This window comes from Phalacrocorax carbo, chromosome 15, assembly GCF_963921805.1.
Source record: "Phalacrocorax carbo chromosome 15, bPhaCar2.1, whole genome shotgun sequence".
Classification (NCBI taxonomy): Eukaryota; Metazoa; Chordata; class Aves; order Suliformes; family Phalacrocoracidae; genus Phalacrocorax; species Phalacrocorax carbo.
In genome coordinates this window covers 2,614,171-2,754,073 of record NC_087527.1, presented here as the reverse complement: position 1 = coordinate 2,754,073, position 139,903 = coordinate 2,614,171, and the positions used below count along the sequence as shown (strand labels likewise).

The window sequence follows — 139,903 nt, the reverse complement described above, 5'->3', positions numbered from 1 at the left end:
AAATTTGGAAGCAGAGTGGGAGTAGGTGGAAGAAAATACATTCCCCTTCATGTAATCATCAGAGGAGGACAGTTCTGAACAATGACCAGATCGTCCTCACACCGATGATGACAGCAATTTCGGACTTATCGCACCCCAGCACTATATTAAGGCACTGAGATTACATTGTTATTCATTAGCACAACATCTGCTGAAAATCAGCATAGAGAAGGCTGGTGCGGGTGCTAAAAATCTTTATGATGGGAGCAGAGAAAATACTCCCTAACAGGGAGACACTTCTTTGCCCTCCTGGGTGCTGCTGCTCCCCAGGAGCCATAAACACCCGATGCAGCCACTTGCCTCGGGTCAGCGAGGACGTCAGTCGCTGTGATCAGCAGATCCCAGGTCTGCCCAACCATGTGGTCTTGGGTGAGTCTTCCCATTTTTACCTTGCCTGTTCCACGTGGTCTCTTGCTGTTGTGGCACAGCCCCTTGCATGGCATGTTAAGTTTAATGCAGGTCACTACTGCACTTGCCATGATATAGGACAAAGATTTAATTTCCTATACTTTGAAGTTCTAAAATATTTCCAGGCTGGCCACTGTCAACACGTTCGTACCAAAATACTTTGATTCATAACAAACCCAGTCTGGTGTGGGAACTTTCTGCCATTTATCCTGCCCTGCACCAAGACCTCCTCTGCCCTGGCTGCTAAAAAGAGCCTCAATTTTCTCAGTTTCCTCTGATAGATGAACAAACCTGTGGATAACTTTAGGAGTCACCTGCTAAATTGGTTCCCTTGTCCGTCCTTGTTTATAGCCTGGAGGAATACCTCATTGCAATATATTTGCCGATTCTCATGTTTAGCAGCTGCAGCAGCATTAAGCGATTATTTAGGCCCACTGCTTTGATTTTTACAAGCAATTTATCCAGAGTACAAGGAATCAGGAACAGTAGGGCTGCGAGGGTATTTCATGGTCTTGCTGCTGAAAATGCAGAAAAGGCTCTGAACTGTAAAGATCTGGAACTGCGATGGCGGTAGATTTTCTTCTATCTGAAGTACGCAGTTCCTGAAGCTGTGCTGCACTTCTGAAGGTGATACCCGAGTCTCTCCAGTCATCACAATCTGTGACAGCCCATGATCTGATTTCTTATGGCATATGGATGATTAGGAGGATGAGGAGCATTACTGTCAAGCACTGTGTTGATATGTGGCTCTGTACAATAGTTCAGAAATCCAGTTCAGACTTCTTCAAGCTGCCCTGCTTCTACTCAGGAGTCACTGATGCTGATCTGCAGAACTTCAGCTCAAGGAGCTTTCAAGGGACCATTTTAGCAGCTAGTGTGAACCATCCATCAGTGCCCTTGTCTTCACTCTAACTTGCTCCATTTTGGGTTGCCTTAGTAACTGATTATGATGAAATTTAGAGGAACTGCTCCTGACAAATAAGTCTTTCTTTAGTGGGTTGCTTCTTTAACCCGTTAACACATGCTTAAATATTGTCAGAGCTTAAAATGAGAACATTTAAGTTTTCAAAGATCTTTCATTATCAAAGGCAGCTGCTGGCATGCAGTGGATCACCACTACCCAGCAGTGTGCCAGTGTAGGAGTATCCTTGCACTGATCATCAGCCCCAAGCATGTTAAGAGAGTTACAGGACAGATGGCTACTGCCCTTGAAAAGTAGCTTAAGGTTATAGTAACGAGGGTGGATAACTGTTTACAGGCAGAAGAAGAAAGTGATGGAGATGCAGCGTGGACAATGCTGACTTAGGACTTCAGGTTTCATATGGATCTCAAGGAGGTTTGGTTTACAAGGAAAGGTCTCACAATGAGAACAAAGGTTTTATGCACCTCCTTTTCCAGACCAGATATCTGACAGCCACTGCAACTAAGCCTGTCCTCCAAAGAAAGACCCTCCAAAGAGATTTCCTTTCCGCTCCCCCCAACATCTCCAGCACCAGTTTCCACTGGTGCTGCTGTGACAAGTCTCTCTGGAGGGCACCAAGAACTCTGATGGCAAATACTCATTAATTGATTCACTGGGACCAAGGAAGCATCCAATCCAATTAGAGATAAATAATGCATGTCATCGAATGCTGAGATTGCGACCCTATCGATCAAGGGCAAGAAAGGGCGTAACAGCTGTTCCTGTTGTCAGCGTTATGGAACCTGAACTGAGATGATGATCTTTCAGCAGCGCTGGGAGTGGCAGGGGACAACCAGTCTGAGATGAACCATCTGAGGTCTCCGTGCACCACAGAGGCAACCATTTTTATTCTTTAATCCTTTAGCTTCTGGCCACACCAGGGGTCTTGAAACTCACAGAGCTCCTGAAGGTTTTAAAGGATACCTCCCTCAGGTACAGCATAGGTTTCAGGAGGTAACAATAGGGGGCAACTTTTTTCCATGGGACCTCACAGACCAACCACCTTAGTTTTCAAACACCCACTGGTCATCCTACTAAGCCCATACCTTGTTAAGAAGTGAAACGTCTACTCCAGAAGCACCAGGGAGGAATTCAGTAGTAGGAGGACAAGATAAGAAATAGTTCTGCTGCAACTTTGTGGCTTGGTGTCTCCAGACAACATGAGAAGCAGCAAGAGGGAAAGTCCTAATGAAAATGCAGGTATATGCCACATGTCAGCAGACAGCACTTCACCTGCTTGGAAGCTGCCGGCCAGACCGCTGCACAGTGTGCGCATCCAATGCAAACAGTTACAAAGTGCCTTTGGAAGACAGAAAAACCTGGTGCTTCCTAATTTTGCTTTAATTCTCAACCTTTGTTCTGTATGAAGCAGCTGAGGAGGAGAGAGGTTTGGTGCACAAAAATCCTAATTTTGCTTTAACCCTAAAGCAAATATATCTTTATATCCTTTAATCCTGAAAAAAGGATCCTTTTATGAAGAGGATCCTTATACCCTTTTAACCCTAAAGCAAATATATCCCTTTAATACTAAAGCAAACAGATCCTTTTGATCCTAAAGCAAATATAACCTTATATCCTTTGGTATATAAAAATCCTAGTTTTGCTTTAATTCTCAACCTTCGCTCTGTACGAAGGGCTGAGGGAGGAGGGGAGTGGTTTGGTTTTGATACATGAAAAGAAAGGAAGAAAGCACAGATCCCCCATTGACTTTTTCAGGCCCATCAGGAGAAGATGGCCTCATCGGATCATCGGCTCATAGAATGGCTTGGGTTGGAAAGGACCTTTAAAGACCACCCCGTCCAACCCCGCGCCGTGGGCAGGGACAGCTCTCGCTAGATTGGGTTGCTCAAGGCCCAGCCGACCTGGCCTTCAACACTTCCAGGGACCCACAGCCTCTCTGGGCACCTGGTCCAGGGTCTCAGTGCCCTCACGAGCAGAGGCAGCTCCCCCGGCCTGCCCCGTGTGCCCCGGCCCCTCACCACACTGACGGCCTGGGGCGGGCCCGCACCCCACGTACCAGTATCCTTCCTGGGCTGGGGCGACCAGGAGGGGACTGGGGAGTCCAGACGCAGTTGCCCAACTACCAAATAAGAAGGTGAAGAAAAGCATTTTTACTGTTACCTTCTTGGTCTATTGGGTGTTTGTTTTTAACTTTTTATTGCCCAATCTTGTCAAGAACTGGCGAAGCAGCTACAAGGGTCCTCAATGCTGAAGGCCAGCACGTCTTCCTAGCACACCTGTGGTCTTGTGCGTCTCCAGAGGAACGGCTGCCTCGCTGACATCTGCTGTTCTTCGTGTGCGGCCGTGGAGGGTCTGGCTTCATCTCCAACCTCCTGTCGGGCAGCCTTCTCATCCTCAGGCCGGAGAACCCCCACCTCCAGGCCCCAGGGACCTCGGTGGCCCCCTGAGCGACTTCTCCCAGCACAGAAGCCCAGTGGAGGCCATGGTGTCTCATCCCCTTTTCTTGGGGCTCAGAGCAGAAGAGAGGGGCGGGGGATGGGAAGGAAGGACTCACAAGACCCACGGCCATCAAGAAAATAACTGTTGATGCCGGGGAGATGGAATGTGGGAGCCTGCAGGCCGGCCAGGCACAGGGGGCAGGCCTCCCAGCTAGCACCAGGTGCGGAGGCCGGGCAGACAGTAGGGTGCTGGCCGGGCGCTCCTACGGCACCACGTCGAAGGTGTGGTGGAGGGGAGCCCTGGCACGAGGTAGTGGTGCCAAGGGGGTCATCCTGGAGGTGGATCCACCTCCATCGGCTCCTCCTCATCTTCAGGTGGATCCACCTCCATCGGCTCCTCCTCATCTTCAGGTGGATCCACCTCCATCGGCTCCTCCTCATCTTCAGGTGGATCCACCTCCATCGGCTCCTCCTCATCTTCAGGTGGATCCACCTCCGTCGGCTCCTCCTCATCTTCAGGTGGATCCACCTCCGTCGGCTCCTCCTCATCTTCAGGTGGATCCACCTCCGTCGGCTCCTCCTCATCTTCAGGTGGATCCACCTCCGTCGGCTCCTCCTCATCTTCAAGTGGATCCACCTCCGTCGGCTCCTCCTCATCTTCAGGTGGATCCACCTCCGTCGGCTCCTCCTCATCTTCAGGTGGATCCACCTCCATCGGCTCCTCCTCATCTTCAGGTGGATCCACCTCCATCGGCTCCTCCTCATCTTCAGGTGGATCCACCTCCATCGGCTCCTCCTCATCTTCAGGTGGATCCACCTCCGTCGGCTCCTCCTCATCTTCAGGTGGATCCACCTCCGTCGGCTCCTCCTCATCTTCAGGTGGATCCACCTCCGTCGGCTCCTCCTCATCTTCAGGTGGATCCACCTCCGTCGGCTCCTCCTCATCTTCAGGTGGATCCACCTCCGTCGGCTCCTCCTCATCTTCAGGTGGATCCACCTCCGTCGGCTCCTCCTCATCTTCAGGTGGATCCACCTCCGTCGGCTCCTCCTCATCTTCAGGTGGATCCACCTCCATCGGCTCCTCCTCATCTTCAGGTGGATCCACCTCCATCGGCTCCTCCTCATCTTCAGGTGGATCCACCTCCATCGGCTCCTCCTCATCTTCAGGTGGATCCACCTCCATGGGCTCCACACCACCAGTGACATGAGTGATGGCCATGTCGCTGACGGAGCCTCCCCTCTGACGCCGCCTCTTCCTCGGCGCCTCCTGCAATTGCTTTGCTCGTTGCCCACGCAGAGGTGGGCACCCGCTCGCTTCGCAGCTCTGGGTCCTCTTTCTGCCAGCCATCCTGGAGGTCAAGGTCCTGGATGCTCAGCGCATGTGGGCCAACTGCTGGGGGCCCAGTATTTATAGCGTCCAGAACAGAACGCGATGAGACAGCTGCGACAGCACAATGGGGCTCGTGGCAGCAGGAGGCCACTGTGATTGTGATGCAAATGACCATATATGGCCATGCTGGCAGTTGGGGGGCCTGTGGCCTTAAATGTACCCTACTGTGGGAGGAAGAGGAAGGCTGGTGGCGCTGAGGGCCCCCTTCCTGGGGATCACTCCCCTGCGTCCATGCCTAATGGAGGGATGGTTCAGGGATTGGGTCTGAAACCTGGATAAAGGTTTTTCTGAGGAGGGCCAGAATTGTTTTGCCTCTACCCACCCATCTTTTTTGGCATTTTATTAAAAAGCTCCACGAGCCAGATGGAGACTTTCCAGAGACTTTGGTGGAATTTGGATCGGGCCCAATGCAAGTGGGTCCTTACAGAGCTCAGGTAGAAGAGGGGGAAACTTTGCAAGGTCTAACTGGTCCAGAGAAGTGAGGATTACTCAGCTGACATCCCCCTGGAATGAGCACATGGTTATTTCAGGCAAAGGCAATCTGTTATTTCCACTCCTGAACGTTTATTTGGGTCAGGGTGGGAAAATCCGGTTTACTTGCCAAAGTCCCACTGGTGTGGTAAAAATATAAATACCACATATTATTATGTGTGTATTCTGAAAAGTGGTTAGTGATTGTGTTTATTACATTTGGCCACTTGCAGGGCGTTATTCTCCCTCTGCCCCCTCCCCTAAATTCACGTGCTTGCGCTGAATATGAGTCCTGCTGGGACCTGTAAAACTGCTGCTGGAGGATGGAGACAGAGCAATCCTGTACCCAGGTCCTTGCAAGGCTTCCTGAAGCACAGCCTGCAGAGAGGAAACATCTTTCCATGCTCTTGGCCCTACCTGGCCGAGCCACTGCACGGATGTGGTGCATTCCCAGCCCTCAAGCTACGTCATGTGTTCAGCAATCTGTTTCACACCTCATCTACCAAGGATGCGAGTTGTTCACAGCATCATCCTTGGACCCTTATCTCGAACAGGTGCAGGCCATGTATTTCATCCAGGCAGTGCTGAGTTTGACCGGTGATGGTTCAAGTAAGGCAGAGGGCAAAGAGGATGAGGACTATGAAGAAGCTGCTACCATTGCACTTCATCAGTTTCTCAGGGTGGATGGCAACAGAACCCTGGATGTGAGTCACATTTGGCTACTGGGAAAATGAAGGGGAGTTTTACCAGCTGTATGGGTGAAGCCACACAACAGCTTAAATCACAGCAACTACCGATCCATCCCAAAACCCAAGTGCTTTGTGCAGAGCACTGCTTACAGGCTCAGTTCTCAGCCTCTCCCAGTCCCGGCCAGACAGGGAACAGCAAGAACCTATCGCAATTTTGGCAGTCCTAGGAAAGGATCCGATCCACGGTGCTCCATCCCTAGAATGCATCATCTCCATCCAAGAGCTACAACTGCCCCAATGCCGTTCCTGGACGCATCTTTCCACTAGAGGAAACTTCAGCTGGAGAAGATGGTCTTCCTAACCCTTGTATCCAAAATGATGTGATTATGCCTTGGTTTCTGGGTGTTAGACAGCACAAACGCAACACGTCACGAGGAAGGGCCACTGTGGCTTTCAAAGTAAGATTTAAATTTGTCTTGTGACTTCCATACCTTGATGTTGTAGAGAGGGCTGGAATGTGTTTGCAGAGTATGTGGCCTCTGAACTGGACTGATAGTCCAAAATATCCCTTCTTTGTCCACTCAGAACTGCCAGTGGATTGGTGCCTCTTGGCCAAATGGTGCTTTCCAGCCCTACATTCCCCACTTTGGGCCAGAGCCCTTCACAGTTGGCTTCTCAAAGCCCCAGAGCTGCCTTATAAGCTACACTGGATCTTATTAATTTGAATCCATGCCATCCCCTTCTCTCATTTACCACTTTTTGCAGGGGGCTTTAGTTGCATGTGTGTCAGCATCAGGACACTGGGAGTTCAAGGCACTTGCCTTATGTTGGCTGAACTCTGCTGCCTCTGCAGATTGGGACCGGCCTGGCATTTTTCATGCAGGAAAAAGGTAGTTCTGATACTCTGGCACTATCAAAAAGCATCGGCATTTGCATTATAGCAACACCTAAGAGTCCTGCTGGGTTAAAACCATGAGCATGAGCAACTGCAAAGAACACGCAAGCTCCTGCTCCCAAGGAAGGGGATGTCTTTCTAGCTAGCAAAGTCCTTTGTGTTTACTCCCCAAAGCAGCCTGAGGCAACAATCAGTTCCTCATGTCTTCTGCAAGCACAGCAGCCCCACCTCCAGCAATGCACGGCAATCCAAGGTGAAAGAGGTGCCAAGATACAGATAAAGTACGACCCTTGCATCTGTGCTCACAGCATCCCTCGCAGACTGGTGGCTATGTGCAAGGTGTTGATGCCGATATAAGACACAAAGGCACTCCCTCACCCACCTGTACTGACAATGCCGCATTTAGCTCACATTCAGCGTGCTCCGTGAAGCAGTGAAAGGCATGAAAGCAAAGGAAAGTCATCTCCCAGCCTGACCTTGGGCTCGCAGGACCCCATGGACTTGCTCCCTTTTCTTCTGCAGCAAAAGCCATCATGCACACTTCCAGATAACAGCTTTTACCAAGAAAATCCAGCATCTTTAGGAGGAGCTGAGAGGTATAAAAAGCAGGTGCTGTGCGAAGACGACAGCAGAGCCTGCAAATGGAGAGTTCCCTTGCAGGCAGATGGGAAATGCATCTTGCTAGAAGGAAAGAGGGCTGGGGGAGGTTTGCTCACACCAAGGTGGTGTCGGTTACAGAGCTTGTTGATTTGCATATTTTGTGACTTAGTGCACATCTCCATAATGTTAGCTCACCCACTTCCTTCCCCAGCCTCCAAGGAATTGCTTGTTATTTGTATTCGTGGCTAATTAAAACCTCTCCAAGCTCAACCTCCCGATTACGGAGAGAGGGCTGAGACCACAAGCAGACCACAGTGGAGGATGCCACAGCCCACAAGCTGACCCACGCCACTCTGCAGACCCCACGTTTGCAGTTAGGACATTATTTACTCTGATACTAGCAACGCTCTCTTAAAATATATTGAAGGAGAGATTGGGAAAATGAAGTGTATAAGATTTATCCTGCACTAGAGGATTTCAGCATCCAAGAAAGCCAGAGCGTCCAGTCCCTCAGACTTAATAGAAACCTCCTGCTTTATTAATGTTGCCTTTTTTTTTTTTTTTTTTTATTCCTTGTCCACAGGTCCTGGGCAGAAAGTCAAAGCTGTATTTGAGGAGCTTTCCTGGAGGTTTTCATTAATAACAGGGCCAAGGAATCCACTGCAAATATAAAAATAATAGATTTGAGAGCCCTAAAAGGATGGAGATTTACTCACTGTGGAAATATTAGGGAGAAAGTGGGAGTGGGAGGTTCCCATGGCTCGGCATCGCCTGTCTGTGAGCTTCGAAAGCCGTCTGAAGGCCAAGGAGATGCTGGGGAATGGGAGCAGGAAGGAAGGTTGCCTCCGAGTGGCACGGAAAGGCAGCCGTGACTGCTCCGCTGAGTGCTGATCTTCCACTGCTGGTGGATAGGCCTGAACCTAGGAGCATTTCTGGGTGCTTCTCAGGCTAAACAGAAAAGGAATGGGTGGACAGAAAGCTCTTGTCAGTCAGAAGATCTGCTCCTTGTTCACCCCTTGAAGATGAAGGTGCAAGGTGATGCTGGTCCTCAGCAAGTCAGGAGGGACACGCAGGGATGTGGTCAGGAGAGAGGGATGCTGATTGATGCTGAACAAGGTGAACAGGGCCCAGTTCTTGTGGGGATGCTGAGGCCACGTCCCCTCCTTCCAAGTGACTCCTGCCAGCAGAGCCAGTGCTGCTCTTGTACCCCACAGTTATCACCTGGCCATGTTGTCACCTCCTCATGTTGGTTTGCTGCAGAAGAAAAGGCAATACAACATCTGGATCAGACCCTGGTCCCTGGAAAGGCGCATCAGGATGGGAGGAAGAACAAGAGACTGTTTCCCACCTCTCTTCCCCAGCACAGATGTGTCAGCCCCGGTGCTTGAGGATTTATAACCTGTGACTCAGACTGCAGCGCGGGGGCCCCGCAGAGGCCACAGGTACCGCTGGCTCTGCAGGGGTACAGCCCCCTCTCCTTCCAGTGCCGCCTTGCAAGCACTCATTTCTCCTGGCTTTTGTGGTACTGACCCCACGGATAGATTTTTCATTTGGCTTTTTGTCCTGCCCGCTCCATCTGGAGCTGTAGCTTTGCCCCGCTCTGTCTGCCTGGGAAGGGGGACATGAGGCTGTGCCCCCTTGCCCACTGCTGTTAGGGGAGGCTGCGCTCTTCCTCCAGGTGCCACTGCTCTGCCAGGACTGCTCACCTCCGGTGCTGCATGCCATCCTGTACGCCCCCAGTGCTGCTGTAGCCCTGTCCTTTCCTGCAAGGACTGGAGCTGCTCTGCTCCAGTATCACTTCAGAGTAAGACCGTCATTCCCAGTGCTGTCCTTTCGGCGAGCTGGATTCAACCCCTGACAAGGAGAAAGAAAAATCAGAGGTGACATTCAAAATTTTTCTGTTTGAATGGGAAAAGACACCCAGGGCGTGCTCCCTTCGATCCATGGACCAGTCTCAGTGCACCAGGCGTTTGGGAGAGGGCAGCGCTGTTCTGGTGCCAGGCAATGCTCTTCGTTCTGACACCCACCAAGGCTTTATTTTGAGACATTTATGAACTTTGTCAGGTTTCTGTGAACCCTGCAACCACCTGGCTTTGAAATCTGCAAGTTGCATGGTATCAGGGTGCAAGCTGGAGGGGTTTTTCAGCGTGGGCACTCCTGTGCCCATTCCAGCAGTGGCACTGCCGATGGTGTGCCCCAGCTGAGGATGTCTCTGCTGATAAGCCTCATTTTGCAGAGCCAACAATAGGAACCCTGACAACCCTCAGCATTTCCAAACCTGAACTTAGATAAATTTAGCGCCAGGTGAGATGTGGGTGAGAGGATCTCAGCTCGAGCTAAGCCCATGCACTTGAGCTGCTGCAAGGAAAGAGCCCCCTTTCCTCCATGACAAGTTGCTTGAAGGGCTTGCACTCCCCACTCCACATCAAATTGTAGTAAGCAGGGTGCAATCTGCTAAACCTCATTGGGATTGGTTGTTTTTACTGGTGGAAACGGGGTTTAAAATGGGTACAGATCATTGTGAAAGGAGGACCAGAGCCTTCCACTCTGTGCCAGTCCTCCAGGTACATATAAAGAGCTCTTGCAAAAAAGGTAACACACACAAGCAGCGTGCTTCCAGCCAGCCGAGACCTCTGCCCACCAGCGGCCTGGGAGATAGAGAGAGGGGGAAGTGAGTTTTCTTACCAGCTGGGAAGAAAAGGCAGTGAAGCCTATGGATACAAATGGAGACTGACTGCAGGGTCGGACACAAAAGCAGCCTTCCTAGGGCTGCTGGTCAGCCCCCTGACAAGCCCTGGTACCCTGGGAGGCAGCAGCCAGCCCTGCAGCCTGCCAGTGAAGCACTTCAGCTCCTACACAGCTCCTCCTTCTGTACTTTTCAACAGCTCTGCAGCCCCCCAGCTCCAGCCTGCTGCGCTGGTGGGCCGGGGGGCTGGAGGCATTTTCCCAGCGCTCTAATCTAACAGCACCAGTGGGAATGTTTACAGCACGCTGCCACTTGAGGGCTTATCGGCCTCCCTCCCTATCTTCCACTGCCCCGGCCTGATAAACGGAGGGGCTGGTGGCACCCGGGGGAAGCGCCCAGAGCAGGGGATGGGGCTGGGGACTGGCCAGGCGCAAAGGCGGCAGGGCTGGGGTGCTTCTCCTGCAAGCTCCTCTGTGTTGATGAGGATGTGGTGGAGGGGAAGCAGCAGAACAGACCTCTCCCCAAAGGGTCGTACTTGGGAGCAACCAGCTTGAAGGCCTGGTGCAAAGGGCACATCCGACGGAGGGGTGACGGGGTACATGGTGGGAGCAGGAAATGCATCCCCATGAGAGTGAGAGGCGCACCAGAAAGAGTGGCTCCAATATTTCATAGAATCACAGAATGCCCTGAGCTGGGAGGGACCCACAAGGACCATCGAGCCCAGCTCCTGCCCCTGCACGGGACACCCCAAATTCACACCGTGTCTCTGAGGGCCTTGTCCAAGTGCTTCTGGAATATCGCCAGGCTGGTGCCGTGATGCCTCTCTGGGGAGCCTGTGCCAGGGCCCCACCACCCTCGGGGGGAAGGACCTTTCCCTAATGCCCAGCCTAACCCTCCCCTGGCACATCTCCCTGCCGCTCCCTCGGGTCCTATTTCCAGCAAGGTGGAAACCAACAGCTGACACCTGCCTATCTTGGGCAGGAGCAGGTTTTGCCTAAATCAGCCTAATCAGCAGAGGATGAAAGGCAGCTCACCTGGGTGGCATTACCTTTTGCTTTGTGTTGGAGTGATGATTCTGAGCTGTAATAGCTTGTGAGTGTTTACAATGTCCTGGAAGGTAAAGGTGTCGCCCTCCTTACCCACCTGCAGCGCTTAAACCGAGCAGAAAAGTTCAAAAAGAGTTGGGTTTTTTTTATATATATATTATTTTTGTTTATCTTCAGGAGAGCAAGGCTCCCTTATGTGTCCCTGGGGAGACCCGGGCAGCCCCTGCGCGCCCGCCGCTGCCCCCGGCCGAGCTCCGCCGCGGGACATACCGCTATTGCCCCCTAGTGGCTGCCGGCCCGGGTGGGGCCGGGGCCCGCCGCCGCCCCCGCCGCCCCCCGGGCCCGCTCCCGCCCCTCCGCTCCCCGGGCCCGCCGCCGCCCCCCGGGCCCGCTCCCGCCCCTCCGCCCCCCGGGCCCGCCGCCGCCCCCCGGGCCCGCCGCCGCCCCCCGGGCCCGCTCCCGCCCCTCCGCCCCCCGGGCCCGCCGCCGCCCCCCGGGCCCGCTCCCGCCCCTCCGCTCCCCGCGCCCGCCGCCGCCCCCCGGGCCCGCCGCCCCCGCCGCCCCCCGGGCCCGCTCCCGCCCCTCCGCCCCCCGGGCCCGCCGCCGCCCCCCGGGCCCGCTCCCGCCCCTCCGCTCCCCGCGCCCGCCGCCGCCCCCCGGGCCCGCCGCCCCCGCCGCCCCCCGGGCCCGCCGCCCCCGCCGCCCCCCGGGCCCACCGCCCCCCGGGCCCGCTCCCGCCCCTCCGCTCCCCGGGCCCGCTCCCGCCCCTCCGCCCCCCGGGCCCGCTCCCGCCCCTCCGCCCCCCGGGCCCGCTCCCGCCCCTCCGCTCCCCGGGCCCGCCGCCGCCCCCCGGGCCCGCTCCCGCCCCTCCGCTCCCCGGGCCCGCTCCCGCCCCTCCGCTCCCCGGGCCCGCCGCCGCCCCCCGGGCCCGCTCCCGCCCCTCCGCTCCCCGGGCCCGCCGCCCCCCGGGCCCGCTCCCGCCCCTCCGCTCCCCGGGCCCGCCGCCGCCCCCGGGGCCCGCCGCCCCCGCCGCCCCCCGGGCCCGCCGCCCCCCGGGCCCGCTCCCGCCCCTCCGCTCCCCGGGCCCGCTCCCGCCCCTCCGCTCCCCGGGCCCGCCGCCCCCCGGGCCCGCTCCCGCCCCTCCGCCCCCCGGGCCCGCCGCCGCCCCCCGGGCCCGCCGCCCCCCGGGCCCGCTCCCGCCCCTCCGCTCCCCGCGCCCGGCGGCGGCTCGTCCCTCTCGCGCGGCATCTCGCGTGGGCTGGACCGTACCAGGAACAGCTGGTTCTGAGGGGGTTTTCCCACGGTTTGGTGGGAAGGACGCCTGGCTTGTAGCCCCCAGGCACGGCTGATGTGCGCTTACACCTCTCGGCGGGTTGTTTCCCAGTCTGGGAGAAGGTTTTCCCCAAGTAGGGAATCTCAGATTTGAGATTTTGGAGAATAATTGAAACGGGGAGGGTTTTTTCACAACACTCCCTAGCTTTGTTTTAAATGCGTTTTAACCCATTTGAGATAAGAAGTGCTATAGTTTGGTTGTGTACCTCCAGCCTGGTGCCGCTCGTGACAGTGCGGCCAAGAGGGAGGTGGTGAGGCTGCGGGAGCCAAGGCCCAGCTCTGCAGCATCCCTGCATGACTATCGCCACGATAAATGGAGGCAACTGAGAGGCAAGCTCAGGGAACAGAGGGAGATTTATAAAAGGAATGGGCTTTGCGTAACTGCTGGGATGGATGGAAGGTCCTCCCTCCATGGAGAGCCTTGTGAAATGCAAGGGAAAGAGGGGCTGGAGAATCACCGTGTATTTTCAAGGGTGCTGGAAGAAATGTGCACAGCATGCTTTGCCCACCTTCCCCTTCACTCTCCTACTTTATCTGAATTCATAAAGACCTTTTGGAGACCAAAAATACCCTGCTCTTCCCAGAGTATGTTCCCAAAGTGTCTCTCTGAAGCTAATCCATCCGCTAGCAGAGTCCCAGGCTGGTCCCTGCAGTAATAGGAACCGTTTTGTGTGACTTGTCAGGATCTGCTTCATCCCAGACATGAGAGCACAGTCTCGTTTTTCATTTATAAATTAAATTTCTGCCAGGGCTGGAAAATGATGGAAGTAGAAGTGAAGGCTTCCTGAGTCTGCTGGCAGCCTGAAACGCTACTTCCTCGGTGACAACTGCCCGTTGTAGTGGTCCCAAAGGGCTGGGCAGGGGGAGAAGATGCTGCAGAAGAGGATGAAATGTGTTGTCATCCCATCCTCTCCAGACCTCTCTGGGGATCTTGGGCTCTTCCTCCAGCTCTGGTCTACTTAGGACAGGAATGGGCAGCGGTGTCGCACTGCCATGTGCTGGGACTGTGGTCCCTGTGTGTCCCTTTGCAGCGGTCAGTGCCTGACACGGGAGAGAGACAAGGCATTAGATAAGACTAAAGTGGGGGGATTTTTTAATATGAAGGCAGCACTAAGGAAAACTAATTTTTTTCTCCCCCAAAAAAATAAAAAAAGGAGAGAAGAAATGGGAGCACACCAACAACGCATGCAAACCGCAGCGTAGACCATGACACTGTGCACAAGCATGAGACATGGATGCCAGGTAAGATGGAAGTAAAATGTGGGCCATGTTTTGCACAGGAAAAACACAAGTGCAGAAAAAGGAGAGAAAAAAAAGGAAAGAAAAGGAGAGACTGGGAAAAGAAAGTCATATAGAAATATCAGAAGACCAAAAGAAAAAAACAAAGAACCAGTGCAATAATGCAGGGCTAGGGGAAAGCTGAGAGAAAGCAAGAGGAAGAGAATCCATTGCAAAGGATTTATTGTTTTCCCCTGTTTCCTCCCCCCCCCTTCTCCATTACCTGAACCTGTCCCCAGGTGACTACAGGGTTTCACTAACTTGCTGTGTGACACCCAGAGTGTTTTATGGCCCAGGACAGACCCCGATGGCTGTCACCATCCACAGCCACTGGCTCAGCACCCAACAGACGTGCCCAAGCCCCGCCAGCACAGAGGATCCTGTGTCCACCATGCTGAGCCCTGCCTGAGCCCTTCAGGCTGCAAAGCAAGAGCAGTCGGGGCTTCAGATGTTGTGGGGTGCCTGATACCACAGGGTCCTGGGTGGTGTTTCCGTTCCTTCTCTGGAAGGTGCTGCCCCTTAAGAGCACAGTAGGGCACAGGAGCATCCCTTAAAGCTGATTTTTAACTGCTGTCAGCATTGCCCTGGAGGCTCTGGCTGATTTTGCGTTCACATGTCCCCTTCCACAGGCAAAGCGGAGGGAATCAGGAGGTTTTGGTGATGTGGTGAGGAGCCGGGACAGGAACATATTCGGCTGGGTCCTGTCCACACCCTGTGCCTGTGTTTGGATTTTCATATCCTGGAGAGAACAGGGGCGAGGAAGTCCCATTTCTAAATTTGTAGGGTCTGATTTTCATCCCTCAGACAGTGAACTCAGTGAGACTCAGGTTTGTATTTTGTGCTTTTCAAACAGAAATACAGAGAACCCAGCTTTCCCCTCCAAGGCCGCTCTCTTATGCCCTGGCTCCCACCTGCAAGAAGCATCTCCCCAGGAGCCCCCAGCACCCCAATCCCAGGCACCCATGGGCTGCCCTACAGATCCCCTCCTTCATGGTACTGGGGCCTGGTGAGGTGCCCTTGCCGTCAGAGACCCAGCGGCAGCTCCTTCTCAAAGCCCGCTTTGATGGTGTGCCAGCCCTCCGAGCACGGCTGAGGGCACCCCTCCTGCCTGCCGGCCCAGGTGGGGCCTGTTAGCTGAGCCCTGGAGCACAAAAGGGGCTGTGTGGCTGCTGTTTGCCCTCTGGGAGCTGGGAGGAAACTTGGCAAGGGGAAAAAAACCTTTAGAAGCTACAGGGAAGACTGAGATTTATGTTTAGCCGCTCTCAAGTGGAGAATAAAGGGAAACTTGAGCGTAAGCAGGTATAGGAGAAGTGATGCAGGCGCTTTACTTGTGGAGCGTCTACCTGAGGATAGCAGCAAAGGGGATTTGTCTCCGTATATCCAAGAGGAGCATTTGACTGTGCGTAATTGTAGTTTATGTCTTAATAAATTCCCGTTGTCACCTGGGGCAGGCTGATCCTGCTCAACTGAGAAAGTACCTTTGATTTCTGAGGGGGGAGGAGGTGGTCTGCAAAAAACCACCTCAGACATGTATTTTTAACCTGAATGTCTTTAACTTTAGATTATGGAGAACAGCAAGAAAGATTTAAAAAAAGGAAAAATCTCTCTGCGAAAGAGGACATGGTGCACATATCTGCAAGTTGCAGCAGCCTGGAGAACAAAAAGGCTGCTGTTTGGAAATGGACGCAGAAGTATAGCAAGTTTAAAGGCACAGCACGTGGAAAACCCGCTGCGAGCCCCATCGCCAACCCTCCCGGAGGAAGGAAGACTCTATCCCTGTGACATTGTTCCAGGACTCAGGTAAGACCAACTTCCCTGGAGATAAAAAGATTTGTTGGGAATTTATTTCATGCTTGCGTTGCTAAAGGGCTAGGTCATGGATTCTTCTAGGCTTCGCGGTTAAGTGCAGGCTCCCTCCAGCCAAACAAAAAAAAGAAACCTCCATCCTAGCCTAACGGAGCGGGGACTGAGCCTCCCCGTGGTCCTGGAAGACCAGCCTGCCGCTGTGTGTGCCACCCAGGCTCGCACAGAACGGACATTCAGAGCCCAGTGCAAGACTCGCACTGCACTGGAGCCTGCCAGCCAAACCAGGAATCGCAATCTACCTTGGTAATGCTCTTCCTCCTGGTAGTCCAGCTCTCAGAGCTTTATCGTGAGTGTTCCCAACCAGAGAAAGGCACTTGTAGGTGTATGGCAAAGGCTTAAGGGTGTCCTTTACAGCATCTCATCACTGCCTTTTACAGTCACATACATATGAGGGATTTCTCAAGCTTGCTTATGCTGTCCCTTAGATCCACCAGCATCTCAAGAACCATAGAATGATTTAGGTTGGAAGGGACCCTTAAGATCATCAAGTCCAACCAAGAAAGGATTTGGGCCCCTTGTAATGAAGGGTTATCTGCCCCACAGCCTTCCAGAGGTCCCCTCTAGCCTGCTGTCTCTGCATAGTTAGTCGTCAGCTTGATCCTGGTTCTTTTGCAAAGTCAGGAACCTCTGATCTGAAGAGCATTTGTGTGTTGGAATTGTACAAAAGTACTCTGCAACCTCTTGAGCTTCATTCTGTGCTTTGCTAAGTGCCGATGCTCTCCTGAGTCGCCAGACTGCAGGCAGCCGTAACCTCAGCCTTGTGCGCTGCTGAGAAAAGGCATCGGAGCCTGTCCATTGACTCAGTCCTCGGGGGTGACATAACTTCCCGGTACTCTGAGGGCAGCAGAGTGCTGGGAACCAAAGCCAGTACAGCTGCTGGGAATGACTGGGTCCCCATGAATGGCCCCCTGTTTGAGTCCCTGCAAGCACCAGAGAGGAGCTCATAACCACCAGCCTTTCTTGGCCATGGTGCAACAGTTCTGCTTAAAGCATCCTGGAATGCTGAGGGCTTCTTGTGACGCCGCTCCGAATGTGGGTCCTGACCGTCTCACCCAACCTTCTTGGCCAAGGAGAACATTAACTGCAGAGCACACCTGTGGGTCACCTACTGACTACCCCTCTCCGGTCCCTTGGCAGCTGACCAAAAGCCATGGTGTCTACCTTTGACCCCTGTTTTCAGACATTTGGCTTCCTGTGCCATGCCCAGACTGACTGCAACTATAAAATAAATCCAGAGTGACACCATTCCTTGAAAGAAAGCAGTTCATGCCTCAAGTTCTGTGTTCTCTCCTCTTTCCTCATCCACATCACGGGTCTCCAGGAAGCCTTGTGAATGGTTATTTATAGGCACTGGGTAGTAAAAGGTAGAAGGAGCCTGACTTGAGACTTGCTTTTTGCAAGTCCTCAGGGGATTCTTGTGAGTCACTCCAGGGCTGAGCTTGCCTGGAGGGTGTTTCTTGGCGCTGTCTGCAGGCAGGGTGAACCTCGCCAAGCTAAAGGGGGAGCAGAGGAGCATGAGACCACAGAATTAGTTCACGCACCTTCTGCAATATCTCTGTGGGCAGAATAAGAGCGAAAACAACTTGTATGAGCTCTGAAGTTGAGGATGGGTCCAAACAGAGCTAGTCCAGGTGCAAGCCATTCTTGAGGACTGCTTGCACAAACTAACTTTTGCCACCAAATATCCATATAATTTTATGGTCCTGGTCTATCCATCCTGCCTAATGCATGGATATATAACCCACATTTAAGTAATAAGATATGACAGGTTGTACATTTCTTGGCGATTATGGCATGTGTCATAAAGCAAAAAGCTGAAGGCAATAATCCCCTGGAAACACATTGCCCTGGGGTGTCTTGTTACTACTACGAAATAAAATTCCAAATGAAAAAATAATGAAAACATTCAAGAACTTGTGCACTCAAGCTATAGGTATGGTAGAAATGTCAGGCAATCAAACCTCCAGCCCAAACCGTGAGGATCATCTACAGCCAGTGTGGACACCCGCTCACCCACCCCACGTGTTACTGACAGCCTGGCCCTGGATGCTGCTACCGCTGCAGCCAGGACCCTCAGAGAAGGTGCCTTTCCTTGGTAGCTTGAGGGGTTCACCTGCACTCTGCTCACCAATAGCTCCTCACCTGAGGCTACTGTCCTCATTTCAAACTATTCAGGCTAGTAATCTATTTTAACTGGTCTTAAGGCAGCAGCTTTCTGTGGAGCCTGAGAGACATGGTGTCTCGGGACAGAGTTACTTTGAAGCTGCCACCTGAGTTTTCTTTGGTTCTGGACTCCGGTTGAGCACTTTAATGAAGCTCCTCCTCCTCCTAGCCACAACTTGCTGCACCTGGGGCTTCAGGTCGTAGCAAGATTTTTTTCCAGAGAAGGTTTGGAGCAACAACTGAGGGGAGTTTCCTGAAAGCATAGGGATATGGCTATCCTGCCTTTTTTAACTTATATATATATACACACATACTATTTTTTTTTTAACAATAGTGTTAGGATGTCACAGTTTCTAGAGGTTCTCAGTGCTGTATGAATACACAGCAATAGGTTTGTCCTGGAGAGCAAGAGAGGTGTGATGAGAAACAGAAGCAGAGTGGTGAAGCCAACGTTTGTCAGCTGCTTGGTGGGAGAGGGCTGGACTTTCCCCAGCTGAGGCTGGAGTCCTCAAATGGCATCGTGAGCCTGGTTGTGGAAAAGGGAAGCAAGGTTGTGACTCCGGCTGAGGGACTGAGGGAGGGAGAGTGGGAATTGCTCTCTCACAGCGTGGGTCCTCCCAGCACAGCCCTGACTGCTGCTGCTATGAAGTCACCGGAACATTTTTCTGAAACAGCTACTCTGGTGGTGCCATAAACCCAACAGTCAATAACGGAATGAGAAGTTTACTTGCATGCTGTGACTCCATCAGGGAATGCCTCGTAGCTCTGCTAGTGGGTGAGTAATGCAGGCGGACCAGATTCATGCCAATAAAAACTTCACTATGTGCTCTGGATGAGAGAGACGTCATGTGAACTGACTTAATAGCGATGTTGGCAGAAGATGAGGGGTGACCACAGCATCGCATTATATCCTTTGTTTTACTTGGTGGCTGAATCATCAGCTGGGAAAAACCGAAGCTCCCTAGACTGGGTGAAAGTACAGTGCTGTTGTCAGATCAGTTCTCCATCCTAAGAAAGAGATGTAGAGCGTGCTGTCATGTAGTACTTGGTGGTCCTGGGATCTGACAATCCTAACCAGACCAAAGAGCACACTGAAGAAAAAAATAGTCGTGAAGGAAAACCATCCACTAATATGACCACGTGGGGGAAGGGAGAGGGCTCTCTGTAGCTTTTTGCAGGGCAGAATGTCCAGGGAAGTCACGGGATCTCCGTCCTTGGAGATGTTCAAGGACCGACTAGACAAAGTGCTGAGCAATCCAGTTGGGATTCAGTGTGGACCTTGTTTTCAGCAGGAGGTTGGGCTAGAGACCTCCCAAGGTTCCTTCTGAACTGACGTATTCTGTGATTCTATGGAAATGCTGTGCATTTTGGGGGTGTTTAGGGGCAAAGTTTGGCTTTCACTTCTGTGAAATCTCATCCATGAAGAGGCCACTCGTGCTAGTACAAGAGAATAGTTGTTACACTTTTTTATCTCTTTTCTCAGCTCCATTTGCGTTAGATAAGGTATTGAAAACAGCACCGTCATCTTGCAGCCAGAGGTTTGTGGGAGGGCTTTCACCACTCCACATGTGATATTAATATACATTTTCCCCCATGTGCAAGCTATAACCCCACACTTGCCAAGCCACCAGTGGGTTGTCTGCAGCTGTGCAGACAGAGCATAACAATCTGTTACGAACTGAGGACTGTCACCTGCCTTCTGCCCATTAGCTCCCACAGAAACAGCCTTTAATGGGAGAAGATGCTCAGAAACTATACTACAAGGGTATTTCTCTTTTCTTCTTTCTCCTCTTCTTTTCCTGAGCGTAAGAAAAACGTGCGCAAAGAGGATTTATTCTTTTTCCTTCCCACAGGTAACAACAGGAGCTGCCAAGTAAAGGCGCTGCTGATTAAGGACCAAGAGGTACTGTCTACCCCTCCCAAAAGGTAAAATGCCTTTGGTGTGCCATAGGATCCGGGGAGCATTTGCAAATTTTTCGCTTTTTAAGAAAAATATTTGTCACCAGTTCCAGTTTCTGGGCTTGCAAGAAGCTGAGTCTTTCCTGTCAACTACCCCAAGCTTTTGCTTAACTGGTAACTCAAAAATGTCAATGGAAATGAGCGTCTTTTCGTCCTCCCTCCCTTCTGAGGGGAAGAAAGTCGGAGAAGTTCCAGTATCCTGAGAGCTGATTGACAATTGCAATTTTTAGTTTGAAAACAACGAAATGAAATTTTCACATTCTGAAGAGCAATTAGAAGGCAGCATTTTTCACGCAGTTAAATTGGACAAACGCAAACAAAGTTGTTGGAAGTCTCCAATGCTTTCTGACTGTTTTTTTTTAATCAATTTGTTAAATTGAAATCTGACATTTTAATATGAGGTAATATTTTGTTTGGACTTTTGTGTACATATTTTAAATTTAACATCATAAGAGACAGTATGACATTTAAGATATAATAATATGTCATTAAATATTTTAATATATTTTAAACAAAATGCTTCAACAAAATAATGTCCAAAATGAAATTAAACAATCCAGAACTCCCTCTGGAAAGTTAAGGCAAATGCTTTGACCCTCTTCAAAAACTGTGTAGGAATCGACAAGTTCTTGCAAAATGTTCTGATTTTGATCCAAGCGTGGTTTTGGAAGGCAGGCCTCCATCAATAACTTTCTGACCAACTGCTGTTGATCCATGGCTTTCTAGTTTCACTTGGTACTCAAAAATGCCTTTTTTCCATCATTTTCTTAAAATGAGTTCTCTCCGCCCCTCGGAAGGAAAGGCAAAATCATTCATTATCTCATTTTACCGACAAAGAAGCCAGGTTGTAGGGAGAAGGCTTGGCCTGCGCTTGTGGGGAGGGAGAGCTGAAGGAGAAGCCAAAACCTAGGGACCAACGCAGCGCTTCTGCCCGTGTGGGTCATACCCAGCACCTCCCGGAGCAAAGGGGGCGCGTGGTCTGTGCTGGCCAGGTTGGAGGGTGGGAGGGGCTGCGGGACGCCAACCTCCCCATGAAACCCGCTCAGGTGTACAGTACTGTGTACTCTGTGCCGTTCCCCGAATAAGCTGGGGTGTTTCTGCGCTGCAGCTGGTACGTGCTTCCTCCTTGGCTTGTTACTTCAGTCTGTTGCAATTGCCCGGTCTAATTACCCTGGCCAGCTGCTGCCCCGCCAAGGCTGTGCTCGGTGCTCGCCAACGCTCAGCTTTCTGCTGGGCTTTTTCTCTTTTTTTGGTTGGTTTTGGTTTTTTTTTTTTTAGTTTTTTTCCTTTCTTTCTGTAAAACTGGAAGTGGGGACGGGTGAGGGGAGGGTGCTCGCTTAGAGAAAGAAAACTCAGGGTTGAACAAAGGTTGTATCCTGTTTCCTGAGGCTCTGCTTGATCTTGATGTTAGAAGAAGCTTTCCGAAAATGACAATTGTAGTCTGACCCATCGCAGTCAAGGTTTGTCCCATCAAGTTACCCTCAATAGATCTGCAGCGGGTTGGTGGTTAACCAGATTTCTGAGAGTTAAAGCATGTGGGGTTTTTTTTATTTATTTTTAAAGTGCTGGGTTTCACCTGGGGGGGGAATCTCTGTAGTACTTAGAATAAAGAGTGAATGAATAACCTCTCTTTCTGTACATAGAACCATTAAAAACTGGTTCAAGCTGGAATGGAACATGATTGATTTATATTTTTTTTCCCTCCAAATTCCTATTGAAAACAAATAAATGGCCTTACAGAACGCACTGCTGTATTCCTTTACTCAGAAAACAAGCTTTTAATAACAAAAATATTGGTGTGTTAGTTCTATGGTGTGCCTTTAATGAGCCAGCTCTAGCTGGAAATTGTTAACGAATATAGTCTTCACCAAAGTGTCTGACTGCGGCCACCTCTCCAGCCTCCGCTATTTACAGTCAATCACAGCAGCATTGACCTTGGTGCACAAGGTATTTTGACCTAAAACCTTGGTTAGTTTTGTGACACAAGCTCTCTGAGGGCATAGGTTTAGGTACCCTGGAGCAGGATAAGGCACCTCACCTTCTGGAAGTGCCTGTTTCTCTCTTCGGAGGAGCTAACATGTGGAGGTCTCCATAAGGTCAGGTGAACTCATATTTCTGCTTTTTTTTTTTTTTATCCTTTTCCAATGCACTAATCATCAGTCCCACTGCTAGTTTGACAGTTTTGAGCTGTGTAGTCATTGCAGCAATGGGCGGGAACTTGTCTGCTCCCAGAACTTCATTAGCCCAATGCCGTGCTTGGAAGCATCTGACTCAACTGCTCCTAGAAATGTGCGTAACCAGGGTAGTTTTGTGGCTTCATGTAGCAGTAATGATAACACAGTAATGAAAAAGTGACCCTCCAAAGAAATCCCTTATCTTTTCTGACAGCCACCCACAGGAAGAGCATTAATTTCCAACCTGTTTCTAAACATACTGACAGTGGGTGATTCAGGGAACAAGGAAAGCAATATACTGGGTACTTGGCCATAAATGAGGAATTAATTGAACACTTTCTTTTAATCCCCCCACCCCTTACCCAAGGCTGAACCAAAATTGCATCTCTTTGGCTGACAAAATGCTTCCCGGTTGGGGAAAGGTGTGCGGTGATTATTTTTGGTTGGTGTTTCCATTACGTTCGACTTGATTTGGACAGTTCTTTGCCAGTTCTCTGCTCCTTTCACACCAACTCTTGCTTCTTGGTGCTCCTTTTCCAAGTATGGTAGGGCTAGGAGGAAGGTTTGGGTTGCTGCATTTAGTGGTGTCTGTGTAAAAGATGTTTCATTCACGGTATCAGGCCCAGGTAGTGGCAATGTTTAGTCAATGTTATGCCTTGTTATCAGCTCTCTGCGTCCTGCGCAACACCAGGAGACCATGGGCTGTAGCAGCCCCTATTAGGAGGGTTGCCTCTCCCGTGTCTCCCATCATATCCCTTCCTTCAGCCGTGGATGCTCCTGGTCTGGACCTTCATGTGACTTTGGAGAGATTATGTGATCCTTGGACTTGGTAGCAGGTAACTTGCAAGTCAGGCTCCTTTCCCCAGGGGATGTGGCCAGCTACAGGAAAATATCTGCTGTCCTGGAAAAATACTCTTTGTTTTGTTTTGGTTTTATTCACCTCTTGGTATCGCCAAGACTGGGAATCCCCCAGCAGAGCTGTGTTCCTGGCTGGCTCTGCAACATCTTTGTTGTCTGCATACTAGGGAGAAACTCATAGGCAAACATTAAGAAAAAAAACCCCAAACCAATCTGGGGAAAAGTGCTCCTGAAAATTATAGGAAACGTTAATATGAGTCCAAGAAGAAACACGAATATAGCACGGTCAGCTTAGGCACTTCCCTTTTTCCGCCGTCCTTTTTTTCCCCAGTTATTGGTAAAAAGGACCCATGGACACCCCTGGGTCTCTCCCAGCTCACATCATTTTAGCTGAACGAATCTCTTTACCCTCAGTACTGGGCTTTCCTGGTGTGACCTCAAACACCTCTCCCAGAGCAGTGGGTACCATCCCGCAGCCTGAGCCCTAGGCAGGGTTTGAGCCCGCCTTCACCACTAAGGAGATCCACGGCCTGATGCTCACCACGTTGCCCCTGGTTTTCAGGAGCAGCTGTGGCCAGCTGTCCAGCAGCATACTTTGCAGCAGAATATGGATCTACAGAAGAGATCTGTCTTTGTGCAGTGTTGGGAGATCTGAAGATTCCCTTTCTCCTTTTGTCTCTCCCTCTCTTGCCCTGACCGTTGCCCAGCCCCAGTCACAGCCTGGCCGCTCTCAGAGGAGAAGAGGAGCACTTCAAACGTGACAAAGCCCCGTTGCATGCCTGCCATCTCGCCAGCCCTACAAAGGTGACACCTCCTGGACTTCTGCTCTAATGAGAGCAAATTTTTTGTCCAAACATTTGAAGCACGGAGGTGCTTTCTCTTGCCACCCCCTGCTGGGATTAATATTATTATCCAGTTTGCTCTGGTTAGAAATTAAAACGAGGGCATTCGCTTCTTTTAATGAGAGGTGACAGTGGCTCCAGCACTTCAGAAGGGAATTAAGAAAGCAGGGATGGCTGCAGAGCCTGTCTCCGCAGAGTCTTATCCGCTGGCCCGTCTGCCCCGGGTGGTGTGCGGGATCAAAGGCCACCTACCTGCTGCTGAGCACAAAATCCCCCAGGACACCCCCTCCGGTGGTCCTGCCCCACGCTGGAAATAATGGCTTTAAAGGGCAGCGTAACGCAGGGCTTCGCTTCCCTGGGGAGGCTGGGGCAAGAGGCAAAGGGGACCACATTGAGCTTCTGGGCATCATAGCCAGATCTGCTGAAGTGGGGGTTGCGGAGTGCTGAACTTGTCCGGGTTTTGGCTTAGGACTTTGGTGGAGGGGAGAAATGTTAGTGTGGCCAGAGTTGAGGCAAAACTGGTCAAAATGCAACAACTGAAATGTTGTGGAGAGAATTTTATATATATATATTTTTTTTTTTTTAAAATGAAAAGCTTTGAACTTTGAGTTTTCAATGGAACCTTTTGACTTTAGATAAGTGTTTCAGCTGAGTTTTGGGTTTTTTTAGGAATTTTAAAAAATGCTTATTAGAAATACCCACCAAAGGCTTCGCATGACTGACGGTTTTATCACTGAAAAATAGCGAGCTAAACCCGTTATTATATCTGTCTCAGGGTAGGTTTGATTAGAAACGTCAAAAAAATACGGGACAAAAATGTGAATTTTTAATCCCATTTTAAAGGACCTTTACCCATGTGTGAACTTTTCTTTTGAAGTGCTGCAGTCAGCTCTTCCCCAGTCTGCTGGGAGAAATGCCTCCTTGGAGGGGAGACGGCCTGCGAGCCCAAACGAAGGCTTCTTGCTGAACCCCTAACGCGGAGGGCGTTGATCATTACTCGTGGCAGGATGCCAGAGCACTGGCTCCTTCCGCTGAGCCGGGCTGGGCACTGGGGCATGACCAGTAAATCCAGTTATTGGGGTGCCAGGGAAACCGTTGGTGCTCTGGAGGTGGAGAGGGATGGTGGCGAGCAGACACCGAACCCCTTAACGCAGACACCAGGGTGGAAAAACAGATTGAACAGGCTGATAGCAGTGACTGCAATGAATTTTCTTAGTTGTGGGTTTTGGTGTTTCGTTTGGCTTTTTTTGCGTCTTTTGGTTGTGTGGGGTTTTTTTGTTGTTGTTGGGTTTTTTTGGTTGTGTTTTGTTTGTTTGTTTGTTTGCTGGAACAGCCCAGGGAAAGGCAGTATTAACGGTGTGAACCCACTTGTCCATCCCCATCAGGGCTGGGGGCTGCCAACAGTGCAAGCAGAAGCGGATGGGGCCATTGTCCTTGCTGAGGGCTGGGCGGGGGGGGAGCCAGGGAGCAACCCCCAGGGAGCAGAACTGCTGCAGCTCTCCAGCACAGGTACGCTCAATAAATAGCAAGTGATAAAACAGCCCTCTCCATCAGGAAACCAATTAGCTCTGGGGCCTTTGGGCTGGGTTTCCCCCCACCTTCTTTTTTTTCTCCCTCCCTTCCCCTCCTCTTTTTCCATTTTTCAGGCAGATGTCGAAGGTGAGGGTTGTAGAAGCAATTGCTTTTTGAGGCAGTTGCTTTTCTGTTCCCTCCATTCACAGCTAAAGTGCAGCGAAGCCCATCGCTCTGGGGCTTTGTGCTTCTCTGCCATCCCCCCCATCCACTGGGAAGTTGGGTGGAGAGAGGCTGGAGCTGGGGAGGTTGCTGGGGTCGTGCGTTTGAGATGCTCGCAGCCTGGAGGAGATGCATCAGCCTTGGAGCCAGGCCCAGCCTGCAAGACCCGGAGCAAGGCATTAGTGAGGGACAGGAGGGTCTGGAAGTGCTGGCTGCAATGTATTTGCTCTGTGTTTGGCTTGTGAGCTTGCTTGGAGGTGAGGAGGGGCTGAGAAGGAGGTTAAACCCAGCTCTGGTCAGGGCAAAAGAGCAGTGTTAGCTGCTGGTCCTGGGGATGTGCTGGAAGTCAATGGGCAACACAAGGTGTTTGGCAATAAGAAACCGAGAGGTTCGAGTGAGGTGTGCCAGCGACTGGGGGGATGCAGGTTCCCCCCCAACATATCAAAGCTTCCTTGCCCTGAGGCCCCACGCAGCTCCCCCAGGGTTTTGTCTCAGCTCCCGCCTGCTGCCGTTTGCAGCGATGGCTCTGCCAGGGACACCAGGACCTCAGCTCCCATACCCTCCCTGGCCAAGGTGATGCATCTGTATTTGAGCAGTGATGCTATAAATCCCGCCGTGCTCCTTGCCCAGCCCTTCTGCCTCCTCACCCCATGTTTACAAGTGTTCCTGCCCTCCCAGCTGATGCTGCGGTCTCCCTTGTGCGTTTACAGCATCCACCCAAATCGATTGTGGTGCCCTGTCTGGTGCAGCGAGATCCGCCCGACCCATGGCGTGTGCCGGGGCGGAACCGGACCTCTCCCGCGTCCCTAAAATATCCAAACAGATTTTGCTCATAAGTATACGAACAAAGGTTTTATAATTAGTGTGATGTATCTCAAATAGCTCACCTTTTCTTTTTTTTTTAGGAAGTACAGATGTTACAGAAACCCAGAGCCCTGAGTTCATCACACCTTGGGAGCATTTGCTTGTGCCCTGCGTGAATTCTTAACTGCAGTAAACGGGTATTTGAACGTCTGCTTCGCTCCTTACACTTTCCTGATTTTACCAGAGTTGCAAAGTCCGTGAGAAATTTTAACTTGTTGAAATAGCGGTGGGTTAATTTATTTAATTTGAATTAAGAAGGAATTGGAGATGGAGTTCCAGAGACAGGCCTTTAAAGATAGAGATAAAATCCAGTCTATGGAGATGGAATAAATATTTCCATCTCTCTTTTTTTTTTTTTCTTTCCTTCTCTCCTTGTCAGAATAGGAAAAGCAAGGTATTTGATGGGTCAGGCTTGACAGATTCAGCAGGGCTGTGTGTATCTGGGGGCTGACCTGCCTTGGTTTTTGAAACTAGAAGTTCAAGTTGAAGGGTGACCCAGCTTTGAGGCACCAGCTTTGAGACTAAGTCTTTGATTTTCGGTGCTGTTGATGTCCTCTTTGTCACTTGCCCTTCTCGGTGTTTTATGGCCTTTGTCTCCTGTTTGTGTTGCTCTTCACTTAACCCTGAGAAGCTCAAAACTGCCCAACCCTTCCTGCTGCTGGTTGCACAGAGACCTGAGCATGTGAGGAAGGGTTGGTGTTGGCTTACCTAAGGAGAGCCAAGCTACTTTTTTTCTGAGATCTGTGTTCTTTGAAAAAATGGAGATGAATTTAAGAGATCAAACATTACCATGGAATTGAATTGCAAAAACCTTCCTGCTCTGAGAGCATCAGAATATTTGGTGGGCTGGGTTTTAATGTCACATTTTCATAAGTCAAAATATAAGCTCCCCCATAGCTACTCTGCTAACGTAATTGTTAGTGAAAAGGGTAATTCAGCCTAAGAAGTCATAATGAAGGGAAATGAAACAGCAGGGGCAAAGAGAAAGGCTGCTTGTCTGCCTGAATTAAAGTATTTTGCTGTTATTTGAAGGAAACAAGTAAAATTATCCCCGTGAAATTTTCCCCAGCATTTCTGCAAAATGTTGTGACTTCTGCAAATCTGCTTTTTCTGCGGGTAATCCGTGTCACGAAGAGAGCAGCAGCCGCCTCCCGCTCCAGTGGAGAGTGAAGGGGGTTTTTCCCGGAGAGCGGGAAGCAGAGGATGCTCTCCTGCTGGCGCTGCTGCTTGCCAGGGACCGAGTAGAGGACAGATTGCCTTGAGCCCAGGTCCTACACACAGTACCTAGATGTAGGGAGAGGGAGAGACCCTGATATATCATCTGTCCCTTTGAACAGTCACAGGTCGAATGGGCAGGTTCATTCATCTTCTTTTCCACAGAAGGAAATTCTCTCCGGTCTGGATTCCAGATGTTGGGGCGGGGTGGGGCGTTTGTTGTGGCAGTACCTGGGGTGCAGAGATGGTGTGTTTTATCAAAGTCCTTGGATCTGGAGCACACTGGGCGCTCCTACTAACAGGAGCCAGCAGCAGCACGTCAGTGTGCGGGCAGATGGTGTGCGCAGACAGACCTGCTCCACCCTCTGGAGCATCGTGGGCTGCAGCGTGGAGGGGATCAATCCTGTCTCCTGGAGGGGTTGCCACCCATCAGCTGAGCGGACATAACCGGCTGCACACATGTTCCTTACCTGTTGCAAATGTAAAGTATTATTTAAATGATTCTCTGACTGAATGGCTTAAGCTGATGGAGTTAACTTCACAGCCTCGTCGTTACGGCGCAGCTACCAAGAGATGCCTCAGCTGCTTTCAATTGTATGGACATCCCCCGAGCTCCCAGATGCCAGACTTAGGCTTATTACCCTGCAGGAACTTGTTAGGCTGTCAGCCCTAAATGTTCAAATATCCCAGGTGAACCACCTCCCATATTAATTTAATTATATATCTGTACTCATACATATATACGGTCTTGTAGCTTGTACGTTAAAATAGATGACTTTGAAAGGAATGGATGTAAGAGCATGTTTACTTTGCCTTTTGTTCTTTAACCGTCAAACATAGATTTTAAACCACATGCAGAGGAAAAGTTTTAGGATTCAGTAACAGGGGCTCATACATTTGCTGCTTTCATGTCTGATCCACGTGGGAGATGTGCTGCTGGTTAAAACGTGCGTGTGGGTTTATTGTTTTTTTCCCTCTGTTAACAAGTTTGATGTTGGGAAAGGAAATGTCATTCTGGTTCATAATTTCAGTGAAGGCTTCAGGAAGAGGGTAAGAGGGAGACGGGGGCACTGAACTGTCCTTTTCTGGAATTTATTGGGATTCTGCAATTAATACAAGGGAACTCGGCAGTTTTGTTCAAACCAAAAGAAAATAGAAATTTTATCATTAGAAAGCTTCAGAATGGCTTGGGCTGGGTTTTTTTTTTTTTTGTTTGCACGTACATGAGGTAATCTTTTAAAACTTGTTTGTGTAAAGCACCAAATCTGCAGTCAGCCCACTGCAGTCAGAGCTGTGTTGTAGCTCGCACTCACCTCGGTGGGTCCCCAGACTGGTCCCCTTGAAGGACAGACAAGGCCATGAGTTACGTTTCTACTTCTCAACTGTGTTTCCTGTTCACCCCAAATTAGCTGAAAACACCCGGGAAGGCTTCTCCTAGGGTTTTTCTCCAGTTGCCTGTGAGCAGGGACTCTGCCCAGGCTTGAACACTGGGAGCATCGTTGCTCATCACCGCAAAGGCCAAGAGGTGCCCCCAGCTCTTACGGGAGACCGAGGGCCGGCTGGAGCAAGGGGAGCTTGGAAACCAAACACATTTCCTTTAACACTGGCTGCTCCGTCTTGGGTCGCTCCCTCCCAGCCCATCCTGTTTCAATCGCGCCAGCCCGGCAATGTTATTTCAGCAATCAGCTGCAAGACAAAACAGCTGGCCCTGTCAGCCGGCGTGCAGAGGTGTGGAAAGTCCACTGGGGGATTAAGCTGGTCTTACCATCAGTCCTCACTTGTGAAAATACAACCTACTAAGTTTTCCTAGATGATGCAGTTTTCAATTGCTTTTGTTTGCTTTTCAGACAGGTCTTAAATCAGGCTGTCAGTCAGCCTCCCTTCCTCCCACCGCCTCGCCTCCAAGGCAGCTTCCAGGCACTTTCTGGGAGGACCTGTAATATCTTTCCTATCGCCATTTATTTATGGGGCTTCCCCTTCCTCCTGGTAGGAAGAGAGGTACTGTGTCTCGCAGCGTGAAAAATGTGCTCTGCAGCTCATTGTTTGGAGCCCCCAAATCGCCATCAGCCCCGGGGTACCCGGCAGCAACGCTGTATGGGCCGGGGGAAGGACTAGGGTGGCCCCTGCCCTGGTGCTCTGTGTCTTTGCATCGTAACTCCGACACTGTCCAACCTTCTGCTTTTGCATTTGCGATGCGGCAGGCTCGGGAGGGTGGGGAGATTGTTATCGGTGTCCGACAAACCCCTCAACCCTCTTTTCACACCTCCGATGGGGGATTTCCCATGGAGAGCTGGGGGAGAGGGTTTATCTGCGTTTCCTCTCCTTCCTCTCCTCCCTTGGCTGTTACATCCATCTTCCTGGCTGCAAAAGATATTTACGCAGTGTCCCACGGGTAGAGCAGAGCTGAAGGCTTGTTAGAGCTCGCTGCTAGTTTCCTATCCTGGCCAGAAAGGGTGCCATGGTTTTTGGAGGATGAAGTACTGGTTGAGATGTAGAGGAAGCAGGTATGCAAGGTGCAAGCCTGCAAGTTCAGGGGGAGTCGCTCAGCTCGGCCCCATGTTCCATCTCACCAGGCGATTTTTATATATCTTTAGGTGCTTGAGTACAGTCCTGTCAACACGTGGGAAAGGAGGTGGTCCTGCCTGTGTGTGTGCAGCAAATCCAACACATCGCGGGCAGAGATTGACTCTGCTTGACATATGGAGCAGGTTGGTGCCTCCGGGATGTGGCAGCCCCGTGGCAAATGTAACGCAGAGCTGCTCCACGTGTGTTCAGGGGAGGTTGGTCCAGGGTTTCTGACTGTCCAGAGACAGCCCTGACACAGGTCTCTGGGCATCAGGTGACTGCTCCAAGCCATGGTGCACAGGTCCCACTGGCAGAGGTGGCCGATCTCCAAGGACCTCTACAAATCTGGCTCAAATCTTGTAAGGAGCTGTGGCAACATCTCTTCCCCCACCCCGGCCTCAATGTTCCAGGTGTTTTCTTCCGCCTTTGTCTCATAACACAATACACAAAGGACAGACCTCTTCCAGATATGGGAATCTGTGCGCCAAGTCCACTCCCAGCAGCCCACTAAATCCTACCCCTCCATGTAATTTAAATCGCAGCGGTTGTGCCTAGAGGAAGGTGGGGGAGGTTGCTGGATTTGAATGTCACCTGGTTAATGAACGTGCTGTGATACCTTTTCCCACTGTATCTGCAGCAAAGGTCTGGGGATGGAGGGGTTTTGATCAGTGCTGCTAGCTGAAGAAGCTGATTCCTCTGGCAAAGCTGCTGTGGCTGGTATAACGCAGACCTGGTGTGCTGGTGGAGCCAGATGACGTTAGCAGACAGGGCTTGCAGCTCTCCCCAAGCTCCTGGGGGAGCGCGGTGCTGAGCTGCTGGCAACTCTCATCTCCGATAAGGAAGAAGGCAGAGAAAACCCAGGGCACGTCCCAGTCCTGGAGGGGCTGAGAGCAAATGACTGGGTTTCTGCATAGTGCAAGCGATGCAGGAGGAACGAGAAGAGTGACGGGCCCTCCCACCTAAGCTATAGAAAAATGCAGATGCTGGTCTAATATGTCCCGTCGCTGCCACAGGCACCCAAGGAACCATCACCAAACATTTTTGTTAGTGAAGAGAATGGATATCTGAGCAGATGAGCAAGATCAGGTAGCCTAAAGCTCCTGGAGGACAGGGAAAGAGCTGGGTGTGATCTGGCGGTGCATGGCATGCAAGTGAACGCTGGTCCTCTGGCTGGAGGAAAGCATCAGTGCTTGGCACTGCAGGATGAAGGAAGGGCGTCAGAGGCTTCCCTCATGCTCTTTTTGGCTGATGTGCAAAAGACTTGGGCAGCTGGAGAGCCCTTGAGAGCCATTGTGCGGGCATGTGGTCCCTGCAAGAAGGGGGCAGGGTGGCCACCTCTGACTTACACAGCTAAACCCACAGGAATTCCTCGCTCCAAGCCTTAAACTGGTTTTACATGTGATTTTAGCCAAGCCAGAACAACACTGGCTCTAGGTAAGGTTTTGATTTTCTTCTCCTCTGCATCTTCTGCCAGGCATCCTGGAGACACTTGGAGAAAGCGGCATCCAGTACTCTGGTAAAGCAGAAATGCCAGAAGCCGTACAAGGCGCTTCCCCAGGGATTTCCAACCTGTGCTTGCAGACCTGCAAGAGCTGCACGCCCAGAAGAAGGACTCAAATTCCTCCTCTTAAAATTTTGTAGCTAACCATAAATCAGACTGGTCTTGCTCTAGGCAGCAGGATAAGAAAGAGCTGGACTGAAATGTGAAAGTGCCTGTGCCTCGCAACCCTGATGCGAAATCCAGGCTGCCTTCCCTGCACGCATCTGCAGCGCTGTTTCTTCTGATGCCTTTGGGAGAAAACACGGCAGGAAGGAGCCATGCCAGATGGTTCCCAGCGGAGCGTGGTGCAAAGGTCTCAAGTGCTTTGCAGGTGAGGAAGGCAGGCTGTGGCGCACAGCGTGGCTTGAAAGCCTTTGAGGGATGCTCTGAATGAGAGTCACCTTGTTGTCCTGCTAGCAGCATTGCTTGAATACCTTCATCACTGGCAGCTAGAGTAGGGGCTTACTGAGCTCCCAAGCTCCTCAGGGGGCCATGGCTTGCTCAGCTGTCTTAGCTTGAGGAAGGAAAAGCATCTGGCTGGTGTCAGTGCTCTTTGTGGCCAATAGAGCAATGAGAAATCACTGTACTGTGCTTTGAACCATGCTCTGCTGGATCTGGGACCTTCTGGACTTGTGGACACTCTGTCCGTTCTTGGACTGTGCACCCAAAACATCCCCCAGCCGCTGCTGTTGGGCAAGAAGAGGGGATCAAAGGAAGTCCTTCATGCTCCAGTTGTGGGAGTGATGGAAAGCCGTGGCCCACCCTCGTCCTGGCCTGGCTCCTTCCCCTTTGCATCTTGCCTCAGAGGGTTTTGAAGATGCCTAACTGACAACCCTTCAGCACACCCCTGCAGAGGCAGGAGTGAGCTACAAAGCAAGGCAGCGGACCAAGAGCTCCCTGCTACCCAAGGTCATGAGTGTGCACCTGCCTAATGATGAGGAACAGCACTCCCTGCTCTCCCAGGGCTCCCAGAGGAAGGATACAGGTTGGGTCCACCTTGATATTGAGATGTTTCTGTGTCCATCTCTGGAGACTCCACTCCTGGCATTGGAGAACATGGCCCAGAGCCTGAGTGGAAGAATTGACACCACCCGGAGCCACTTCAGTGTCTCTGCACAGTGCACATTGCTGCTAACTTGGAAGCTCTCCCTGGTGAGGAAAATGGCTGCTCTCTTTTGCTCTGCTCTGCCTAGGGAGAAAATTATGGTTGTAACTGGAAGTGGGTGCTTTGGCTTGTTTCCTCCTTGCCTCTTGCAGCCTGGGAAGTGGAATAGCTGGTTGGTGCCCTTGCAAAGCTGCTGGATTCATTAATGATGGATGATATATCACTTGGAAAATGCTGCCCAGGGGTCTTTCCATGTGAGCTTGGTTGCGGTAAAAATAGAATTCCCCAAGGAACTCCAGAATACCTGTTGTGGAATGTCAGAGGGTGAATGTTTTAGCTGAACTCCTCCTCTTCCCGTGCATCAGCTTCCCTGGGAAGCAGTTTTTTAACCTGATATAGAAAAACTTTAAAAAAAAATGGCATACATCTTGTATTTGAGAGGGATTGATCTAGCTAGGAGCATCCAAAGCCAGCACCATCTCTCAGAGTGGGGAGAGCTGGAGGCAAACCAGGCTGTGGTATGCTACAGATGGCATTGCCATCCTACTCGCTGGAGCAGGCCTTGCAAGGGGATTTTGGAGCAATTTGAAGCAGCCCTGGCTGGGAATATTTTCAAGAAAAGATGCTGGAGTTTCTTGGTCAGACAAAACTTCTCATAGCTACATGTGACGCTTGTCAAAGCTGAAGTTGGAAATGGTTTCCTCCATCAGTAGAGGAGAAAAAGGTGGATCCGGGAGAAGCACTGGCTTTGCGTAGGTGCATCCAGGCTCCCTGCAATGGTCCGAAGCACAAGGCACGGCTGCCACAGACACGAGGGCTGTTGGACCTCCTTGCCCACCCACACTTGCAACACCCCCGACGCTGTGCCAGGGCCCACCACGTACTGCTTGATGGAGTGTTCTTCTGAGCAGTGTGATATGTGCCAGAGCCCCTCGCCCTCTGCGTGGTGTCTTGGGTGAGCTGGCAGTGGGCAATGCTCCTTCAAGTCCCCACCTAGAAACAAGCTCTTGAGCCTGAGCCAGGGCTCAGTCTGAACCCCCTAAGCTTTTCCTTCACCTTTCTCTTTTCAGTGCTAACAGAAAAGTTTTGGAAAACGGCATCTTCTCTGTGGTGGGAGATAGGAAATTCTTGGAAATGTCCCTTTTTGCCGTGTGAGTGGCGTTTCTGCTGCTCTGGGCACAGCAATGCCGGCCGGGAGAGGCTGTGCTGACGGCGGGCTCCTTACAGCTGCTCTGCTGGTATAAATCTGACCTGCGAGCTTACCCAATTCATTAGACACTGCCTGTTGAAAAGGCAGTAAATCAGCTAAAACCTCAGTCAGAACTGGCTTTGGCATGTTTTATGGTGGAATTAGAATAATGAATGAGGAGACGGCTGTTTATGTTAGTTTTGGCTTGCAAGCTGAAGAAAAATTCTGGTGTTGAACTTAATGATAAACTCTCCACACCAGTGGGCTCTGAGATTGGAAACAACTTTTAAAAGCCTTGAGGGCCCAAGAGGGTGAGAGACTGGCACATCACGAGCTGAATGAACACTAGAGTTTAGATAAGAGGCGTGGGCATGTTTTGGGACATGGGGCAGGATGAGACCTTGCTGTTGGAAGGGCTCTCCAAAGCTTGGACACCTGCAGTCTTCTGCTGCTTGGGATTGGTCTTTACGCCACGTGCTTGAGGACTAAAGTAAATTAGCCAAACCTTCAAGTGTCCAGCTACTTCCGCGCTCTGACTAGCTTATTTATACCTTGCTTGGATGCTTTGGGATTCCTCCACACCTTGTCACCCATCATCTGTCCTTGGCGGGTTTCTTTCCAGCTTTGCTCTCATATCCTTAGTTGAGCTCATCTGTATAAAATGGGGTTTGTGCTCCAAACCTGCCAGAGCTGCAGGAACTGGAGTGAACTCTACTGTGGTTTTCTCCAAGCTTTAACATGGGTCTGGATGGCTCATGGTGGAGCTGGTCCAGTTTTCCTCTGACTGAGGAAAAGATACTCCGGAAAACTGGATGAGCAGTTAATGGGACACAGTCCAGCCTGATGGATGGGGAGCATGTGTGTATTAGTATTAGTAATCCAGTAACGCAGTTATAATGCATTATTCATAATCCAGGCAAGCTGCACCAAATGCCCATTTTCTTGAACGCTCTTTGTCCAGGCAGCCCCTCTGGAGCACTGGGTGGAGTGAGCGCCTTGATGTGCTGAGCTCCCTCCATCCCACAGCTCAGCAGGGCTCTCCAAATAGCTGGCATAAGGTCCCCTTGCTGAATCCAGGTTTTCCTTTCCTGGTGGTCCTTTTTTCCTTCTGACTCTTGCTGCTTGGCTCAGAGCGGGACACTCCTTCCACCAAGGTTTAGGACCCTTCTGTCACCACCTGTTTATCCCAGTTAGCAAAGACTAAGCAGGTGGACCCAAATCTCTATGTTTCCACAGTTTTACCAGTGGTCAAAACTTGGCAGTGCTCGTGGTCTTACTTTTGCTTCAACAATTGCTTGCCTTCTTTCCAAGGTCCATAATGCACATCACCTTTCCAGCAGAGGAACCCAGCCCACCTGGCCTTGTCATTGTTCATCTTGTTGTTTTTCCTGGATTTTTCCACTTTGCTTTCCCAAACTGTCTAAAAAGAAAGTGCCTGGTTTTGCCATGGGGCATTAAAGTTGCACAGAAGTCTCTTCACCAGGTGGATTACGAAATGCAACTTGTAGAAGCCTCCCCATTTGTACCCGCTGTTTGGACAGGCAGGCTGAAGGCTTTGTGGAGGGCTGCTTAGAGCATCGATTTTGAAGCATCAGCTGCCTGAATTCAAGCTACAAAATTTATAAAGGGAGGAAACCTGTGTATATTTTCCCACTGCGCTCACCTTCTGTAAGTAATCCTGTGCAAAGAGTCCGGGCTTGGACTTGCACAGCAGCAAGCACAAGGTCTAAGGATGAGGTAGTTCCCTCCTGACCTCTGACATGACTATAGTCTTTGCAAGCCCATTTTGTGCTCAGGAGCGTGTCATGTACCATCTCGGTTCACCTCTCTCATCCATCCCTTGACTGCCGTTCCCAGACAACAAAATGTCCCAAGGGCTTATCCTGAACTCAGCCGGAGACCATTGACCTCAGAGGGCTGTGGATGAGGTCTGTTCCTGCAGGCCCCACCACAGCCACAGCTGGTTGTTGGCAGTCATGACTTTGTGTCTTCTTCTAAGCTGTTTTGAGCTCAAACCGTGTATCTGCTTGCCTGGCAGGAGGAGGGAGGGCTCCAAGCCTGGTAGGGCTTGGAGGGAGAACCCTTCATCTCCCCTGGTGCCACACTAAAGACTGGGGCTCTCCCAACAGCCCCGCAAGCCATCACCCACCACCATGTCCTTCTGCCCCCTTTTTCGTCCTCTCCTGTTTTCAGCTGAACCCAACCACACTCAGTTCAAGTTTATCCTGGGCTTATTTTGTGGCTGGATTAACCTCCCCAAGTGCCGTGGCTGCCTCCTGGTGGAGTGGCTCACTCGAGGGCAGCTGCCCTCCTTTATCTCTTTGAAGATTAGGGGGCTTTAACATGTCTTTAAAGTGAATTTCTCTACCCCCTCCTCTGTTTTATTATTATAATTGATGACCAGCAAACTTTTCTTTTCCTTTATCTCTTAAATATGTTTCTTTACCCTTAAAAATGCAATATTTCTTTTAACTCAGAATATGGATGGGTCTGTGCATAGCAGGGCCGCCTTTGAATCATCTGTCAATTTGACCGTGTAAAGCCTCTGTTTTCAGCTGGCATCCAGTGCAGATTTCAAAGCCGTGACTCACCAGTTCTTGAAGAGTCAGGACTGAAAGAAAAGGTAAAATAAAATTAAAAAAAACCACAGCCCAAACAAACAACAAAATAAAGTCTTTTTTTCAAGCAGTTAATTACAAAGTTTTGTGCGGTCTCTGTATTGAGACTATCAGGGCTTTTGTGTGTGTGCACGGGAAGGATTAAAAGTGTTGCAGGATTTCATTAGTGAGGACTACAAAATTAATAGTTGCTCCTCGGAAAAAGTAGGTTGGAAGAAATAATTTACAATCACTTTAAGTTAGGAAGCCAAAATGAAATTTATTTTTTTTTACAAAGCATAAGGCAGGAAAGGGGAAAGGCACTTGAATAATTTTATATTTAGTCAAAATATTGCACTTACATATAATGTATATATACTTATGCAGCAAATGCTTGAAAGTGAAAGTGCTTTTTCTCTCTGTGCGCATCTGTATAAATAGCTAAAACAAATCTGCTTTCAGAATGAAAAGATCTGCTGAACTGAAAAACAGAAACTCTCTTTCCTCTGAAAATGTGAATATGCCTTTTTTTTTTTTTAAGCAAAATTCCCCCCCCCCCCAATATAATTTCACCGAAAAATGGCAATCTTTTATCAGTGTGATTGCAACCCGACATAGCTACAGCTGGGAACTGCTCCGCATTTCCTGGGCCTGGTCCCCCGGGCCAGGGTGGGCCCGGGCTCCGAAGCACCCTGCCCCCCGGGAGGTGACGGGGCGCTGTGCTCCTGCCGCCGGTGGCTTCTGTTACAGGATCCCAGGCTTTAACCGAGACAACTCTACAAATAGTGTCAAAAGAATATGCATGTAGCAGCTCAGTGTTTCCTCTGTTGTCAGATATTTTTATGACACCTTATCGTATGCATCTTAAACCCACATGTAGAGAAAGCAGGCATTAAAAATGAACATCTGTAACTGACTGATGAGTGCTGGTGCTGTCTCTGGGTCAGCAACAGGATGCTACCAGCAGACGGGACACTTCCTACGGGCAGTCCCTGCTCAGAGGCAGGGCAGGGCTCGCCACGCTGTGTGTTACACTGCCAGCTTCCAGCCCCATTTATTTGAAAACCTCACACTCCAGGATGGGGCGAGCCCAGCTCTCTGCAGGCTTTGTCCCGCCAGCTTTGGAGATGGTGGATGGGGTGATGTTGCTGGTGAGTGTGTGGTGTGGGTCCCACGGATGTCTATGCTCAGGGTGCTGGTCCCATTGGGACCAGCCTTGCGTTGGGAGTGTGTGGGACCCATCAAGGCAGAGTGATCTCATTGTTAAGTGCCACCTTATAACACCACTGGGGACCCCAGAGAGGCTGCGTGTGGGAGCAAGGCCATGGTGGAGCTGTCTTGCCAGGAGGTGGGTGGATCACGGTGGCTTTTGGAGCACAGGTTAGTACCTTTGCGTCTTTACAATGCTTTTGCGTATGCCGTAGCAGAGCCTGGGGAGGTTCGTGTTACTGCCCAACGTGCTGGTCAAGTACGTTGTCTATCACTCAACTGCTTGTTCCTTCATTCCTCATTCCCAGTGCTAATCTGAGCACTTATTTGGCTATCCCAAGCAAGCTGGGTTTGAGATGATGGCTGCTATGACATCTTCTGGAACTCAACACAGTTTTAAACACAATTTGCAAGCAGCTGCTCGTGTCAAGTACTGAAGAAAATATGGGCTTTGATGGTTGTTCATCCTTTGTAGTCAAGAGTAACAGAGGAGGGTAGGAGGGGTGTGAGATGCACGGAGCTAGGTGCATGAAGCACAGAGTCCACATGTGTCCAATCTCATCTACTGAATTTACTTTTCCTTGCGCTGGCCAGTTTCTGTAATTATTCCTTTCCTCAAGTGCTAATGTTCTCCGAAGTGTTTTGCATATTGGCACCTCCAGCCTCTCTTCTGGACCTGTGTGGGACGTGCTACCTGACCAGCCTTGCTGGGTCTTCAGCCCGCCATTACTACATGAAATGGGCCACATTCATCTTTGCTTTGGCAAGTGACTGATACCGTCTCATTGTCAAAGACCCTTTGGTCAAAACTTGTTCAGCACCAAGTTCTGCTTGAAAGTGGCCTCAATGTTTTCTTAGCCTCTGAAGATCAATAGCTGGCCAGCACGAAACATGTGCCAGGGCACTTATGCCATCCAAATTTGGCCTTACAGGTCAGCCTAGAGCAGCTGAGAGCTTGAAATTAGCACTTTTCAAAACCTCATCATTCATCACGTGGTTGTCTCGGGCAACCCAAAACAAAGTAGGAAGCATGAGATGGGGAAGGGAACGTTGGAAGGAGACGGTGGGGCAGACAGAGAGGAAGAAGGCCACTGGTGCTTGGTGACTATTGACCATCTTCATTTCCAGAAACACAGGATTCATCCTAGAACACCCCAGAGTTAGGCTTGTTCTGGTCTCAGGCTCTGAGGACAGGAGCTTTGTGGTGACTCCAAGTTGCTCCCAACAGGTGATAGCGAACCAGCTGTGCTGGTCCTCCATGACTTGGTCCTCCTGCAGACACCCGTTTGCTCCTGGCATAGGTGATGAAGATGGAAGGAGACGGTTTTAAAAGCAGAGTGTGAGTCAGCCAGAGCTGGGGAAAAGCTCTAAGTGGAGTCCCCGTTGCCTAGCCAGGCACCCACGGCTCTCGGGGGGCTTTCGGAGGCACCACCAGCAGTAGCAACTGGCTCAGGCTGGATCTGAGCCTGTGAACGGAGAGATGAAAAGCTGCGTTACAGGTCCAGGGAGCCCACCCAGGGCCCTACAGCCGGCCAAGCGCCAGGCGTGAGGATGGATATGTGGGCCATTGAAAGACCTCATCCAGCGTATATTTGGTTTGTCTTGTGTGACACATAGAACCTGAGTTATTATTTGATCCTGCTCTGAGTAATAACCAGATAAATGGGCCTGCGGATTTCCAAATAAACATTTTAATAAATGATGGGTGAATTAAAGGAGAGCTGCTCCCCCTCTCCCCTGCTCCCAATATTAATGTTCAAATGAAGGCAGGCAGTGTCTAACAGAGCCCCGTGTACTGTAAATACATTTCTTGCACTGTCACACATAAACACTGGAGAGACGGAGATCAAAAGGTCTCTCTGTGCAGAGCAGAGCAGTGTGATGAAGTGAACATGTTGCTTTGTGGCTGGGGTGGGGTGATGGGACGCCTGAGAATAACAGACTGGCTGGAGACGTAGGAGCCCAGAAGGCCTGGGGGGCCTCAAAGGGGGAGGAAAAAAAAAAGTCCCCACTAGCAGCAGGAAAAATAAATAATTCCGTTATCTCTGATGAATTTCTGCCTTTGATCTAGTTTTTCCTCTCCCTCACGCTGCCTTTTCGTTCCCTCTTCTCCCCCCCTGCTCGCAGCCCCCCCACCTCCCCCTCGGACACTTTTTTCCCCCCTTCCCCTCTTGCGGTTTGATTTATCCCACGGCCAGCTCGGGGAGCCTGACGGGCCCTGATGAATGGGCAGAACTCGTCTGCCCGTAGCCCTGCCCCGGCGTCTGCCAGGACATCCCCGGCTTCTTTTCATTCTTCGAAACCCGGCGTCCCGCTGGGCAGCCTTGTGCAATATATTTGGTTTGCGGGTTGTGCTTTCCTCGGCCGCCTTGGGGAAGATGCTTTCTGCCCCCCCCGCTGATACACACACACACACACACACACACACACACACACACACACACACACAGCCCAGCCTTCCCCATCCTGGGGTTATTTAGCTTAACCCTGACAGCTGCTAAATAATTGGGTGTTTCTTCCACAGCCAGTACCTCCTTTCTGAGCCAGTGGAGGCCACATGGGTGCCTCTGATATTTCCCTGCAGCATTGCCAAAAAAAAAAATTAATAAAGATGGGTTTTTGGAAACAGAGCAGAGCGAAGTGGAAGTGATCCGAGCCCAGACGGTGGCACAGGAGGGGGAACAGCCCCTCCGGGGTTGAACGGGGAGCTGCAATGGGAGGCGGTGGGTTTCCTCCTCCTCAAGGCTCACAGAGCCACAGGGCTGACCCTTCCTAGGAGACAGGAGTAGCACCAAAATGTTGCTCACCGGCAGCTTGTGCTCAGCTCAGCTCTGACATTCAGGTCCTAGAAAGGGCTCAAGTTGAGGCCCAGGTCAGCACAAGTGACCGACTTGGGGCACTTCTGTGCCAGTGCCCAGACGAAGATGTCTTTAGAAAGAAAACATGCTCTTTTTTTGGCTCTCCATGTTTGATAACACTGTGAAAATCCATCAAAACCGTACCGTGGGCCTTTCGTGGCCCACAGCCTTCTCCCTGCAACTGCTTCAGCAAGATCGACAAAATGTTGTAGCTCAAGTTGGAAAAAGATGCCCGTGAGATGCTGCGTAACTGCCCTCCCGGACCCAGCCCTGCCTGCTCCAGCTGTTCCCCACTGTCCCATCCCTCTGCTGGTGGTGGGACAGGCCCCAGGGTCGGTGCAGCCACCGTTTCCCGTGGCTTGAAGCCAAAACTCATACAGTAGCTTGACCATCGAATTGTTAAAATGTGCATTTAAAAAAAAGAAGTCCTGCAATTCTGCTTTGACATCTCTCTCCCAGTCTAGCTGGTAAAAACTTTTGCTTCTATGTGATGCTTAAAAGTAACAATTTCCATAAAAATCACTGTGAAACATGTGATGTTTCTGTCTGATTCAAGCCCAACAACTTGGTCAGATTTTTTTCTCCTATTTCCTTGTGCCCGCAGAGCTCTTCTGGTTGATCATTCCTGATTTTCCATCCCCTGGAGACGTCTCGGTAACGGCAACGTCTCCCCTTGTGCTTCTTGGTCCCGAGCGAACTCATCCTTCTCCCAGAGGAGGTTAGCTTAAAAATTCACGCTCTACCCTCAGTGATACGTACCTGAAATTGTTTGTACATTGATACAGAGTTCTGGTTTCTTCCATAGCCTGTCCGCTGAGCCCCCTCCTTCTTCAAAGTCCCCTATCCTCTAATCCTTTTTTTTAATGTAATTTCCTATTTTTGTTCCAGGTGAAAGTAAGTTTTTGCATGGAAGACTTTCAAGGGTTTCTGTACAGTCGATGTGTTCATGGAGCCTGCTGGCAGTGAAATACCTCCAGACTTCCTAACCCCACCAAAAGGTGCGTAACCCTTGAAAATTCCTGTATGAACAATGTCTTAAAGCCCTAAAGTCAAACCCACCCATCACACTGAGCACGATACAACCCACTGTGCAAGGCGCTCCTGCCGTAAACGCTCACAGCAAGGATGAAGAATTGACAACCAAAAGTAGAGAGAGATGAAATAACTCTGAGAAGGTCGCAGAGCAGGTCAGAGGCAGTGCTGGGAGGAGAAGTCGGCGCCCTCAGTGTCCCTTTCCGTAACCCGTTACAGCGATGCCTGCCTAGCCTGTGTCACTAACGGCTCTTGATGAGAAACCTGCCGCTGATAATTCTGCGTTTGTGTATTGGTAAGCAGGAGCCGGTACACATCCTGGCAATGGTTTTTCGGGGGCTGTAAGGTGAACGGTAGCAATGGCAGCGCCAGGGAAGGTCACACCCAGCCCCTGGGCCGGGATTCAGGGCGGGGCTCCCAGGGAGCATCCAGCCATGGTTTGAAGACATCCAGAGATGCTGAATCCATCACTTCCCGTGGTGGACTGTGCCAGCAGTTAATCACCCTCACTTAAATATGCATGCCTCGGTTCTCACTGGAATTTGCGAGGCTTCGGCTTTTGAGGCATCTTTCCATTTTCCCTGCAGAACTGCAGGCCCTTCCGCAGCCAGCACATGGCAAGTTTGCAGCGCCCGCTGCGCTGCTCGGCACCCTGATGAAGGACTTGGGCAGTTTTCGTGGACTTAGGTGTTAGAATATTTTTTTCCCCACTAAACTTCCCTAAATCGGTCATTTGCAGAAAGCAATCAAGGGTCAAAAGGCTGCACAGGAAGTAAGTAAGGTGTCCCCTGTGTTTCTGTGCCTGTGTTTCTTTGGTTTTCATTTGTCTATGCTATTTAAGTGCAGTATGCTATACAATACGTGATAAATACTACACCATTTAAGGAAATACTTCTTAAGTATCATTTTGTTTCCCACTATGCACCGCAGGCCGGTTGTGGGGCTCCACACAGCAGAGACACAAGCAAGACGACCTCCACTCTGTTTTAACAAGGAATGGGATGTCCTTGTCAGCACAGCTGGTAAAGGCCCAGAAATGAAGGAAAGGAAGCTAATTAGCTGAACAACCTGCTGGTAATTAGAGAAAGGGCAGGACTTTCCCTCCCTGGGGTGGCAAACCCTATATAAGCCCCAGCACCAGCCCTGGTATCACAGTGGTTGCAGTGATGCTGGTGGTGTTTGGGTGATTGAGAGATGTGCTTTTCACAAGGTATGTGGAGCCTTTTGCATATGGGGAGGAGGATACATAGAATGGGAAGGTGTTGTTTGCTTATTTGTGTTATTTTGGGGGCCATAAATGTTCTGCCCTGGGTGCTGCTGGTGGTCAGGGAGCAGTGTTTGGGGGGGGATGTCCTGCTGTGTAGATATGGTGGTCCAGGATGCACCCACAAGTGGGGAGCCCTGGGGGATTGAGGGGCAGGATTAAATATCTCTGTGTCCTCTAGAGATGAAGATTACACTGAGTCCCTTGATCAGAGAGAGGCTGTTTTGTGCTTTTCAAAGGGAAGAGCTCCTGTTCCAGCTGGGGCAGTTTTGGAGCTAACACAGTAGATCAGGTGGATAATCTCTAAAACCCCTAAGAGCACCTAGCTTGGGGCTTGGCTGTCTCTAGAAGTGAGAGTAGGAAGGAGAAATGGATCTGCTGAATTCTGGCATTTGGGTTTTTTTTCTTTCCTCTTTCTCCTAAAGCGTAGTGGATGGACCACTTTTACCTGACCTTACTGTAGAAGCGAGTGGGGAGGCAGCTCCTCTGCTGGAGCGGTGTTAAATAAGGAGAGGACTCCAAGGAGCCTGGTGCGGGTCATGCTCTGGTCATCGGGTGCCTCGTGCCCTGGCTAGGAGCAGGGGTGATGGTAAAGGCTTGCAGCATCCCTACTGGCCTCCAGAGGGGATGGGTTTTTGGGAATGCTCCCAAATGCTGAAGATGAAGCAGCCCTTGGTGAGCAGAGCATTTGGGGTTAAGAGCAGGAGTGGAAGATGCTACCTGCTCTCGATAAATACACCTTCTATCGCGGATTTCTTAGGAAGTTAATTGAAATATGTGAAGTTCTAACTTTGTCAAGCTTTTGCTGTGTGCTTCAGCTCTGTTTTTAACTGAGGGTTTGCTGCCTCCAGCCTCGCCTTCCCAGGCTCTGTGATGCACTGCACAGCTCTGTATGTGGGGAAGGCTTGGGGAGATGCCGGGGACCAGCAGCGTTGAGCTGAGCAGGCTGGACCTCGCCTCCCAGCCCAGGGTGACTTGCTTGTAGCAGCAACATGAGGAGGAGGCTGTTGATCAAACATTTCTGGGAGACCAGATCTGTGTGTGCTTTGCTGAGTGACTTGCAGAAATAGCCCAGGCTGCCGTCCCTCCCGGGGAGCGGCCGTGGCCGGTGACTGCGCCGTGGCCTTATCTTTCCCCCAAACATCAGAGAACCGATCTTGCTCCTGAGGCCAGGACCTGACAGCCTTGTACATTAGCACTTTTTTAAAGTGATGTCCACTTTTGAAATAGTACCTGTCCCGAGAGTGGTCACTTCATTTGACAAATGCCAGTGATGACAGCTGGCCGCCACTTTACAAACTCCAGCCTTCTGCTCGCCCTCGCTCCAGCCCTGCGTGCAGCTTGCCCGCCCCAAGAGAGGTGAGGGAGGAGAGCTGTGTTCCACTTCGCCGTGTTGAGATATTTGTATGTAGTGCCCTCTCTGAGCCTGCAGCCATGGGCTGAGGTCTGCTGGGACCTCGGCTGCTCCCCCGGGACACATGCCCGGACCCCACCAGCAGCGTCGTGCACCGGGTATCACCAAACAGGGCAGCTGAAGGCAGCGAGCAGGTAGATGAGGATTTTTTTCCAAAAGGACGGTGGGGTTTTGTCACCCTCTAATGTCTGCCTGATGCAAGGAGCGAAACCAGTCAGAGAAACCTCTAGTCTTCTCGCTGTGCAGGAAGGTTTTGGCTGAAAACTTCTGGCTGAGGGTCCTGGACTCTGACTGTGGCAGTGCTTGGCTCAAAAGCTGTCCCTAGATGTGTTTGGCCCTGAAGAGACGTGTCCGGTTCGATGGGCTTGCTCTAAGCACTGTGTTGAAGAGCTGAGACAGCCTGGGCAAGAGGAGACAGGGCTGAGGCTCCTGGTGACCACACAGCTGAGCAGAAGAGGTGGAAGGGAATTAACTCCCTGCTCTGCTAAGCCCTTGGGCTGCTGCTGGAGCATTACTGGGCTGTATGTCTCACCCTTAAAGCCTGCACTGAAACAACATTATTGAAGTGACAAATCAAGAAAGATGAGAAACACCAGAATTTGGATTGTTTGCATGATCGATCTTCTGCCCTTTATTTAAGTAGAGGACTGAATGCACCCATTTCCTTAGGTTGAGGTTTTTGAGGAATTGAAAGGATTGACATCTCTCAGAATGAGAACTGAGGATTTCCCTGGCTGATGCCTGGCGGTGCTGGAGCGGCGCATGTGCAGGCAATGCAAGCGTCTTGCGCTCGCTGTGCACGGGCTATTTGCGGCGCCTAGGCGAGGAGGTGGGGGAAGCAGCTGAGGTACGGTGGCAGCTTGAAAACTTAAGTCACAGCCCTGTAATTCAAAGGGAATACTCTCTGGGTAGGAGCAGAGGGAGCACCTGGAAGGCTGGGCGCCAGCTGTGCTCACTGGGGTCTTCACTGTCTTCTGTGGCTCAGTGGTACTGTTGAGTGTCCCAGTTTCCCGCGCTGCTCAGCTGGATTTCCTGGGGAGCAGCGTGCGCGTGTGGGCAGCACAGAGCGTATGTGTTGAATGTTGTGCTCTGGGAAATACCAGCTTCGCTGCTTGCGCCCATGTGCTTCGATCTAATGCATCTTGCATGCGTCAGTGTGTTTGGATAGCTACTGCCAGGGATGCTCCAGTTCATGTGCAGTGCCCAGGTGGGCATCTGAGACCTCAGGGCAGCCAGAAATCCCTGAGCCTGGTGAAATTCTCAGGCAGAGGCAGAGAAAATGTATTTGGGAAACTTAAATGTAGGAAAGGGGAAACTCTTCCTGCTGATGTATAGAGGAAAACGCTCTAAGTGCTCCTCAGGTATCCCCTTGGCCGGTATCTCTGCTCTACAGGTTACTGTGTGTTGGGTTTCTTCTCGTTAAATCTGTAGTTCTCCACCATTTGGTCCCACCTCACCATGTGCTTCTTCAGCCCTCCCCCTGCACGCCATCTCCTCTGCCAGCCCTCCCGCCCTACCCTTAATGCACATCCTGTTGAACAGGGAAGGTGTGGGTAGACCAGCTACATGGAGAGCCGGTACCTTGCAGAAGGGTGGTTGTCTCCGCTCTTACGTAGCGCAAGGAAGAGCTCCAGGCTCATTTGTGCCCCTAGTAAATGGGGAGTCTCATCAACTTGTTGCCAACTCATTAGCTTTTCAGCAATTGTGTAGTGGGGAGTAGAAATCAGATTATTTTTCTCCCTTGACCGGCTCTTAGATGTTTCTTTCAACCACCAACCTGTCTTTTCCTGGCCACCCTTCTGAGCCATCTCTTGGTGCCCACGTCTCGATGGGGGTGACCCTTCCATGCAACTGCCATCTGTCCCTGTATACATCTCCCTCCACCTCCACAACTCCACCGAGACCCAAGTTATGATGTGAAACTTGGACACGTATGGACAACTGGCACGGCCCAAGCCGAGCCTGCAATTTCCTGGCTCGTAAAAACATGAGCTTCCTTCAGGCCCGGGTCTCTGCCAGGTCATACTGATCTGAGTCCCACTCCCCCTCCCCAAGGCCCCCCCCACCCCCAAAATATTTCATGACACCAGCTACAAGCTAGATTTTCTTTTATTTTTCCATATGTTGGATACACATGGAAAAATGCACAGGAGAAATCCCCTTAGCGAGGGAGTGAAAAGCCACCGAGTTTACAGGGTGTTGCAAATAATCTGAGGCAAAACAAATGTTTAAGGCTGACTCGACTGCCAATTTTGAGTACGTTCTTTTAAATCCGGAAAAACAGGCCAAGGGGCAGTTGTTAATGGACCAGTAATTTTCTTCCTTTCTGGACACCCCAGAGCAACACATGTCCAATATTCCTTGGGAAAGAAATCAAGTGTGGGGGTCTTTTTATTTAACGTATCAAAAGGCATCATTGACTTGCCCTCATAGAGAGCTGCTCCTTCCAGCAAGGGACTTTTACAAGCAATAACCTGTTTGCGAAGCAGAGCAGTGAAGCCACGCAGCCAAGCTTGTGGCTTATTGTTGATGCTGACTTTTATAAGACACTGTGGGGGTTTACAACAGACGTGCTTTTTGTAAACCAGTCCATTAAACAACGCAGCCTGAGCTAAACAGTGGTGGGGGACGGAGCCTCCGGGGACCTTGCAGAGCCGACCCCTCTGCTTCTGTAATAAACTCAGCAGCATCCCACTTACAGCAGCAAAGAGCCTGTACAGAGAGGCTAATGTATCGCTGCAGAGAAGGTCAAGTGTGAAAAGACCCAGGCTGGGATTTTTCCAGAGGGTTTGATTGTTGCTACAGGATCAGTTGGCCAAAACGCCGCTGGTCCATGTGGTTTTATTGCTGGTGGTGCTTCAAGCCCTGGGTTTGGGATCTGCGGATCCTTCTTGAGAAGGTTTCTCTTGCCAAGGGTTGGGCTGACCTTGTGGGTATTATACTGGTCTGCAGCCCAGGATAAGTGGCTGTGTGCTGGGCAATGGCCCCCACCCTGCCAGAAAACCATGGCTTGCTCACGGTATCTTTGTGTTCCCATCTCTGGCTGGGCAGTGTGGCTGTGGTGGCCCTGGACGCCCCATGTAGCTGCATTGCAATTTCTCCAGCTGCCACTCAGGGACAGGAGTATTTCCTGGAAACTACCTCAAACAGACCCAACGTGAATTTCAGTGATAAATTGTCTCTCTTGGGCTGCAAGAGGACGAAGGACCTGTTGCCTTCCAGCATCAAGTGAAGGACTTGCACTCCTCTGTGCTGTTTGCATGCAGGGAGAGCGTGGTGGCACAGGAGCTCTGGCGGCAATGCAGCGTTAAGGGCGGCGATTGCCAGGACCTCTGCTGGCACAGGGGAGGTTTTTGGATGCTCACTCAAAGAGCATGGGGCTAGCACAATGATGCCATGTGGTTTGAATGAAAATTTCGGTTCTGAGAATGCAGTCTAAAATATCCAAGCCAAAAGTCTCCATGGTCTTGTTTGGACCAAGGAGACTGAGGAAACCCCAAAGCTTGTAGCTGTCAGTGGCTCCTGAGCAGAAGGGGAAGGAGACAGGGAGGGTATCTGCTGTGTTGGTGCTGCTGAGCACATCGCTAGCTGTCCCCCTTCCTCCCCCTGGTGTAGTGGGCAGCGACGGTCCCGAGTGCCGCCCTGTTGGGGGTTGCACGGGCCCTGTTCCCTGGCTCCAGCTCCTCTGAAATACCATCATTCTTGGGTGCTCCTCTTTGTCCTGGTACGGTCTCTACCTGGGCTCCTAGTTCTGCCCGGGTGGCCTTTGGCCACAAGGTAAAGCCTGTGTCTCTCTGGAAGAGCAACAGCTGCTGTGGGAAAGCTGCAGCTCCTTGGGGCGCTGCGGAAAGGTGTGTTTTGGAGGCGTTCAGGGAGGAGCATCCTTCCTGTGATTTCTTAGGAAAGGGGCCGTGCATGTTGTCTGGGCAGGGACTACAGCAGGCAGCATGAGACGGCTCTGTGGCTGGTCTCCACAGACCCCGATGGCACATGCCTGGGGACGTCAGCTGAGGGATGTCCCAAGCCAGAGAGGGCAGCCAGCCCTTCTCTGAACCTCTCAAATCTTTGTGAGCTCTCAGCTGGTCTCCATGGCTGGTGGCAGCGTGTTCTCCAGCTGGATTACAGGTCTAAGGAGAAAAATCTCTTTCCTGTTTAAAATCTGCCACCTGATCAGCACCTGGAGGTCCTCCTCGTGCACCATGAGACAGGATGAGGGGGTGCCCCGCCTGCTCTCTCTGCCCTTGCTTAATGTATTCCCTAAAGGGCAGAGCCTGGCTGCCCACACCATCACTGGACATGGAGCTGCTGAGGCTGGATGAACCACAGGAGCAGCTCTGGGTGAAAATGTGACGCTCTGAACGCTGGAGACCCGGGGAGGGGTTGGGCTTCCCATTTTAATACTGAGCTGTGAAACTGGGCTCAGCGATTGTGAGGTGGGAAATAACCATCCAGCATCCCTGCCCCATCTGCCTTCCCCTGCCTCTCTGTTTCGCCAATGGACAAAGGGGAGAGGAAAGGATTAGGCACTTGCTTTTCACAGCAGCTGGGAGAAGCTGTTGATGGGCAAAGCTCCTGCAAGCACAGCCCCCGGCTGCCCTGGCCGTATGCAAAGGGCACAGATGCTCACTGCCTTATTCCCTTTCTGCATCTGTTGGTGTTTTCTCAAGAAAAAGCCATCCAGAGCACTTAAATTCTTCCCTCCTCTCCAGCCCTTCCCCTCTCAGCCAGTGGAGTGGAAATCCTGGGTGCCCAGCCTGCTGCATACAGGGCTTGGGGATCACCCGGGTGTAGCAAAACCCATGGTGGACTTTACCTGGGGAGGGAAAAAGAAACAAAGCAATAATTTTGACATCAAACTTAGCCTTGCTGAGCCCCACTGGTGTCCTTTCCCTGCAATTGCTGCCCTTGATCCTCAGCTGCTGTCACTTGCTGTGGTTTGAACAGAGCTGAGCAGCTTCGTGCTGGCCAAGGAGGCTTGAAGACTTGTATATGCTTGTCCTCTCTGAGTGCTTTTAGTATTTCACTTTGAATTTGAGGCTTTTACCTGTTGGCAGGTCTTCTATTCCCTGCCAGGGCTGGGGGAGGAAAAGGGGTCACTAGAAAATGCTTGAGGTTTGCTGCGGGTCCGTGTGCTGACGCTGAGGTTGGCACCGGTGCGCTTTTCAACAATATTTTCAGTTGGAAAAAACAGACACCTGACAACATGGGAATGTTGTGGGAGCACCAGGCTCTCTGGCATATTGCTTTAGAAAACCAATTTCTCCTTGAGTGAAAACTGCTCACCTCTTTGTTTTTTGTAGAACAGCCCTGCTGTCTGCCTAGTTTGGAGTAATCTTTCCTTTTAATCTTGAATTTTGTTCAAATGGAATGCGTTCTTTTGGAGCAAAGCATCTTGATGGGTCCGTGCTTTAAAGGAATTTCCAATTTACTTACTTGTAAAAATAGGGTGCTTTGTTCTGAATTGGGATCATACTACTGAAAAACTCTGTGCTAACGCAGATGAACACTTTCTTGCACAGAAACCTACTGCACTCTGAACCAGAAAGCTTATAATTATTAGTTGGAAAGCAATTTATTCCACTTTTTTGATCTGAAAAGACTGGGTTGCAGGCCTCTGGGTGGATGAAAACTTTAAGGACAAGTGATTCCAGCCCAGGAAGGGGTTCAGGACTAGGACTGTGGGAGCCGGCCCTGTTGCGCTGCGTTGAGCATCCGCAGCAGCCCATGGTCCAGCGCTGGTCGCGGGCGGATGCTGCAGCCAGGGGGTTTCCATGGAAACGGGAAGATGCTGAGTCTGAGATGCAGTTTGGTCCCCACTGATGTCGTAGGAGATGAGGCGGCAAGGCTGGAGCACCCCGGAGGAGTGTGGGGGGGAAACCCTCGGGGCAGGCTCCCCCCGGCCCCGCTCAGGAAGGCAGCCCTGCGGGGGCTTTCGGGGGGCTTCGGGTGACATCTTGTGGCAACAGCTCCTCACCAGGCCCACGCAGTGACGTGGCTGCAACAGCAAAGGCTGCTTGGCCATTCCGGCTCAAATCCTGGAGCCTGCGATGGGGAGAGCCCCTCCGGTCCCTTGGGATGCACCTGAGGCTTCACTGCTGGCTCCTTTCCGAGGTGCCGCCACACACATGCACAGCTTGGGTTTGGCCAGGGTGTGAGGATGAAGCTGATGGCGAAGCAGCCCCAGTGCCCTGCAGAAGGCCAAAGTCTTTTTTTCCGCTTTTGCCAATTATCATCTGTGCCAGTGAGTGAAAATTTCACCGATCCTAATAAGCATGGATGAGGCCAGGCTTTCTGCGTTCGTGCCCCGATGGGGATACAGGGTGCTCGCTTTAGTCTGTCCTGATGCTCTGCAGCAAGACCTTGTCCTGTCCAGTGGAGGGTCTGTAATCAAATATGAACTCACTATTATGAGGTGTCATGGAAGCCAGGAATATCGGTGACTTCAAAAGGGGCTGGAAACCTTCAGAAAGAAGAGGGCTGTCTATCAGGGGATGTTAAACACCATGGTTTGGAGGTAACTGGGGATGTCCCTAGACCACTGCTGAGGCAGGACTAACTCCTTGCATATGTTGCTTCCTTGCCTGAGAGCCTGATGCTGGCTGGCGGAAGGATGAGGATGTTGGGTGCCTAGACTGGCCCCTTGTTGCTGGTTTTTATGGACTTTGTGTCTTTTGGGAATCTGATTCATTCCCAGATGCTGAGATATAACATCAGGGCAGAGCTCTGAAAATTTGTCACACCCCAAACTGCAGCCAGTGCCTGCCCTTGTGCTCTGGCGTGTGGAGGAGGGACTAGCACCCTACTTTCTTGGGAGATGGGGAGGGTTTAAGTGTCTGGCTCTAGGGCTTTGCTCTCACTGCTTATTCTGTGGAAGAAAAGGTTAATCCCCAGGCAGGGGTGATGGTTGGGACTGTGCTACTGCTGAGCAGCTCGGGGATTTTCTCATTCCCCTTGAGCGTTGTTTGTCCCCTGGCTCCCAGGACGCCATTGCTGCTGTCCCCACAAGTGACAGGGAGCTGCCTCCTGCAAGCTGCCGTGGGAGCAGCCTCGACCTTTGCAGCCAGCAATGCCCAGCGAGTCCCTGGCACGCCTGTCCCTCGGGCACCTGGCGCTGCAGAGCTGCTCCAGCAGCAAGCACGGAATAACGTGGCTCTGGGGGTTTTGGTACCTGTAGGTTGCTGGGCACCTGCTCTTTGGCTCTGACATCCCTTCCCTGACACTAGCAGTATGAAGCAGGGTCCGTCTCCCACTCTGCAAGTGTATTTCTGATGGTGCAAGGTCCCTGGTTTGAGTCCCCGTGACTTTTTGGGGTAGGACCTTATTGGTTTGTACAGCTGAGTGCAAGCAGGATTTGGGGTGCAGCTGGGTTTTTGTACGTGATGGGGGGCTGTAGGTACTGCTGTTAATCAAGTGGATTTTGTAGTGCTGTAGGGAAGGAGGCATGGGGTGAGCCCCTATTTTGGGGTTGTGGATCTCCTCTCCCTCTATGGACCCGTGTGGAGGGTAGGTACTTCTCATAGTGACTTTTGAGAGCTCCTCTTTGGGTGGCTGAGTTGATGGAGGGTTAATGAGTCAAGAAGGCCTCCTGAATGGAAAGGTTTAACTCTACCCTGCCTCAGCCACCATTTTTCTGGTTGGGTGGGCAGAAGGCTTAAAATGCCACTTTGGCTGGCAGAAAGAAAGGGGCCAGGGAAGGGCAGAGAAAAAAGCTTTTACTTCCAAAAATAACTCTGGAACAAAATGAAGAGGCTGAAGGGCAAGCAAGGAAACAAAGTACCGCCTTCCCCAGGGGCCAGCACTGAAGTTTTCATCCTCTGAGTACCTGAGGAAGGAAAGCTCGGCTATATGAAAGGCTATCCCCTGCTGCCAGGGCTAAAACAAGCTGCGGCACAGTGAGCAGAGGCACGGGTGAGAGCAGCCGGGTGACCGTGGCATAGAGCACCTTATTGCTTTTCCTCCCCACTGGTGGTTTGTAGCTGAACCTCCTCCAGCCCATCCTCTAACCAACATTTTTCTCTCTGTGCTGTCAGAGCCAGGGCATGGCGTGGCCAAAGAGGGCAGTGGTGGCATCACATGTTGGCCGTGTCTCTGCTGGCAGGAGCTCTCACTGCCCGGGTCTCCAGCTTTTGCGGGATGATGCTGCAGCTGCTCCCCAACCCCAGAGCTCCCCCATGGCTGTGGCAGTGGTGGCACAGGACAGGAGGGAGACTGAGGGCCTCCACTGGTCCCTGGTCCATGCCCAGCACAGGGCTGTCTGGCCTTGGACATGAAGATGGAACAGGATGGGATCGCCCAGAGGATGGAAACGCTCGTGGTGTTGCACCAGGCTCAGCCCACACCAGAGGGGAGATCAGCAGAGAGGGAGGAAGGATTGGGATCTGCTTTGCATGAACCCAGGCAGAGGCATGAGGACATCTGCCATCCCTTCTGCTGGGGACTAACCTCCAGCTCCTGTTCACAGAGCGGGATTTGATCTGGACAGAGCGAGGTACTGGGGCCGTGTCTCTGCTGGACACGGCTCTGGCTGGAAGTGTTACAGGTGGTGGGAGGAGGAACCTGCTGCTCTGCTGGTTTCTCCCCCCCACCCCCGATCTAAACACCAGTTTTGTAGCCTTACACTGAGCTCGGGGCTTCTTGAAGGAGCCGTTCCCTCCAGCTTCGTGCTGAGCCAGTCCGAGCGAGCAGCTGTGCCGGCAGCCCCTGAGCTGTGAGACCCAGGAGCTGGTGCAGCCCTTGAGCACCAGCACAGAGGGAAATCCTGTACCAAAACGCAAAAATATCAGAATGACGCCCCAAAGGGTGTCTCCTGGCCAAGAGCAGGACACCCTGCAACATCCCTGCAGGGCACTGACCTTACTGACCAGGGCAAGGCAAGCACGGGGCTGTCCTTGCTCTCCACCCCAGCACCCATCCCTGCCCCATGCGAGGGGCTTGCCTGTGGGTCCCGGTGCCTGATGGTGCAAAAGCCATCTCCCGTGTGTGGGTTCCTCCCTGATAAAAAGGGATTCACAAAAGAAGATGATGCAGAAGGTATTTCCCAGAGCAAGTGTTGGGTGGGCATTTCATCGCCAGTGGTGGCCGGTGTGCCAGGAAATACCGTTATTTCTTCCCTTCCCAAAGCTGGGAGATGATAAACACTGGGGTCTGCCTCCATTCAGCTGTGATCCATCAAGGCAGGGGGGGACTTGCACCAGAGAGCGGGTGAAGGGAGGTCAGTGATTGTGTAAACAGGCACTTTAGAGTTCACCCCGAGCTGGTATTACTCTAATTCATTAGAGGTGTCAGCCCTTTTTGTAGTTCCTTGCTTGGAGAGCCCCTTGCCTGGCAACTTCTAACATCCAGCCTTGCCAGCAGAAAAATAAACTGCATGAGATGCCTTTGCAGGAGGCAAAGTTGCGGCATCACACTGCAGAAAGAGTGAGATTTAGCATCTTGGCATGTTTTTAGGCCGGTCTCTGTTGCTGTAATGAAGGTTACTCCTCCACTGGGGCACCTGGTGTTGAGGAAGCCTTATTTGCTCCTGCCAAAATGGTGCGAAGTGAGATGCACGTGGTGCCCAACCACACCGGTCAGGCAGAGCATGCCCACTGCTGCAGTTACAGAATGTCCTTGGGGGGAAAAAAGCATGAGGATGCTGAATGCACCGTGCTTTCCCTCAGCCGGGATGCAGATTTTCTTTGGGGGACCCCTAACCCCCTCCAGGCAGGAGGTTGGGGAGCATGGGAGCCTGCTGCCTCTCCCTGCATGCTGGGACCCACAAGCTGATACACCTGTGTGGAGCATCCTTCCCAGCTCAGATCCAACCACTTGCACCAAACCCCCCTCAGATAAATATCTCTGTTCTGCCCAGGGTGGCACAGGGTTCAGAGAGCCTGCTCTCTCTTCTGCAGCTCCCCTGGCTGCCATGCTCAGCGTGAAGCTCAGTACCTCTTGTCAGCATCCAGGGGTGGAGTGGGGCTTCAGAGGTAGCCAGGCAAGCCCATGCGCTGGAGGGGGAGGAGGGCTGCAGTGCTCTCCCCCGTGGGAACAGCTTGCTCCTGTCCCCTCGCTGGCTTGCTCTGCTACAGCACTTCACCCAACTTAAGAGAGCGCTATAAATTCCCCCTCCCAGGGCGGGGAAGCCCAGTGCGGTATATAAACTGCTGGAGGCGTCCAGCGAGAGGTTCATGCGGTGGCTTATGGGGCTGTAAATGCTGTGGAAGGCAAAGTGCTGCAGAGGGCAGCCCAGATGGGCACTCTGGCATGGTGGGGATGATGCTGAAGACCAAACTGCAGGGAAAAGAGGGAGCGATGTGGTGTTTTGCTCTGCCCAGAGGGTATTAACACATCCCAGGCCTAATGAAACTGCTCCTTCCAACCAAAATATCCCTGCAGATGTGCCTGGTAAAGCAGAGGGCTCTGCAGATGAAAGCATTGGATGGCTGCTCCTGCACTGGCTCCTGCACGTTGCTGTACCTGGGGGATGCAGCATGCCCTCCTAAGAATTATTATGGCCTCAGCTGTGTGTTGATGGGAGATGAGCTGAAGGTGGTGAGTCCTCTGCGGGCAGGGCTGTGTCCCGCTGCACTCTCCAGCTTGGTGGGGTTGCTCAGGGTGACCACAGCAGCCTGGCCAAGGTGAAGGCCGCCTCCCAGTGCTGGGGACACCGTCCCCAGTGACGTGACAGCAACAGGCAACTAAATGCAGAGAACTCAAATCCAATTCCAGATCTGGGGGCCTGGTGAACCCCTCTAAGGAATTGGACTAGTTCATCAGCAGCCTGTAGATGACATGAAAGTTGGGTTTTCTGGCTTTCTCAGCATCAGAGGTTTGGGACTAACTTTTCTGTTTGTAAGGAGCAGTTGAGATGCACGTGACGTGAGCGGTTGGGGTGGTACAAAAGGTGTAAGTGGGAGTGAAATCCCTGGCAAAAATGGGAGATTTAGCATCTCTGCTAAACCCACACATCTGAAGCTGCAGCAGAGGAGCTGGTGTGGGGAGACAAGCTAATGGCCTTAAGCACGCAATACCCCCTAAATGTTTTCATATTCAGTGTGAAAATCTCAGGATTCCCATGTTTCTCTTTGGTGCTGCAGATTTGCATGTTTTCAGGCCAGCCTGTGTTGCACTAACAAAGGCTGCTCCTCCTCTGGGGCACCTGTTGTTGAAGTCCTATTTGCTCCCACCAAACCGATGCGAAGTGAGATGCAATGTGGTGCCTGACCACGCTGCTTGGGCAGAGCCCGCCCGCCGCTTAAATCACAGGATTTGCTTCGGAAAAAAGCATGAGGGCATTGAATGCGCTTTGGGGGTTGTGAGGGTGTCCGACCCTGCCACGAGCCTGTTGAGAAGCCGGTGGTTCAGCGTGTCTCGCCCGGGCTGCTAGAGCGAGGCTGTCTCCCTGGGGAAGGGACGTGCGCGTCCGATGGGGTGGGAGGAAGAAACAGCTCTGGGATGCAGTGGAGCTGACATCACTTGTGGTCTTCGCATCAAGTTCTGAGGAGGGTGAGCAGTGGGGCGGGGCAGCCTGTGGCACAGCACCTTTTTGGCCTTTAATGCGATAAACAACAGATTATTAACCCGGGTGACCGCCTCCATTTCTCCATTATCTGCCACCTCAATGCCACAACCTAATCTAATCCCATCTCTTCAGCCGCTGAACTCATTACTGCGGTATCAGGGTGCCACGTTCGCAAATAAATCCGAGCTCCCCTGCCCTGTTGTGGGGCTGGGGGGTGTGCTGGCAGGGGAAACACGTCTGTGATAGACCCGCTTCTGATGCCTTTGCTCTGGAACAAGAAAACAAGTGTCGGCTCCCAGCTCTGTAGTTGCTAATAAACCATCTGGCATTGCTTATTTTAATTGCATTGTGCTCCGATGGAGGCTTGGTGAGGAGAGAGGGTGCCCTACATTTTTGAGCACGGCATTTGGTCAGGGATAATTGTGCTGTGTGAGAGGCAGGACCCCAGTGCTGGGGCCTTTGATTCCTGGCCAAGGGAGGCAGGTGCTTTCAATATTCACCCTGCTAAGCCTCTCTGATAGGGAAAAGTGTTTGCAAGATGCATATGGTGGAGGAGAGGCTGAGGAGGGAGTTCAGCCTGGGTCGGTAGCATGTCCTTGGTCCGGTCTGCCCCGTGGCCTCGTGCCACAGCCGTCCCTCATCACATCTTGCCCTTCCCGCGCTGCCTGTCGGCGTGCTCGCTGTGTGCAGCTCTCCCGAGGTGTCGGCAGTGGCCTGTCACCCCATGCTGCCTCGGAGCAGCTTCAGCAGTGCCCGATGCTTTCCCCTCCTTTCCCATAGCGCCTGCCCCTTGCTGCTGCCTCTCTGCTCTCCTAAACCCTCCCTCCATCCATGTCCAGATGGTGGCTCTGCTGGCCCATTTGGGATGGGCTGGGGCAGCTGCATCCCTGTACTGAGAGCTGTTTCTGCAGCTCAGGAACCTCCCGGCCACCTCCATAACCCACACAAAAGTGAGCATCTTGGGATGGTCCTTGGGTCACTCCTAGTTCTGGAGCGCAAACAGGCCAGGCATGGCAAGGGGAGACTGCGGTTGCATCCCTGGCTGTGTCACCAGGCTTTCCCCTCCCTGTGCCTCCATTTCCCTTTCAGCTCTTCTGATTTCACGCTCAGTGTCCAAGTGCTGAGGTGCCAGATCCTGTGCAGGCACGGCTGTAGGTGGAGGCTGCAGATACTTGGTTTGTTACCAGGTAGGGGGGAAAAACCACTTTGTGGCCTGTGGGATATTTTGGCAGGTAAATAGCTTGGACTGGGACTTATATGATGTGACTATGTCCATGGGGATGTGGCAGTGCTGATCAGGCCATCCTTCCTGCCTTAATTCCCCTTACTGGGTCCTCATTTTTCTTGCAAACCTTTCCCAGGGGTCTTAAACCTCACTTACTCCCTGGGGACACCCAGCACCCTCTAGCCCTGTGTTGTGCTAGCATCAGCAGGGAGAATAAAGTGGGTCTGGCACAGGGTAATGCAGAGGGCACAGCACTCCCTTGTCCCATGAGGGCAGAACTGGGGCTGGACTCCCCTCTCCCTGGCTGCTGCCCATCCTGGTCCGGCGTGGGACATCTCGGATGGCCCTGCTTGCCACAGCAGCCCCTCCGTGTGCCCATGGTTTGCTGCAGAGATGGTCAGCAGCATCATGGCACAGAACATCACCGCTCTGGGAGTAAGCTGGGAGCATAATCCTTGAGCTGCTGGTCTGTTCCCACTACTCTTTTCCTCCCAAATCCCCTGCGCTGCCTTCCTCTGTGCTGGCCCCATCAGGTCTTAAGCCCGAAGCCTTCCATCCGTGCATAAAAAGGCTCGCCCCTGCCAGATCCCCCAGCCTGCTGAATGAGCAGACATTTTCATGTCTTTATTTTCCCAGGGTTTGCTGATAAATCCTGTCTCCATAACCCCGGCCTTGATTGACTCATTATCAGGCAACGCACGACGAGGAAGCGACCTGTGACCCTGCCTGGGGAGACGGGGTGACCCCGTGGGAATAACCCTTATCGGCCCTTTTTAATGTGACAGAGCAGCCCTGGCCAAGCCAAGCCATACCTAAATAGCGATGGGGTGGAGGAAAGTGTGTGGGGGTGTGTGTGGGGACAAGGGGGCGCAGGAAGCATCAGGCGTGTGGGGTGGGATCATTTCTGCTGGCAGAGGGTGAGAATGTTTGCTGAGGTTGGGAAGAGCCTCTGCCTGGCTGAAAACATCAACCTGGTTCCCACTGGAAGAGCCGAGCATTGTGGTGGAGCGGGGCTGGCTGCGTCTCGGGGGGCTGAGCTCGCCCTCACCTCAGGCAAGCCTGAACCCACCTGCTCTGGGCAGAGGGGCTTTCCAGCTTCCCATTGGGGTTATAAGGAGAAAGTCCACTGGGAGATAAGAACATGCACGGTGGGGAAGGTGGCATCGGACAGTCTGGGCGTTGGGGCCAAGCCTACAAATGAGGCTGTCCCACACACTGCCTCCCATGTGCCCGGGATGGAAGTGATGTTGTGAGCCGATTCCTTGCTGTCCCCAAACCCTGGGTGTCTCTCTGGAGCAGGTTAATTTGTCTTCCCTTTTCCTCACAGTTGTTTTTATAGCAAGCAACCTTTCAACCCTCGCCTCATCTTTTTGGAGGCGATAAAAATGTTAGGGTATCGCTGACTTGCCTTGCCCTTTGGCATCCCCTCCAAGGGGAAGGTGCAGGAGCCGCAGGGTTTGGTGCGTGCCAGGCTGGTGGAGGTGCCAGCAGGGGCGGGCAGGGTTGCTCAGCATGCAGGAGCAGGGATGAAGCCACAGAGGGCAAAAGAGGTGGAAATCCCATTGCTTGTCTAGTTGCAGAAAGGATAACGCATTGCTCAGGACGGAGCCCCATGAGGCGGATGGGAGCGACCCTCCTGCCCCTGACACCGGGTGAGGTGCCCCTTCGATGGGCTGAGGACTGGCTTGCCTGTGTGGGTCGCTGATCCGACCCCCCAGCTCCTTGGCAGGGATTAGTGGGGATGGGTTTTTGCCAAGTCCCGGCTGTCACTGTGTTCCCACCTTTGATCAGGAGTCGGCATTCCTGAAGTGCTCCATCTCCCACATGTTGCGCTGATCAAAGGCAGCTGTTGCCTGGACCCTCCCCTGAGTCCATTTACACACGCACACACACCCCCAAAAATACAGAAATACAAAGGAAGCTGAAGGAGGTGGAAAGGGTGATGGATGGAGGAGAGATTGGGCAAGGGGCAGCAGCAGGCAAAATCCCTCTCCCTGGTCTGCTTGCAGTGGGTCTCACGCACAGCCACTAGGGAGGCTGGTGGGGACTCTGTCGTGGGTCTAAAGAGATACTGAAGGCTGGTTTGGGGCACTGTGGGAAGGAGTTGGACCTTATCCATCTTCTGGAGGAAATGGTGTCATTGGTGGTTGACAGCAATTGCCTGGGCCAGATGCAGCTGCAGCAACATCTCCCATGGCTTTAGATGGGGTCAGGAGGGAGACTGGAGGAACCTTTCCTTTAGGCCCACCCTGATCTCAGCAGTTCGTGTGTGCTCAATGCCAAGGTCCACGCAGTCCCCTCCGGAGGACAGTGGATGGCTCTGCTAGGGAGAGGTGTTGCTGGAGACATGTGGGTTAGTGGTCGTGTTCCTCACCAGCCCATGGGCACAGCGATGCCATGAGGGGTCTGACCTCATGGACCATCTCCTCCGGCTTTGCCAGCCGCCAGCGTCAGCTGCTTCTAAAGGAAGATGAAGATGATCTGAGACCTGCTCTGGTGGTGGCTTCTCTCCAGGGCAAGCGTGGTCCTGATAATCCTGTTTTAGCAGATGATTTATTGTTTGAGCACATTATTTACCTTTGCTCCCCAGCTCCTGTAATGCAAAGAACTTGGACTGTCTGGGTTTCCAAGTCCTCTCCCAGTCCTTCTCCACGGCAAGCCTAGCTGGCATCAGCAGCTTGTTTATGCTCAGAGATGTGATGGGGAAAACCTCTTCTTCCCTTCCTCATCCTCACACCCATCTGCTTGTTACTCAGTGTTGCAGTTTAGCTTTAAGGCTTTGAAAAGACACAATCTCCACCCCAAAACTGCAGGCACAAAGAGGGCAGAGAGCAGGACCATGGGACACGCTTGCAGACTGTTTTCTTAGCTGAGGTGGCAGGTTCAGGTGAAGGTTTATCTAGTTGAAAGCCAAATTCTGCTGCCCACAGTGACACTGCAGCAATTGCATCCCCCAGGCAAGGATGAAGGCAACACCTCATCCTAGCAGAGGGTCTGGCAGACCAGGCTGGGCAGAGTCCCAGGGATGAAGTCCCAGAAGGGCAGTTTGTCCCAGGGATGAAGCCCTTAGAAGGGCAGTTTGTCCTCCTGCTCCTCCCTTGGCCCCATCTTGTCGTGCAGCGCATGACGGGGGGCAGGTATATCGGGCACTGCATTTCCACACAGCAGCTGTATTATTAAAGGCTGCCTTTTATTTCCTTTCTCCAGGTCTGGGCAGGATGGTTTGCTCATGTGGGGAGGGTCCAGCCATCGAAGTTCCCAAAATCTAATGCCTCTAGCAGTAAAACCGAGGAGGTTTGGGCAGCATTTCCAATGGTGCTGTTAATATAATGTTACCTGTGTAAGCAGAGTGCCTTGGTGGGGTGCCAGCATGCCAAAATGAGACAGTGAGTGTTGCTGGGTCGTGTTTATCCCTGTCCTTGCTGGTCTCTCTGGGTTAATTTAATCAGCTGAAGGAGGTCCTGTGGTAATCCCCTGAGGCTAAATTTTGCTCATTATCCACATCTAAAGGAAAGAAAAGGGAGGGACTCGAGGTCTGAGTGTCAAGGGAACTAAGCACCTCTAGTTCTTGCTGCCATTGAGGGGGGTGAGTATGCTCAGAACCCCCCCTACAGCCCCCAGACCTGCTCGGCAGCATCCTGCAAGCACTAGAACAGCTGCTTGGCAAGGCTGCGTGGGGGATGCTGTCTTGGCAAGGGTGACCCAGGCTCAAATGGATCTTACCTTCCCTGTTCACCTTCACAAGTGTCCAGCAGTGGCTGAGGTGCTCCTGATCAGACAGGCATGAAGGGCTCCTTGGGGCTGTGCTTGTCCTTCTTGGGCAGGGCTGGCAGCGCCTGCCTCCAGCCTGGGGCAGTCGAAGGCAGGCTGGCTTGTCACCACAGCAGCTGTCCCAGCTTGGGGTCACAGCTCAAGCCCAGGACGGCAGGAGCGACAGGCTGTGCTGTGGGGAAATTGGGGAGGAACCTCTGGTGCCCCTTTGGACACCGAGGAGGCTATAGACCAAGAGAAGCATCTCTCCAAAGACCGCAGCAGACTTTGCATCTGGCCACTCTCTTATCATACCTAGGGATAGACGGGATCTGCGGCAGCTCCTTTCTCTCCCTCCTTCTCAACAGCACTTTACCTCTGGTGTGTTCATCTCCTGGGGCACAATGTCAGGGACCCTTTGCCCCTTCGCCCACACCTGCGTCTCCCCACTGAGAGATGCCCCCCGACACTGCAGTCCCTTGCCCTAACCCTGCTTTCCAAAGTTCAGCTGCTTGACTGCAGGCAGCCCGTAATACCGCTTTACAGCAAGGTGACCCCTGCTCTTTGGTGCAGCGCAGCCCCCTGTCCGGCCGGCCGATGAGCTGGCCACCTAACGCATTGTGACAGGCTGACTGGATGGAGCTTGCGGAGGGATCACGTCTTCCCCCTCCTGTCGGCAGTGGGGTTGACGGAGCGTCGCGCCCCCCTCTCTGCCAAGCATGGAGGGGGGGATTTGGAGGAGTGAGGGTGAAGGGACGGTCATCGCCTGGACCCTGCCACCAGCCCAGCGACACCCCAACACGGAGCTAACTGGGAGGACAGGAGGGCAAACCTGGTGTTCTCTCCAGACAGCACCTTGGCTGTGGGTTGATATGTCACCTTTGCCAGGCATGTCACCTCCCAGTTACCCTCTGCTTCTCGTTGCTAAAAGCCAGTTTAAGAAAGAAAACTTGGGCAGAGTTGCTCTTTCTTTCACTTCCCTGCCCATCATCCACATCAGCCACTGCTAGGGAGGGAGCCCTTGCTGGGAGCAGGTCCAGCACTACCGTGGGGACAGTCTGCAGCACTGGGACAGGAGCATCCCACGCTGGCATGGCCAAAGACAGTAGTTTCCTTGAGGGGGGAAAAAAAAAACCCAGAAAACAATTTATTCAGTCTCTTTCCCAGTCTCTGCTTTGGAGCAAGGGCTGTTCGACCTGTACCCAGTGAGCCCTCCAAGCTGGCTGTGCGATACCGAGTCTATCCCCTGTGTGCCAGCAGCAGCAGGGTTAAAGATGATCTTCAGGACAGATACTCAAGCACTAGGAGCTGCTTTCCAAAACCTCCTTTGAGCCTCCTCAAGACAGCCTCAGTTTCCCTCTTGTCTGCTCAGGGCAGGGATCTCTGATAAGAGACAAGCCTGCCTCAGAGAAGGGCCTTCCATGATGCAGAACCACCTGCTGAAGGAGCAACTTGTTTCTCTCTGCCCCCAAAATCTCCAGTTTTCCAGGAAAAGGATGTTGTTCCAACACTCACATATGTAAACTTAAAAACTTGACCCACCCTGGGAAGCAGAAGCCACAAAGGAAATAAAATCTAAAGACAGTATTTGTAAAGTTTATGCTTCTATATTGAATCTTTGCATCTGGGGAGGGCTAAAATGTATTGTTTTCAAAGAAGTGAGATTAACAAAGCTGAGCATCTCCATGGATTTTGCAAAACCTGTGTCCCCATGTGGATGCGAAGGCTTGTTTGCTGGGATCAAGAGTCAGCTTGGGTATCTGGTGCAGAGCCTGGCTCAGTTAAGCACCTCTCTCCCAAACATCAGTGGAGAGCTGGCCCTTTGCGGCCCCAGGCACCCTCAGAGGATACAGCCTCAGTAGCCGAGTGCTGGGGCCAAGATCTCACGTGGGGAAAATCAGCCCCAGTTGCAGGAGAGGCTGGCAGGAGGGAAACTGCAGCCCCAGGTGAAGTCACAGCTGGAGGCGAGGATCCACTGAGGGCAGAGAGCTGGCTATGGCCAGGGAGCCTCTCGCTCCCCGGTGTCCCGGCGGTGCCCGTTAGGAGGCAGGAACCCGGCACTGCTGCTGGCTGCGAGCAGCAGGCGAGGAGGAGACGGGGAGGGTGAGGGGGGACCAAGTGTCTTGGAGAGGAGTGATGAGTGCAAGGTCTGGAAGCGTTAGTGATGGTGTGAGTGTGACCCTGTCAGTGCCAGCCTTCATCCCAAGTGATGGGCCTGACAGCCCGGCCAAGGACAAGGCAGGAGCAGAGGGCAAGGGGGGGAGGGAGCTGGGTCCCTGGTACAGTGACACTTCATGGAGAGCCCTTTGAAGGGCCAGGTGAATGGGAGCAGGAGCACCTCCCCCTGTGTACCCCCAGTCAGGGCTACGGGGTGAGAGGGGTTTGTGCTGCTTGTTTTCCCTTTGAGCAGGACGTCAGCTGGCAGTCCCAGCAGCATCCCACCCTCTCCTGTCCCTGTGCACTGAGCCTGGCTGTTGCCCCAGCTCTCCTTCCCTGGAAAATGCAAGTATTTACCTTGCTGCTCACCTCGGGTGAGAGCGTAGGCTCAAGCTGCATTCTCCAGTTAATAAGCCGGCATCCCAGTCCCACCAGGATGCTGGGATGTAGCACAGAGTGGGTGGGTTGAGGACTGACTTCCCCAAATAGCTTTCTGCCGTGTGCTCCCTGCTGCGTTGAGCCTTCAGGATGGGCACGGCCACCTGGATCCACCCTGAAGGGGCATGAGGAGGGGGTGCCCCTGCCTGTGCTGTTTGCAGGGTGGAAGTCATCTGTGCCAGGGTTCCTCGGGCTTGGGCAGAGGTAGCCTCTGTCCCTGGGGTAAATCAGGTGTGGAGCCAAATGGGGGTGAAAAACTAGTGAGGGCTGTGCTGCAGCTGAGAGCTGTCCTGAGCATCTTCCTCTGGGAATAAAGGCGTAATGCCAGATTTCAGGCCCAGACCGCTGCCCTTCATGTAAGACAGGCAGAAGCTGTACTGAGGGGCTGTGAGCAAGCGGGGATGTTTGAAGGAGGGTAGTCCTGCTTCCCCAAAATACACTCTCCCTCCAGCAGTGGATGTTCAGGGCAGGAGAGGACCCTCAGTGTTTAGTAACCCTCAGGGGATTTTTCTTCTATGATTTTTGGCCTCGTTTGCCCGTGGGAGCTTCTGCAACCACAACGTCCGCGGGCTGCGTGGTTATTTAGCTGTTCCTTGGAGAGAAGCTGCTTTTGCTTAGTCTTGTTACCTCCTTGCTCCTGCTGCGTGGGTTTTAGGTGGGAGAGCGGGGCTGCGGCTTCCCCTCGCGTTACACCCGACCCCTCGCCAGCCCCCGCGGGAGTTTTCCCCCCGTGGGCGCCGGCGAGCCCCGCTCGGGCTGCCCGGCTCGCCGGGAGCGGCAGCGGCGGGCGCCGAGCTCCCTCCTCCGGCCCCGCGGAGCAGCGCGGCCGGGCCGGGGGCTGCAGCCGCCCCCCGCCACACCCCGCCGGCGAGACCCGGGGGCGGGCAGCGGGGCTCCCCGCTCATGGCGAAGGGACAGCATCGCCCCGGGGGTCCTAACAGCGGCTGGCAGGGACACGGGTGACCTCCCCCGTGCTTGCTCTGCCCCCGGCCGGGTCCCCGGTCCTCTCTGCATCTCCCCGTTCGCCTCCATACGCTGCCGGTCCCTGTCCATTGGTGCCCCCGGGGTCCGCAAAAATCAGAGAAACACGGAATGCCCTGAGCTGGGAGGGACCCACAAGGACCATCGAGCCCAGCTCCCGTCCCTGCACGGGACACCCCAAATTCACACCGTGTCTCTGAGGGCCTCGTCCAAGTGCTGCTTGAATATCGCCAGGCTGGTGCCGCGATGCCTCCCTGGGGAGCCTGTGCCAGGGCTCCACCACCCTCTGGGGGAAGGACCTTTCCCTAAAACCCAGCCTAACCCTCCCCAGGCACATCTCCCTGCCGCTCCCTCGGGCCCTGGCGTTGGTCACCAGAGAGCAGAGACCAGCCCTGCCCCTCCTCCTCCCCTCGGGAGGGGGCTGCAGAGCGCCATGAGGCTGCCCTCGGCCTCCTCTGCTCCAGCTGAACAAACCACTTTAGCCACTTCTTGTAGTTTCTCCTCTAAACCCTTCACCAACCTTGTGGCCCTCCTCTGGACACTCTCTAGTAGTTTTATGTCCTTAATACACTGTGGCACCCAACACTGCGCCCAGCACTGGAGGTGAGGCTGCCCCAGCGCGGAGCAGAGCGGGACAATCCCCCCCTCGCCCGGCTGCGATGCAGGGCTCGATGCCCCCCAGGGCACGGCTGCCCCCCTTGGCTGCCAGGGCACGCTGGTGGCTCAGGTTCAACTTGCCATCGAGCAGAGCCCCCCAGGTCCCTGCAGAGCTGCTCCCCAGCCCCTCGCTCCCCAGGCTGGCTGTACAGCCCCGGCTGCCGAGCCCCAGGGGCAAAACCCAGCGCTAGCCCTTGTTCAGCTTCATACAGCTGGGGATTGCCCAGCTCTCCGGTGTGTCCAGATCCCTCTGCAGGGCCTCTCTGCCCTTGAGAGTGTCAACAGCATCTCCCAGTTTTGTGTTGTCAGCGAACTTCGTTAGTATTCCTTCCAGTGCCGCACCCAAGTCATTTATTAAGAGATTAAAGAGTAGCGGCCCCCAGATGGATCCCTGCGGAGCCCCACTGGTGGCCGGCCGCCAGCCCGATGTAACCTCATTGACTACAACCCTTTGAGCCCCACCTGCCCGCCACTTGCTCCCACGCTGCCGTGCCTGTCTACCCAGCTGTACCACAGACTCACGGAGTGCCCTGAGCTGGGAGGGACCCACAAGGATCATCAAGCCCAGCTCCAGTCCCTGCCCAGGACAATCCCAAAATTCGCACCGTATCCCATCGGGCCCCACGGACCTACAGGGATCCAGCTGGAGCAGCAAGCCCTGCACAAGTTCAGGGTTTATTGGGAGTTTATCATTCCCACAGGCACGGTTCTCTAGCCCACCCCCAGAGCCCACCATCGGTGTTGAAGACCAAGGCGAAGAAAGCATTAAGTGTCTCTGACTTGACTATGCCCCTGCTTGCGAGGTGACCGTTCTCATCAAGCAATGGGCCAATGTTATTTCTGGCCTGCCTTTTGCCATTAATGTGTTTTAGAAAGCCCTTCTCGTTGTCCCTCACAGCACCGGCCCGCTTCAGCCCTGACTGAGCTTTGGCCACACGGATTCCGTCCCTGTGCTGCCCCCGGACACCTTGCCTGGGAGGAGGGTGGGCGGGCGGTGCCGGACCCGAAATGCAAGGCCACCCCGGCTGGCTCCCCTCGGCCAGGCTGCCGCGCCCGGGCACGGCCCACCGCCTCCCGCCACCACCGCCTCCCGCCACCACCGCCTCCCGCCACCACCGCCTCCCGCCACCACCGCCTCCCGCCACCACCGCCTCCCGCCACCACCGCCCCGTTGCTAGGGACCGTTGCCAAGACCCGGGCCCCGCCCCCCCGGCGCCTGCGCGTTGCCGCTCCGCGCTCACGTGACCCGGCGGGAAGATGGCGGCGCCCGCGGGCCGGCGTGTGCGGCGCTGAGCGCGGCGGGGCCTTGCGCGGTTGGTTTCTGTCGCCGCCATGTCGCGGCTCATTGTGAAGAACCTCCCCAATGGGGTGAGCCCGCCGCACGGTTGCGGTCTCTGCGGGGCGGAGGGGGCCTTCCGGGCTCAGAGATGGGCCTGAGGGAACACGCCGGGGGGCCGCCGGCTCCTGGGCAGAGAGAGGACCCGGGGAGGGAGGGGGTCCTCGGTGTGCTGGGGACGGGGGTGAGCGCCGAGGTTCCCTGGGAGAGCGGGTCCTCGGTTCGGGGGTGGGGGGAAGGATGAAGCCTTGGCAAGCAGGGATGTGTCCTGGGGGAAGGGGCTCCAAGGGGGTGAGGGGTCATGGGGAAGTGCTGGGGCGGGGGTCTTCGTGGGAGAGCGGGGTGGCATCCCTGGGGGTGGGATGGTGCACGGCGGGCTGTAGGAGAGGTCAGGGAGATGGACTGGGAGGAGGAAGCAAAGCATGGGGCATGGGCTGGGGAGGTGTCCCAGGGGAGGGGAGCTGGCAGCCTCCCAGGGTGGGGGAGCAGAGCTTGCAGCGGCCACTGTCCTCCCCTCATTCTCCTGGAGCTGGGCACAGGTGCTCGCTGTGCTGCTCTGCCACCACCCGGGTCCCCCGCAGGGTCCTACCATGCCTGTTATTGAACAGGGGCTTGATTGTGGCAGGTCAGTGCTGTGGGGCCATGGGCTTCCTGAGGGCTGGATGCACCCTTTAGCTGCGGGGCCGTTGCAGACAGAGATCTGTGCGTGTAGTTGATCCACAGAAGAGATGAAGCGGTTTGGTGTCTGATGTGTGGGGCGTTTTTAATCAGTGTTGCTACAGTACTCTGGAACAGGGTGCCCAGAGAAGTTGTGGAGTCTCCTTCCCTGGAAATGTTCAAAACCCGCCTGGGCACGGTCCTGTGCCCCCTGCTCTAGGTGTACCCGCTCAAGAAGCGGGGTTGAATGAGGTGATCTCCAGAGGTCCCTTCTGTGATTCTGTGAATATAGGGTGGTTCCAATAGCACTTCGGAGGCTGTCTGATAGCAAATATTTTGCTTTGGATGCAAAACATCTCATTGCATTGCTGATTTGTCTTCCTGTTGTCTTTCCTCATTTCCCAGATGAAGGAAGATCGCTTTCGGAAGCTGTTTGCTGCTTTTGGCACATTGACCGATTGTTGCTTGAAGTTCACCAAGGATGGCCGGTTCCGGAAATTTGGCTTCATTGGCTACAAGTCTGAAGATGAAGCTCAGACAGCACTGAACCACTTCAACAGAAGTTTCATAGACACCTCCAGAGTCACAGTGAGTTGATCTTTAAAAATATCTTCTTTTGATTCTTAAGAAAGTTTGCTGTTGGAGATTATGGCAGTCTTAGGGACGAACAGCCAGGGGCCGAAAAAGGTGAGAGATTAAGTCCTCGGCAGCAAAACAACAAAGCCTGATGCCGGGCCTCGTTGCTGGAGTCTCAAGCAGGTGCTTGATTCAGATGGGCTGTGTTCGCGCACTGGCAGTGATTTCAGTGCTGGCCGGAACAATTGTGGGGTTTTGAGCTGTCACAATCTGAACTTTTGAACTTGAGATCATTTTTTGTGTAAAGTCATTCATCTTGCTGTTCCGGACAGAGGATGATTTGTAATAAACAGGACAACTTATTTGACTGTGCTTAAATGAGCACAACAGCTGTTACCCGTGTTGAGTGAACATGTAGCCCTGTGCTTCTAAATTTAACACCTGTATGAAGTTGCCTGTTCTTCTCCTGCACACCCCCCCTTGATCCCACAAGGGTTATAAGAAGGGTTCCTGAGTGGGGCCTATCCAGCAGTTACAGAACCAGACTGTTGAATGTATATTTAATTAAAGATCTGATTCTTTTCAGGTTGAGTTATGCAAATCTTTTGGTGACCCTTCAAAACCCAAAGCATGGAGTAAGCACTCTCAGAAGGCCCCTGCCTCAGAAAAACAGACCGAGAAACCTGTGACAAGTGCAGCCCCTGCAGGTGCAAAGAAAGTGAGTCTGGCTTGTTTCCTTGAGGCTCTGATATATGTCAGTGACTTGGCAGAGAGAAGGGTACCCTGGTGTGTGGAGAAGGGGATGGAGTAGCTGGGACAGCCGATGGTGGAGTCCTGGTTCTGGTATTTTCTGCCCTAGGATCTATGTTCCCTGTACCATTAGGTTACCTGAGAAATTATCTTGGCTGTTCTTCTAATAAGCCTTTCTAAAAATGGTTTCTTCTCCTAGGATAAAAAGAAGAAAGATCCAACGGAAAACTTAAAGAAGGTGAGCTGAGGTTGAATTGCAATCCCTACGTTTCTGCTAGTTTTTTTTAAGAGTAAGAGCTGAATAACGTTTCTGTGCTGTTTCCAGTGCTGTTAATTCGGGCAAGGTATGATCGAACCAGCTCCGTCAGAGTCCAGTTTTACTGTAACAAACCATGATTTTAACAATCCCAACGTTGGGGACAGATTTTTTTTAAATTCTCAGCTACTCCTCCGTGAGCACTGCATCCAGGACAACCCTGTTTCAACAAGTCCAGTTTTTAACTGTATGCAAGATTTGTCACGTTTAACTTGTACATTTTTCTCTTTAATGCTTTGTTTTCTTCTTTAAAGTGCTTTATAAACATCAATTACAAAAAAGAAAGGGTAGGACTGAGAGGTCTTGAGAAGACTGGTCACTTTAGGTCCTTACCTTGTGAGTGAAAAGTGGACTTCCCTCATAGGGATATTTTACATTGCTGGAAATGAGATGATAATCTTTGAACTAAAACTTGCTGCTAGCTCTCCTGTCACAGCTTGTCTGCTCGGTTTCTTTTTCAACAGCTGGAAGAAGATAAGACATTTCAGGAGTTCTTGGTGGTTCACCAGAAACGGTCTCAGGTGGCCACTTGGGCTAATGACACTTTGGCAGAGGAGCCCAAGAAGGGAAAATCAAAGCCAGTAGCTGATTATCTCAACTTTGATTCAGATGAGTCTGAGGAGCTGAGTGAGGAGGAGGAGGAGGATGGGAATGAACCCTCTGAAGATGAGGAGAAAACTAAAGGTACTGAAAGAAACTATCTATCACCCTTTGCTTGTCTCAGTGAGTGCGAAAGCAGGTGTGCTGGTCTGCCTTTGGTGCATATTTCTGGAAACAGTGGTGTGTCCTTGGGGCCTGTCAGAGCTGATGGGAAGGGACAGAGTTCAGTATCCTGGATCCTGAAAGGAAACGGTGTCTAGTGGAGGAGTGGGTTAACTTAGAAGACTGAGGAATCTGGGCTGCAGTCTGGTGTATGTTGTCTTAGAATCCAGTGTCCCTACACCAGTGGTGAATGTGGTTTTGGAGCCTTTTTCCCTCCTTATGTGGTATTTCCTTATGCGGTTCTATTGGAGTGAATGGCGTTTTCCCTGCTGCTCCTCATCTCTCTTTGGGTAACTCAAATGTAGGTGTGATCAGTTGGTCTGTGGTGGGGAGTGGAGGGGTGTTCTGGAGAAACAGCTTCCTCTGTCCTTTACCCTGCAAAACGGAACTGAAAAATTGAAAACCTTCTTTGGGGTCTGCTTGAAGTATTTAATTAAAAATGAGGCAAAATACTTGCCATGGAGTTCCTCAAGCTCCTTTCTAATTTGATTTATACGTGAACTGTTGCTTTGAAAAGCAGTGATCCAAACTGTCAGTCTGGAGGTGCTGAGATAATATTGCTCTGCTATTCTCAAGCCTTTCCTTCCCATGGAGAGGGTAGAGGAAAGGAAGGTGGTTCTCAAGCTTGTGTCAGTTCTTAGCTTTTACCTGGCTGGGGAGAGAGCAGCAGGATCTGTGTGCACAACTTCTCTGCTCTCTCCTCTCTGACAGCGAAGAAGGGAGGGAACACGGCAGCTACCAGCAAAGCCCTTTCGGATATGGATTACCTGAAATCTAAAGTGGTGAAGGATTCTTCCTCCTCATCCAGTACAGAGGAAGAAACAGACAGTGAGGAAGTAGAAGAGGACAGTGAGAATGAGGAGGATTCGGGCATTGCAGAAGCCGTCGGCACCCACGCAGACAAAATGGTGAAGCCAAAAGCCCAACACGCACAGCAAGAGACACCAGCGGAGAAGAAGAAAAAAGGATCCACGCTAGAGGTATAGCTGAATTAGACTTTTGTCTTACCTAAAGCAGGAGCTTTATGAGACAGTATGTGTCTGTCAGTCACTCCAGGGATGAGCTAAAAGCTTGGAGTCTGCACGACTCTGTAGGTACCAGCTTTCTTGGCTCGCTGAGTGGGAGCCTTTAAGAATTTTGCTGGATCTCCTCTTAGTGCTCATTGAATTTCCCCGCCCTCAGAAAAGGGGGTTTCCTAACAAGTGTTATTAGTACCCTTTTAACTATGTCCGTCTCTGTCTGCAGGGAAGGCTGTTTTTAGAAACTGGGTTTAACTATCCCAGCCCAACCTTGCACCCTCACCTGGCACCTCCTGCCCAGGCTGATGTAGGGAGAGAATATCAAGAGATTCTCAAAACATGCTTCAGCCTCCTACTTGTCGGGCAAGACCAGCTTATTGTACTGTGACTTTTGCTGATTTTTCACTCAACTCCTTTTCTTCCCCCCCTCCCCACCCCATCCTTCTGTCCAGACCCAAGGCAGCTTAGTGGAAGCCAGCACACCATACACAGTGAAACTTCGTGGTGCCCCCTTGAATATCACTGAGGTAGGCGTTGTTTCCGGGCCGGGAATGGAGGCTTAGGGGTGTTCTCAGTGTGTAACCCAGCACGATCTTTGCAGATGCTTCTATTTTCACTTATGGAGCTGTTCTGAGGGTTGTATGGGTGGTCAGGGAAACTTTTGAATTGGCTTTGTGCAGAGATGTTGTATGTTGCACATAGTGGTTTTATAGCGTATTGAAAAACCCAAGTCTGAAACCTGCCGCAACCTGTATCTGAGAACTTATTTAAACAATTATTATTCTTCCTGCAGCAAAAGATCCGTGAATTTTTCTTGCCTCTGAAGCCAGTGACAGTCCGGATAGGAAAAAACGCCCAGGGTAAAAATACAGGTAATGTGTATATGTGGAAGGGGGGTTGGATCTATGAGTTAGAGGACCTCTCAATCGCACCTCTGCTCTTTTAATCTGCAATGCCAAACTGCTGGCTCGTGTCCTGATTTTTAGAGACCTTTCTGTGACTTTGCAGCTCACCTGCCCTAGTTGCTACCCATAGGATGCCATAGGCAGAGTAATGTTGGCTGTGCTCCTGTAGGAGTACCAGCAGGAGCCTTCTCTTTGATCTGCCTCCAGAACTTTCCTAAACATCCCAAACCATGCCAAGGAAATGTTTCTTCCTCTGGGTTAGCTGCAGCAGCACCCAGGGACTTTGCTGACCTGTGCATATCTGCTGCAGAGCAGTCTTCAGCCAAGGTATGTCTCCTGACAGGCTGTGGCTACTGGAGGTACCCATCAGAAAGAGCGTGGAGCAGGTCGTCAGGGCTAGCAGGGCTAGCTTTGCTATATGCTGTTTTCCTTTCATAGCCTAACAGCAGATGCACCTTTTATTTGCTCGAGCAGACACCTGTGAAAGCCTGCTTCAGCTGTTCAGTTGGGCTTCTTTGGTTTGCATGTAGAGAATCAGCTTTTAAAAGGCAGCCTTCCGGTCTGATATGGCCATTTTCAGGCTGGATTGAAACTTTAATGGGAGCCAAATGCTTTATCTATAGGAATCTATATTAAAGAAAGCCCAATTCACCCTTAATTAGCCAATTAGTGGTTGTGTGTTCCCCACATGATGCTCAGTTGAACCTTTCCTTCCCCCAAGGTTATATCTTTGTTGATTTGAAGAGTGAAGCAGAAGTGCAAAGGGCCTTGAAGCGAAAAAAAGAATACATAGGTAAGGGCTGTTTGTTCCTTCTTGTTCTGGCTGATGTCGATGGCAGGGTGCTCAGCTGCTGAAGTGTTCACTGCAGAAATATCTCCTGTTGTTTTAGTTTTTCCCAGGCAGATGGTGGGGGTGGTTTCCTCCGCTCAGCTGACGTGGGATAAACCAGGTGCCATGTCAGGAGCAGCATAGAATTGGCAAGTGACTGAGCTGCGCGTGTTGCTCTTTGGCCCTCACCTGCTTGAAGTGTATCTTGCTCTTCATATACAAATGTTGTTTAAATCTGGTTGGGATAGTGCAGGGGGGGTGTACAAATGATTCTGTAGCCTGTGTTTGAAACCTGTTCTTGGCCTAGCGCCTAGTGGAACTACTAGACTTATATTTGCTAAAATCATATGCAGAATGGGAATATCTGTGTGGAAGGCTGTGGGCTGGATTGGCACAGACAGAAAGGCTGGAGCTCTCTGAAGGGAAGGAAGACTGGAGTTGTTTAGCAAATGTTATCCTGGTTTTTATGAAGACTGATCCTTTGCAGCTCTCCCCCCCCGCCCCCTTTTTTTTTTTTTAAAAATTCTGGCAGAGCTGCTCAAAGCTGTGGAACTTTAATTGCTTGTGTCGCTGCTGTAAGCCCAGGCTCTTTGTGCACTGGTGCTGATTGCCCATGGCCTTGGGAAGCAACTGATGTCCTTCTGTGTCTGTTTATGGGTTAGGTGGACGATGCATTGAGGTATTCCGATGTGGGAATACCCCGAAAGAAACTGTAACAGCAAAACCTGACAACCAGCCTTGGCAAAGAAGGAAGAGGGATGATGAGGAAGAAGAGGACTTGTCTGAATCAGGGAGACTCTTTGTCAGGAATCTTCCCTTTACTAGCACTGAAGAGGACTTGGAGAAGATCTTTTCCAAGTACGGTAAGTATTCACTGTGGGACTGGGACTTGCAGGGCTACGTCTTTCCTTTGTGAACACAGATTTTCTTGCTGAGTGCGAATGGACAAAGCTTTGTGTCCCACACCTCTCAGATAAGGACCAACTCCCATGACCTTTATTGCCTGGTGTGGTAGTGTGTGGCTGCTTGGCTTTGAAACTGGCGCTGGCTCTGTGCTCCTTCACTTGAAGCATGTGCTGCCGTGTGCGTCTGCTCTCATCCCTCTCATTGCATCTCTATGCAACAGTAAAAGCTCTTGCCAGTCAGAGTAGGCTCTGCGTCCTAGTGGGGTGGTGAGGAGAAGCACCTGCTGCATGAAATACTGCTTACACAGGAGATTTCTCAATACTGTAGGTAAGAGGTAAATCTCTGAGATATACCCCAAATTCACGTTCGTGTTTGGCATGCCAGGGGGAAGCTTGAAGCTTCCCTCCGCTAGCTCAAAGTTGAACAAATTTAAGGCTGTCCTGGGGCAGAGAGAGGGTTAAGTTGTGGGAATCTTTCTTCCTGCCTGAAGGTAAACGCAGCTGGTCAGAGCGTGCCTAGTTTGCATCATGTGTCAAAGCCAGAAGGTGCACAACCAGGCTGGGGGTGCTTTTGCTGGGCCCGCCTTGTCAGTCTGCAGCCAGCAGCTCCTCACCCAGGCTGGTAGCTCGTTGCACACCCTCTGCGATATCCAGAGCTGCTCTGCCCTCCCTGGCTCCCTTTCTCCCTGCTTTGGCCCGCAGGTGCCAGTTCAGAGCATGCGATGGCCATGCGAGGATATCTGTCATGGTAACGCCTTGCCTTTTGCAGGACCCCTCTCGGAGATCCACTTCCCTATAGACAGACTGACCAAGAAACCCAAAGGATTTGCCTTCATCACCTATATGATTCCTGAGCATGCGGTGAAGGCCTACGCAGAAATGGATGGGCAAGTGTTCCAGGTACGGTCACCGATGGCTTTCCTGTGCTGTCGGACTGCAGCTGGTGGGAATGTTTGTTAGTAACGTGGCCAAGTGTTTGCTTCTGTGCTGTGCTGAAAAGGTTGAGTGTCTTCTGCCTTGCTGTTTGTGAACACAGCTTCTTTTGGTAGAGTAGCCCAGTTTGAACAGCCTTGCAGGTACCAAAACCTGAGCTAGAGGTGGAGGAGGAGATCTGAATCTCAGTCTCACATTGTGTGGCTACTCAGACTTGCAGTCCTGTCTCCTTTGGGAAGGAAGGTTCCCTCCTTCCACCTAACTAAGCTGCTTGATTAAGAAATGGGCCAGAAAATGTTCTCCACTCTGCTTAGTTCCTGAACTTCTGTGGGTTATTTCAGACCTGCTGGACCTCTTCTTCCTTTCTTCTAGGGTAGAATGATGCATCTTTTACCATCCACAATCAAAAAGGAAAAAATTGAAGATGTAGATGCGGAAGAGTCGTCCTCCTACAAAAAGCAGAAAGAGGCCAAGGACAAAGCCAACAGTGCCAGGTACAGAGGTGTCTTGTAGCGGGGCAGGACAAGAGAACCTGCCAGATTCCCAGGTGGCAGGAATGCACGTGGGGTCTTTGCAGGGGCTGTATAGGTTACCAAAGTCAGTGAAACGTCTGCTGTGCAGCTTGCTGTTTCCTTTATCTCTCACCTACTTGATTCCTATGTCCGAGTAGCTCCGGTAGCTCAGTGAGGAGCAGAAATTGAGGTAAACATGGTTTTCAATGGCCTTGGGTATGAGATGTTCTCTGACGTCTAATAAAAGTTGGTAATGCTGTAATTCTTGAGAGTAGTGATTTCACATCAGCTGGGTCTTTCCCCTTTACTGGACCACCTGTATTTATAAAACTCATAGGAACTCTTTCTGTGTGACAAATTAGTTTGAAAGTGGCCAGTACTTTCAAACTCGAAGGGAAAGGAATGCAACCTTACTCGCATGGGCTCTGTGCTTTTAGGAAACTAGTTGAAAAAAACCCATGTGTTCCTCTAAGCCAACATCTGAACTTCAGCTGTAACTGCAGAGCTGTGGCCAGTGACCTCCAGGGAAGAAGAGTAAAGGTGCCTGTACTGCTGCCTTTCTGTTACCTCTCCAGTCATGCCTCCCTCATCCTGACCCATCTCTAAGGATGTTCTATGCTTCTTTCCCTCTAGCTTTTCCTCCTGGCTGCTAATGGTGGCATTCAAAGCTGTTTTTCCCAGGACCATTGCACAGAGAGACACCAGTGGAAGAAGGGACTGGGTGACCTGGCTCTTCTTTCTCTTTCCAGCTCTCACAACTGGAATACGTTGTTTGTGGGGACAAACGCCGTGGCTGATGCCATTGCTCAGAAGTACAATGCTTCCAAAAGCCAAGTGCTGGATCATGTGAGTTGGGTTATTGATCAGCTGGGATGGGAGATCACTTTCCTATCCGATCCCTCATGCCTAGGGCCTGCCTGATCCTCTTCTGCAACAAGAGCCTCTGTGTATCCACAAACACCACACAGGCTGAGATCAGTGGTGCTGTAGCCTCTCTGTGGGGTCTGAGCCTAACAATCCCTTTGTCACTGGAAGACAAAGTCAACACTCCCAACTCCCCCACCCACTCTGCTTTTCTGTGACTGAATTTTGCATTTCTACATAACTACTGTTTGGGAATTTACACCCTAAAGCTCAGGTTCTTCCTGGAAACTTCATTTTGTCTTGAGAAACATTCCGACTCCAACAACAAACTCCTAGCAGCTTCAGAGGAGATGGAGCATTTTACTTCCAAGCTCTCTGCCAAATTCCCTTTGCAGCTCTTTGAGAGCAGCAGGAACAACAGGTGCCCAGCACCTTCCTGCATCAGCCTCTTTGCTTCCCTCTTTTGAGCTTGGTCACATTGTCATCTGATATTCTTGCCTGCAGGAGAGTAAAGACAGCGTGGCAGTGAGGGTCGCTCTGGGAGAAACTGAGCTGGTCCAGGAAATTCGCCAGTTCCTGATTGAAAACGGGGTCAGCCTGGATTCCTTCAGTCAGGTGAGATGCCCAGCTGAAGGCAGCGGTGTGGGCCTACCCCTTCCATGTGATGGCCTAGTCCTAGCACCCTCAGCTCTCTTTGAAGTTAGTAATTAAATCCTTAGTGTCTTGCAGGACGGAACCCTTACATGGGTTAGGAAATGTTCTGTCCATTTGAAAATGCTGCTGCCCTTGGCATGGTTAAAATACATGATATCATGGCTTATAGTATGATGGTCAGCTTGTTGTAGGCACAGAAGGAGTCCCGTGTCTTTCCCAGCGTGGATCTGGAGCTGAAACCTCCATACATGAGCATTTGTGGAACAGGGAGGTTGTATTGGGGTGTGGATCTTAGAGGAGGTATTTTCTAAATGGCTGTTGGTCCTCTTGGATCCTGGAAAGGGGTGACATAGAGTTGAGAGAGCACGGCATGTTGGATCTGAAATCTTCGGTTAGTACGATACTGGGATTTCCTTTTTAAAATCCAATCTCCCCTTTCTGCTCCCACATAATGTGGCAGGCTGCTGGTGAGCGGAGTAAAACGGTGATCCTGGTAAAGAACCTCCCTGCCAGCACAAGCGTGGCAGAGCTGGAGGACGTCTTTGGCAAATTCGGCAGCCTGGGCCGGGTGCTGCTGCCAGAGGGAGGCATCACGGCCATTGTGGAGTTCCTGGAGCCAACTGAGGCCAAGCAAGCGTTCACCAAGCTGGCCTATTCTAAGGTGAGCATGGTGAGGGGCAGATGGCTGCCTGGGGAGCGTGGATCTTGGCTAGTTGTGAAGCTGCAGAAATGAGCGCTTGGTGGGAATGTGAGGGGCAGAGGGCTTTTGAGGAAAGTGAGTTATCCTAGAGCCACTGCTGTTGCTCTCTATCTCTTGGAGTTAGGGAGATGCCCAGTGCATTCTTGGGCTCTCAACCTGCAGAAGACAGCTGAAGGAGGGGGCTAACACATCTAGAAAAGCCTTGTTGGCCTCAAGAAGGTTGTTTTTACGTCTCACAACACAGGAGTGTTACTGAAGCCCTTGCAGGCCCTTTGCCTAGCTGGTTGTTACGTGGTAGGCTGTGGTCCTGTGTGAGGTTGGATACAGACTCTCTCCTTTGGTGAGAGCTGAGCTAGCTGAAAATGTTGCTCAGCTTTTCCACTGCTGTTTTCCATAACAGAATGTTTGAGGGGAAAAACAAAGGTGAGAGCAGAGCTTTTTCTTCAGGCCATACCCTCCACTCTTCATGTGTTTTCTGTGTTCTCTTCAGTTTCATTCTGTGCCGTTGTACCTGGAATGGGCTCCAGTGGGTGTCTTCTTCAGCCCTGCCCCTCAGAAAAAAAAACCTGAGGCTTCAGAAAAGGAAGGCAAAGCAAGGCCGGTACCTGGTAAGAGCTTTGACTTTGGGATAGGTATTTCTGGTTGTTTCTCCATGCCTCTGCATGTAAAGCAGCAATGCTGATATTGCTGACGCTTTGGGGCTGGAACCAGCCTCACAAAGTCCTCTGCACGGTCCTTAGGATCTCCTAAGGATCATTAGTTGATCATACCATACAAATGTTGTGCTCGTTCCTGTCCCTGCCCTTCCCTCATCCTGGATGAGACATGGGCAGTGAAGTCTGGCTTGTGGCGCACAGGTCCAGCTTGGACTGGGCTAAATGAGCTCTGGGAAGAGATTTTTGGTCCAGTCTGGTCTTGGCAGCAGCTGGTGGGAGAGCGGCAGCTGAACAGCCGGACCGGACCCCCGAGCGGGTGTGCGGTCGTGCGCTGTGCAGGGACACCGTCCCTGCCCGTGGGCAGCCAAGGAAGCTGCAGCAACGGGAGCACTGGGCAGCAGTGGGTAGAGAGGCTGACTTGCTGGTGACAGGCTGTGGGTCCCTGTACATATTGCTTTGCTCTTAAGTCAAGCCCCACTGTATGCTTTGTCTGGGTGATTTCACACTGCTGTCACTTGCAAGGATATGATCTTCCCTCCCTGAGTACACCCTCTTCCTCCCCATCCCAGGGGCTCTAAGAATAAAATCCTGTCTGTATATTTAGAACATTTCAAGATCCTTTTAAAAAAGAAAAAGAGGAGGCTGGAGAAGTGTGGTCTTATGTAGGTTTGTTTTGCTAGGAGCTATTTCAGGACTCCAAGGTTTGGGAGCGGGGAGAAAAGCTGATGAAAAGCCGCTTCCAGGGCTGCCATTCTGCACCTGGGTCACAGGGGAAGGCTGGAGGTGGGGAACCGCTTTATCTCCCAGTAACTGAGACCCTCATCTGGAGATAAAGAGCTTTAAGCGCAGGAGCTCCTGGAAGGCTGTTTGGGACTGATAATGGTCTTTGCTGCCAGCTTCTGGATCCAGGAGAGGGAAGGGAGGGGAAGCACAGTGAGCGCATCGCTCACAAAAAGGGCTTCAGTTGGTGACACATGGCACTGTCCTATTGTGCCAGCCACATATGGCGGCACCTCTTCATCCCACCTCCGTCCCACTGAATGTCTTCCCTCCCCTTTCCTCAAACAAACCTCCTTCAAAAGTGATGCTTTTTTTTCTGTGCCTTGTTGGCAAATACCCCGCTGGCTGGAGTGAGGAGGGTCAGACCACCTGACTAAAAAGACTTGGGCTGCGTGGTGCTGGGGGCAGGGAGGGCAGCCAGATGGAAACGCGTAGGGAAATACAGCTCGTGGGGTGGAGCTGGGGGGTCTCTGCATGCCCCTGGCCCAGTGCAAGTTCTCCTTGTACGAAATGAGGGAGAAACGAGCCTAGAACAATCACCAAGGGGGGTGTTAATGCCAAAGGGAGATGCGTAGTTTGCCCCTTCTGAGCACAGCATCAGCTGTGCTGTAGGTGTTGAAGCTCCAAAAGACAAGTGGTCTAGTGAGGAAAGGAGTTGGTAAGTCAGTGGATGTGTGTGTGTGTGAGAGAGAGGGAGCACAAGAGCGCTGGTGTGTATTCTCTGATGCCTAATAAGGGCCTAGTGCCACTGCAGTCTGTGCTTCAGTGGAGGCTCTAACAGGTCTCTCCCCTGTTGCACGTCCTCAGTAGCTCTGAGGCCTCTCCATCGCATTAAGTTCAGTAGAAACTATTCAGCCATTTTAGAAGTTGGGAAGAGGGGGAAATGGATGGATGGAGAGGGTCAAAATGCAGTTGCCAAAGCTTCTTTCCTTGCTAAGACCAACTGCAAATACCTGCAGACTTGTCCATTGATCAGCCGTGTGGTATCCAGGGCAGGGATTCACATCACCACTGTGGGGCTTAGGTGCCCCAGAGCAAGCTGTTGCACTGACTGCTGAATTGCAGCTGGATTTTTACAGATTGCAGAATCCCAAAGCAAGATTTGAAAAAAACAGCATGCGTTGCTGTTGGCCTGAGTGAGGTTTGTGGCTCACAGAGTATAAACTCTGGAAGAATTAATACTTTAGTGAATCCCTTTAAGACCACAGCTTCTGTGCTGGGTGCAGTTCTTCTTTGCCCTTCAGTATGTGTTTGGGCTTAACAGACCATATTCCTTCACATGCTGATGGGGAAGCTACCGTTCCACGTCCCGCGGATACGTGTTGGCAAGAGAGGAGGTTTCAGAGCAGCGCAGAAGGATGCTTAAGCAAGTTTGGGGCCCCTTCTGGTTCAGCAGGTGTCTGGCTGTGTTTGGTGTGAGGGTGTCTGAGTGCTGAGGAAGCAGGTTCGTTGAGTTTCTACACCCAAAGAATAGGCAATATTTTAGTTTTCATGGGGACATGTTCATATATTGTATGTTGAGCTTGCTTCAGCCTATGTCCACCCACAAAAAGCCAATAGAGGAGTGGCCTGTTCCTGCTGGAGAAGTAACTATGAGCTGGTGTAGTGGGCAAACTCCCCCAAAATTTGGCTTTGGTACATCTTACAAAGTTGGGTTTATTCTTTTTGTTTCAGGTGAAGCTATAAAGGGATCAGAGGAAACAGCAGCACAGGAAGAAGAGGAGGAGGAGGAAGAAGAGGAAGAAGAAAGCATTCCTGGATGTACCTTGTTCATCAAAAACCTGAATTTTGCCACCACAGAAGACACACTGAAGGAGGTAAGCCATAAGCGAGGAGAGGGGACTGGGTTTTGCTTAGCGTGGTCCGCACAGATGGAGCGGGAGGGGGTTGAGGGCCAGACTGAGATGCCTGGTGGAGTAAAGCCCCCACTCCCAGCACGGGCTAGAAGAAAGGTCTCTATTCTGCTGCAGAAGGCAAGGGGCAAGCTGTTCTCTACCTGTTGTGCTGACGATTAAGCGTTTAAAGGCGTTAAATTCCAGCCAGTATGACCTAATGGGAGATGAAGGGGCACTGGATTGTACTGGGACTGGGAACCTCCACTTTGGGGTTTCAGGCATCAACTAGGACGATTGTATCTTGTCTATAAGTCGTTGTCAAAAAAACCCACATTTTGGTGGGGTTTAATTCCACCTCAGGACAGGTGGAGGCAGTAGGAAATCTATTAAGACTCCTCATTTCCCTTGCTTTCTGTAACGCTGCTCCTTGGGACAAGCACTTTTGCAGCTGTCGTTCTGCTTTGTGTGTTAAAGCAATAAATAAATAAATGAAAAGCACATCTCGGTGAAACCATCCTCTAAGCATCTACCAACACTGAGCTGTCTGTGCTGCTTTACCCCTCAGCAAAGCACTTGGGAGGGATTGTGGCATTTCTAAAGTCGTGCGGGATGTTGATAGCAAAATAGGGAAAAGCACCGGGGATTTCTCATCTCTGCTACTTTTTGTACCTATATGAAATGCCACATTTCATGGCCCAAGAGTGCTGGCGTGATGTCAGTCCATCCTGGACCCATGTTCTTCTACCTTGTGACTGTGGTACTGTGTAAAGACCCTGGTCCAGTTGGGTCTGGGGGCAAATGTAAATGTTCAGAGGAGGACTGGGACTTGTCCCCTCTTCTTTTCTGCCTCTGGCTGCAGTTTTACAAGGGAGTCAAATAGGTGGTTTGCAGCCACTGCTACCTGCCAGCTCCCCCTGCATGTCTTTGGGAAGAGCTGTGCTCTAGGGGCATCACAAGAGTCACCCACCTCTAAGGTCCCTACCTGGCAGAGGGGCATCTTGTAATCCATAGTGTTCCTCCAGAGCCATCCCAGGTATCTGCACTGCTTCTGAGGAGCGGTGGAAGATTTCTGGGAACGTGTGTATTGATTTCTTTAAAAGTCTGTGTGTGTTTGGGTGTATATCTGTACAGAAATAATTTTACAACGGAAAGACACAGCTGCACTGACTGCTTGTGAGGTGTGCGTTGGGGGAGGTGGGCCTGCGAGCGGGTGCTCTTGGCTCTGGAAGAGGGCCACATTGTCACTCAAGTTGACTTGTAAGCCTATGACAAAGGGAGCTGAATCACGTGTCCGAATTCCTTGCAGATGTTCTCCAAAGTGGGAGCCGTGAAGAGCTGCACAATATCCAAGAAGAAAGACAAAGCAGGTACTCTAGATGTTGCTGTTCAATTCCTTCCCTCAGCTGGTTGCTGAGGGCTCAGGTGTGGCATCGCTTTAGCATTCATCTGGCTGAGCATTTGTGTTCTCGTTGGCAAAATCCTTAATATTTCTAGAAGTGTGCCTGTTGAAACGGCTGCAAGCAGCAACCAAAAAACCCTGGGGTTCTATCTAGAAGGTTAAGCTCAGTTGTGGGATTTGCGGAGATGTGGCCTTCTCTTGCGATCAGGATAGAGAAGCCAACTCCTTCAGGATCACAGAAGAGGTCGGGATGCAAGTTGAAAGGAAACGGTGCTCTCCAATGATTAAACCTTTGCATGACATGTTTTATCTGGGATCTTCAAGGATGCCTGGCTGAATACCGTGCTGATTGTGCTTTGTTTGCCTTCTGCCTGCCCGATTCGAACCCAGCAGGCTGCGGTGACGAGTGGTTATGCCTGTTGCATTGACTGCGCTTGCTTTCGGCGTGGTTTGGCAGGGAAAAGTTTGCTTAAGGCAAGCACTGGCTAGATGGGTTGTGTCTTCTTTCCAGATTTTAGGCTAGGGAGTTGCACAGCTTTATGGCATTTTGCCTTATCAGGGCTTCTCTTGCATGGGATGCCTGAAAACTCAGATTCACTGAAAGAAAAAAGAAATAAAGCAAACTCTTCAGTACTGCTCATGTGTCTGGCTGCAGGCACGCTTGTGATCAGGTGACAACATTTGAGTCTAGGCTAATCTCATACCGCCTGCCAAAGCAATCCCCTTCTGTCACTGTGGGGTCATCTCTCTAGCCTGCTACCATTGAGGTTTTGAAGGTAGAAACTGGGTGTTATGGTTTTCCTTGCGGATTTTTCCTTTCCTCACCCAGCCTTATTTATGGCTCTTGAAACAGTCAGTGCGCTCCTCAGAAGCGTGGTGTGACCGTGGGTGCTGCAAACCTTTGCTGTGCAGGGAAGTATAAGAAGTGTCTCCTCCTTTGGCATGGAACTGGCAGCTGCCTGACCAGGTTTATAGAAGTTTGCTCCTTTTGTGCCTTGCAGAACTCCAAGGCACTTTGTCTCTCAGGTGAAACACAGGGCTTGTACTTGGTGATGATGCGGCATACAGCACGGGGCAGTCCAAGCTGAAACAGAACTCCAATGCCCAGCTCTCAGCAGTGGTCAGTAACTGTCTGCTTGTCAAGTGTTGGCCAAAATGGATTTCTGAAGGGATTGCAGATTGGAAGTGTCTCCTCTGGGGACCAAACTACAACCTGCATATCGCTATCCTGCAACGAAAGTCACACCCATGTCAGGGGAGCGGGCAAGTTTTCCAAATGAAGGTCTCATTTCATTCGTGAGAAAATAGTCCTGTGTATAAACAAATGTTTGTGTATCTGTAATGGGATCCACTTACCCTGACTACGACCAGCAGCTGTTTTGTAGGACTTGGTGCTTTATTTAAGGAGGTTGCACTGAAATTTTGCAAAGCAAAAAAATCTGCTTTGCACGCAAGATTAGTTATGTCCTCTTCGACACCAGGCCCAAAACAAGCTGTTCTAGAGCAGCGTCTTGCTCAGAACAAGTCAGTAAGGGGTGCTCACAAGGAGCATCAGAGTCAGGGCACGGGCAGGCTGGCTCTTTGCCTGGGCTATTAGTTTTTGTCCCCCCGATTTTGGCAAACAGTGCGTATTGAATCTTCTGCTTCATATTGTCACTGTTCCATGCTAGCTTACTGAGTCCCCTTTCTCTTCTGACAGGCACTTTGCTTTCAATGGGCTTTGGGTTTGTGGAGTACAAGAAGCCAGAGAGCGCCCAGAAAGCCCTGCGCCGGCTCCAGGTAAGCTTTAGCATTGTTGGTCCAGTTTCCTTTCCAGAGATGCTGGGCAAAGGCTTGGATGAGCTGTGGGGCTCAAAATGTAGCTGAGGATGTCAGTGCTATGAGTTACACTGTGCAGGTGGAGAAGCCTCTAAAATGGGCCAGGTTTGTGAGGAAAGAGGGTGTGTAAAGGGACAAGACCCCATGCAGAAGAGCGTTTCCTAGCCATGATCCAATACAGAGGTGGCAGAAAATGTGCAATAATTGAAACTCAATGAGCTTATTCTGCAAGGTTCCCTTTGCAGAGGTGACAGAGACCCAGGCCCCTGCTCACAGTGAGAATAAATACTGCTTAGTATTTAGTGCTGCAAAGTTCAGCTCTACCTTCCGTGAATCTGCCATGGCTTCAGGGTCTTCTAGCCCCCTGCCTTCCCTATGACACGTGCCACAGGGTTTGGCCACACTCCGAAGGAGTAAATCATTCCCATTGCTGCTAGAATAGCGAGTGATCCATTTCTGGGCAGATGTGAAGGAATTACTGTGTAATCGGTGCATGTTCAGTGACCACAATTCACGAGTCCCACCTTCAACGGGTGCTTTTTTCGCATTTCATAGCCTTGGGGTAGATGTGCGTTCTCCATCCTTTTGAAAGACAGAATCCTGGGGAAGAGAGAAAGCAGGAAAACGGTGTTTTGTGGAGGTTGTGGGCAGCAGGGCCCCAGGATCCCGGTGTAGTGCCGTTGCATTCGTGTGCCCTGTCAGGGCTGGTAAGGCAAGATGCTGCTCGTTGTCGGTGCTGGACTGCAGGAAGCTCTTTGAGGCACAGGAAGCGAGAGGTAGAAGGCTTTCTTGCTGTATTGGCTACTGATGGCCAATGAGACATCCTTGGCTTGTTCCAGAACAAATAAGACGGTCACTGCCCTGAAGAGTTTGCGGCCTAGAGGGAGAGGAGACCATAGCCCCAGGGCAGCGAAGTGACCCATCTTTGCCAGTTTAGTGGCAGAACTGAGGTTGATGGAAAGCTAGATCAGGGATGTTGGCTGCTGCTTCAGTCAGTCAAGCTGTCTCCAACCTCGTATCAGAAGCCTTGCCTTGCACGAGTGGCATTCGACAGAGGAAAACCCGTGGCAGGGAGAAGGGGAAGAGTGTATGGGAAAGAGGAAGATGTGAAATCCTGTGCTTGTATTGTGGAAGCTATTGTGATTTTGTTGTTGTTGTTTCTTTGTTTTAACTTCTAGGGCTGCTCTGTAGATGGCCATAAGCTGGAAGTGAAAATCTCGGAGAGAGCTGTCAGGTAAAGCTTACGTCTCACCTCTGTAACTTGGTTCCATTTAAGCTGCAGCAATGCTTGGTAGATTCTTAATTTCTTACCTAGGACCTCTGCAGCACGAGGGATGCAACCTGCAGCGCTCTGGCTGTCGAACACATCAGCCTTTGTTGTGCTTTACTCAGAGTCACCTTAGTCAGCCTCACTTGGAAAGGAAAAAAAGAAATGATGAATAGCTGATGCAGAGGTGTTGCTCACTAAATGACACATTTCCAGTAGCATGCAGTAGTGGGACCCAAAAAAGGAGCCCAAAGTGAGAACCAGGCGCTTGAGTTTTCTTCCGCACTCAAGGAAAAGGGGCCTCCAAAACCCCTGCTTTGGTGACAGTTGGGTCCGCATTGCAAACTCAACCGATAGCCCAAGTTCCAGTGGGTTCAGAGAGTCTTGAAGGCAAATATTCTCTGGGTGATGAAACCTTTTACCTTAGTTCATCAGGGAGAACAGGAGCTTAAGAATAACGTTCTGCTGCCAATTCTCATCAAATCGAGATAAATCCGGGTTTCTTTCTTGCTTGAAAAAATTTTGGATTTAACTTCATTTGGGTAGTCAGGTGCAGAGGGGATGGTGTCTTGGAGTTAGAGTCCTGCTTTTTAGGGTTTCCTTCCTCGTTTTTATTCAGTACAGAATCTCCTACGTGCAAAGTTGAAAATTAATCCCGATGTTTGAAGGTGAATGTTGACACCTAAAAACTGTCTTTAGACACTTTGGAAACCCAGCTGGGGAGGTATCTCCTAAATGTCAAAATTTGTTTGAAAATCTGGTCCCTGGGGACCAGAAGCAGTCTGAGCGCTCCCCGTCTGCACTCTGTATTTTGATTCTTCAATAAACCATTTTCGTCCATTTTGATTTGGGGATACCCTTCAGTAGGTATCCAGTCTACAATGTGGAATGCTTTGGTATTAGGTAAATTCTTGTCTTGTCCAAATGCGATACCGTTCTGAAGTTAAAAAAAAAAAACAAAACAAAACAAAACTATTTAAATCACTGAAATTCATTCCTTGTCGGTGCACTGTGTGACATTTCCACTGCTGCCAGTAAGATGCCAGTGAGGATGTCAATGTGAGCTAGCTGGCTAATTCTTCTTTCAACTTTCTGTTGGCTTCATAGGCCGCCTGTGAAATCATCTCGGAAGAAACAAACCGTCAAGAAGCAGACGACTTCCAAGATCTTGGTCCGAAACATCCCGTTCCAGGCCACCGTCAGGGAAATCCGGGAACTCTTCAGGTATGAAGGCGCTTTCTGTCGGGTCTGTGGAGCTCTCCAGGCTGAAGCTGGTATGATTTTCCTATAGGATCTTGCTATCGGATTGTAAATATTACGAGTTTTGTTTTCTTTATGGAAGTAAACAAGTCTTTTACTGAATGTAAATACAAATGGCTTGGCAGGTTATACCAGTATAGAAATTCTGCTGGTGAGACAGAGATCCCGTAAGCCAGGGTTTTGGCTGGAGCCGCTGTGAGCTGTCAGACCCGGTGGCTCATCACTGCGCAGCAGACATCCGTGGAGCTTGGAGATCTCTCTGCCTGCCAAGTAAATAACATAGCATTGGATTTTTTTTTTCCTCTTGCCTGAAAGGCTTGCAGCAGCTTCCCTGATGCTTGGCACACCTGGCTGGGGAGGCGCACCGAGAGCCGCTGCAGACAGCTGGTGTGAAAGGTTTTAGCTGGGGCTGGCTCCCTCCTCCATATGTCTTGCCCACGTGATGGTGTAGCTCCTTCCCATCGTGGAGGGAGCACTTATCTCTTGCTTTGCCTTCCACGAGCATTTCACTGCGTGTGCCTCGTGCGGGCAGTGGGGTGTTGCGCTGCGGTTGGCAGCCCTGTGTCTGCAAGGGTGCAGGACTGCGCTGCCTGTAATACCCTCTCCAGCAAGAAATACCTCGTCAGCCGTGAGACCTGCCTGGGATGGTGCTGAGCATTGAATAGGGATTTCAGGATCCCAGCCTGCATTCTTTTGTGCGCTGGCTGATCTGTTTTCTTTGTATCCTCAGCCTTTTGTGCAGTGACTCGTTAAGCCTTGTAATGCATCCCAGAAAAGAGGTAAAACTTTGGAAAATACAGCATAGGGCACCTTTTCTGCTCCCGGGACAAGAGTCTTTTGCTCGTTGACCCGGGCCATGGTCCCTGCTCTGCTGCTGCCTTGCAGAAGCAGTTTGGGGGAGTCGGTGTCCAGCTCTGCCCCTCAGTTTTTCCCATCTGCAGATTAAGGGTGATAGCTTCACGGTGAATTACTGCGTTGGGAGCGTGGGTCTGCCTAAGCAGAAGGCAGGCGCGTTTGTCAGGTCAGGGCTGTGGCATCCCTTTCCAAAGGGACTGAGCTGAAGAATTGCTTAACCCTTGGAAACCTCCTTAGACCATGTGGTGAAAACTGCCCTGCGAGGAGCTGTGGGGCAGTGATTTGTTCATTGCAGAGGAAACTACGCATTTCCTGTGTACAGTTAATTCTGCCTACTTTATGAGTGTGTGATGTTCTCCTGGCTTGACCACAGGTAAGGACAGTGGTTCCCATGTGGCTGGTAGGCTGTTTCCTTCTAACGTGGTGAAGAAAGCTGTATTGAGATGGGCTCTGGGGATTTACCCGGACACAGACTGTGACTTGGCTCTTGGACACACGTTGCTGGAAGGGTGATGGTAGGCACAATGTAAAGATCCCTGTAGAAGAGGAAAAGATTGTTCTTGCTCGTGCTCTGCAGCTTGGATGCTTTTGCTTCAAAGCTGCCTTGAAAGGCCCTGCTGAAACCAGGCAAAAAAAACCCTGGACTTCCAAGTCACTGTGCTGAGTTTTCTTAGCACGTGAAGCACTGCTAATCTAAAACCCAACACTGGCTACAGATGCGACCTTTGCAAAGCTGCGACAAACAAAACCAGGGGGATCTATTTGCCTTCTAGGCCCTTAGGTTAAGTTCAAGGAGTTGGGAGGCTTATGTATATCATGAGGATAGGCAAGCTCAGCAGCGACTGTGGGGACTTTTGGTGTGGTTTTTTTTTCCTCCTGTCTTGTCTAGCACTTTAGTGCTGTGGAGAGGAGGGGTGGAGGAGCAGTCTGATTAATATTGCAAGGAACTTGCAGCTTCTAGCCGCGGGCGCTGTTGACAGCATTCTCTGGGCGGTGCGTGAACATCCGTTTCATTTACCTAGGATATGCAGAGATGTGTGTTTTTTATCCTCAAAACAAAAGCCAATGGCTTGGGGGAGGGGGGTACCCACAATCCTCCTTCCACCCCTGCCATCCCTCCTTCCCTTCAGAGAGGCTAAAACCGGGCATGACAGAGCGCTGCTAAACACTTCATCCTCCTAGATTGCTTTTTTTGTGGTTTTAAATCAGATGCCTTCACTCAGGAGTTTTTGGCTCTTTCTGCATTTAGGAACCTGTCTTATTTGTATTTCGTTATTTATTTATTTGAAATTGCAAACAAGTGCTTGGCGGCGGAGGCGGCAGGGATGGCGGGGCTGCAGGGGGCACTCTTAGCCTGCCCAGGAGAGGCTGGTGGGGACCACCACGCCGGGGACAGCCAGCAAGGGGCCACTGGGCCACACCACCGGGGTTGCCACGCGGGGCGGCAGCCCCGGGCCCGCGGAGGTGGGAGGCTTTGCAGGGCGAGCAGCTCCTCTATTGTTTCACATACTCAAAAGCCACTTTCCAGCCCTGCAGCTGATATTGTCTCCCAACCTGCTTCCTTCTGTGCTTGCTTTTTTCCTTTCCTCAGTCACCTGGGAAGGAGAAAAATTAATAAATGTACGTACACACAGTGTATATATATTTTTATAAATATATATTTTAGTGTGTGTATATATTACCCCAGACAAATACTTATATTATGCAAATATATATTTCAAAATATATATATATCTACACACACATGCTTCGTCAAAGAAAAATTCCTATGTTTTGAGCTTTGCCAAGGAGCTGTGTCTTCCTTTTCTAAATGGACCCTGGTTGGTGTTACTGACACTGGAAGAACAAAACTAGGGAGTTGCGTGTTTTGAATAGTGGATTTTGAAAGCTGTTGTACCTGTGCTGCTCGGCACTGACAGCCCAGGAAATCCTGCCCTGGTTGTCTTTACGCTTTTTAATAGAATTGTTTATGCATCCATCACTTAAACGCTTAGACTTGCCCTGCACCATCGTTCGTGTTCTTACAGCAGCTGAAGGAGACCGTGGCTGTGTTGCGTGTGCCCCGCCTCGCTGTTGCCCTTCCCCAGCTGCTTCCAGCGGCCTGTGCAAACCACGGGGAAAGGCTCTGCGCCATCCTCTGGGCAGGACCTCGCTGTGCTTTGGAAGTGGTTGGTGACACGCGTGCTTCCCATCGCCCAACCGCGTGTCCTCTGCATCACGAGCACCGGCAGGTTTGGGGAGCCGCATCCCCCGGCAGGTTCCTGCTGGCGGTCCCCGGCAATGGGGTGGATCCCTGGGAGGGAGGAGGCCAGCCGGTCCCTCGGGAAAGGTCTGTGAGTGGGTGTAAAATTCAATTTGATCCCCCACCCCATACTTTTCAGGAGATTCAAAGCAAACGTGCTTCTTTTAATTTTGGAGTTTGGGGATATTGAGTGCTAATTCTTGGGCTGGAGAAAGGTGGTGCTTAATTTCCTCTGAATGGGAGTCGTGAATGGTCTGGTTAACAGCTAAAGTCCTCCACCTGCAAAATAAATGTCTTGTTGCAGGGCTCCATGGTCCTTGCCCACCTTCCACACCCGATGGCTTTGCTGGGCCATGTGGTGCTGGTTCAGGGCGTCTCTTGCCATCTTCTGCAGGAGGTGTCAGACTCTCATGCACCGTCAGGGGATTGGTTGGTTGTGTGTTTTTTTGAGACCCGATAGGTGTTATTTTTCTTCAGAGGGAGAAATGCTTTTCAATTATAGGGGCTGTTTTTGGGCTAGGTGTGAAGATTTAGCTTTTGTGGGTGTGTTGGGTTTTTTTTTAACCCCATTTTTGTTCTTTATTAGATTCTACTCTTATCATTACTACCTGGAAAAATAACAATAGACAAATGGTCCTTGGTTCTTTCCAAAGAGCCATAGTTAGGGGAGGAGAGACAAAGGGATTGATATTCCATGAAGGCTGCTAATTTTTGCTACCAAATTGGGGGGCTTTTATGGCAAGATATTTTGTTTTTTTTCAAAAGGAAGTCTAGATGTGGCAAGCTGAATTGGAGATCTGTGAAAGGCCACATTTTCACAGATTGGAGCTCTGGCAATTTCTGAAAATGAGGCTTCTTTAAAATCTATCACATTAGATCCATGCAGCCTTCATTGGAAGTTCCAATTAACTATTTGTTTCATAGCATCTTCTCCTTCCCCCTCTTTGCACCAGCTTTCATGAGTATTAAAAATAAGGCTATTTTGCAGTTGGCATATTTCAAGAATTCAGCATTTCAAGAAGATGTATGTTTTGTCTTCCCCAAAGGGGGAACAATTAGATTTAGAAAAAGACTTCTGAAAGATTTCTACCCAATCAAATGCAACCGGAGGGACAGATACCGTAGAAAGTCTGCCTAGACTTTGACATACCTGGTGCTCGTACTACTGAAGGAAGCAGTTTTTAGAGTTGCATCTCAAGTAGCATGTTTTGGAGCTGGCATTTTTTCCTCTCTTCTTTGCAAAATAAATCAGAGACCTTACTGTTGGGTCCGTATCTATAATTCCCCTAAAATTGCAATGACCATCGCTTCCAGCCCTCCTCTGCCAGTTAGTTGCCGTAGACCCTAACCCTGAAAATTCAGAGCAAGATCAGGTGTCAGCACTGTGAGCGCGGAAGGTGTTTTAATCTCCGTCTGGCCACCCTTTGCCTTTCACCTGTAGGAACTGAATTCAAACACACTGTATAAAGCTGTAAAATTATAAAATTATTATCAGCTGGGACACTGGACTGCAGTGTGACCGAGGAAGCAGCTAGCAGAAAAGGCAGTTGAAAGGTACGCCAGCGCACAGAACGGGTTGCTGGGTGCATTTGTCTCCATGTTCTGACTTTCCTGTAACGAAAGAAAAGCTGCTGCTTAGGAAGGCCTTTGGGGGTGGGTGTCTCTTTTAATTTTAACTACTTTGCTGACTATTTTCTCCGTCTTGACAAAGACATGGCATTTATTGCATCTGGCAAAACAAGTGCCTGCGACTGATTAGGAGAAAACCGATCTATTCCCTCTGATAGAGGGTAAAAGTGAAGACAGCCGGTGGGACAAGACTTGGAGTCATGTCTCTTCTGGAAGAAGAAAAATCTCTGAAGAAAGATACGGTGGATAAACTGGCAGAGATACTTCTTTTTAAAGGCAGTCTTTATGAAGTTAATTTTATAAGATGATGCCTTTCACTTCTTCTGACCTATTATAATAAAGTGTAGTTATCAGAATGGGCTTTTCATTTCCCATTATAAAGGACACGGTGGTATAATCAATCCGTCTGCCAGACATGCTTGCTGTTCACACCTTTCTCCCAGTAATGGAGTCTACATGACTGGAGACAATTTCTCCTTTCCAGAGTACCATTGCCTTGTTGAAGCCGTGGAAATCTTTGCTACCAAAAGGCAGAGGAGGGGAAAAAAAAATCAGTCCCTTCACAAACATGTGAGTTTGTTAAGCAAGTGCTGGGAAGTATTAATTGGAATATTCAGTGCAAAGAGCCCTAGAATGCACAGTGCTGCAAGCATTGTTTGCTGAACAGCCTACGGTCAGATTACTCTGCAAGTGATGCTTTGGCTTTTAAAACCCGAGATGTTGTGCTAGAAATGTTTTGAAATCTATTGCGGCTTCCTCTTAGCTGCTTGAAATTTTTCTCTCCGCTCTGTCCCCCTGCAGTTAGATGGTCCATGAATGTGGGGGGAGCTGCAGAAGTCACAGAGGGCACCAGCTCGTGGTGTGAGGGTCTGTTGGGGCTAGGGCAGGGGCTGCACAGCTGCGGCCAGCAGAGATGAAGCTGGTGGTTGGAGCACTGGGGGGAAGCCCCAGGAGCTGCTGAGCCCATGCTGGAGGTCTGCTCTGGAGATGGTGGGCAGGCCCAGTGATTCCCAGTAACTATGGGTGCATTGGTCTGCCTGTTCCTCCTGCCACCTGGCCACATCAGCAGATCTGTCCTAGGGGAGATACCTCCTCCTGGCCACGTCACCTGCTTAGCTCCTTGCTGTCTGCTGTGAGTGATGTCCCACAGCGTGTACTGTGCCCTCCTGGGAAAAGCCAAAGTGAAGATCTTTCTCCACTGTTCAACAGCTGGAAACTCCCTCCGGCATCCTACAGAGTCTAGGTAAGGGCACGTGCATTGCAAACATGTCTGTGATTCATAGGACTATAAAACTTGTATTTATTATGCTCTCAGCCCTTTACAATCAAAGCAAAATTAAATTGACATAGATGAAATATTGAGAATATTATTTGAGGGGCGGGGGGGCAGGGCAGGGTCACTGGATGTGCAGGCGCTGGGCACGCTGGGCTACAGTACTGCTGGAAGGAGGTGGAGCAGATCAATCGACCCTTTTTTGTGGTAGAAACCACTGTTGGGATCATTCCCTGTATCCGTGAGCAGATTAAGCTGCATTTCTGAGTCATGCTATCAAGATGGACCAACTGTCAGTCTGCAGCTGGATCCGGTCTGAAGGACTTGGAAAAGCGTGGGGTAGCTGTTTGGGGGCTGAGCAGAGTCTGCCATCCAAATGTCTCTTGTTCTACCTGTGTGTAGCTACTGGTTACAAGCTAATAGTTTCTGCTCCCTTATCAGTGAACAGAGGTGTTCCCCGGAGCCACCCCTTTTCCCCAGGAGGCTACTGCTGCCGAGGGAAGGGCCTCTTGGTCTTTCTCAGTCTGCCGCCTGCGGCCCAGCAGCTGCCCTTGTTACTTGGCGTGGAGTCAGATGAACAAACTCCTGTACTGGAGCAATCTGCAGGTGAGAGGAGAGAGCCTGGTCCTCTGGGGTCCGCTCTGGATGCCTTGCTCAATTCCTTGCTTGTGTTACTCCGGCCAGTATTGATCCCTCACTTAATGACCTTTGCGCGTTGGGGCTTAGGTGCCTCGCAGAACGGGCACAACTCCTGAAAGGACTGGGAGAATAACTTTATTAAAACAAGTGCTCAGATGCAACGGCAGCGGGGCTGTACCCTGCCAGCAGGTATCTGCGCAGAACCGAGCTGCCAGCTCCTCTGCAGCGCTCACACCTTTGCTTGTTCCAGGGTACTGTGCTTGAAGAGGGTGCACAAAAATGAGCCTGCACGAGCAGAAAGGCCCCGGGGAGGCAGCTGGCATCGGTGGGTGCCCTGCACCCGTCCGCTGGCGTGGGGTTCCGGCTTTCCGGCTTCCCCTGTGAATTGGGGCGTTGGTGCCAGCGCACGGAAGGACTGTGGAATACGAATCTTGCCGAGAGGCATGCGTTCAGGTGGAAGCGTGTCAAAAACAGTTTTAGGAGCAAGAACTGGAACATGTCTCATTACATGTTTGAGTGCTGACAGCAGTAATGATGCCTCTGAGTTTAGCTTGGTGTTGAGTGGGCTCACCGTATAGCGTTCTCAAGGAAACAAACAGGTGGTTTGAAAATGTGACCGGCCCTTCTTTGTGATCTCCAAAGCCATCTCCAGGCTGAAAGGCTGAATGCCTGGCTGGGGAAGCCTGGTTTCAGTTGGCCAGTGCTCTCAGGTTGGCAGCAGCATGCGTCTCGCGTGCGGAAAGCACGTGCCCTGCCTGGTGTCGAGCTGTTGGGTGGGAAGTGACAGAGATTAGCTGGGAATATGAGTTCAGCTGGGTGGTCTCCAGTGGCTGTGCCTATATTAAGCCCTTGTTTTATGTGGTATGCCTTCCTAATTGCATGTGGAGCTCAGATGAGATGGCGAAGCCACAGGCAAATGAGTGTGCTACCAGCGGGGCAGCCCAGGCCGCTGCGGGCGAGCAGCTGAGCTCCTGCTCTAGGCCGTCGAGTGGGCTGAGGTTAAAGGCAGAGCCTGGGCAGCTTCCCCGGTGGTGGTTTGCATTGGGGCGCATGTGTAGGTGCACGTCTGTGCTCTGGTGTCTTCAGCGTGTCCATGGATTCCTGTGCTAACAGCACTTCCCGCCGCGTTTCAGTCTGTCCCTAGGGATAATAATATCTGATTCCCGTTTTAAAGATGGCTTCCCAAAACCATGGTGCAAAACCATGCCTGGAGCTCTGCAGGGCCGCATGCACTGGAAGGAACATCAGTGAGCCGGTTAAAGGCCACATCCTCAAGAGATGTAAATGCAACCAGCTTCCGATGATGCCTGCAGATGTTGTGGTGCTTTGCGTTAATGCTGGATTTCAGCTTCCTAATTAGGATGCAAGGTCTGTGCCTTGGGCTGCTGAGCGTCTGAGGAGGAGCGTGTCTGGCATGGGGGGCTGCGGGGGGCTGCAGGATGCTGCTCTGGATTGACGCTTTCCACCATGGTGTTCCCGGTGCGGCTCTGCCCCTCCCGCCTGCCGGCTGTGTGGGCCCCCTCTTCCCATGTAATTTGATGGCACTTGCAAAAAAAAATGTCTTTGTTGGATGTGTTTTCTTCGGTGCGGTTAGAAAACTGGTTAATTGCTCCCCGCTTCCCGGCCGAGGAGCTCTGCCCCACTGGTGGCTTTTCGTAGGGTTTTTTTTGGTTTGCAAGGGGAAGATGGAGTTTCTCTGCTATTACATTTCCCCTGCCCTCCAGCATGCCTGGCAGCGTCTCCTCCCTGCAGCCTTCCAGCAGACTCGGAGCTGGTGTTTGCACCAGGTCCTGGCTGCAGTGCTGTCGCGTTGGGCTGCTGTGGTCCCCCCTGTGCTCCCACTGCATAACCTGGCTCTCGTCCTGCCCTTGGTCTCTGTTACTGCCCCGTTTCAGCCCCTTTGCTGGTGCTGTTGGAAGATTTAAGTCTTGCCCCTTAGGCTGGACCCCTGGACCACCCCGTGCCATCTACTTCTCTAATGCCTTTGGATTATGTGCGACCTTCTCCTGCACAGCCCGCCCCAGGCGCATCCTTACAGCCCGGCTTAGCACAGGGGATTTACTAATCCTTGTGCGCTCCCGTGTCCAAATTGCAGGTGCCTGGGAGCAGTGCGCAGGGAAATACAGGGTGCAGGTGCTTTTCTGGGCAGCAACTTGCAGGTATGTGCGCTGGCCTCGTGAGCTAAGACTCCAGATGAGAATGCAGGGATCTGCTGGGCTGGCTTATTTCTCTTATTATCTCAAAAAGCATAAATTAAACTTTTCTTTTTATTATTTTTGGTCCTTCTTCAAGCCTTTTCCTTATGCGCTGGGAACACAAAAATAGCAACGTTGGGTTGATATTCAGAGACCAGAAATGTAACTGGCTACTTTAATTTGACTATCCAAAATGAGCCATGGGGTGGGGGAGAGCAAAACAGGTTTTCTTTGCTGTTTTTCAGTTTGAATCATAAAGGTGTTTAACATAGATAAGGAAATGTTTAACTCTGTGTTATCTTGACAGGGTTGCTTTAAAAGGTGGATCTTCCCAAGAGCAGAAGGAATGTTTTTCAGCACATCCCTTTCCCTGTCTTGAATATTCATTGCAATACTGGATTTTTAGATTTTTTTTTTCCCCTCTTCTGCACTCCACGTACTCCGTACCCACAGGTCCCCTTTTCTGCTCGCCCAAAACCTCTGCTGAGGAGTTCTCGGCTACCTGCTTTTGCGCAGTCCAGTTATCCAGCGCAAATGAAGGGAGTTTCTAGGCTGCTTCCTTCTGACTCCTGCCGAAGCATCTCTCACCAGGGCACCAAGCCGAACCTCCCGATGGAACTTAATTAGTTTTACACACAGACTCCATTGCTCATCAGCGCAGCGGGGCTTGGGGAGGTGGAGGGAGATGGGGAAGGGGCCGCTTTTGAAAGGTCTTATTCAGATGTAACTCTGGGATTTCGCTTTGGGGGTTTTGCCATTTTTCTGTTCCAAGTGGGACTGGCGCACGTGTGCGTGTGTACACATGGCTTTTCCTCCTTGATAGGAGGCAAGAAACAAAGCTTATAGGAGCTGCTGTCTCCTGTGAATAACCCGCTCAGGGCTATTAGTATTATATGGTCTCCTTTTATCTGAATTGTTAAGAAGGGGGTGTGTGTGTCTATATATAAGACAGGGCAAAAAATAACATGTTTTTCCTTCCTTATAGCCAGTTCTTGTTCATTTTCAAAATTGTCCTTTGGCCACAGAGGTTACTCTGGGGGTCAGCAGCCAGGGGTTTGCAGAATCTACAATGTTGAAATGCCACTGGACTAACTTTTGAGATTGTGTCTTAGCCTTTAAGTCAAGGAACAATCAAAACAATTATTTTCTTGATCTTAAAATTCTTCTCTCTCTTGCATTTCTTAACTAGAGTTCTTGCGTGGTGACATTGATCCATTCACCTTCCTGTCTGTCGCTAGCATATATGTGAGGGTATTTTTCAGTCTCACTTCATGAGAAGGTCTTGAACAAGCCTCTAATGAATCACAGTTTTCTCCTCAGGATGACACTGTGTCCTTTATTTGCATCTCTGTTTGCATTATTATTTTTTTTTAACCTCAAGCCTGCTACAGCATTTCTGCCTCTTCCAATCCAGTGAATTTTAAGCCTTTGGGATATGGTTACAATTGAGGACTTTTCGTTGCACAGTCTCTTACCTCCCCTGGGGCAGAGCCCCTGCCGGAGGCATTTGAACCGTGTTGGCTTCTGCAGCCGGTGGCACTGTGAGCATTTCTGTCTGTGCTCCTTCTCCTGAGTTGTTTTTCCTGACAAAGCCAAGCTAAGGCAGATCGGGCTGACCATCTGTCTTCTCATCTCCCTCTCCTCCTCCCCCAGAAGTATCCTGACCACTTCCAGGCATCTGGCAGAGGAGAGGAGATCATAAATCTGAGAACTTGGTGCAAGTAAGTATAGGATGAAGCTCCTAAGGCTTGTCTTCCCAGGAAGGTGGTGTTATGGGATTGACCCTTACTAGACGTCCAGGAGTTCACATAAGCCCTTGAAGACGGAACCTTTCTTTCCAATAGACACCAGGGAAATGGACCCTGGGAAAGCCATCTCCCTTGTTCCACTTCTCACGGGCCCGCTTGTTAGCGGCGGGACTGCCGTGCCTGTGGTCTGGGCACTCTGGGCTGTCTCCGTCGTGGGTGGTCTCTGCGACTTGCCCAGGAGGTGTGAAGGGCAGGCTTGGTCCCTTTCCAGCCCCCCAGGGTTTTTTAACACCTCCTTGTGGAGCCGTGCTTGGAAAGGCAGCAGCGATGACTCTTCGAAGCCGCCGAGCGCTGCTCACGGCACCTCCACAGGCTGGGCCTGATCACGAGCAGCACCGTCGGGATTTGTGCCGAAACTTGCCCTGCAAATTCAGGTGCCGCATGGGCTGCGTGGCCCCTCCTTGGTTCGCTTTAACCCAGGTCTTACTCTTCCCACCTTTTGAGCCAGCTGCTACGCTAGCAGCCGAAGGGTTAAAGGAGTTCGGGGGAGCGAGGGGGTGGTGGCGAGGTATTTCAGGTGCTCATTACTCACTGCCAGCTTCCCCCAAAATCATATTAATTTCACGCTGTCATGCAGGACTGCGCTGTCTCTCTCGTCAGCATCCAGGAGGGTGACGGGGATGGGGGGAGTGCGGGTCCCCCCTCCGCACCATGGCTGCGATTTGGAAAGCTCATTGGTAGCCTCTTTCCTTGCTGCAGTACCGACCCAGCGGGACTGGGCTGGGACTGCTCAACTTGCAGAGGGATCTGGGGGGTGCTTTGCCATGCGTTGGCTCCTGATGATCATTTTCCACCCCGCTGCTTGTGCAAAAACCCCATGAAATTAGGTCTGCTGCAGCGGGGAAGTCTGGGGGAGGGAAGGAGGAAGGGAGGGGAGCTGCCAACCTGCCTTGCCCTACCTGTAGGAAGGAAGGATGCTGCTTAAAAGTTGGTCTTTAACCAGTTTCTTCCCTTTCATTTTTTAATGCAAGCGAGGACAGCCTGGCTCTGCCTGCAGAGATTGCTTCCCTGGCTGCCGTTGCCTCCTCTCTCATTTCTCCCCTTCTCGGCTTTTTGCTCACTGCATCTGCCAGAGCTGTCACCTCTGCAGGGACTTCTCACCGTCGCACAACGTCGGGCTGGGACTCTGACAGCTCCCACGCAGGCTCGGTGCTCCCGAGCCCATCCTGGCTGGCAGCTGGCTCCCGCTGTGAGGCTCTGAGGCGGCAGGGATTCTGATCTGTCCCCAGGGATTTTTGTTGTTGTTACCCTTAGAAGGTGTCTCAGCTTTTTCCCATGGGTGCCCTTGTATTTTTTTTGTGGGTTGGGGCTGAAAGGATCACCTCCCCCTTTTCTCTGGTCATGTACCTTACGGCCACGCTTCTTGCAGCACTAGGCAAAATGCAGCAGCAGCAGCTTGGGCCTCCCTGCCTTTGCGGAGCTGAGAAGGAAACGGCACATTAAAAGGCACAGCTCTCCCCCCAGCAAAGAGCTGATGGCTCATCATATCTGAGACTAAAAAGCTTTGCAATAAGCCTTGGGAGGGGAGTTACCTGCTTCTGTGGGAAGAGGAGTCCTGCGAGCACCAAGGGTCCCATGGCTCTCATGCCCACAGAGCCCTGGACCCTCAGGAGCGGAGGATGAGGGCAGCAAATCCTGCACCAGCAGCAGCATCAGCCTCTGGTACCCACAGCTGAGCGCTGGGTGTTACCATGCTTTCTAATGCTTATTAAATGTTAGAGAATCTATGAATCTAGGCATTACTCCATTTCTTTAATCAACTCTGCTTGTGCTTTCCTGGCTCTGCTTCCTTTCTGAGGTCCCCTCTTCCTCAAAAAGGCCATGACATGGTGTGTGAACTGAAAGCAGGCTCCTCCTACAGAGACACATCCCCTGGGGACGTTGGCATCTCTGTGGCTCAGCGCGTTTCTCCCACCTTTGAGTTGACCTTATGAGCAGCGAGTGCTTGCAGGGAAGCTCTCTGAACCTCCTTTCACAGAGCTAAAGCACCACACCTAGCAGCTGCTTGTCATCAGGCGTCTTGGATGTGACCAGCCCGCAGTGATGCCGCTTAGCATCGGCTCTTCCTCTTTCCTGTGTCGGGGATCTCCCGCCTGAAGCGACGGCGTGGGATTTCGTCTCTCTGCGCTGCTTCTTGTCGCATGGCCCGTGGCTTGAGAGGCAGCAAGGCTGTGTCTTCAGTTCTCCTGTGAATGTCAGGCATCTGTTAGGGAAATGGCTTTTTCCAGCAGTTTGCTGGAAGATGCCAGCCTGTTTCCATCTCACTGGCTGCTGGCAAATAGCATCATGAAGCTGAGCCTTGCTTTTTCTCTGCGGGCTGTGAAAGGGGTGTTTACCTCTTGGGGCTTGTGAGCACGGAGGAGTCCATCAGAAATGTTAAATACTCTGGTGGTGTTAGGCAAAATGTTCAAGGTTACATTTGAAAATCGTTTTCCCTCTTCTTGAGGAAGAGAGATCTGTGACTGTACTGTTGGCATTGTCTGCGTGGCAGCAGGAAGGAGTCTTCAGTACAAAGTTACTGGATTTAGCAACTAAGATGCTTTGGAGACATCATCAACTGAAAGTACCTTAAGTGTGTCCTGGTCTGTACCTGACATTGAAGCATGGGTTTAGAGCAGAAGGAAACAGCAGAGATGTTGCTTCTGGGAGGTACCTGGGACACTGTGGCCGTTCAGAGGAGGACAAGCCATGGTGAAAGGTGGTCTCCCAAGCCCTCTTGCTTGGCATCAGTGCAAGAATCAGAAGAAAGCTCATAACTTGGCAAGCGCATCTATTCAAGCAGAGCATCTCTTCTTGGGGAGTCATTACCCCCTCCCATCTCATTTAGTCCCTCAACTCCAGCATGGACATGGCAGCTTGTGTACCAGCTCGGAGAGCTGCACCTCTCTGTTAGGCCTCTAAAAATTAGCATCTTCTGTTGAAAGCCTCTGGCCGAGAAGCCTCACAGCATGGAGAAATGCCCTTCCTCCAGCTCCCTGCAAGCTGGGTGTTCCTGCTCGGGCAGCCAGCGGTCAAAAGCTGTTGGACATGCCCCCTCTGGGCAAGGCAAAGTCTGGCCCTTTTGGATCCCAGTCAGCCCTTGCAGGTTATTTTTAGATGTGTCGTTGCCTCTCTTCTTTCTTTTTTTTTTTCCTTTTGCCTCCCGGCATCTGTGCGTGCGTTACAGCTCGTTCAGGTCAGCTGGCACAGGCATCGCCAGCAGATGGAGAAGAACATGGTTTCTCTTCCTCAGCCCCTCATTTCTACCTCACATTCACCTTCTCAGCGAGGCTGTGGCTGCCACGCTGCATTGACGGCATCTGTCAGCAAGGTGCAAGCGTCTGCTCTTGCCTGCAATTGATTGTGAACACCCAGGGCGTTGTGATGAGCCTTCCTGAAGGTTTGGGAGGGGGATAGCAGAAGGGGGATGATGGGGAGAGCTTGCACCCCACAGCACAGATGCCCCACTCAGCATTCAGCGCTGCCTTTGAACTGCCCTGCCCAGCTCTGCCCTCTTGCATTTCTCTGGCTCCCGCTGGAGAGCAGAGCTGCAAAACGCTCGGGCTCTGTGGTGGTGTTGGGTGGTTTAATTTATTTTCTTGAAGCGGCTTTGAGCTGGGAGGGGGCGAGCAGGGCTGGGGCAGGGGGATGGGGAGCGCTGAAGCAGACGCTTAGCCTCGTCAAAGTCCATTTATTAAATTAGCAAGGCTGCATTGTCAGGGTTCATGGCTGCCAGTGTTTGCATACTGATGCTGGGCAAGGACAGTGTGGGAAAGCATGTCCCTGCCTGCGGGACATCTCCCTCCACTGAGAAGGTAGTAAGTGCCCAGAGGTGGCTCACTCTGTGCCTTGCAAAGGTCCATCCCCTCGGGGAGGATCTGCCTCTGCTGCGGTGGCAGGACGCGTGTGCCCGGCCCCGGGACAGCGCTGCTGAGCGCCGGCATCCGCGCTCCTGCTTGTCCAACTCAATCGCACTGTTATTGCGGGGCAGCCCTGCTGCAGGTAAAATGCTCTTCCATGCTAAGGCAGAAATAAGGAACCAAATTTTAAAACCCCAAACCCAACAAGCAGTTGCTTCCACTGCAGTTTTCTTTGCCCGGAGAGTCCCGTGGTCGTGGATCGGCTGGGGTTGTTGACTTCCACCCCGGGCTCTGCCACTCTCTGCAGTGCTGCAAATCTCTCTCCTCTTCATCCAGACGTTGCAGGGGTGGTGAGCGACAAGCTTTCTGCAGAAATAGGGTAGAAACATCATCGTTGAACGCCACGATGGGTCAGATAATGCTTGTACCATGCAAGTCCCTGTTCCCTGTGCTCTCCTCTTCCGAGAGTTTTCCAGGTGACCTGTAAAGATGTGTCCCACGGCACGTGGTTGCCTCTGAGGTTTAGCAGGTGTTGTAGTTGTTGCAGGCTGGGAAAGAACAGGGCATGGCAGGCGCAGGAAGAGAACGACCATCGTAGCTTGGGTAGCAGCTGCACCTCCAATTTGGAGGACCATTCTCAGAGTAAATACAGCATGTCTAGGAATACTCCTGCTCACATTGCTTTTACAGTATAATGAGGGAATCTGACGTTTCGCCGTTGGTCGCATCTCTGGAGAGGCCAGTGCTGGTCGGGGGAGCGCGATGGCCTGGTGGCCCTCAGCCTGCCTTGCCAGTGAGCTGACGTGTGCCTGTTTTTAATGCTTTGTCTGGCTCTGATCCCTGGCAGACTCCGGATGCGGTCAGGCTGGGCTCTCGGGAGACTAGCCCGCGCTCAGGAGGTCTCAACATCCTTGTTGTATTTGAGTCACCAGAACAGAAGCACTTCACTCGAGCTCCCACATTCTTAATGCATTTGCATGCATTTGATCTTCCCTACACGTTTCTCTGTTCTGATGAAAATAATTAATCTGGTTATTTTTCTAAGTCATCCTGCAGCTTTACAGGGACAAGACTTAAATAAGGATTCTCTTTAAAGTAGAGCTGTGTTAAAATAGCTGTCTGCCTATAAATATCTCATTGCTTCTATATTTATTCTCCTCCAGCTCAGCGCAGGAGGTTCTACAGCTGAATCTGGGGGTTTTTTTTGTTGGGTCTTTTTTTCTTTTTGACTCTTGGTGCAGCCAGTATCTTAACAGCAAGGGTGCTTTCTCCAAAGGATGCCCTGGGTACCCTTTGGGAGCCCACGAGGCATGGCTAAATCTCCCTTCTCTGTTTACTGCTTTGCTCGTTGTACAAATTTCCTCTTGTCTTTGAAACAAGCTGACTCATAAGAATCCTAGAGGAGCGGAGATTTGTACCAGGCCCTCCTGTGAGCGCTATTTTTAGCATAACTTATTTTTGACCAGAGCTGCACTCTGATCAGGATTTTCAAAAGAGCCCAGGAGAGATAAATCCCCAAATCTCAGCGCTGTTGGAGCTGTGGGTTCCTTTGAAATCCTGACCCGCTGGTGATTACTGCGGTGACTTGGTGGCTCCTAAGCCCTGGTCCTGCAAGGTGCTGCGTGCAGGGAGAATTGTGGCTTATGAGTACAAGCTTCGTGAAAGGCTTTGCAAGCGTTGGAGGCTCTCATTGAAGTCTGTGCAAGGATTGAGATTTCACGGGGTTTGGGATATAAGGGTCGTGACTGCAGTGGTTTGTACATCTTGGTGAGAGCCACCGTGGGAGGGGGTATCAGAAGTGGAGGTTGGTCCTGGCATGGTTCTTGGAGATGGGAGGCTGGGGAAGGCTCGAGAGAAGTTATCTTCCAGTTGTCCGGGTAAAGCTGGATTTTTCTCCACTATACTTGAATGTCCTTTCTCTTCCCCTGAAAAAAAAACAAACCCAAAAAACCCAAACAACTTGCTGTGACATCAAGAAGGAAGCCACTGGTTGGGTGAAATCACAGAATTTGAGAGTCGCCAGAGCCCAGGCAGAGCCCCGGCAGGGTTGGCATGCGGTGGCGGAGGAGGGAAGAGCCCTGCGGTGACTGGGGCTGGGAGCAGAAGTCCCCCCTGTAAGATGGCAAAAGAGGAGAGAAGCAGCAACAAAACCTAAATAATTAATTAGAGTGGGATTTTCAAGCTCTCTACTCGTTTCGAATGACCTCTTCAGTCACACGTGTCCAACAGCAGTTATCTTGAAGTCCTCTGAGTCACCAGCTCACACTCTTTGGGACCAGCAGATGACTGAGCCCCCAGCTCTCTTGCAGAGTTCAATGCAAGTCCGACAGCGGTGTTTAAACCTGGGGCTTCCTAAAGCTTATGGTGTTCCCTGCGCCAGCTCTGCACCTCCCCAGTGCCTTGGGAATGGGCTTGGCGATTTCGAGCACTGAGATGCAAAGTTTCGGAAGGAAATCTCGTCATGCTTTAACTGAACAGTGAATCATTGGTGTCTTTAAAGCATGAAAATAAAGGCAGATAATAAGCAGGTATCTTCTCTGGGAGGTGCTGGCATGCTCAGTGAGTCCTGGGTGTTTTTCTTTGATCTCACCAACTCTAAAATAGATTTATAACAACAGGTAGGTAGATTAATAAAAAACTCCCTGCCCTGCGTTAGACCCGATGGCAGACACTCCTCTGTCAGCGAGGACCAAGAAACAAAGGCAGGACAGACAGAGACATGACTCTCTTTGCCCAGCGCCCCGCGGGCAGGCGCAGGTAGGAGGGGATCTGCGGAAGAGCTGATACTTCGCTTTGCAGCCGGACCAGGATGAAGGCAGGAACAAATCGGGAGGTGGCCGGCTTCGTCCCTCTGTCCGAAAGGCCGGCGGAGGCGGCTGGGCGGATGTCTGCGCGTTAGCATCCCCTGCCGCAGACGCCCAGCGGCCGGCACCCGTCCCCCGCTAGCGGTCCCCCCCCCGCCTGCCTTCTTGCCACGCTGCCCCGTTAAATTCAGGCGCAGGAGCCAGCTCCGTAGGGCTAAATTACTGTGACAGTCGTACCATAGCAACTGTACCTGTCTGCCTCTGCCAGCTGCAAGCCGGGAAGCTGTTGAAAAATAATCATTTGGGAGGAGCGGGGGGCCGAGGAGCGGCGAAGGGAGGCTGCAAGACAACGCAGCGCCGCTTCCACCGGCCCAGCAAACCTCTGCCGGCTGGGGAGGGGAGAGGCGCCTTTTAACATTAGCCCTTAAAGCAAATCTCTTTAAGGAACCAAATCTCTCGCACGACGTTAAACCTCGCAAAGTAGGATTAAGTGCGGCAAAATTAAGAAACCGAACCTGGTTGCAGCACCTGTTTAAAAATGACTTAAGTGGAGGGATATTAAAATTTTAAGACCCGCTGCTGTGCTGGTGATGGAGGATTTAAAAAATAATAATTATTGTTGGTTTTATTCTTTCCTTTTTGCTTGGTTTTCAGAATTGGTTTCCTTCTGTTTAGCGTGCAGCCTAATTGCGTAATTACACGATAGACTGGAGTAGAATTTAGTGAGTGTAATACCAGTTATAAAGAAGAGGCCTAATTATGTATATCTTCTCAGGTAAATAATACATCAGGGCCATGGAGTGGCCTAATTACTGTTCTGAAAACCTGCCTAATGACTAATTTACTTGGAATTTCAGAAAGCTTTTGATAAGGTCCCTCATAAGCAACTGTTAAGGAAAATAAATCGAGAAGGGGTAAAATGTTTTGCTACATTTTTAAACAAGCCGTTTAAGCGATGGAAAACAGCCGCTGCCTTCTGGTCTTCCATCCTGAGGAGCGGGAAGGTCCCGTATCTGTGCGTTGGTTTGGGGCCGAAGCTGTGGCGCTTCTGACCCTGCTTCACCGGTAGCTCCAAGGGAGGCCGCTGCTGAGCGAGCCGTCCGCAGAAATGGGACCGAGCGTTAGCGGCAGTCTTGTGCGTTAATTCACGGTTCCTTGGGAGAAGCAGCTCTATGTGCGTATAGTCTCTGGCACCGGCAGTATTTGCGACGCTGACCACCTGAATGTCTCCTGAAGATCTGGTCCAAAATTGGATAAATCCAAAAAGAGCTAAACTTCGCTTAGTTTTCTGCCTGCAGAAGAGAAGGGGAGAGAGGGCGATCCAAAAGCTGGATGAGCTTCTCTGGGGGGTGTTTCTAGGTGGATCTTGTGGGCTTCCTTCGTGTGCTGGAGCTGGGACCGGTGCTGCCTTTAATCTGGGGAGCGTGGCGGGGGGCAAGTCAGGGAGGCGCCGCAGTGAAATTGCATCAGCAGCACGGATAAATAAGTCATCTGGTGGTCCCCCGCGCGACACAGGCGCCGAGCTGATGAGGAGGGGTAGGAGATGCGAACGCCTGCAGGTAGAAGAGAGGAGAGTCCTGGTGCGGGCTTTAGCTGGGACAGAGGAACCCTGAACCAGTGGGAAGGTGAGGATGAAGGGGGAGAGATCGGTAAGGGTTGCCTGGTGCAGGCGCTGCAAAGGGCCAGGGGCGTGCGAGGGGGGAGCCTGAGCCATGAGGCTTAGCTGGGGCGGATGGGCCAGGCCAGCACCGTGGCTGGAGAGGGGAATCTGGGAGGGTGGCGTGGGGACGGAGCTGCGGGCGCTTTGCAGGCCCCCCTCCCCTCCCAGCCACATCACCCTGGCTGCTGTGTCTACCAGGATGATTTTTTTTTGGCACATATTTGTGGCAAAGCGCCTGCCTTTTCCCCAGATTCACGGTTTTAAAAAAATAAACAAAACACACAGGTCACTTGCAAGACGGTCCACCACAGCTATCGCAATGGCCCCCCTACCTCGGGATCTCCCCGTTCAAGCACAGCCCTGCCCCTTGACATCTCCTGGTACGGGCAGGTTTGGCAGCCTGGGCTGGCTCGCCACCACTGCCCCCTCCCTCCGCAACCCCGCTGCTTTGCTTTGGGGTCTTTTCTGGGAGAAAGTACAGCCATGTGTTTCCAACTGGAGGAGCCAAAGAGGTGGGGGGAGCAGCAGGAGGGAGTTAGCACCGAAGGGTCCTCTGCTGAGCTGCCACAGCGGAGATAAAGCAAGAGGATCTTTGTGCCTAGCCAGCGACATGCTAATTGCCTTCCCTTCCTAGCAAACTTTGCAAATGACGCTCTTTAAGTCATCGGCAAGATAAACAGTTGCTGCGGCAGGTGTGCTGAAAGCGCCGTCTGGATGTAATTAGACGTGTTTGCGAGAGAGCATCCCAGAGACATCGAATGGTGCCGCGCGTGCCGGGCGCGTCCCGGGGGGCTTGTCCCGCTCCCCCCTCCCCTGCGCAGGCAGGGCTGCTGTGGCAAAGCGTTGGTCGCTTCCGGATAAATTCGCGGGGACACAAGGTGGGAATCGCGCTGGTGTAGGTTTCCTACAGGTCTGGTGGGAATAAAGCCCGGCGAAGGGGGAAAGGTGTTACTTGTGCTGCAGCGGCAGAAAAGTAGGAGGTTGCACTCTGTGACCCAGCAGAGACCCTCCGTGCGGGATAAGGAGGGGGTGGCCGCCCCGGCTGGGCACCGCGCGTATCCCGTCACCACAGCCCTCGCAGCAGCGTGCTTCGTGTGCATCTTTCTCTGGCCCCGATTCTCCTGTCGAAGAGAAATCCCTAGGTGACTCCTCTTCCTTGCAAGGCCGGGTCTCCCTTTTGCAGGACTTCCAGCTTTGCTGCTGCTTTTGCCGTGGGGCTTTTGCTTTCTCACTTTTGCAAAAGACATTCATGTTCATGTTGCAGGGTGGCTTTTTTTTTAACTTACGAGTCCCTCTGCCGCCTTCATGGACTGATCAAAGCGCTGTGTGTCTGCGTGAGGTTGGTAGGCAGCAGACGTGCCTTTGCAGGCAGTGAGCTGGAAAAATGGGAGAGGTGCGGCATCGCAAGGTCACCTATGTGGGGGAGTGGAGGCTGAAAATGAGCCGGGGGTCCCTGCTTCCTTCCCCCGTATCGATGCTGGCTGCTGAGCTCCTTAGCAGCAGCTCAAGAGCTGCAGCATCTCTGACCGCTCATTTCTGTCTCATCAGGACCTGATGGTCGTGAGTGATCCTGGAGAACCTCCTGGTTTGAAAATGCTGCCTGTGATTTTTGTGGGCCCTTTATGTGGGTCTGGGTCAAACAGCGCTCCCGTTTCAGAAGCCTTGTTTCTCCCGGGGAGACCTGGAGTTTCTTTGAGACTTGGGAGTCTCTCCCCTTCACTTCACTGTGTTGTTTCCCTGCCCTGTCAAGCAGTTCCTTGAAGATTCCGGGGAATGAGTTATAGGTGTTTTGGGGGGAGTACGAGGCAGTGTACTGTGTGGGATGAGATTGCAGCACCTTGAGAAGGCAGCCGCCTCTGGGGGGGCTGCGTGACCCTGTCCTGCCATCACCCAGCAGTGCAGGAGAGGGACAAGTGGGAACCACCCATACTCAGCTGAAGATGCAGGAGGCGTTTGAACACCCGTGATCCCATATGAGCTGAGGATACAGGCGCGCATAGCTTTGAAATCTTGTCATGGTGAGGGTTCCCACAACTCCTACCACAAGCAGACAGGGCTGTGTTTCATTTACGTGGTGTGGAAGAGGTACTTTGCATCCGCGAGTGCAGTATCCTTCCTGGAAATGCTCGGTGCCAAAAAGGGGTGAAATGCTGAAATGTGAATGTGAAATGCTGCGGGTGAGCTCGGACACATGCCAGCGGTGCTTGGTTTCCCTCGGGTGTGGGTGGCCAAGAGGGGAGCCCAGCTTCAGACCTGCCACGGGAGGCTCTGTGCAGCGTGGCCAGGTCTACCCCAGAAAACGGGCCTCAGGAAGGCATACGCTGCTTGGAAGCAGCTGAGCTCGGAGAGGACAGCAGCGCTTCTCCCGGCAGCACGAGGCTGGCGCCGAAGAGCAGGAATTGCATAAAGCGAAGCTCGGTTCTGCTGCGGTAGCAGATCGAGAGGCCTCCGAACAAAGACGACGCTCCTAGGCAAAGAGGGGGGGAAGCTGGAAAAACTGATGATCCACGTAGTAAAGAACAAGGCGCAGGTGTGGGTGTCCTCCTCCTGTGTACCGCTGGCTTTTCAGAGAGGTTTTGAAGGTGTTCTTATGATCCAGCAGGACTGTCTGCTGCAGGTGAGGAGCCGCTGCGGGAATGAAGGATCGGCTTTGCAGTGGGGCAGGGCGGGCGAGGACCTGCTTTTCCACATCGCTTCCATGCAGCCATGGGCTGGGAGTCCACCAGGGTACCTGCTGTGCTGCAAAGTCCCTCCAGCCGCCGCCTCCTGCCCCCGCGGCTCCGCTGGAGACGGAGGCGGTGGCGGTTTGCACTTGCCGCTCCTGCCTGGCCCTCCTGTGCATTCATTTGCTAATTTTCAGAGGTTACCGGGGAGACGTTATTGATGATGATGATGATGATGATAATTGTAATAAGGGAGATAGGTGGCAGATTAATTCCTGAACACTCTAACGGGATTTAAGCTAACAAGAGAGGAGGGCTTTTTCCCTCCCTCTCTCCTTTCCCTTCCTCCTTTCAGATATTTCCTGTGCTGGGGATAACAACACCAAGGAGTGTTAAATTGGCCCTGAATGTCCACCCCTGGCTGTCCACATTCTTGTAACGATTTCATTAGCTTGAATTATCCACGTTATTTTCTTGTAATGGGATTAGCTGTACTGGAGTCAGCTGAAGTCCTGGAGCGGGAGGCGGGAGGGACCTTCCGCTGCGTATTTCATTAACTCTCTCATGCAGGGGGTGGAACTGGCCACGGCTCAGCCCAGGGGCAAAACCATTTGCCAGGGTCTCGCGTTCCTAAAGGAGGGAGAAAGAAAAAGGACCATTATTTCCACACACCCCCCCTCTATAATCAGCAAATTGGCACAGAAGCAGAGACTGGCAGGGAGGTAATTCGTTGGGGGAGGGAAGGTCCTATATGGGGGTGAGGGCGGGGGGGGGATAAAATTAAGACCATTGCAAAGCGATTGAGTGAATTCCGCTGGGCTGACGTGTGGCTGCAGCCTGCTGCTGGGGAAGAGGTTGTGCAGCAAGGGAAAGGAAGGACTTCTGTCTCTTCTGGACTCGCTGTCCCCTGCCCAGAGCCATTTCTGATGAGCAGTTACATTGCCTGGCTCATTCGCTTGAGCTCCCTCCTAGGGCTGCCAGCAGCCACGAGGGGGGATTTCGGCAGCATCAGAGCTTGGGGACGAGAAGGCAGTGAAAGGAGAGGAGGGGAGAGAGGAGGAGGTGGCAGCAGTAGATGGCAACCCACGAGAAGGTTGGGAACCTTGCTAGAGGTTTTCATGACCAGCCTTCCAATGTGGTTATTACTGGTTTGTTTTTCTTGAAGGAAGATAAACCAGAGAGAAGGGTTTAGGACTGTCCCCTGCAGCGGGACCTCTGTACACATCTGGAGAGACCTGAGGGCAATCTTTCTGTTTGTTTTCCAAGAGGGTCTGCTCTTCTGGCAGTGGACAGCAGTTGGTCTTTCCAACCACGTGCATGGATTCGCAGTATCGGTTGGGTTTTCCCCTACAGAACTTGACAACGAGAGAGTCCTTGATCAGTTCGTAGCTGAGGGTGCACCAAGATCAAGCACGATGAACACATCTTTGTGTTTGGGACTTGAAAATAATGATTAGTCCTTTCCCAAGGAGCTTGCGGTTTAAGTGCTCCTATTTGTGACAGGGAATGGGATGAAATAGAGGGGACATTTCCCAGCTGGAGTAATGTTGAGCCGCCTCTGTAGGTACCCATCCCATGAACGAGTGCGTGCCAACAGCCGTCGTGACTGCCTGGGGCGGTGGTGGGGCCAGACCTAGGCTTCGGAGGCTGAGCGGGGTTGGGGAGAGACTTGGAAGCAGGGGGTAGAAACTGGAACAAAACCCAATGGGAAGAGAGGAGCTGTGAAAAGTGGTGGTGGAGTCAGCAGCGGAAGATGGTGCTGGCGCTCGCATGCCTGGCGATACTGCGGTGGGTTTGGGGCCGTGCCTGCAGCAGGAGAGCGGTGATGGAAGGGGAGGGAGCTGCAGGGTGGGAACTTGCACGTCGTGCTGGTGGAGGAGGGAAGAGGGTTTCTGGAGAGCACCTGTATCCCCATCCTCCTCTGCCCTCCGGCTGCTTGGCTGTGTTGACGAAGGATGCGCAAGCACCTTCTAGTAAACAGGCAAAGCCAAGTGAGCAGTATGTTGTCTACGGAGCTAGAGTGTGCTCTGTTTAATAGCAATATAATGTCCTATAATTAGCAGGCAAAGGACTTGCCTCCCAGCTGGCCTGTGCCAGAAGGATATAATTACAATCCCAAGGAGTGATGTTCCTCTGACCCGCAGCCAGCTTGCAGCGTACGTCTTACAGCATGGAGGAGAAATCTAGTTCTCTTCCTTCTCTATTGAGCCAGGAAGCCAGGGGGTGGCTGCAGCACCACTGAAAGAGCTGCCAAAGCATCAGGAGAGCGGCTGATGCCTGGCAATGCCGTGTTGAAGTGCTGGATCCCTCACGGGTGGGAGGGAGGGGATATCCCTTCTGGCATCTCTGGTAACACTGTGTGTTTCTGCTGAGCTTGGGAACAGCGACTTGTCAAGGGAAAAGTTGTGACTGTCTTTATTCAGCAGCCATGTGGATCGTGGCTCAGCCAGGACCAATACAAGCTTTTCCTGGTTTACGCTCTGCCTTTGTAAACCTGGATCAGCATGAAACAAAGGTTCTCGTTTAGGAAATATCTTAGTTGCAGCATTTGTTCAGGGCTGTCATGCCTTCGAGCCAGCGGCATGAAAACGTGCCAAGCTTGGGAGAGCGAGGATGGATTTTGCCAGCCTGGCTGGCAAGCTGCCTGTGGCACGTGGAGAGCGCAGGCAGGAGGAGGCCGGGAGAGCCACGTCCTCCAGACCCACCCACGCTTCTGCCTGGGCCCTGACCCCAGCTCGGGATTTCAGAGGATTGCTGTTCGGACAGTGTCCTCAAATATGTGGGGAAGGGAACTGGGAGGCGACGGAGCAGATGCACGCACGGCAGGTCGCTGGGGGCTTTGCAGATCTCTGTGGCAAAGTCCTTGCTCTTCGCTTTTGCTGCCTCCCCCAAAACTGCCTGTATTAGTCATGAGCAGCTCCGTGGGGAGGTTGTGTATGTCAGACATTTCTTTTTGCTGCAGACCTTGGCTGCGCTCATTATGGGTGAAATTGCAGCCCGGTACAGTGCCACCAAGAACCACGGGGGTGCCCTGCCAGAAATCCAGCCCCAGGCCAGGCACGTGGGTCTGGCAGGGCCAAGATTCACCAGAAAGGAGGTTATAGAGTCTTCTGCAAAGTTAAGCCAGGCTGACTGCAAACAAGTCGGTGTCTCAAGCAGGAAAGGGCTTTGCACCCGCAACCACCAAGTCCTTCAGAGCTTGTGCTGTGGCTGAGCCGGCGGAGGGGCTCAGGAGCGCTTGGAGAAGACATGGATGCTGGTAGGTACGAATGCAGAAACCGCTCAGGCTGCACGCTCATGCTAACTCCAGGGACTGCCCTGTGACTGTTGTGCCTGGGCAGGGAGCCTGGCACGGTGCTGTGCTCCACGGGGTTTGCTGCCAGCGCTTTCTGATCTCCATCCAGTCTGCCACGGAGAGAGGAGAGAGGCGCCAGCTCCAAGAGGAACCCGCACCCCTGGAGCGCGTGCTGCGTTTTCACACCATTCGCAGCCACTGGGGAGCTGTGTGCTGGGTGGGAGGTGGCAGTGACACCGGGTCTGAGCTGCTGTGAGGCCCCCCTGCCTCCGCAGCCATCCCCACCCCTGGGGACGCATGTGTTTTAACGCACCTTGACAAGATCTTATGAGCGAGCTGCAGTTTAGCAGCTGTATAGAAGCTGCTTGCTTCCCTCCATGTCATTTTGCTCAGGCTTCACCTGGGCGATGGGCTGCATCCCTTTTCCTTCCACCATCCCCGCTCCCGTGGCTTTGCCCGTGGCAGCCACGGTGCCATCTGGGCACAGCTGTCCCGGGGCTGGAAGGCTGTGGCATTGATGCAGCCGGCGTGGGAGCAAGCGCAGCAGTACCTGGCTTCCCTGGGTACCGGGAGCCTGGTGCCGCAGGGGGTAATTGGGTTCCCTCCGCCTCTGCCTCTCTCCCCACAAATCCGGAGGAAATAATTGGAAAAGAGAGGTGTGAGTCTCTGCCTGGCGCTGGAGAGGAGAACATTAAAGGCCCAGGCTCTCCACTTCATTCGCAGCTCCCGGGATGGTAATTGCTGTGTTGTGGTTTCTAATTAGCGCCACAGTGGGGGGGAGGGTGTTTTACTCTGCAGCCCCGGTGAGGTCAGCCCCGACTCTGCCGTGCCCCTCAGCTTTCCCTGCTCCCCGTTGGGAGCTGCACTGCAGCTTCCTCCGATGGGCCTGTCCCTCTGGGAGCTCTTGGTGGGTCTGTCTCCTCCCCCGAGCCCTCTCCCCACGGAGGTGCCTGTGGCCAGCCCTGCTCTGGACACGTCCCCCAGCACGGGTGGCTCGGGCCGCTCTGAGCTGGGGAGGAGGGAAGAGCCAGCCTCTCCCGTCTCTGCCCAGGTTGATGTGGGTCACCACGGCTTCCCTCGGGACCCTGAGCCCGGGGGTCTGTAGCCGTCCCGCTCCTGCTGGGCACCCCCGTGCCCATCCTTGCCGATCTTGTGTGCTGGTTCTCAGTGTCAAAGGGAGACATGGTGTTTTAGTGCACAGAGCGAGGGTTGTTGAGACCTCCCTTTTAGCAAACATTCTGTTCTTATTCCTTTAGCAGATATTCTGCTCTGCCCCCCGGCAATGCCCATGATGTTTTCCACAGAGTGACAGGTTGGAGCGAGTTCTCCCCTGCCCATGCCACCCACTGCCTGTCTTTCCTAGCTAGATGGTCATGTCCTTGGGCTCGGAGCTCCCTTATTACCTCTCCCTTAACCCAGCTGTGGCATTTGAGATCCTACAGGGATGCTGCAGGCAAGAGGAGCCACCTGCAGAGCTCCCGGGACCCCCAGCACCCACACCCCCTTGCAGGAGAACCGTCCTGCTGCTGGAAGCCATGCCACGGTCCCGCCGCTCCTGGAGGCAAGCATCCCCGCCAGCCGAGACTGCTCCCTCGCCTCTGCTTGGGTTTGTTTGTTTGTTTGCGTAGCACCAGCTCAAAGGGGGCAGGAGGCAGAGAGGGAGAGACAGCGCCGAGGAGGAGACGTGCGGATTCATTTTGAGGCTTCATAATGGTACATTTACACACCACGTTGCCTAAGGAAATTGGGTAGATGAATGCCTGGTCATGCTGCCAGTGCACCAGGTTAACTCCCAGGATTTAGCTTATATCATTTCACGAGAGCGTTTATGGCCTTTACTGTGTTTATTCCCAGGTGCTCTTTGGCACTGCTGCATCCCAGGCTCCTTTTGTGTATGCGCGCGTGTGTGCAGATCTTCAAATAAAATAACACATCTATTCAGACCCGGTCCACATTAAATATTTATTGCCTGCAGTTTGTGCATATGTGTTTGATAAATGGGCGTAAGGGGAGGGGAGGAGAAGGGGAAGCAGGAGCTTGAATGCAGAGAAAGCATCGGCTTTGTGCTGGAATTGCTCCAGAAGACGGCGTTGGAGAGGGGTGTCCGGCAAGTGCTGCCTTTGGGTCTGTTTTCAGGCTTTTTGGACAAGGTCCAGGCTGGTGAGATGGCTGTGTGCTTTGATGCTCAAGCGACAAGTTCCTTCTCTGGGGACAAGCACGCTGTGGCAAGGTTTCAGCTGGGCTGTGGTGGAGTGCGTACGCCGCCAGCCCTAACCCACACCCCCCAGCTAAACGGGAACTCCCGCAGCCCCCGGTTCCTGACTTCCCATCCCATTGGCACTCAAAAACTTGTCTGAAACACTGCTCTATCTGAGGGTTGTTGTGCAGGACTTAGGTTTGCTGAATTTACCCGTTTCCTCTTATACCTTCAGCAAGCTTAAATAAAACCGGTTTATTCTAGCTCATGAAAGAGGTTGGGTGGCTGGCTGCACAATGCAGGTACCCAAGTGAAGAGTTAAAGCGAGGAAATCCCGTCTTAAAAATGATGCCCAGCGTTCATGGAGCAGAGGGATGACACTTTTGCCAACAAGGTGCCTACAACGGGCTTTGGGGAGCTGTTCTGGAAAGAAAATAGGTCCCTGTGGGACATGCCTGTATCCTGTGCCTCTCTTCAAAGGTGCAAAGAAATCTGTTTTGATGGTGGTCAAGAGCAGCTCTGCCTCCTGGTAACTGGGAGATGCTTTTTGCCCACCCTGAACAGGGCAGGCTGGGTCCTTGGTTTCTGCAGATCTCCTAGAGGGAGAAACACAGCAGTTCTGTTAAAGAAGGTTTTTGCTTTGTTAAGGTTTGCGACTGGAAAGGATGACCCTTGAAATCCAAGCTGAATTTTCCGCTGTTACTGGGTGCTTTGGACATGGGGCTTACAGGGAAGCAGAGCGGCTGCAGGACACTGGTCGCCCGAGTCCTCGGCACTGGCAAGCCTGCAGATTGGCCTGCAACTGGTTGTGCCGCGTTTGCGATAAAATGATGGTTCTTCCCTTGATCTCACAGTGTCTTTGCTTTTCCCTCTCTAATTCACAGCACCTTTGGAGAGCTGAAGACCGTCCGGCTGCCCAAGAAAATGGCAGGAACGGGATCCCACCGGGGCTTTGGGTTTGTGGATTTCCTCACCAAGCAGGATGCCAAGGTGAGATGTAGTCTTCCCCCTCTGGCACCCTCCCAGCCTGGTCTTGGAGCAGAAGGCGAGGAGGGGAGCCTGGAGGCTCTGTCCCACTGAGGTGTAGCCCAGATTTGGGGCAGGCTGTTACCATCTACCAGCAAAGCTGCACTGAGGCTAAAACCCCATGTGGGCAACCACTGAAGGTTACACGACAAACCTCAACCTAAGCCATAATCGGCAGAGGTTTCACAGAACCACAGAACCCCAGGTGGGAAGGGACCTCAGGGATCATCTAGTCCAACCTTTCTGGGAAGAGCCCAGTCTAGACAAGATGGCCCAGCACCCTGTCCAGCCGACTCTTGAAGGTGTCCAACATGGCCGAGCCAACCCCTTCCCTGGGGAGATTATTCCAATGGTGACTGTCCTCACTGTGACAAATTTCCCTCTGGTGTCCAATCGGAATCTCCCCAAGAGCAACTTGTGTCCATTCCCCCTTGTCCTCTCCATGGGACTCCGCGTAAAAAGGGAGTCTCCATCTTCTTTGTAGCTGCCCCTTAAGTCCTGGTACATGGGGATGAGATCCCCTCTGAGCCTCCTTTTCTCAAGGCTGAACAAACCCAGCTCTTCCAGCCTGTCCTTGTATGGCAGCTTCCCAGTCCTCTGATCATCTTGGTGGCCCTTCTCTGCACCCTGATACAATGGCTAGAAACTCCTGTAATGTAGAAGGACAGGGACTTATTTTTCACGTTTGTCAGAAGCAAGGTGAGAAAGAATGGTTTTGACCCGACATAACACCTCAGGAAACCTCAGTACATGTCCCATCTCCAACACTGTGTTGGTTTTAGGGGAGTTTTGGATATTGTGGCTGTTTAGTGATTTTTAAACTGCACAAAGCCCATCTCTATCAGTTCCTCTGTGTGTTTTGAGACCCCTCTGTGAGCAGCCTTACCCTGGCATTTTTCAGGTAGTAACAAAAGAGCAGTAGTTGTGAATGGGTCAAAAGAATAGGCAAGCAGAGAGAAAGGTGTGTGTCTGCTTCACCTTGCTGAACGCAAGAACAAAGGTACAGTTCTGTAATACAGCCATTGTCTTGGTCCGAAGAGGGGACCTAGCTGTGCTGGGCTGGCCAAGGATGCTTTCTCAGAGTGGTCTGCTCTGGCTATTTGGCAGCAATATGGAAAATGTCAGCGGCAGCAGGCAGCCGTGCCTGGGAAGCGCCTTTCTCAGCGCCAAGAACAGAGTTCATTTTGCTTTAATCAAAGTACATTTTGCTTTAATCAGAAAATGCAAAATCTATCATTCCAATATCCTGACATTTTTGCAATCTGTATGCACTTTTATGCTGCAAAATATTCCATAGCTTTTTAAGCCAGAATAGATTGCTGTTCAAAACGCTCTATTTTTTTTTTAAGCTTTCCTATATGTTTAAGTTCCATATTTGCAGAGGAAACAAGGGGGTTGTAGCCTGTCTGATAGTATTCTGCTCTTACCCTTTGTCAGAGGTTCAGGAACAGGCTGGACCCGGCACAGTCTCTCATGCACTGGGCAGAAGAGGGTCCTTGGCCCCGCTGTAAGCTGCTGCGTGGGTGCTCCCAGCACCGTAGCGGTGCAGGTTTCATCTCTGCTGCTGGCTCCTGGCAATTTGAGCAGTGTCTGGAAGAGGAATGGTTGTGGGCACAAGCCAAAGGGTATTATTGCTGAAGGGGAGGGACCACGTGGCTCCACTGGCTCCCTGAGACTCCAAATTTTCAAGACCACGAGTGGAGATGAAGGAGGGAGGCGAGGGGAGCAAGTGTAGCCTGTGTTTATGTTTTTAGACAGGATTCATTGATCCAGGATCACAAGGGACTATTAGATCATCCGTTCCAGTCTGACCTCCCGTATAACACAGTACATAGAGTTTCTTTGTTAGTCCTGTATTGATCCTAATTCAAACTTCCTTCCGCTCAGCATTTGTCCTCCCCCTGGGGCCCAGCTCGCTGGGCAGCGTGGGGTGCAGCCAGCCGGCCCCCCAGGAGTGTGGTTCCTGTCCCTGCACGGCGAGCTGGGCCTGTGGCTCTGCTCAAACCCTGGCACTGGGCAGCTTTGCTTTAACCTCTGCTTCACTCCAGAGTCGTCCAGGCTTTGTTCCCAGTTTTTGAATTAATCTTTCCTAAGGAAACCTGAAGCATTTGATGGAAGGGTGCATACAGGGGCCTGGCTGGTTCTTTACTGCTGCTCAGTTTGGGGTGAATGAGACAGCACCCGCGTTTCTGCTTGGTTTCTGGAAGAAACAGGGCACAGGCTCAGCGTCTGCGTCCAGTCCCTCTTCAGCCCCTGGGGGACCCGGTGGCTGATGGACAAATAGAGACCTCAACAGTAGGAAACCCACCTATCGCTGGTGAGCGCCGGCAGCCGGCTGGAGGGGGGAGAGCCGGGCAGGGTGCTTGCTCAGGGCACCTCTCCTAAAGCTCACAGAGACCGTGGGAGGCAAGCGAGCCACCCTACAGAAGATCACTCGGTGGGGAGGTTCTTCTTTTCCAGCAAAGCAGCTCTTCTTCCTTCTTTTTTTTTTTTTCCTTCCCTCATCTCTTTGAGGGATTTAATTGTCTTACAAGTGGCACATCAAGTACACTCCATTGGCCGTCTGGAAAAGGATGCACTGTGTATTGATGAATAGGATCCTGAATATTGTAAACACGGACATAATTGGCTTACAGTTTATTGCTAAGTGAAATGAGAGAGGAGGGGAGTGGGCCTGGAGACCTCTGAGCTGAATAGCTGTGACTGTCAATGACGTTTTTGCTCAGAGTGGTAATCTGGAAATCGCATATAAGCATCTTACAAAACATGCTGTTTTTGTAATAGAATAATTAGGGTGGCTTTGTTGGGCATTTAAAGCCTGTGACCTCATATGTTTGTCTTTTTCTCTGAGCAACCACGGCCGCTGTGGGAGCATGTGCAGAGATTTTCCAAAGCCAGGACATAGATGTGAGGGTCCCGCTCCAAACTCCCCAGTGCTGTGCCTGCAGACCTGTCCTGCTGGGCTGGGTTTCACCTCCTCAGCCTCCCCTGATGCTCTGCCACCCACTCGAGGAGAGCCAGCCCCGCTGAAGGGTGCTGTTGTGGGAGGGCTGAGTGCCCGAGCCGCGCTCGTCAGGCAGCCTTGCCGGCAGGGGAGGTGGCATCCCGGCAGGGCATGGGAAGATGCTGGTGGCAGCATCCTCGTCCTTCACAGCCCCAGGCTCACACCTGGCTTTCCCACGGTGACATCTGCAGCCAGGGCTGTCTCTTGGGTCGTTCAGCGGCTCCCTGGGTGATGGATGGGTCTCAAATGAGAGTGCTACACCACCGTCAGATGAAATTAGCGGCCCCCTCTCTTCTATGTCATGAGCATTTAACAGATTACAGCACGCGCACGTACAAAGCTAGGAAATGGGGAGGAACCCATGTCAAAGAGAGCAATGGGAGGGGCACAGTAACGTTCACAAAGAGGGTTTGCATACCCGCTGGTCAGGCCTTTGGTTTTAAATCTCCGGTGTTAGCTGACCACTAGCTGGGAGTGCATGGAAACTGGGGGATGAGAAAGGGAACTTTGATCCACTGGCAATAAGAAATTAACTCCAGTTAAGGAAGCATTAACCATTTCACATGTTTCCTGACATTCCCTGTGCAGAATTGTTGTGGGATTGTTTTTATTTTTGAACTATTAACTGGAAGCCAAGTTTCCACTTTTCTCCCCTGTTGATATAAAAATACATCTGGTCTCCAAATAGAAATTGCCCATTCGGGAAAGAGAGTCAAGCCTTTAAAAATTCACGCACACGGAAGGAAAAATCCTTGTCTGCAGCTGGCATTGCAGAGAGCATCCTCAGTTGGGACTGGTTCTTGTGAAGAAGGGAAATCTATCAATCTCCTAATGTTGTTGACCCTTTGTCCCTCTAATGACTCCAGCCTGGAGACGCTTTGGCTTGAGTATTTAATAGGGCAAGGGGGAATCTATAGGCAGAACAGCACTGTCTTCCAAATTAATACGGCATTTAGGGATGGAGTCGTAGCACCTGGGGGTGGCGGACGTAACGGTCCGGTCTCTTGATCTCTGCCTTTCCAACGCCCTGGCGCAGCAGGCTCTGCTCCAAAGCAGTGTCTGTCTTGTCCTGGAAGCCTGGGCTTCATGTGAGTTTATCAGCCACCCCTTAATTTCGAAATTCCCTTTCTGAATCCCACAAACATTTTGAGCTGTTGTTCAAGGCCTCTCCCCATCCTCTCTCCGCTTTTCCCTGCCCCGTTCCTGTCTCCCTCCGCCGTCTGCAGATGCCCAAGCTGTATTCAGAGCTGGCTACAAAACCCGGCCACACTGAGCCATGGCGTTAAACTCCAACCAAACCCTGCAAAATCCTAACTGGGATATTGGCACATTGTGCAGGGGGAGAGGGCCATAGGGTTTTCATGCAACCCTTAAAGCATTTGGAAAGCAAAAGAGACCTGTGACATTTGCCAGGGCTCTTCAGCTTTTGGTGTAACCTGGCAGTGGGTTTAAGTAAATCCTTTTTTGGCATTTAAGGATACCGAGCCTTGTGTGGTGGTTCTCAGAGGGTCCCCTTTTCTTAAAGCTGTGGTAGTTAGAGGTCTTTTCCGGTGAGTCCCTCTCTCTGATGACCAGACACCACACCTCTCTTTGTCCTGAGTTCAGATGCAACTGAATGAGCCTCTGGCCGTCCAGTGCTTTGGTCTTCAAAGGAGGTGTCCCGGGAAGGCAGTCACTTGGGTAGAAGAGCTGCACCCTGAGAATAGCTCCTGCCGCCAGCCCCACTGTCTTTGAAAGCCGGTCTGCTTGTCCTCTTTTTGTATTTCTCGTGCAATTAGAACATATTTTTTCCCCTACCTATCTTTTCATTCGGAATAGCAACAGCAGCAAATTTCCTCCTCTCCCTGGAAGATTTCAAGCAGCAGGGATGTATGGGGATGGCGTTTCCCCCTTCATCCTTTTGTCTTTTAAATCATCAGTGGCTTCTCTTTTTGTTCCCTGAAAAAGTCTTAACTCCTCTCAGAGCAATGAAGAGCGAAGTTTTATTCTTCAGCTCGTTTCCAAATGAAGTGACGTTCAGTTGTTTTTCACCTGAAATGCACGGCTTCTCTTCTGCAGCCCCAGCTCTGCGAGCCCATCTGGAGGACGGGGCCGTGGGGACGGCAGGTCCCAGCACACCCTTTCCCAGGTGGGCTGGAGCAGCAGTGGGGCGGGAGGGTCCCTGCAAGCGCGCCTCTGCATCCTGAGCTTTGCTTCTTTCTGGGTGCAGAACAGCTCGCTTCGGGAGTGTGGCCGGTTGGGAAGGGCCGATGTCACCGGGCTGCCGGCAGATGCGTCTCTCCCAGCGGGTTCCTTCCATGCAACACAACTTGATGGCAGCGCCCGCCTTCCCTCTTGCTCCATGACCTTTCCCAGTGCTCCCCGCAAATCTAGGGGATGCCTCATCCCGGACTGGGCTGAGCGGCTGCGTGTGCCTGGCGGGGCATGGAAGCAATCCCGCAATGAGGAGGACGTGGCAGAGCAAGCTGCTTTGAGGCTGAGAGCCCGAGTGCGGCACTCCCCACCGTGATCGTGGATGCGCTCGGCGTGGGCTGCCCTCCTCCGTGACCTCCCGCAGGGCGCAGCGAGGCTGCCGGGGCCGTATCCTGTCTTCCAACCTTCCTCTTCCTTGTGCTGCAGGAAGTGAGAAATTAAAAAGTATAAATTAACAAATGAGACCTGGCGATTAGAGCTGCAGTTGTTCGCCAGGCTTTGGAAATGGCTCTTTGTGCCAACGTAAACAGCCATCACAACTCCCAACTGCCACCTCCCCCCGAGTGTTTATTTAAGCCAACACATTGCTCTGCTAATTGGATACCATTCCAAGTGAAAATAGGCCTTTAAAACAACAGCAGTGGCAAATAAAAACAGCTGTAGCTGCAAAAGCACTTGCCAGGCTTGCAGCTCTTCAGAGGGCAGTGAGCCCCCCCCCAAAAAGGAGGCACACGGTCCTGCCGGAATCAGCCCTGGGGAGCTGGCAAAGGTGGGGAATCTAAGAGATGCTACGGAGCAGGCGGAGCTGGTGCTCCTCATTTCTCTTTTTTTATGATAAGCATTATATGAGTGAAAAGGAAACAGAAGGAGAGGAGAACACAGGTTACTGAGTGCTGATCGCTGGAAATGGGGGCTGCTCTGAGTTTCGTAACCTGCTGGCTCAGGCAGGGTCCTGCCTGCCGAGGAGTGGTCGCGGGCAGCCAAAGCCTCTTGCAGGAGGAGCCCCTCTGCCCAGAGACGTGACATTTGGGGACAACTGCAGTTGTTCAAAATTGCTGTTTAGCAAACAGCTCGGAGGAGACGTCTGGGCTTCTCCAGGACACCTTCAGCGCTGTTTTGGGGGCACCCAAATGGCATGGGAGGGCATGTCCCTGTTGGACAGGGTTCTAGAGCTGGCGTATTTGTTCCAGGGGTGTGAGTTTGCAGAGCATAAAACCTGACTTAATCCCAGCCTTAGCTGGGGTTTTTAAAAGAGCGTTTTGGGCTCCTTTTCTCTACCCCTGCAGCCAGCCATGTGTAGCATTGCTGTGGAGCACTTTGTGGGCCCCCGGGGGTGAAAATATTTCACTGGTGTGTTTGTGTATTTGCATTATGGGCCCAATCCTGCTCAGCCCTGAATTTCCTTGAAAGTCTGTAGGAAATAAAGACAAAGTCAACCTTCCCTGGATCGAGTCACTGTTTCCTGAATGCCTCTGCTGGTTGCCTACAGGCATAGAAAGCCATCTGAGCTACTGTGCTGGCTGGCACGCTTGTATTCAACATCAGCAAGAGATTATAGCTTTATGGATGTTATTGAGCAGGATCTAACAATGGGGAAACCTCTGGATTTCTGTAACACAGTGAACTACCATAGGCAAAAAGAGGACTTCGGCGCTGGCTTCTGGCTCTGCCACATTTGCTGCCGCCGTGGCCAACATCACCAAACCGCTGGCGAGAGGATGACAGCTCTCCCCAGCGAGCTTGTGCTTCTTCTAACTTGTTGCCCCTGAGCAGAAAGCAACCTTTCTACTCAATTTGATCTGTGCATTACTGCGTGCCAGCAGAGGACAGGGTGGGTGGAGAGTCGCGAGGTTGTTCTGCCCATGCTAACCCAGCGCTGCCGCCCTGCCCGTGAAAGCCCTGGTTTGCACCTAGGGCTACCCCAAGTCTCGACAGCCTTTCCAGGGTGCAGCTTTCCTGGCTCAGGTGTGGCCCCAGGGTGATGCAAGGCTGTAGCCAACCCTGAGCCGCTTGCTGTGCTGGATTTCAGCCTGTTCCGTAGCAAGCAGCAACAGCCTGCAGGAATGGCGATGGGTATTTGCTCTGCTGCAAGTGTGTAAAAGATAAACGATCGAGTCAAAGCCACTGATGGAGATGAATCCTGCCCCATCAGAGCAAAGTGCTCAAAGTAGGCTGTTCTCTGGTGGCCTTTTAGATTCGGGGCAGAGGGAGGGACATTGTTGCTTTTTCCTCATGTGAGCCTGTCTTTATTTTCTCCCTTATTGTTTTTTTCTCTTAATTCTGCAGAAAGCATTCAATGCCCTGTGCCACAGCACGCATTTGTACGGCCGGAGGCTGGTCTTGGAGTGGGCAGACACAGAGGAGACGGTGGAGGCCCTGAGACGGAAAACAGCAGACCATTTCCACGGTAACGTAGCAGCATCCTTCTGGCCTGTCAGTACAGCCCCGGCTGGCACCGTCCCATCTGGCACACGCTGCCGGTCCACGCCAGCCCTTTCCCTGCCGCTGCCGGCGTGCCGGAGCTGGCAGGTAGATCCCGGAGCCTGACGATGCAAGCGCAGGGAGAAGCAGGAGACGTGCAGGCCAGGGCTTTGTCTGACAGCTCTCTGTGTGCACGTGAGCCGGTTAACTGTCTGTGTGCTGGCGCTGCCGAGGCACCTCGATGCCGCCTGCCAGCTGCAATGCTTTTGCTCCGTCTGCCCGCACCCCAGGGTGCTCCGTAGCTGGGGACAGGCTCCGTGCATGCAGCACACAGATTAAAAAAGACAAGTAATTTGGCCGTCAGATGAGATATGGAGGGGGCTGTTTGGATCAGGTTCCTGAGAATGATAGCTCTGTAGATAACAGCACTGCAGGCTCCTATTGACAGCCATTGACAGGCACAAATGCATTGCTTGGCAAATATTTATGGAGGAAGGGCTCCCCTGGGCTGGAGGGCTAAGCTGGAGATCAGTGCTCTTCCTCCTGCATCCCCTGCCAGCCTCCCCTCTCCATCACGCACCTGCCCGTCGCCCGGGGGATTGGCGTAAGCAGTCCTGGGGCCGCGCCTCGCAGCACCCGGCAATGGAAGAGCAGCAAGCCTCGCTTATTCAGCCAGCCTGACTCCAGTGGAACCCGGCCGTGTGTTCATGAAATGGTGTGCACCACACTGGTTATTCGAGGCTGGGGAAGCTGCAGTTTGGCGGTGGAAGAGCTGAGGGTGGATGTGGGGTGTGGAGTGAAGGGGGATGTGCTGGGAGCCACGGGCTGGCCACCAATGAGGTGCCAAAAAGGAGACCAAAAGGAGCACAGTGGTGTTGAGGTGTATGCGATAGCCTGGGCGTGGAGCTGTGCTGCTGGGTGCATGCAGGAGGCAGCAGGGAGGACAGGCACTCCTGGGGGTGGATGTGCCCACCCAGAACCCAGTGCTGGAGAGGGAACAGGTCATGCTTGATCGCAGTAACGTGAGCCTCCACCTGGGTGACAAAGGCAGGAGGTGTGATGTTTCATGCGCCCCATTTTATATTCAGGACCTCCTTTCTCCCTTTCTACTCTGCTCAGTCTAGAGGGAAAAAACAGTCTTGGTTTTATGGTAGCTGCAGACTTGAGCAGGTGCTGGCTGCTGCCTGTGAGTTTTGTTGCTTCCCTGATTCCCCCAGGCTCAGCTTGCTTCCTGATTTCTGTCTGCATTTGCTCCAGCCAGCTTGTTCGGGGTCTTCCTCGCTGAGGTGGGGACTCTGCGAGAGTGGCAAAAGCGAGTTTTCACATCCCAGGAAAGACGCAGCCTTGGAGCTGCGGTGGCTCCAGGGGCTTGGCTGAAAAACAGGAGCAAGGTTATCACTCCTCATCTTTAGGGATTGAAAATGCGATGGAAGGCAGTAGTCATCGCTGCTCTCCAGCCCATCTCGAGGGGAGAGAAATAACATCCAACGACTTCAGCCCTGTCTGGTGCACACGCGTGTCCTCCGCTGCAAAACTGCTGGTAGCTAATCCTGCGGCAGAGCGGGATTTGCCAGGCGCGGATCTCCATAACAAAGCCCGCCTGGGGCACACTGGTGGGCACTGGGAGCTGGCTGGTGCCTGGGACCAGGTCTCAGCCTCCCCACACCACACTGGCAGGCTGGAGTTTCACGGGTGGGATTTTATTTCTTTGGGAAGCGCCCTCTCCCGATTTCGAGGCGGGTCTGGCAGTGATGCCCAGCGGCCCCGAGGAGGGGAGGGAGCTGCGCCCTGCCCCTTTTGCTGTGGGTGAGCGGAAAGCAATAGCGATAAAGAGCAAAAGAGGGCGGCTACCGCTCTGCCTTCAGCTCCTTCGCATTTCCTCCGCGGTGTAGCTGGAGGCTGATTTTTCCACATGGAGCCAGGGTGGGAAGGATACAGAGCCCGTACAGCATTGCTGCCCTGCCTTGAATCCTCCCCACCCCTTCAGCCTACCGAACAGCCGGGCTGAGACCGCGCATCTCATCTCGCTGGTGATACAGACTGGATTCTGTCGACCAGAAGCCAAGCTTGCTTTTTCCTACCCATACCTGTTTCCCCCAACTTTCCTCCTCTCCCCACAAGGCGCAGCAGCAGCTCAGCCGTCCCTGCGCTGTTCGTGGATGTCCCCGTGAGCTTTCCTCTCTCACCTCAGTGTGGGTGACTTGGGAGGGTCTTTCCACACTTTCAGGCTGCAGTGGTCAGGCCCCTCTGGTCCCTTACCTGCAGGTAGGAAGGCACCAAGCTGGGAATGGGAGAGAAAAGATAGAGAAAGGCTCAGGAAAAAGAGTCAAGACCAAGGTCCCTGGTGTCTTCAGCCGCTCTTTGCCACCAACAGCCGCTGCTGCTGCTGTCCTCGTGTTGCTCCCCAGGCCGAGCCCAGCCGGCAGCAGCTGAGGAGCAGGATGTGGAGGCAGATGCCTTCGAAAGGCACAGTGCGGTAGGTGGGGTGGGACTTAGCCCACCGTCCAGCTCAGCTTATTTCTTTGCAGAGTTGAGCATTGCCATCCCATGGGAGAGTCTCTTCCTTTTTTTTTTTTCTTTCTCTGAAAGTCTTCTGTGATCCTTTTGGACCTGGAGACCTCCAACACCACAAGCTACCCATGCTGTTTGGAGAGGCTGGTCTTGGCTGTAGCGGTGCCATGTGTTTGTGTCAAGCCACGTTGGCAGCGCTGTGCCGTCAGTACAGGGTGACGTGTGGCCTGTGCCGCTCCTGGCCCTTTTCCTGGTTATTCCACAGAAACAAAAGCAACCAGGGAGCCTGCCGAGGAATTTGCACACAGCAGAAGGGGTGGGACAAAGGACTGAGACTGCCCATCTCACGGGGCTTTCAGACACATTCCTCCCAAGTGTTTTGCAATTGGAATTGAAGGATTTTGAAAAGGCCCTTCTTCTTCTTCTTCCATTCCCTCTTTTCTGTGCAGTTTTTGGTTTGCTGTGGGCACAGCAGTGGTGCGCGGGTGTTTCCACAGTTAGCATGGTGGATCTGTGTGTAGGAGAGGCTGCAGAGAGCTAACAGAGGGTGAGAAGATTGCTGTAAGGCCTGGGGGGTTGTTATCACCCAGGTCCAGTGGAACAACATGGTGACCTGCACTCCCCGGGGTTCGATGGCGAATTTGACTTGAGCGATGAGCTCATCCTGCTCCGTCTTGCTGCCATGACAGCAGATTTCTGCGTCTCCAGCTTTGAAAGCACTACCTTGAGCTTGAGTAGCAGGTGTCTTGAGTAGCAGCAGCCAAATCCCCTCACCCAGCAGCTCCAGTGTCAGCTCCGTAATTTTTGTCTTAGCAAGGAAATAATTGGTAAAGTCTGGGCTGCCAAAGACATGTCCTACCGCTGACTTCTCTCTCTTACAATTATGCGCCTTATTTCTCGACACCATTTATAGAGATTTGGCTTCCAGTTCCCAGGTCTCACTCTGCTGCTACTTGTTAGGTTAAAGAGAGGTCTGGTCTCCTAAATCTTTTCTCCGTGCAGGTGCTTGTCGTGGCAATCAAGCCACTTCTGAGCCATCTTTTCAATAGGTCTAATAGATGCAATAAAATGGAATAGGCTTCCTTCCCATTTTGTGTAGTTTTCAGGTCATTCTTTATGGCTTGTTCTGAGTCTTTGTAATGTTCCACAAGAAAGCGAGGACCCCAGAAGTGGTCGCCGGCTGCCGGAGATGGTTTCAGTAATGCTGTCAGGAGTGAAGGCCCAGCCCAGCCCTGACGGCTGGGACGGCAGCGCTATGCCCTGCGCTTGCGCTCCTGCCTCCAGACGCAGTCTGTAAGAGGTTGAAGTCTTTATTGCTCATTTCTGAGTGTATCTTCTCTTCGTCCTGAGGCAGGAGGGTCTTGTATTAGGAAAAAAAAAAAAACCACTTTCTTTGAGTTTTAATTGCACCCCACCATGCATTATTAATCTGTGGGACCTGCTGCTGCAAAGTGGCTCGAAAGCCCGAGAGCTTGGCCTGCTACAGGGGAGGAGCTGATGCCTCTGCAGATAAAGAGACTTACCTGCTGTAATGTGATAAGGAGAAGCCACGGAAAGGTTGGCCAGTGGTTGGCCCTGGGGCCTCTAATCCAGCTCGCAACATGGAGCAGGGTCATGGCAAACGCTGCGTCAGGGCAGCGCGGGGCGCGCGAACCCTGCCACCAGCAGCCCTTACTAGGGGAGGGGGATCCTCCCTTTGGAAAACAAGGATCACTGACATCTTTGAAACCAGCAGGGAGAATATTTTGGCTCTGCCAAAACAGTGACAAAGGGTTCCCAATGCCCTGCAGCTGAATTTGCCAGCCCTGGGGCGAGGAGCAGGTCTGGATCTGAGCCCTGCACAGGAGGGGGCAGCCTGGGGTTGCATCCAGAGCCGCGGTGCGGACCAGCACATCCCCTTCATCTCCCTGGTCACAAGACTGCAGCCCGCATAAGGTCTGTGAACAGCTCGATCCCCATTCCCTTCCCTCGCTCGCCTGACACGGGGCACCAGTTGCCGGTGGGGCTGCACGCTGGCGAGCCTCGCCGGGGGGAGGATGCGCGAGCAAGGCGCAGTACCCTCCGCGTGCGCGCTCCCGCGCTCCGTGCGGGGAAGGTACTTGCTCCCAATCCAGCTAAATTACTATTGACTTGTGTTCTCTGCGCTTCACAAACATTGCGCTCAGCCGTCACCAGCGGGGCTGGCGGTATCCTGCCAGGGCTAACTTGGGAAGCCAGCTGTGCTGGGCCTTTTTTTCCTGCTCTTTCCCATCGATCAAAGAATTAAATTGACAGATGGGGAATTCTGTGCGAGACGCAGGAGGGGGAAGGAATGACTTGGGGGGTGGGGAGGGTTATAGGAAGGATGGGGTGAAAAGAGGGGATGTGAAGGCTGCAGCCAGGCGAATGAGAGATTGATGCATGAGGAGGTGGTCTGTCTTGTATTTCGGTTGTGAGAGCTTTTCCAGCAGGATCCCCAGTCTCGGCAGAGGGCTGTGGGTGGGTGTGAAGCAGCAGAGCCCCGCTGCGCCTCACCCCTGCTTATTTACAGTTTGCTGGAAGCACAGGGTTTGCAGGGGAAGGCATGCTGCACTCTGGACCCGCTCCTCACGCTCCTCCGTTGGCCGCAGACCCCCAAACTGCTCCTTTTACCTCTCAGCTGCATTACAGACCCGCCGCGCTCACCCTCACCTCCCAGCCTTTTGGGCTCCCTTTTTTGCTCCTTTCTTCTTTTTTTTTGTGATTTTTTTTTTTTTTTTGGAGAGCATCTGTAACTAATGCAAACACATGCTGTAGCCGGAGAGTAAAACCCTGCAGGATTAGCGTGGCATCCGCAACCCTGCCACGTTCTAATCCCGTGGTAATCCCCCTCTCGGCCCACCCCCGCCGGCTTTGGCTATTGTTTAAAGGAAGCAAATGGGATCGTTAGCAGGCAAACCTTAACCAGCTTGGAGCAGCAGAACGGAAGTCAAACCAATTCGCTTCCCCACCCTCCTGGGTTTTTTTTTCCCCCTTTTCCTCCTTGTTAGACGCATGGGGAGATGCTCCCAGTGCTCCCCAGCAGCGCCGTGGCTGAGCCGGTGAATCTGGAGCACGCGGTGGGGATCGTTTGCCCTGCCAGCCCCCTGCCCACGCCACGGCAGGTCCCCTGGGTGCACCGCACTGCTTAGGAATGCTCTCTTAGCACCCTGCATCCAGCACCCCGCATGCAGCACCCCCACCGTGTAACCTGCATCATCGCCTCCACAGGGGCTCTCCGTGTGGGGCGTGTCGGGGTCCAGTGGGGAAGGGCTGGCAGGTGGGGGACACACTCTTCCCTGCTCTGGATTTGGGAGCTGAGACCATGTTCGATGCCGTTCCCAGGCCCCGAGCGTGAGGCTGGCCGGGGGAGCGGGAGCTGGGAGGGCAGGGTGAGGGGGAGGAAGAAGCACTGAGCTGGCACCTTCCTCTGGAGTGGGTTGTCCCTTGTGCCTTTGGATGGTTGAATCCAGAAGAGCCACCGGAGGGTCTTTGGGTGGCACCTTGCGTCCCCCTTCGGCTCTCGCGAGCTCGGTAGGGTGGGTGCCAGGAGGGGAGTGGGGGCTGCCGGCACCCCTGTCCCCCTGCCCATCCCCACAGCCCCCCGTGGGGAGGGAGGCGGGTTCTGGCGCTCTGTCAAGGAATTAATTGAAAAAATAAAATCATTAGATGGGAACTCCAGAAATGCAAAATTGTTGGGAGTTGGGGGGGAGGCGGAGGGGGGGATGTGAGCTTTTGTCAGGTTAATTTCTTCTGTATTGATGTTTTGTGACATTTACTTGTTGTTTATCTCCCGCAGCAGCTGTAATACTAAAAGAAAATGCACAGCTTGTTCCATTTATTTATTTTACACCTTTTCTTTAGTCCTATGGTATGTTTGTTTGTTTGAGAAACCCAGCGAGGCTTTTGATGTCTGAAAGCAGGATTTAAACAGCTGTTCTCCATGTGCTGCTCACAAGCGAGAGCCGCTGGCTGGGGAGCAAGCAGGGGGAGAGGGGGCTGTGCCATGGCTCCTGCCGAGAGGGCACTTCTTGCCCGGCGGAGAGGAGGCAGCGCCAACGTCAGCCTCAGCACAGGGGCCAAATGGCTTTGTCACCCCCAGCACCGGGTGCTGATGCGAGGTTGGGATGCTCGTTCAGGTGCTGGCAGCCCCCGGGGGTTTCTCACCCTCCCGCAGGCTGTAGCATCCACAGGGAGGTCTGCGTGCATGGGGCTGCGCCCCACGGCAGTTTCAGGCGCATGGTGATGCTGGGGGGGCGGGGGTCACAGACAGTGCTGTTGGTGCAGGACAAGAGGAGCGAAGCAGGGACATCCCTGCCCAGCCTCTCGCCTCCACCTGCTGCTAGCCGAGGTGGGAGATGCAGGCTGGGCTGCCTCCTTATGTGTCAGCAAGGATGTTGGTGGGTAAGTGTCCTGCCAAGAGCCTTGCTGAACCCAAGCTGGGGTCTAGATTGGTCTTGCAACCCCTCTTGGACAGCAGATGGGTGAACTGGGGTCAACGGGAAGGGTCAGCACCACCAATGAGCCTGTTCAGACGCTTGGGGCTGTTTGCCTCCAGCAAAGCCTGTGAAGCAAAGCACGGGTGGTTGGTATGGAGTCGCTCCTCCAGCCACGGTGCCCGGCCAGGGCCTGCCTGGCGAGGAGAAGTAAATGATAGTTGAGGGGCTTTACCTGGGAGGGGGATGAGAGGGGTTGGAGGTAACAGGAGGTGAGCTGGAGGCGGTTGTGTGTGGGCCCGGGTTGTAATCTTTACTTTTCTTCTTGTTCTACTGCATCCCTTCATTACTACCCGGGCCTGGACAGACTCCCCAAAGAAGAGAAAACGATCGGAGGTTTTGAGTGAAATCCTGGAGCACCTGGAAGAGGAGGAGAACAACAAAGATGAGGCCATCTAGCAGCTGCCTTGCATCTGGTGAGGTTGGTATGGGGACAGTGGGGCCATGGCGGGCACAGCTGGCCCTAAAGGTCAAAATGCCTTGGGCTGCCGCAAGAAGGTGGCATTGTAAAGGCTCAGCAGCCCCCGAGGTGGGATCCCACCCTCTGCCTCTTCTCCCTGTCACCCTGCAGGCTCGTAGCCATGGTCTCAAGGGGTACAGCCCAGATTTGGGCTTGGTTTAGGCTCCACTTTTAACGGACAGCGTGCACTGCTTGTGTTTCTCTGTCCTCCCCAGTGTGTCTGCTTTCTGCTGTTGTAGCAGAAATCGCTGTCAAGTCACAAATTGCCCCTCGCTGTGGTTGGGGAAAACAGATGGGGTGCCAAAAAAAAGATAAAAGCATCCATTTGGAGACCAGCCTGCAGCTGCTGCCACAAAACAGATAGTTTGGCAGGGGCCTTTTCCCTGCCCGCACCCCAGCCCTCCACAGCTTCACTCCCTCCTAGGCCACCATGCACCCCAAGGTCTAGTTCATGCTGTCCTGAGGCCGGGCTGGCATTGCTCCTTCTTGGTGTGTGTCTTCTTGGAGTAGCACCTCTAGAGGCTGGAGAGTGCAGGACGGCAGAGGTTGGCGGGAGGGAGCCAGGAAGGAATAGCTCCCTGTGGTCAAACACCGGGCAGGTCAGTCAGCCCCCCCACCTGCTTTTTAGACCTCCTAGCAAACCATGTGTGGGTTCAAGAGATGGGAGACAGGCTCGTGGATCTCCTTTGCATGTGTTCGTGGCTACAGTGGAAACCCTGGGTTGCTGGTAGTAAACCTGTTCAGCAGCCACAGCATCTGGAGAAGTGCAATAAAAACACCAGGATGGTTTCTAGATCCCTTTGAACTGCCCTGTTGCCCTTTTTCCATCCACTGAGGAACTCAACGCCCACCTCCATGGTGATGAAACCCCATCCCGTGCTGAGAAAGTCATGCACGGCCAAGAGGGACAAGGGCATCGTGCCTGGGGAGAGGCGACTTGAGGCGCCGGGTTGCCAAACCCTTCGTGCAGGGCAGAAAGTCTCAGCGGCACTTCCTCCAGCAAGGCTGTATGTGCTCAACACCGCCAAGGGAACGATTTTGACGCATTCTGGCTCCCAGTTTTGCAGCCACAGAAATTACGCCAGTTCCTGAATCTCATTCAAGTGGCCTATGGGCCCTCTGGTTTTTGGGGGTGCCGCTAGGGCTGTGCAATACATGCAATCCAAAGTGGCGCTGAGCCCACCATGCAGGGGGGGGAGCCGGGGCTGCCCTCCCTGTGTCAGCGCCAGGAAGCCCTCCTGTGCTCGCTGGAGTGTGTGTGTATGTGCGATGCACATTACTGCGAAGAGGCTGTTTTCCTCTCGGCAATATCTGCCTATTGCTCCGAGGCGGTACCCAATACACCTAGCAGTGGGATGCTCATAACCTTACTTATTACCGGACTTTTGTTCAACCCACAACACCGCTGGCTGCCTGAATAGCGAGCGCATCTGGGCCTGGAGCCGACCAATAACCCTGCTAATACATCTGCCTTCCCGGGCCGCCACAAGCACCGGGCACGAGCACAGCGCCGGGGCCCTGCCAATGAAAGGGAAGGTGCTTACGTGACCACGGGAATAATCCGAGTTGGGTTAAATAACTGCCTGCTTCATGCAGTCTGTCTGCAGTAAGTGACGGGGGCCTCAGGATAACATTTGTCCCTTGGAGCAGCTCTGATTTGAGGATGGCTCCAGGTGTACGTGCCGTTTTCCAGCAGCCAGCGCAAGGACACGGCTGGGGAGGGATGGAGGTGGGGAGGGACGGAGCGGTGCAGGAGGGGCAGGACAGGCAGCATTGCTCAGAGCCCAGGCAAGCCCCGTGCTTTCGGACATACCCTGTTCCAGCTGCTCTGCAAACCTCACCAAAACTGGTCGTCCCACAGGCCCTGGGGGTCGGCAGCGGCGGGCTCGAGGCTTGCCAGCCCCCTGGGGAGGAGGCTGAGTGCTACTGCTCAGCGCCCAGAGCTGTAACGCCCTGCGCTGGTCCCCTAAACCGTGCTGCAGCTCGGGAGCCCTGCTGCTGTCTCTGAGTGGCTTCCCGGCCCCCGACACTGGGTTTTCCTGCTGTTGGGACCTGGGGCCCCCAGCTCAGGGGACAGACCCCCAAAATTCAGGGGTGTCCCCTTGGGATCTCTGCAGGGCTGCGGTGTAAAACGCTCATCCCTTACGGCAGCTCCAGTGCCCCCGCCCTGCCACGCAGCGGGGGGGGGGGGCGTCTGCACTCGGTGGACGGGTGGGTAAACTGAGGCAGGGCTGTTGGAGCAGCGCTGTCGAAGAGGGCCAGCCAAAATGGTGACGAGCTCACCAGGGAGCGGGGATATATTTTTTTTAATCCTTTTTTTGCTCAGCGCTCAGCAGCAGCGTTCCCGTCCCCAGTGCTCCCCACTGCTCCCCACTGCCTCTGCCCTCTGCGCTGGCACAGCGCGTGGCAGCGGTGGGACCCGTCGGTGGTCCAGGGTGGCTCTGCGCGGGGGGGTGGGGGGGTGTCACTGCAGGGAAATGGGGCTTTAGCATCCCGGGGGTGAAGGAGCAACCGGCAGCGCTCAGCACAGCCGACGGCCAGCACAGGGGAGCTTGGCAGGGTCCCTTCCAGGCACATGTGTCATCCAGCGCGATTTCAGTGAAGCTTTGCAGGGTTGCGGGCTGGGGTTGGATTTTCCTGGGGTTTTTTTTTTTTTTTTCTGGTTATTTTTTCCCCCTCTCCCTTCATTGTCTTTTGTGGCGGGGCAGGTTTCTTGCTGAGCGTCTCTGAGGTCTGCAGCGGCGACGAAAAGGATTAGCGCAAGCAGAGCATGTAGGCTTTAGAGAACAGAGCAGAGTTTGGTTTCAACATCTAATTCAATTTGTTCTGCCGAGATTGAAATATGAAATGGTTGCCAGTCAAACGTTCAAAGGGGGAGGAGGGAGGAAAGGAGAGAGGGAGCCTTCTCAAATTTAAATTTTAATGAAAATTAATTTAACCCTTTGATACGTTTTAAAACATGTTATTTCCTGGTCTGGAATCAGGCTAGAAAACATTCATGAGGGTCTTTTTTTTTCCCCGCACCTTCAAACATAATGAAGATTTTCTTTTTCCCTTAATGATACTTATCTTGTTGAGCAGTTTGACATTGGTTAATTTTTCAGGCAATTTGGTATCAAGGAAATCTGTTTGATGTGTGCGGGGGGGGGGGGGCTGTGTATGTGTATACAGATATATATGTCTGTACATTAATTATGGAAGTGCTGATCGCAGCTCTGGAGGACAGTTTGAGTTAATTCCTACTCTGCAAGCAAAGACTTGACTTCTTTGTTACGTACTGAGATTCCCACACGTTGCACCCCTAAAATTGCAGCGGGTTTAACGGGAATTTTCTGAAAACGAGCGTATACCTGCTAATTACCCTGAATTAAAATGAACGCCTAAGTAGGTCTGCAGGAAATTCATCACTCCCTACTGTCTTTTCTTTTTTTCCTCAGTCTGAAACAATCCTAATGATGAAATAATGCAAACTCTCTTAACTGTCCACGTAGTTAAACCTGGGAAATAGCGTCCCAGCGGTCCTTAACCCCGGCAGTGCTTCTGCGGCTGAACACCATCGCAATATGCTTATTTTCTCGGGAGTGATAATAGTTTCTTTTAGCGGTAACTGTTATTCGGAAAGGTTGTATCTATAGCAAACGGTCGCACAGTAATTGTTGTAATGAGGCCGTGGCGAGCGGTAGCCCCGGCCCCCGCGTCTTGCTGCCCCTTGACACCACAGGGCTGGTGTCACCGTGTGTGCCCGTCAGCCCTCGGCTGCCCGCTGCCCCCCGGGGAGAGCTGGGCACTTTCAGGGTGCGACACACGTCTGCTCTGGGTGTCCTTTCTGGGGTGGGTGCGTTGTATCCAGGCTGTGCTGATGGTGGAGAGGATGAGCAGCCCGCTCCGAGCTTCTGCCCCGGGCTGGGTCATCGCCCACCGCTCTGCGGGCAAGAGCTGGAGATAACAACCGTCCAGGGGCTGCACGGGCTCCTTCGGCCTCCGGCAGATGAGCTCTGAGGAGTCTCTGGAGAGAGGCCTGTGCTCTCCCCAGCGGAGAGCTGAAACCAGTAGCTTACACTCCGGTCTTCTGCAATCCCTGGGACACGCTGCAGGGTCCCCATGGGGTCTGCAGACCCCAGGTGGAAGCCCACAGCCCTGGCGGGTGGGCTTTTGCCAGGCTGTGACAGCCTCATCCGGGGCGAGACCTTGGAGGGCTGGACGGCCGCGGGAGCTGTGACGGCAGCGGCTGTTCCCCGGGCGCCCGCCGTATCCCGCTCCCCAGGGCGGCTCTGGAATTGGATTAGGATATTATTCAAATGCCGCCTTTTTACTGAATTAGAGGGTTAACGGGTTTTAATGTAAAACTAGCTTTACTTTATTGCTGCCTGTTGCCAGAGGCCTGTGTGGGCTGTTATCTACTTAAGGGGACAGCAAGCAAGTTAACGCGGAGAGAATATCCAAGGGGCCGCGGTTTTGCTGGGCACTGCGAGTCCCCCCGCTCCCAGGGCTGAGTGTCTCTGCCAAGCGATGCTCCCAGAGCCAGGCTGTGCGCCGGTGCCCTCTTTGTTCAAAGTGACTCATTGCCTTTGGAAAACTCTTGACCACGATCTGTGTTGTTTTTCTCACTGTCTCGTGGGAGGAGGCAGGGGACGCGGCGCAGGCGTGGACAGGCAGGTAAGCATCCTGCTCTGCAGGCTGTTGTTTGCCCGAGGTGCGGGCTTGAGTTGCTGCTGCTTGCGCCGTGCCCTCTGCCCAGCCGCGGGCGGTTTCTTTTCATCACCGTTGCATTGGCCCTGCCTACAGCGCTGGATCATGAATTTCAGCTCTTCTCATCTCTTTAGTCCCGTCCTGCCTTTGCAAAGTCTTCCTCCCAGGTGTGCCCCGTGGAGCAGGGCTCTGGGAAGCGCTGAAGGGCCAAGCAAGCCCGTCTCTTCACAGCAAGCACCGTCGATGCCATTCGCCAGCCCTGTGCCAGGGCTGCAGGAAGAGCTTGCGTCCCCTGGTGTCGCGCTTGCTGCTTTCCAGCCCCTGCCTTGCAGGCAGCTGCCAGCTCTGGGCAGGAGCTCTGGGATCTCAGGCCTTTCTTTCTGCCTGTTGGCAGTGGCAGCCACCCCCTTCTCCCCAGCCACTCTTCCAGCTTTGCTGGTCTGCTCGCAGAGGCAGCAAGCGCGGTGTCCGTAGGTGCTTGAAGCCGTCTTCCTGAGAAAGATGTGGCAGGGAACATGCGGGGGCGGGGGGGGCTTTTAAAAAAACAGCGCTGCTCCCTTGAGATGGAAGAAGCGGTGCGAACGCAGGCGTGCTGCTGGGGGAGCGATGCTCTCCCGCAGAGACCCTCCCTCGCTGCCTCGGTTTCCCCATTTGCAGAGCACGGTGCAGACCTACAGGTGGAGGCAGCTGTGCGCCGTGCCCATTGCCGCAGCCCTGCTGGGAGCAGCCCAGCTTCCCGCCGGGTGTGCAGGTGCGCTGCAAACTTCTCTTCTAGCCGGCAGTCGGGGCTTGCTTTTCTTCGGCTCCTAATTGTCTCCCTTCCTCCTTCCACCAGCCCTTTGCAATTGCAAACCCCGTTTGCTGCTCCCCCGCCAGAGGATTAGCCAAGGGAAGCCGCTGCTGCCGCCCCATCGTTTCCCCGCCTCACGCAGAAACCTCCTTTACCCTCCCCGCAGGCAGCATTAAAATATTCTGACTGTGTCTAAGGGATCGGGCCAGTTGCCACTGGGTAACCGGTGGCCACAGATCAGCCAGGCTCGGCCCCAGCCAAGGTGACTCCCGGTAGCTGGACCCCATCGTAGAAGGGGACAGCAGCAAACTGGCGTCGCCCTGGGCTGCAGACACCCGTGGGGGGCGGTTAGCTGGGGTGCTGGCTGGAGGTTTGCTCGGGATTTGGGGAGCGCGCGATTCTCCTTAATCTTACGGCTTGTCTGGGCCTTAACCCGGGTCGCGCTGTGACCAGTGCTCGGCACCACCACCTTCCAGCTTCCTCCACGACCTTCCTTGCTGGGAAATAAAGCAGGAGAGCGAGGAGGCAGCGTGCAGCTTTCCTTTCTGCAGCGCGCGGCTGCGTGTGACCGAGACACGCTGCCGCCTGTTTTCCCTAAATATATGCATTGGAGAGGGAGAGAAATCGCATGGCAAGGCTTGAGATTTCAGACTTAGCCATTCATGAATAATAATCAGGCTCAGTAATTCACAGTAAATGGGTATCCAAATTGGCTAATAAGGGAGGCTTTCACCCCAAACTGGAGCTAGGAAGAGATGCAGAGAGAATACGAACAGTTGTTGGCTGAGACGGGTGTGTGCACGGTGTGACCTGAATCGGTGAAACACGGAAAGCGATGCCAGCATGAGAGCGGGGAAACCGGAGAGGGGCGGTGGGGGAGGACCCCGGAGAAGGGACAACGTCCGACCTTCCCTGCCGCGGGGCAGCAGCGGCCAGGCCGGGCTGCAGGAGCATGGATCCCTACGTTCCACAGTCAGAATATCTTAATGCTATATATTATAGCAGCCTCTATTTAATTAGGCTCAGCTCTCCTCCAGCCCCAGGACCGCGCTGGGCTGGTGGGCGTTAGCGTGCCCAGCCCGTGCGTCCTGCCAGCGCTTCTGTCCCGCAGCCCACGGGGACCAGAGGGCGCAGAGCCGGTGTCATCGCGTCCCCACGTGCGACTTCCCCAGCTCAGGGCTTAGCAAAGCTGCGGGGACAGCAATGGCACGCGGGCTGCCTGTCGAGGGGAAAGTAAGAGTAGGAGAGCAAGAGGGATGTCTGTAGCGTGCGTCAGGAGAGGTGATGTGGGGGGAAAAAGGTTTTCTTCATTTTCACCCAACTAAAAATCAGATTCTGCTTTGTCTGCTGTTTCATTTTCTCTTGCAAGAGGAAGCGAGGCAGCGGTAGGAGCTGCATTCAGGTGCAGCGAGGTGGGCTATCGGTCTTCATGTGCCGGCAGCAGGCTCTGACGGGGAGGCCAGCAGGCTCCCCCTGCTCATGGGAAACGGCTCCCAAGTGCCGGACACCAGCCGGGGCAGCAGCAATGGGATCTCGGGAGGTCAGAGAGACCCTCCCTACCGCAGATCAGCTGCTGCTTCCCAGCAAATGTTCCTCTAGCAGCATCTTAAAATGATGGTAGATGGAGTTAAGATAAACAAAAAAACGGAAGAGCACCTCTGCAGATCTCGGACTGTGATTCGAGCTATTTGAATACGCAGAATGGAAGCTCAGAATGCAGCCGATGAGTAGCTGAAGGAAGGATGCCCCTCCGAGGGCCAGCTGTTGCCAGGCGGTGTTTTGCAGCTGCTAAATGACTTTCTAAATTGAGGAGAAACCTACAGCCACTTTTACAGTCCCCTTAGCTCCCTTATATAGGGCAGCGCGATGGCTGGAGAGCACCATGCTGCCACTTGGCTGAGTTACCAGATATTACAGTCCCACCGTCCTACAGCAAGGAATCGCAATGGATTCAAAATAAACCGCAGCAAGTCTGGCCAAAGGCGATTTTACTCCTGCCCTTCCGCTCCCCTCGCCGCCTCTCCCCTCCCCGTACTGCTGGATTGAGAACGCTCGCAAAATTTAGCACGCTGGGTGGCAAACAAACCTCCTTTTTTATTTTTTTTTTTTTCCTTCCCTGTGACTTGGCTTATTTAAGTGTGTTGGGAGGTGGTTTTGGGGTGTGCAGAGTGTTTTTCCTTGGGGTATGACGGATGCTTTCAATGCCCCAGCAGCTGCAGCACTGCAGAGCTGGTGGCCGGAGCCCTCCCACATCCCTCCGTCCCTTCCCTACAGCTTAAACCGTCCCTGAGAGCCCAAAACCGGAGGTGGGATTTCGCAGGTGTGGTGAGGACAGCTTTATAAGCCGCAGGAGATGGAGAGGAAATCACGCTCCCGCCTCTCCCACGTTTGGTGACCTAAAATCTTTTCGGAGTTAAGCGTAGCCCGTGTTAGCAGCCGTCCCGCTGATGCCGCTGAGGCTGGGGAAGTGCTTGGGTGCTGCCCTCTAATCAGTCCAAAGGTTTTCTACTTTATCGTCTTGGAAATGGTACCACAAAATGCAAAATAAAGCTTCACGCGAAGCGCCGTGAGAGCTCTCTGTCCCAGCCACACACTGAGTCTCCGGGCAGCCATCCCCATGGGGTCATACCCTGCCTCTGCGGGGTTCACCCTGCCCAGAGGAAGCCAGCACCAAAACCCAGGCTTAACCTCGGCCTCATCCCTCCTGCCGAGCCTCGGCAAAGCTGAGCCCTGCCTGAGCCCCACACCGGAGACTTTGTGTATGGCCAGGACTGAGATCTCGCGTGGCGCTTTGGGTAAAGCTTTAATTTTGCATTTTGTGGTCTGGTTTCTAAGCCGATGAAGTAGAAAACCCTTTAATTTCTTTTCTCTCTCAGGCTCTGGGTGGGTGTGCGGCAGACGCTGCCGCCACCGGCTCAGCCCGAAGCGGGAACCCCCTCCAGCCACCCCGGTGGCACGGCCACCCCCTCCTCTGCCCCTGCCAGCCCTGGGGCTGGGAGCATCCCACCGGTGTCGAAATCAACCCAGTTTATTTCGACAGAGCCGAGGCAGGCAGAGACAACCCACGCGGTGGTGCTGGTGGCTCCGAAGGCTCCGTAACACCTGATGGGGAGGGAGAAATGGGCAGATTGCAGGCAGGAGCTGTTTTAATTTCATTTTCGGCCGAACCCAGCCTAGTGTGTCAGCTTGGGCTAAGAAAGCCCTGGGAAACGGGAGGACAGACTGTCCCAGGAGCAATTTTAAGCACGTGTCAGAAGAAGTGATGCAGGGCTGCGGAGGGCTCGCCCCGGGGCGTCACAGCTCACCATCCTACCCACCCCCGGCAGGATAAATGGGGCAGGCACATCACCCCTAGGCAGCTGCAAACTAGAGCAAGCGCTCCTCCCACCTGAAATTGGGGCTTAAAAATGCAAACTGGGAAGTTGTTTGGGTTTTTTTATTTAAAGAAAAAAAAAAAACAAACCACCACCCCACTCTTGTGCTTCAGCTGGTGTGCCTGGAGGCTGGCGCGCCCCGCGGAGTGCAGCGGTGGGAGGGGGTGTCGGGGCGACGGCAGGCAGGAGCCTTGGACTTCGTTAGGATTCAACCGTTAGATCTCTCCTTTCTCTCTGATGGCTGAGTGTGATTGACACTTACAAATTACCCAGCCAAAAGTGTCGAGTCTTTGACCCCTGAGTAACATCTTTGGCAAGCCTGAGATTTGCCAGCATTTTGTCATCTAATTACTACAAATCCCTTGAAAATTCACTGGCTGGTGAATTTTTAATGCGGGACAATTTCAATGTGATGCATCGCCCAGATGGGCACGCACGCGTGCTCCTTCCCTCTCCTCCCGCCGCCTCTTCTCTTTCCCTTTCTTCTCCTCCTCCTCTCCTTTCTTTTTCCTGCTTCCTCCCCCCATCCTGTTTCTTACCTCCCTCCTGCCCACGTACATCCATGCTCATGGGAAGCACCCTGGCATCTCACCCCCTCCCCGGGCTCTCCATCCCGCTGGAGCAGCCAGCCGTGCCTGGGGTGGAGCCGGGCGCTTGGTGTGTCCCCCCCAGCCCACAGCAGCCTGCTCGAGTCCCCCTCTCTGGTTTGCCAGCAGTGGCAAGGAGCTGCTACGTGACATTAATTCTTTTTTCCATCCTCTCAGGTCTCTCGCTGACGGATGGAGAGGGAGAAGCCTCCGCGGGGGACTTGGCAGCCAGCACACTTGTTGCCAGCGGAGTCCACTCGTCCTGGGAACCCGAGGGCTGATTTGTGCCACGCATCCAGGTCTTGCTATTCCCAGCCTTTTAAACAGACCTTGAATTCTAGCAGGAGGAAAAGCCCTTGTCTGCTGGAGGCTCCCGCCCCAGGATCTCCTCTTAAATCCAGGCAGGAACATGACTCCCCTCATGTCACAAACAGCCCAGCCTGGCGGCACAGGAGCTTGGGGAGGCAGGTGAGGCCCCTGCTGACCACAGGGACTCTGGCAGAACCTGCTCTTAACATCTGAATTAAATGATAATTTCTGTACATTAGAAACTACATGTATATTTTAAGAGTTTTCCAAACTGAGTCACGTCTCATGTTTGTTTGGATTTGTTTGTTTAATACATATTCACCTCAGCTAGGTAGCTCTTTTGGCCCGATAGGGAGATAAGCATATTTTAGGAGGGAGGCCTGGGCTTTGCTGCGTTCGGCTTTGTGCCTATGTCATTTCTGTCCCCGCTCTCAGGCAATCGCCTCCCGTCCCTCCCTTCCCAGCTTTCAAAGGGAAAGAGGCTTTGCTTTTCAACCAGGGTACCGCTTTACATATGTACGCAGCTGATAAAGTATTTTCAGTTCGCCCCTTTCCCCTCTGGGAATCGCTGTCTTATGGCAAAACTGTTTTGTCTGACAAGGGCTGCAACAGATTACACGTGTTGGCTGCAAACACAGGGCCTTTTTTTTCTTCTTTTTTTTCTTTTTGAGAACCACATACCTTTAAAAAAAAAAATTCTCTCCCTCTGCACTGCTGTGGCGAGCTCTGCCTTTCGCCTCATGTCCCCAGGAGCAGCCCCGTGGTCAGACCCGCTTGTGGCATCAGACCTCCCGGGGCGATGCATCTCTCCGGGTTGTGCGTCCGGATTGGTTTTTCTCACATTAATTTGAGCCTGAATCCAAA

General features: G+C 52.5%; 1 protein-coding gene and 1 long non-coding RNA gene across 3 annotated transcripts; one reads left to right on the top strand and one right to left on the bottom strand.

Annotated features, from left to right (window-relative positions):
* Positions 1-7,863: 7,863 nt before the first annotated feature.
* LOC135315840 (uncharacterized) lies at positions 7,864-11,841 on the bottom strand. Its single transcript, XR_010375325.1, has 3 exons — positions 11,587-11,841; positions 9,559-9,706; positions 7,864-9,106 (listed from the first exon to the last, which is right to left on the bottom strand). It is a non-coding gene; the product is annotated as an uncharacterized LOC135315840 (long non-coding RNA).
* Positions 11,842-66,581: 54,740 nt separating this feature from the next.
* Positions 66,582-139,310, top strand: RBM19 (RNA binding motif protein 19). 2 transcript variants are annotated; one of them, XM_064465898.1, is made up of 25 exons: positions 66,582-66,718; positions 67,749-67,931; positions 68,506-68,637; positions 68,869-68,907; positions 69,450-69,669; positions 70,459-70,727; positions 71,219-71,293; positions 71,560-71,638; positions 72,393-72,464; positions 73,163-73,363; positions 74,175-74,305; positions 74,711-74,832; positions 75,600-75,696; positions 76,219-76,329; positions 76,829-77,029; positions 77,559-77,676; positions 80,179-80,321; positions 81,646-81,706; positions 83,438-83,517; positions 84,735-84,790; positions 85,931-86,047; positions 114,067-114,172; positions 121,692-121,812; positions 129,138-129,246; positions 138,908-139,310. In XM_064465898.1, exons 1-24 carry the CDS (start codon positions 66,683-66,685, stop codon positions 129,227-129,229), a joined length of 2,862 nt encoding a protein of 953 aa, XP_064321968.1. In that variant the 5' UTR covers positions 66,582-66,682; the 3' UTR covers positions 129,230-129,246; positions 138,908-139,310. The 2 variants fall into 2 exon arrangements, with proteins under 2 accessions (XP_064321968.1, XP_064321967.1); XM_064465897.1 differs by having other exon boundaries at positions 129,138-129,251.
* Positions 139,311-139,903: the final 593 nt, after the last annotated feature.

What these genes read in the sequence shown, in the direction of transcription:
- RBM19 (XM_064465898.1), top strand. Translation starts at nt 66,683, where the DNA reads ATGTCGCGGCTCATTGTGAAGAACCTCCCCAATGGG. An exon ending in CAACGGAAAACTTAAAGAAG is followed by an intron (nt 68,908 to 69,449) that starts GTGAGCTGAGGT and finishes CTTTTTCAACAG; the next exon opens with CTGGAAGAAGATAAGACATT. An exon ending in CCAAGCTGGCCTATTCTAAG is followed by an intron (nt 77,030 to 77,558) that starts GTGAGCATGGTG and finishes TGTTCTCTTCAG; the next exon opens with TTTCATTCTGTGCCGTTGTA.